At 43.6% G+C, this 144,179-nt stretch overlaps 3 protein-coding genes across 3 annotated transcripts; 2 read left to right on the top strand and 1 right to left on the bottom strand.

Annotated features, from left to right (window-relative positions):
• The first annotated feature begins 43,616 nt into the window (after positions 1-43,616).
• Positions 43,617-113,364, top strand: DNAJC15 (DnaJ heat shock protein family (Hsp40) member C15). Its single transcript, XM_040341298.1, has 6 exons — positions 43,617-43,792; positions 70,279-70,330; positions 78,529-78,602; positions 78,754-78,830; positions 86,647-86,717; positions 112,698-113,364. The coding sequence occupies exons 1-6, from the start codon at positions 43,688-43,690 to the stop codon at positions 112,766-112,768; spliced, it is 450 nt and encodes a 149-aa protein (XP_040197232.1). The 5' UTR covers positions 43,617-43,687; the 3' UTR covers positions 112,769-113,364.
• Positions 54,458-58,950, top strand: LOC120929642 (protein ANTAGONIST OF LIKE HETEROCHROMATIN PROTEIN 1-like). Its single transcript, XM_040341296.1, has 3 exons — positions 54,458-54,816; positions 56,643-56,744; positions 57,974-58,950. The coding sequence occupies exons 1-3, from the start codon at positions 54,617-54,619 to the stop codon at positions 58,848-58,850; spliced, it is 1,179 nt and encodes a 392-aa protein (XP_040197230.1). The 5' UTR covers positions 54,458-54,616; the 3' UTR covers positions 58,851-58,950.
• LOC120929643 lies at positions 56,818-61,275 on the bottom strand. The gene is made up of 3 exons (XM_040341297.1): positions 60,640-61,275; positions 57,786-57,945; positions 56,818-57,694 (listed from the first exon to the last, which is right to left on the bottom strand). Exons 1-3 carry the CDS (start codon positions 60,872-60,874, stop codon positions 57,076-57,078), a joined length of 1,014 nt encoding a protein of 337 aa, XP_040197231.1. The 5' UTR covers positions 60,875-61,275; the 3' UTR covers positions 56,818-57,075.
• Positions 113,365-144,179: the final 30,815 nt, after the last annotated feature.

Raw genomic sequence — 144,179 nt, 5'->3', positions numbered from 1 at the left:
ATGAGTGCCTTGGAAAAAACGCCAAAAAATTGCCCCAAACTTGGATACAAGCCGATGGGTGGATGAAGCCTGCCTTTTCATTACACAAAGCCACAGGCTTTCATTGTACACCATTACAACCTTCTAGATGCCAGCCTTCTAACGACCAATGGCATCATCAGTTGATAAGGAGGATGTAAGGTGCCTGCATATCATCCTTGTTTGACCCTCCATCAGCTTTGGGGTCTCATTAGCTAACTGATGGAGAAAAACTGAGGGAAAAGAGAAACATTGGAATACTAGTCAGTACCAGTTTGCAAAAGTATATTTGATTCAGAAGAATAAATAATCTTTAACATTGGGTGTCCTAGGTGTATTGATGTTGCTGCATTATGTAAAACAATTAGAAACCTTTTTACTAGGGTTGTCCCGATACCGATACTAGTATCGGTATCGGGACCGATACTGAGCATTTGCGCGAGTACTTGTACTCACGCAAATGCTCCCGATGCTTCCCCCGATACTTTATTTATTTTTTCTCCTGAGTGGGGGCGGGGAGCGGTCGGAGAGGAGACCGAGAGGAGACTGCGGGGGCGAAGAGGAGGCGGGATCGGAAGGCGGAGAGGAGGCGGGATCGGAAGGCGGGGAGCAGAGCAGTCCTCGGGTATGTATAACATACCACTGGAGGAGAGCTGCTGCCGCTGCCGCCGTCTAGTTGTTCGGCACTCGGGGAACATTACAGCTTTCATTTGAATAGCTGTGTGTTCCCGCCGCGCGTCGTCATAGCCCCTCCCCCTTGTCCGGGCACTTTGATAGACAGACCACCCGTCCCAGGATTGGACGGGTGGTCTGTCTATCAAAGTGCCTGGACAAGGGGAAGGGGCTATGACGACGCGCGGCGGGGGAACACACAGCTATTCAAATGAAAGCTGTAATGTTCCCTAAGCGCCGAACTAGACGGAACTATAGTGATCTCCGCCTGACAGCTCCGGGTTTTTTATTGGCAGTTGCTTCCATTCTGGAATGAGTTGGGATCTAAAAGCAACATGTCTGCATATCACTGCAATTGGGAATATTTGTTTGCTGAGGACAGACCTCTCAAAATGGGGATTGTCCCCAGTAAACAAGGACAAATGGCAACCAAACTTTGCAATGTAAATATTTCAATAGCTTAGTGATTCTGTGTTCAAAAATATCCAGCTGAAGTCTCAGGAGAAACCAATATATCTGGGAATGTTGGTTTCTGGTGTCCCCCACTTTGCTAAGTGACTCCTTCCACTAATCATTACATCACTGTGTGTCGTTTATTGATGCAGGGGTTGGAGGAAGTAACCACAGAGCACAGCAGGAGACACATGAAATCAGCAATCACCATAGGTGTGTACAGCATATTACATTAGGGTGTGCACCCTAAGACCCCTTTCACACTGAAGCGTTTTACAGCGTTTTAGCGTTAAAAATAGCGCTCTCCATGCATCTCAATGGACCCTTTCACACTGAGTCCTGCAAGCAGCATCTTTGGAGCAGCTTTTGGGCGCTGAAAAAAACACTCCAAAAATGCCCCTCTCCATTGAAATGAATTGAAAGTGCTGTAAAAACACCTTACCCTTTCACATTGAGGCGTTGCACTGGCGGGGCGTTGAGAAAAGTCCTGCAAGCAGCATCTAGGGTGCCAATCACTTACTTTGTTCATTCAGAAAAGGAAGGGTCCCAATAAATGACATTACCCCTTCCCCACTCATTCTGAAACATCATCTGTGCGTGCCCGCAGCAGCAGCCAGCGGGATAGGAGAAAAACCAGCAGTGCAGCAGGAGGGGGCCCCCGGATAGCAGGGGGAATCTGCGGTGCAGGGGGTGATTAGGGTGTGCCCAGGCACACCTGGCACACACTGTGTGCCAAATCTGCGGTGCAGGGGGTGATTAGGGTGTGCCCAGGCACACCTGGCACAAACTGTGTGCCTATGGAAATCAAAGAATATCAGTTTAAGCCCTGGTTCACACTGGTGCGATTTGACATGCGATTTGAGATGTCAAAACACATGTCAAATCAGCAGCATCTGCCGGCAATGGCACCGTCCTAATCGGTGTGATGCCTCATCTATGGCGCTGCACCGATTTCAAAAAGTAGTTTCTGTACTACTTTTTGCGATTTTGGCAGATGTCTCTGTAATTGCGGCGACATCGGGACTGACAAGCGGGAGTGAAATGGTGTGAGTTCAGCTGAACTCACACAGCTTCATTCCCGCAGCTCAGTGTGAACCTGGGCTTAAAGAGACTAGATTGCTATTTCTCTTCTTTGCAAATAATGGGTTTATTTGCATTTGAATCCAAGGCGCAGGCTGGCTTTAACCCTTTAAGTGTTAGGTCAGGGTAGTAAGTATTTAGGGTGGTAGGTGCTCTTATCAGTCTCACGTCAAGGGAAGGGTGATATCAGGCAGCAAATCAACCAGTTCTGAAACATTATACAGTATAATTGTCATAATTTGGTTTATATATTAGAGGTTTTAATAACATTAACGTCTTAAATAGGGAATAGATTTATAGAATTTGTATTATTTTATTTTTTTACTAGAAATGGCGGCAATCAGCAATTTTTATTGTGACTGCGATATTGCGGCAGACACTTTTGACACATTTTTGGGACCATTCACATTTATACAGCGATCCCTGCTATAAAAATGCATTGATTACTGTATAAATGTGACTGACAGGGAAGGGGTAAACACTAGGGGGCGATCAAGGGGTTAATGTATTCCCTAGGGAGTGATTCTTACTGTGGGAGGAGGGGAGTGACTGGGGGAGGTGACCGATGGTTGTCCCTATGTACAAGGGACACACCGTCGGTCCCCTCTCCCTGACAGGACGTGGATCTGTGTGTTTTCATACAGATCCACTGTCCTGCTCAGTTACTGGGCAATCGCGGGTACCCGGCGCACGCGCATCGGGTCCCCAGTGGCTTTTAAAGGCGCAACGTCATATGACGTCCGCCCAGGACAACAGGGTCTTCCTCCCGCCGTCTTTTGACGGTGGGCGGTTGACAAGTGGTTAAAGTTGCATGGAAGGACGGGCATGTCCAACTTCCGGTATGTGAGGAGTGTTTCCTTTTGAGCTTCGGACCGCGCTGTGATCCTTAAGCTATCCTGTGGAGCCCCAGGCTTGGATTCCGGGCCCTGACCGGCTGGAATTGCTGGAGAACGATCCGGGCGCATGACCACGGTAAATAAGTACGGTCCGAGGGTCGGTGGCACGCCCGCGGACTGTCTTGCAAAGTTCGCCTACGAGACCAGCCAAGATGGTGCCCAGCCTGCAGCGGTGCGGCAAGGATCCTCTTGCAGCCTGTGGACTGAGGGGGACAAGGACTAGACAGAGCCACCCGACCCACTGGCGGATCCCCTGCGCTCTCCCTCGTCGGAATCGGGGGAGGGAGGCTCCGGTTCACAGGTGAGGGAGCCGACACTGGCTCAGATCATGGACACCATTAAGAGCTGCCATGCGGCGCTGTCCACACAAATAGACACTATCAGGGTGGAATTTGCCATATTGAAGGATGATGTCCACAAGATTAGACACAGGGTGAATAATGCTGAACAGAGTATTGGGGCGGTGGAGGATGATCTTAACCCGCTCATGGTACATGTCAGGGATTTGTGCGGCGGACTACAAGTCCCAGGAGGCCAAACTCGGAGACATGGAAGATAGACTCAGGAGGAATGACCTTCGCTTCCTGGGTTTCTCTGAAGGCTCAGAAGACAAGCGCCCGGAGGATTTTCTGACATCATGGCTGCAGCAAACCTTTGGAGCTGACAGCTTTTCCCATCTCTTCGTTGTTGAGAGGGCCCACAGGGTTCCCCTGCAGGCTCCGCAACAGCCAGGCAGATACCCAAGGCCTATGTCTTCCTATACTTCAGGGATAAGGAAACCATTCTTCGCAAGGCCCGAACCATGCTCTGGCATGCGCCAATATACTTACCTAAGAAACTGTTTACAGATATCAATGCGCTGCTTCTCCCCTTTCTATGGGGAGCTAAACCAGCTAGGGTGTCCTTGGATACCTTATACTTGCCGATACGGGTGGAAGGCTTGGCATTACCAAACTTGCAGTGCTACTATCTTGCAGCTCAGCTGTCGCATGTGCATTGGTGGGGCTTCCCGAGGTTGCACAATGCCTCAGTGGCTACCCAGGCAGCTCAGATGCATTCTTATGAGGCTCTAATTAATGTTCTGTATCGGAATGGCCCATATCCAGTACAGGGTGCGGGTATACTGAAACTGTCTTATAAGATATTTCATATGTGCAATGCAAGGATGGGGGCTACCAGCTTGTCTGGTTCTCCAAATGCCCCATTGTGGCACAATCCTCAGCTGAAGGACATATGCAAAATCCCAGATGGCGCATGCTGGGCTGCGTACGGAGTCAAGTATGCTCACCAATTGTTTAGGGACGGAAGGTTCAGATCATTTATGGACCTGAAGTCTGAATATAAAATGGCTAACAATTTTTTTCCGGTATCTGCAGCTGCGTCATGCAGCGCAGGCTCAATATGGGGGGGGGGGGGGGAGGTGTTACTTCTCCCTTCCTGTATGGAGAAAATGATAGCTGAGGAGGATCATTCCAAGCTTGTCTCTAGATATTATTTTTCCCTGCTGACATCCTCTTCTGCCAGAATGGAGAGGGCGGCGTGGCAATGGAAGGCTGATGTTCCATCCATGTCGGATGAGTCCTGGGCTGAGGCCCTGGATTCGTTGCTGCCATCAATGTTGTCGGCAAGAGACAAGCTGACACAATTCAATTATTTGCATAGGATTTATTACACCCCGCAGCGCTTACATAAGATGGGAAGGTTGGACACACCGGAGTGTTATAGATGTAGGGATGCAGTGGGCGACTTGTTTCACATGGTGTGGCTATGCCCCCATGTGGTGAGATTCTGGAAGGCGATCCTTCAGTATTTAGAGGATGCTCTGGCCCTCCCGAATGTCTATTCTCCAGCCAGGTGTCTGCTAGGGGACCTGGAGGAAGAAGGGTTGTCTGAATCGAGAAAGGGGCTGCTCAGAATACCGTTCTGTTATGTCAAAAAGGCAATAGCTCTTAGGTGGAGGGACCCGGCCCCTCCTTCACTAAAATATTAGATAGACCTAGTGAACCAGACGGTGCCAATGTACAAACTGACCTACACCACTAGAGGTTGCCCCAAAAAAATCGCGAACATTTTGACAGAACGGCTGAAATATTCTTCTGAAAATGTTGTGGTGGTATAAGAAGTGGATGTGATACTGGGATTAGAGGGATGGGATGTGAGCGGATATCCGGTCAATAGGTACCTGAGCTAGGTCAGACTCCTGCATGATGTGGGGTAAGCGGGTGATGGAAATTTATATTGCAATTGGTTATTGGTTGAAGGCTGGTTTTTAATGACATGCTGTTACGAATATACGGTTAAACATGTATGTTATGCATTTCAGTTTGAGTTATGTACTGTTGAGCTTATACATCATTACATCAATAGCCATGTGATGTAATACCTTTTTGTTTCTTTTTATCTTTGTTTTTCTGAAAAAAATTTAATAAATGTACCCTTTAAAAAAAAAAAGTTGCATGGAAGTCAGATCGATGTTGGACCAAAGTCAGATCAACAGTTGAACTGGGCCTTAGTAAATATTTGGTAAATGTCAGAATTATTGTTTTACACACATGCCCCTTAAAGTGGTTCTAAAGTCTATTTATTTTTACCTTAAAGCATTTCCTGTGTAGCGGGGTATCGCCTTTTCTGATGTGATACAAAAGACTACCTTTGCTGATCGTGAAGGATCTCAGCTCCCTCCGGTGGCCGAGTTGGGTTAGAGCCACCTGTTGTTTACAATTCATTCTGGTACCGCAGTGAATGCTGGGGAATTGAGTTCAGAAGGAGAAGAGACTCCATTTGCCCTGGCCTGTAATGAACTACATTACCCAGAGAGCAGCTGGGCCACCCCAAGATGCTTTGCCTTCCGCACCGCCTGCTAAGGGAGGTGATTTAAGGGAAGAGACGTGTTTGGTGTGCTCTCTCGGGACCGCCTCTTCAACCCAGGAGGACACTGCGAGGAGTGTCTCCACAGGGGACAGGCCGCAGTTAAGGCCTACATACACCCGGGAGGATCGACTTTCAGATGGAAGGACAGAGTTTTTGCCGGAGTCATCTGACGAGATCCCAGTAACCCTGCGACCTGTCTGAGAACCGGAGACTGCTATTTGACCGAACGGTGTGCCATAGAAGGACAAGGCCTGAACCGGTTGGGTGAGACGGGCACTTGAATGTACTGATTGTATTGTGGAAGGGCGGATCAGTGATATTCATCTTAAAGGTTTGACTACCCAGGAAATTTTTAACAGTTACTATCACCTTTTTGGATTATAAATTGTTCTTTGCGCGCCATCGCATGCCACCGTACAAGTACACGAACTGTTAACAAGAGACTGTGTTGATGCTTGACCTGGGACGTCAGGTCATCCTGATTAGTTATAGTCATAGCATATAAAGGTTATCTATTTAGAGTTAAATATTCACTACATTCATTACATTGCTCGTTGACCAAGTAGTCAGTTATATCACTTTATTTGATATTATATATAGAGAAGAGGGGCTGGGTGAGGTTTGGCAAGAGAGCATTTCAATATACATGTGTTGAAGGGGTCCCTCTTGATGTGACTATTTACAGGTCTATTTGACATTGCATTGACATTGCATTTTAGCTCACACTTAAAGGAGTTGTAAATAAAAAAAAGTTTTTTGCTGAAATGACTGTTTACAGGATATAGAGACAGAGGGCCAGATCCACGAAGCCGTTACGCTGGCGTATCTATTGATACGCTGCATAACTGCTAGGTTGCTCCGGTGTATCTTTGTTTTGTATCCACAAAACAAGATACGGCTGAAGATGGGCTATATCCAACTGGCGTATGTCTTAGTACGCCTTTGGATCTAAGGTGCATATTTACGCTGGCCACTAGGTGGCGCTTTCGCCGATTTCCGCGTCGAGTATGCAAATTAGCTAGATACGCGAATCCACAAACGTACGTCCGGCGCATTTTTTTACGTCGTTTCCGTAAGGCTTTTTTCATCGTAAAGTTACCCCTGCTATATGAGGCGTACTCAATGTTAAGTATGGATGTTGTTCCCGCGTTGAATTTTTAAAATTTACGTCGTTTGCCTAAGTCGTTCGTGAATAGGGCTTTGCGTAGAATTACGTTCACGTCAAAAGCATTGACGTGTTATGGGTTAATTTGGAGCATGCGCACTGGGATACCCCCACGGACGACGCATGCGCCTTTAAAAAAAAAGTCATTTACGTTGGGTCAAGACGTATTAACATAAAACACGCCCCCCATCTCATCCATTTGAATTGTGCGCCCTTACGCCGGCAGATTTAAGCTACACTGCCGTAACTTTAGAGGCAAGTGCTTTGTGAATACAGCACTTGCCTCTCAAAGTTGCGGCGGCGTATCGTTACTACGATACGCTACGCCTGCCGAAAATTACGGTCCGCTACGTGGATCTGGCCCATAATATTAACTGATTCCTTTTAAAAACGATTAAAAATAGATAAAAATCAATCATATAATGTACCTGTAGTTTCTAGTTTCGTTTTTGCATGTTGTTTCCTGCTTCTCTGCTGTACAGAGCCAATACAGGGTAGTGATGGTTTGGAAAACTAAACTGATTGGTGCTGAGGGGTTTTAGACACACAGTAATCACACCTCCTTGATTAGTGACCACAGAGAGAAAGCTCCCAGTACTGTGGTTATCAGGAAACAGACAACCAGGAAGTGTGGAGATCAGAGAAGAATTACAGCAACTTGAGAGCAAAAAACAAACAATGAGGACATGAAAACAGCACTGCATTAAGGTAAAGGAAGCTATTAAAGTGGAGTTCCACCCATAAATATAACATTACATCAATAGTTTTAAAAAAATGTCATTAGTCCTTTAAGGAAAAAAAAATTTTTTTAGATGCCTTCAAAGTTTTGTTGCTAGGCAGAATAGTTAATATTCCCACTTCCTGCACCTAGGTGCTTAAGCTTCCTAACCTACACCGCACAGACTCCTGGGAATGTAGTGGGTGTAACTTTCCAGGAGTCTGCACTCCCCAGTCTCGAAGAATCATGTGACTTGGACAGTACAGGTGCTGAAACCTGATCTGAAACCTTTTACACTGCTTGTGCAGCACTGAGCATGTGCGAGATCTGCAAGGCTGAAATCCAGGAAGTCATCCAGTCTGGCTTCATGATGCCCACACTTAAGATGGCCCCAATCAATTTCTATTTTATAAAGTGTCTAAATGCTGTAACAACCTAACAAAACGGACCTTAGTTTACAGACTAACTTTACTAGAATACATTAAGCTTGTGTATTACAGGGGTATTTATATTTAAAAAGTGAAATTGTGGCCGGAACTCCGCTTTAAGATAAAAAAAAAAATTCCTTTACAAACCCTTTAAACTTTAACATTATTACTGATATTACTGATATTGCAGGGATCTGCAAATAGAGTGTCACTGTTGATTCATGTTTTTCTGTTGCATTGGATTACTATAAAAATGCCACTGGCAGTGAAGGGGTTAACACTAGGGGGCGGGGAAGGGGTTAAGTATGTTCCCTGGGTGTGTTCTTACTGTGGGGGGGTGGCCTCACTAGGGGAAATCACTGATCTTCTGTTCATACATTGTATGAACAGAGGATCAGCGTTTCCCCCCCTGACAGGACCGGGAGCTGTGTGTTTACACACACAGCTCCCGGTCCCTGCTCTGTAACGAGCAATCGCCGGGCACCCGCACAGGAGTCACGGATGAACGGGGGGCGCGCGCACACTCCCCTAGTGGCCGCTAAGAGAGTGGACGTTAATGTACGGGCTCTCGCCCAGGAGAGCCGACCGCCCACCGTAGAATGACGGCGGCTGGTCGGCAAGTAGTTAAGTAAAGCATTACTTTGGTTATCTTGAAGTTTGTGTGCAGCCTGTCCTTCATATTGCAAGAGCCCTTTCATTTAGACCCCTTTCACACTGAGAAGTTTTTCAGGCGGTACAGCGCTAAAAATAGCGCCTAAATACCGCCTGAAAAACTCCTGCCCAGCCTTCTCAATGTGAAAGCCCGAGGGCTTTCACACTGAGGCGATGCGCTGGCAGGAGAGAGAAAAATCTCCTGCAAGCAGCATCTTTGGAGCGGTGAGAGGAGCGGTATGTATACCGCTCCTTCCCATTTAAAACAATGGGAAACCGCGGTAATACCGCCCGCAATGCGCCTCTGCAGAGGTGCATTGTGGGCAGTATTAACCCTTTATCGTCCACTAGCGGGGGTTATTACCGCACCGCCAGCGGCAATTCCGACAGTATAGCGCCGCTATTTTTAGCGGCGCTATACCGCCACCGCGCCTCCCGCCCCAGTGTGAAAGGGGCCTTAAGGTAACCCCTTTTATTTATATAATCTGTTGCAGTGTAACGGGATCTTTTGTTTCCCCCACAAGTTACTGGGGCTCACAACTTATAAATATTACCAGGTGTGTCAAGGGAGGGTTTTTGAGCCACTTTAAGGGGTTAGTCACCGAGCGTAGACCCAAAAACAACCAGCAGCTCCTCCAGGGGTAGTGCTACACCTGCATTAAGGTAAAAAACACCCCCCCCCCCCAAAACTTACTTGACACCTGTCACGATCCAGCACTGTCCCCACTGGCAGCCCTGCACTCCTCTCTTCCTGGACTCACAGGCCACACTGAGAACAGCAGGAGCCTATCACAACTGTGCTGTGTACGTCTATATGTACACAGCCTGGCTTGGGAGTGCCCAAATGGGGGCTCCTTAGCACACAGCTTGCTATGAGGGCATTTGGAAAAGAGGAGGCACAGAGAGCATCGGCGGGGATCCACAAAAGAAGAGGTAAGGGCCCGCTCTGTACAATATCTTTGCACATAGCAGGTGAGTATATCAAGGTTTTTACGTTGATTAAAAATGTTTGATTTTAACATCACTTTAACCAAGAATTTTTTTGCGATACAGCACTGCGTTGCTTTAACTGACAATTGCGCGGTCGTGCGACGCTGTACCCAAACAAAATTTACATCCTTATTTCCCACAAATAGAGCTTTATTTTGTTATAATAAATATCTAAAAAAAGTAAAAATTAATTTAATTTCTTCATCAGTTTAGGCCGATATTTATACTTCTACATATTTTTTGGTAAAAAAAAATTGCAATAAGCGTATATTGATTGGTTGGCCCAAAAGTTATAGTGTATGGGATAGATTTATGGTATTTTTTATTTTTTTACCAGTAATGGCGGCGATCTGCAATTTTTAGCGGGACTGCGACCTTATGATGGACAGATCGGACACTTTTAACAAAAAAATGCACTGATTACTGTGTAAATGTCACTGGCAGGGAAGGGGTTAACACTAGATGGCGATCAAGAGGCTTAAATGTGTTCCCTGCTCGGTGTTTCTAACTGTAAGGGGATGTGACCTACTAGAGGAGGAGATATATTGCTGTTCCTACTTAGGAACAGACGATCTGTCTCTCCTGACAGAATGGGGATGTGTGTGTTTACACACACACACACACACACACATACCCGTTCTGGCACTTGTGCCCACGATCGCGCGTGGCCGGCGGACCTTACGGCTGCTGGCCACGCCCATCGTGTCCCCCATGCGCGTGCGACTGCTAGAGCTGTTTATAGGGCTGACATATAGCTACGGCGATTCACGGGAACGTGCCGACCTGCCGCAGTATAATGACTATGGTTAATGTAACACTTTATTTTTTTGTTGTCTATCAATATCTAAAATTGGCTGATCTATTCTCACACATAAATTGTAACTGTTTATCTGCGGCACTCTCTTCTCTACATCCATTCAAAGTGCAGAATTTATACAACTTGTCTTAGCTTTCAGAAAGCAGGGGCAGGGAGCTGAAGTTACATTTTTGGAGCTCATTGAGAGCTGATTGGAAGGGAGAGTCACACTCCCCTTCACACAGGAACAGAGCTGAGGCTGTCAATCACAGGCTGTACACTAGAGTTCTCTCCCCTGTCACCTTTTAACCTCTTGGTATCAGGAAAACTTTTCAAGAGTGACTTTTGCAGATAGCAGAGGAATGAGTGCTCTGAATTGAGACAAGTGCACACTATAGAGGGCTTTGTTCATAGTGCATGTTGAAGGTCTACAACCACGTTAAACACTTGGGGCTAGATTCAGGTAGCCCTGCGTAATGTTGTGCGGGCGTAACTTATTTCGGATACGTTACGCCGCTGTAGATTAGGACGCAAGTTCCGTATTCAGAAATAAATTGCGCCCTAAGTTACGGCGGCGTAACGTATGTGCTCCGGCTTAAGCCCGCCTAATTCAAATTTGGATGATGTGGGCGTGTCTTATTTAAATTTAGTGTGACCCCACGTATTTGACGTTCTTTACGAACGGCGCATGCGCCGTTCATAAAAGAATCCCAGTGCGCATGCTCGAAATTCCGCCGCAAATCGTCAATGCTTTAGACGTTAACGTAACTTACGTACAGCCCTATTCGCGAACGACTTACGCAAACTACGTAAAAATTTCAAAATTCGATGCGGGAACGACGTCCATACTTAACATTGCGTACGCCTCATATAGCAAGGGGCAACCTTACGCCGGAAAAAGCCTAACGTAAAAAATAGCGCCGGGCGGACGTACGTTTCAGAATCGGCGTAACTACCTAATTTGCATATTCCTCGCGTAAATATATGAAAGCGCTACCTAGCGGCCAACGTAAATATGCAGCCTAAGATACGACGGTGTAAGACACTTACGCCAGTCGGATCTTAGGGAAATCTATGCGTAACTGATTCTATGAATCAGGCGCATAGATACGACGCCGCAACTCAGAGATACAACGTTGTATCTCGTACATGAATCTAGTCCTTGGTATTAGCTCCACTGGAATGCCAAATCTGTATTTTAAGAAAGTGTGCACATGAAGTCAGCAATCTGAAACTTTTTGTGATAGAGCTAGAGGTCTGTAACATTGTCAGAGAGCAAAATTTCAATTTCAATAATCACAATGTTTCTGCGGACTTCGGTAATTGTCTCAAGGGATTTAAATTCACACATAGCTTACTGTGTTTGACATTTAAAGTCTCTGGTGCATAAAACCTAAGTCGTGGTAACTCAGCATGTGCCCAATTCAGGGGAAAATGTCAGAACAAACTGTCTTATCCAGTTGTTATAAATGATATGTACGCCTGTACCAACTGCAATTAGGATAATGAACCAGAACATTCAATGAACATATACTGTAACTAAAATATGCAAGAAAACTTTCCAGAGAAAAGCTATAGGAGGCTTCTGTGAACTAAATAATTATGAGATGGTGTTCTAAAGAATGTAGAGGTTGAACTGCAGTTTCTGAAAGGACGTCATTTGTGAATTCTATAGAACTAAGTAAGGCAGTAAAATGAAAGACAGAGACCTATTATGCATTTGTAATCAAAAGGGTACATCACTAATCTGACAGTAGTTATATTAGTGTGTGTGTGTGTATCACTAGAATCCCATTACTGCTTATTATATAGATTGATGAAAATGGGATTAAGCCCTGGTTCACATTGATGCGAATTGACATGTCAGCTGCCATCTTTAAACTGTATTAAAACACAAAACAGAAAGCAGCGCTACAAAACACACAATATCATATAACAGGTGTGCATACTAAATAATATATTTATATATTGGAAAGTGCTGTCACCAAACATCTCCACGAGCAAAGCTGGCCACCCCCTCTAGATTTTTTTTTTTTTTTTTTATTTATCTTTATTAGTTTTCCATATAGACATATCATTATTGCTTAGTACATAACGTATAAAAAAAAAAAGATAATTATTAACCACTTCCCGCCCGGTCAATAACAGATTGATGTCCAGAAGTGGTTCTGAAATCCTGACTGGACGTCTATTTCATGCCCGCGCGCGCAGCGTGGCGATCGGTGATGCGGGGTGTCAGTCTGACACCCTGCATCTCCGATCTCGGTAAAGAGCCTCCGGCGGAGGCTCTTTACCACGTGATCAGCCATGTCCAATCACGGCTGATCACGATGTAAACAGGAAGAGCTGTTGATGGCTCTTCCTCACTCGCATCTAAAAGAACGCGAGTAGAGGAGAGCCGATCGGCGGCTCTCCTGACAGGGGGGGTTCGCGCTGATTGTTTATCAGTGCAGCCCCCCTCGGAACGCCACACTGGACCACCAGGGAAGCCCACACTGGACCACCAGGGTAGGGCAAAAAAAAAAGGGGGCAATAAAAAAAAAAGTCAGTAAAAGAAAAAAAAAAGGGCAGTAAAAAAAAATAAGATGCCAATCAGTGCCCACAAATGGGCACTGACTGGCAACATGGATCCATCAGTGCCACCCCACAGTGTCAATCAGTGCCACCCCACAGTGCCCATCCATGCCCAGTGCCCACCTATCAGTGCCCATCTGTGCCACCCATAAGTACCCATCAGTGCTGCCCATAAGTGCCACCCATGAGTGCCAATCTGTGCCGCCTATGAGTGCCCAGTGCCGCCAATGAGTGCCCATCAGTGCCGCCTATGAGTGCCCATCAGTGCCGCCTATGAGTGCCCATCAGTGAAGCATACCAGCGCCGCCAATCAGTGCCCATCAGTGCCACCTCATCGGTGCCCATCAGTACTACCTCATCGATGTCCATCAGTGCCATCTCATCGGTGCCCATCAGTGCCGCCATATCAGTGCCCGCAATTGAAAGAGAAAACTTACCTTTTTACAAAAAATTTACAGAAAAAAAAAAACTTAATTTTTTTTCAAATTTTCAGTCTTTTTTTAGTTGTTGCGCAAAAAAAAAAAATCGCAGAAGTGATAAAATACCACCAAAAGAAAGCTCTATTTGTGGGGGGAAAAGGACGCCAATTTTGTTTGGGTACAGTGTAGCATGACCGCGCAATTGCCATTCAAAGTGCGACAGCGCTGAAAGCTGAAAATTGGCTTGGGCGGGAAGGTGCGTAAGTGCCTGGTATGGAAGTGGTTAATATAGATATATCATATAAAATATTCCAAGTCCCCTCCCCGACCTCTCCCTTCTAATATATCTCCAACTTCCATATTCTCTCTTTATTCTATACTTTTCTCCCTTTCTCACTTCTACCTGAATTATTTCAGATTTATTATATTATCCAGTTCCAAATCATATTATACGGAAAGTAAATTGCTGTACAATACCATACAATACTGCACAACATCATACAATATATATATTATACTCCCATCACTTCTGCATATCCCATTGTATGCTTATACCCTGTCCATTCCTTCCACTTTTCTTCGAAAGTCCTCCCTTTCATCCCCCTCACTAAACCTCAGATATTTCATATTATACATTTCATCTACTTTATTGCACCACCCCTTCAGTGTCGGGCATTCCTGTTCTTGCCAGTGTATGGGTATTTGGCTCTTTGCAGCATTCAGGAGCTGTGGGAGTAATGTTTTCAGGTAGTGTTTAGTTGGCGTTCGGAACCCATGTAACAAACATACCTACAGGTCATCTGGGACAGTATTTATTATTTCTCTAGATTGAACTCTTATGCCCCGTACACACGGTCGGGATTTCTGACGGGAAAAAGTCAGTCGGGAATCCTGACGGGAAAAAAGACAACCAGCTCTCTATCTTTTGCTTGCTGTTTTTGTCCGTTTTTCTGTTGGAAAAAGTCAGATGGAGCACACACACGGTCGTGATTCCTGACCAAAAGCTCTCATCTGACTTTTTCCGACAGGAAAACCGATCGTGTGTACGGGGCATTACCAAATTAAGCTGGGTCAAAAGCGTAAACAGCCAATCTTTGATCAAACGACCTCTTCTCAAAGTTGCAGCCAGGAGGATGGATCACATACCAATGCACTCATCAAGAGAGAAAGAGATACAACTCCATAGCGTAATCCTGTTTAAAAGATTTATTGTATTCAAATTCTCCCCTTTTAAGAATCACACTTACAAACAATAAACGTACACAAACATATCAAGTAGTCATTGTACCGATAGGAATCCTGCAGGTGTCTCCTACCGCACACTTTAACGCTCTTTGGCGCTGGTGGTATCTCCAATTTGGCATGCTGACCTCAGTGTTGGTCATTGTATGGCCCCAATTTGACGCTTTTCGTCATCCTGACATTATTAAAGGGTGTGGCCACACAGCTAATACAGCCACTGATTGGTCGGCGTTAACCATTAACCGCTCATATCGAACATCTAACAACCGGGATGTCTCCATACATCTGCCGATCGTGATATCTCTGAGCACCAATGATCGTTCCAATAATATAACCATCATGTCTTGCACAAAAACAACACTGCATCGAGGTATGAGGGAAGCTTCATAATTAATACATAACAGGTGCTCTCATCAATTCATATAACATCTTTAAACTGCAGTTGACTTGGTACCTTGAATGTAACTATTCTGGGAAACAGTTAAATTAGTGGGTTTAGTTCCACTTTACGGTTCAAATTACATCCTCATAAACATGTACATTAATGGCAGAAATCCCTCTTCTCCATTTATCTTGGTGACCTGTATTGCTGGGGATTAAAAAGAGAAACACCAAAATGTTGAATTGTCTGCAGAACTAGAATAGTAAAATCAATCAGTGTGGACACTTGTTTTGGTGACAACTTTGGAGAGATTTCCTCTCACTTCCTGCTATGTCTGTGAAGGAGGTATGGGAAAAATTGTCCAAAAATTGTTTGCTGTGTGTTTCACACACAGCAAAATTAATAAATAAATAAAAAACAACCTCTGTTTTATTCCCTTCTCTATCCAAAATGGAAAAAAAGCTTTGGCTTCATATAAGGACACTAAAAACGTCTTAGATACGTTGGGTGGAGGTTCTTAGGTTAGTTTATGTTAGGAGGCTAAGAGGGGTGGATTAACCACTTCCATACAGGGCACTTACGCACCTTCCTGCCCAAGCCAATTTTCAGCTTTCAGCACTGTCGCACTTTGAATGACAATTGCGCGGTCGTGCTACACTGTACCCAAACAAAATTGGCGTCCTTTTTTACCCACAAATAGAGCTTTCTTTTGGTGGTATTTGATCACCTCTGCGATTTTTTTTATTGCGCAACAACTAAAAAAAGACTGAAAATTTTGGAAAAAAATTATGTATTTTTTTTTCTGTTAATTTTTTTGTAAATACGTTTTTCTCTTTCAATTACGGGCACTGATATGGTGGCACTGATGGGCACCAATGAGATGGCACTGATGGACATCGATGAGGTAGTACTGACGGGCACAGATGAGGTGGCACTGATTGGCGGCGCTGGTATGCAGCACTGATGGGCACACATAGGCGGCACTGATGGGCACACATAGGCGGCACTGATGGGCACACATAGGCGGCACTGGGCACTCATAGGCGGCACTGATGGGCACACATAGGCGGCACTGATGGGCACACATAGGCGGCACTGGGCACTCATAGGCGGCACAGATGGGCACTCATGGGCGGCACTTATGGGTGGCACTGATGGATACTTATGGGTGGCACAGATGGGCACTGATAGGTGGGCACTGGGCATGGATGGGCACTGTGGGGTGGCACTGGACACTGGGGTGGCACTGATGGACACTGTGGGGCAGCACAGGTGATTTACCCAGGTTGCCAGTCAGTGCCCATTTGTGGGCACTGATTGGCATCTTTTTTTTTAATGCTTTATTTATTTATTTTTTTACTTTTTTTTTTATTTTATTTATTTTTAGGCTTTTTTTATTTTTTGTTTGGCCCACCCTGGTGCTCCAGGGTGGGGATTCCCTGGTGGTCCATGTGGCGATCATAAACAATCAGCGCGAACCCCCCGTCAGGAGAGCCGACGATCGACTCTCCTCTACTCGCGTCTGTCAGACGCGAGTGAGGAAGAGCCATCGACGGCTCTTCCTGTTTACATCGTGATCAGCCGTGATTGGACACGGCTGATCACGTGGTAAAGAGTCTCCGCCGGAGGCTCTTTACCGAGATCGGAGATGCAGGGTGTCAGACTGACACCCCGCATCACCGATCGCCGTGCTGCGCGCCCCCACGGGCGCGCGCGGCATGAAATCCTGCAGGACGTTCGTGAACGTCCTGTCAGGATTTCACAACCACTTCCCGGACGTAGATCGGCTATAGGCCGGGCGGGAAGTGGTTAAAGTAGTTTATATTAACAGAGACAGAACCTCCAAAACCCCTCTTTATTTAGAACTTTAGGGTTCATGTGTACTGCCCCCACAATGAAGTACTGGGTGCCTAAACTTTCAAGCCCTGTACACACGGGCAAGAATCCCGTCAAATAAAAACCATTGGTTTTCTCGATGGGATTCCTGGCAAGATTTTCTTGCCAAGCCCTGTGTACAGACGCACATTTAAAAGAACTGCCATTCTTTTGAATGGCAAGAACGCGGTGACGACATCAACTACGACGAGCATGCGCTCATCACAATCGATGCCGTCGCCGCCATCATCTCACCTACCTATGCTTTTGAAGCTACCGCGCATGCGTCAAAGTCTCATCGAGCATGCACGGGTTTCCATGGAGGCAGGTAAGCATACAAAGAAAAATCCCACCAATTAGGCGGGGGGATCACTGAAAGCAATATCCAATCTAGGCAGTAAGGGTGAGTGGCCTGAGAGTAAATGACAGTGTGCAAAAGGTGTATATTACAAAATACAAACACAAATGTAATAACACAATACTATAAATACATAATTAGTGTATATAAATCCAAGGTTGATACCGCAGAACCAAACTATAAATGCCACACAAAAGTGGAGTGCAAAGTCCAGTAAGGCAAAAAGCAAAAAACAAGTGAAAGTCTAACATACAGAAAGTAGGTAAATAAGTGCAGTCCTTGGTGGGCTGTGAACGATGATGTGATAAAGAACCAAACTCCAGTGTTTGGAAAAAAGGCTATCTTCAGTGCAAACACCTCTAGTGGTATGAAATGCTCACCTCAGGGCCACAGCACGGACAGCCTAATGGCACTTTAAGTAAGTTCAAGGGCCCAGCGCGGCTTATGGTTGGGTATAGCCTCTGCGTCAGATGGTCATGTTAAAAGATAAGAGAAAAAAGGCAAAAATTGCATAGTACTGTGAAGATAAATGAAAAAATAATGAATCACATGCACATGCACTCACATGGAGGCCGTGAGCAGTGGGCCTATCTCCAACGAACAGCGAGTTCGCACGGTCCAGTTAAAGATCTTGATTGTACAATAGTCTTCTCCCTTTCGCTTCCACCTTGGCATGCGCTGGATATTGGCACATAAGTGCTCAGGGGATATAGATGGACACAGGGAGAAGAAGACACATGGTACAGCTCCGCATAAAAAATATTTAATATAATAAAAACGTATAAAACTCATATTGCAAGTAAACAGGACGTTCCAAACAAAAACTAGCAGCGAGCTCGTATCCTTCCCATCAGAGTGTGTGAGGTCTAGTACTTCCTGTCCCTACGCATGGCGTCACGTGACTTCCTGACTTCCTGATGAAGTCACGTGACGCCACGCGTAGGGACAGGAAGTACTAGACCTCACACACTCTGACGGGAAGGATGAAGTGAAATTTACTGGCTGAACGACAACATTTACAAATGACACTATTTTTTTACTGGCAAAAAAGCACGAAATTTACTGGAAGATCCAAATTTTTTACTGCCACTGCAAAAAAGTACCTACAATTCCTGTTTTTAGTGCTAAACAGTGCAAATATCAATATTTGAACTATATACACATAGCTAATGCTATTATCAATGTGTTTAAAGCAGATGTCCGCTCAACAAAAAATATTTCAAAGCCAGCAGCTACAAATACTGCAGCTGCTGACTTTTAATATTAGGACACTTACCTGTCCTGGAGTCCAGCGCCGTCCGCAGCAGAGGACGAGCGATCACTCGTCACTCTGCTGCCCCCCCACCATCCTCGGTGAGGGAACCAGGAAGTGAAGCGCTCTGGCTTCACTGCCCGGTTCCCTACGGCGCATGCGCGAGTCGCGCTACGCCTGCCGATTGGCTCCCGCTGTGTACTGGGAGCCGAGTGTTCCCAGAACACCACCGGGGGGGGGGGGGGCGGGAGGTGACGTCATGCCCGCAGTTTACCCGATACTGTGTGGCCGGAAGTGGGTGCAAATACCTCTCTTTAGACAGGTATCTGCACCCCCCTCCCCCCTGAAAGGTGTCAAATGTGACACCGGAGGGGGGGGAGGATTCCGATCAGCAGGAGTTCCACTTTAGGGTGGAGCTTCGCTTTAACTTAAATAAAAATAAAACATATTTCTCAATTGACATGAAGGTTATGTTACTATAACCCAGCCAGCACAGAGTTCCCTCTTACATCAGAGTCAGTTGGGTTATGCAGCAGGACAATGATTGGTTTAGGAGTAGCCTAGTCAAAGCCCAGACTTAAATCCAATTGAGATGCTGTATTATGACCTTACACAGGCTGTTCATGCTGGAAAACCCTCCAATGTGGCTGCATTAAAACAATTCTGCAAAGAAGAGTGGGCCAAAATTGCTCCACAACAATGTAAAAAACTCATTGCCACTTATTGCAAAATCTTTATTGCAGTTGTTGCCGCCAAGGGTGGCACAACCAGTTATTAGGTTTAGGGGGCAATTACTTTTTCACATGAAGCCAGGCATGTTTGGACAGCTTTTTTTCCTTAAATAAAATCATCATTTAAAAACTGCATTTTGTATTTACTCAGGTTATCTTTGTGTAATAATAAAATAGTTTGATGTTCTGAAATATTTAATTGTGGCTGGTTCATCAGCTTTAGAGAGGATTTGACCCAAAATATGCATCTCACATTTACAAAAAAAAAAATCTTGATTATCCCCAAGACTTTTTGTCAAATATTCTGTAGACTGGTGAGGCCAAATTTACCTTTTTGTAAGGTGTGCGACCCGTTACATCTGGCAAAAAATGAATACAGCATTTCATAACAAGAACATCATACACACAGTCAGACATGGTGGTGGTAGCGTGATGGTATGTGGTTGCTTTGCAGCTTCAGGATCTGGACGACTTACCATAATTGATGGAACCATGAATTCTGAGCTCTACCAGAAAATCCTAAAGGAGAATGTCCAGCCATCATTTTGTCTCCTCAAGCCCAAGTGCACTTGGGTCATGCATTAAAACAATTCTGCAAAGAAGAGTTGGCCAAAATTGCTCCACAGCAATGTGAAAAACTCATTGGCAGTTATTGCAAAATCTCGATTGCATTTGTTGTCGCCAAGGGTGGCACAGTTATTAGCAGGGGTCAAGTCCTGGCGAAAAAAGTGTGGGAACTCCCACCCAAGATCCACTCCCCCACCAAAAAAAAAAATGATTCGCTCATATGCATAATTACTAAACCGCATGTTTTTTTTTTTTTTTTTCGATCCACTGTACCTTAGTAATCCTTTATGTTACTGGCCACTTCTTGTATATGGATTCATCGGGTAGTGTGCGGGTATTCCGTCACTTCCTCGATGCCGCAATGTCTCCTGGGAGCTTTTGTCATTGTTCCCAGGAGACATTGCGGAGGTCTGCCACGAGTTATCGCGGGATTTACAAAGAACTTGCTTAAAGTTCTTTCTAAATCCGGCTATAACTCGCGGCAGACCTCCGCAATGTCTCCTGGGAACAATGACAAAAGCTCCCAGGAGACATTGCGGCATTGAGGAAGTGACGGAATACCCGCACACTACCTGATGAATCCGTATACAGGAAGCGGCCAGTAACAAAGGATTACTAAGGTTCACCTGCCCCTGACAGTGACTCAAGCTGGGCATCGCCGCTTAGGGAAGGATTGGTTCGGGCGGCTCGGCTGCTCTAGTCCTGCAAAGGGAACTGCGTTCCTGCTGTGAAAAAAGTGCAGGAACTCCGTTCCCACGCGTTCCCGCAGGACTTGAGCCCTGGTTATTAGGTTTAGGAGGCAATTACTTTTTCACATGAAGCCAGGCATTTTTGGACAGCTGTTTTGCCTTAATAAATTAAATCATCATTTAAAAACTGCATCTTGTATTTATTCGGATTATCTTTGTGTAATAATATTTTTTTTTTGATGTTCTGAGTTATTTAATTTTGGCTGGTTCATCAGCTTTAGAGAGGATTTCACCCAAAAAATCCCCCCCCAAAAAATAATCAGAAAGGAGGCAAATACTTTTTCACAGTATTGTACGAGTTTAGTTAAACTTTAACCATGTGTTCGTTTTATAAATATCATTTGGGCATTGGCTGACACATATGGAGGTAGATGCTATATTGTTTTGCTGGCTACAATAGAATTAAATAAAGAAATGTCTGAGTGTAATGATCAAATTTCTGTCAAAATGTATGAAGCAGTGAGTAAAATCTGACACGGTCACATTGTGAAATCAGTTAGAGTATGGCTAGCCTTAACCACATTGAATCACATTGTACTCAGCCGCTCACAGCCTTAATAGGAGCAGCAAACGTCAAGTCACATTTGTTGAACATTTTACAACAGTTAACTGAGCAGGAAACAAAAAGCTGCTTGTTAATACAGTCTGGGACCATGACTTGTTTTTCTCTGCAACAAAGGCTATTATTTGTGACACAGGTAATGAGTTGCATCAAATTAGCAGTAAATAGATTTTTTATACAAATGTGAGCACTGAAGGAGCACTCTGTTCCCCGAGTACTAATGCATCTTCGCACATCTGATATAATAACTGCCAAATAGCCCACTGTAGATTCCGAAGACACGCAGTGATGTTTGCAGGTGCTACTATATATTCCTTCACCTACAACCATTAAACCTTTTAGCAATAAAGGCGTGATGCCTAAGGCCCAATGCAATATCATTAACTGTCTGATCTTTACTTACATTCGCAGAGTATAGCCCCCTGGCACTAAATTATAATTGCCTTTTTGTATTGCATGTCAGAGAAGAAAGCAATGAACCTGGGATAATTAAAATGGGTTGCAGGTTACTATATCCATGCAATTACCATACGGAAGTAAGACGATTGCTGTTTTATTGCCTGACACTCATTAGCAAAGTGTTATTAAACGTGCCCAAATGTTTCATCATGGCTCACAAGTACAACCGTTTAACGAGTTAAAGGAGAGTAAAATACCTGGAAATTTTTTTAAAGTTTCAAAGATAAAAAAGTTTTAACTTTTTCTGTTTTTGAAATGTAAAAGTATTTTAGAATATGCTGCATTCAGGGAAGAATCAGGAAATGAAATTTATGCAAGCTAATTCTTACCATGTTAAAGATACAATTTAAGTGGAGTTCCAAAAAGCACCTTAGCATACATCCCCCTCCCTAAAATCGTAAAAAGCCAACTTCCTTTTTTTGGTTATTTACCTTTTATTTAATGTATTTCTTGCTTTGGCTATCCCAAGAAGCATTTGCTTACAGACAGAGGCTGAAGGACTAGGTGCACCATGAGGCCCCGTACACATGACCGAGTTTCTCAGCAGAATTCAGCCAGAAACTCGATCGGAGCCGTATTCTGCCAAGAAACCCGGCCGTGTGTACACTTTCGGCCGAGGAAACCGACGAGGATCTCGTCGGGCCAAATAGAGAACATGTTCTCTATTTCCTCGTTAGTCTACGGGGAAACTTGGCTCGCTGAGATCCTCGGCGGCTTCACAAGGAACTTGACGAGCAAAACGATGTGTTTTGCCCGTCGAGTTCCTTGGACGTGTGTACGGGGCCTCAGGGCGCCTGATGCGGATCACAGCAAGAAAAAGCTGGGGTTACTGGGCATGTGAGTATGTTATTTGGGCAAAAACCCAGCTAAAAAGGTAAGAGGGGGGGGCGTGGCCTGGACAGGCATGTGAGCGGTCGCAGAGCACGGAGCTCCCGCTAATGATCCTGATTTGATCCGGTTCCCGACAACAGCAACTGCAGGCGATCGATTCCCCGGAGGCACGCTGCCTTACTGGTCATAGCGGTGGGGGTCTGGAAGATCGGCAGGGTCCGGATGACCCGTAAACCTGAGAAGGGAGCCGCAGCAGCGGTGACCATGGAATTCCAAGATGGCGCTGGGGCCTCGCAGCAACCTAAGGCAGCGCGCGGCGCTGAGAAACATGCGGAGGGTGGCGGTAAGACTCCTAAAACGACTAAGCAACAGGGGAGGGAGCCCCCCAAAGATATGCTTTACTACACACAAAAGCTACAGGGGCCCACCAGCTCCCCTGCGTCGTCGCAACTGACATGGGCGCAGAGAGTGCAGGGCCAAAATGGCGACTCGGCTATGGATGACACGCTGCCTCTGGAGAGCTCATCCGACACCATGCAGGACTTATTCGGGGAACTACAGGAAGAGGCCCCGCAACCCACGCTCGGTGAGATCCTCCGGGCAGTGCAGAAATGCACCACGTCGGTCACTGCCTCGGTGGATGGACTGAAAATGCAATTTGGGGAGCTCACTGAGACGGTGTCCCTTATGCGCCATGACCTCCAGAAGATCAGGGAGAGGACCACGGCTGTGGAGGGCCGCGTCAGCGAGGTGGAGGATGCACTTCCACCCCTTACTAGGGACACCAGATCTGCCCTACAGCAATCCGCGCAGGCCAACGCAAAGACAGACGACATTGAGAACCGCCTGCGCAGGAACAATGTCCGCATAGTGGGACTCCCTGAGAAGGTGGAAGGTAGGGACCCCACGGCCTTTGTAGAGACCTGGCTCCAAGATATCTTTGGCAAGGAGGCCTTTACTACATTGTTCGCGGTGGAGCGGGCGCATCGCACGCCTCCCAGGCCCCTTCCACCAGGCAGCCCCCCCAGGTCCATGCTGGCCAGACTTCTTAACTATCGGGACAGGGAGATAATCCTACGGCTGGCCAGGGAAAGGGGTTCGGTGCACTACAACGGAGCCAGGATCTCGTTCTACCCGGACTTTTCGGCTGAGGTGCAGCGCAAGAGAGCCAAATTTGCGGAGGTCAAAAAGCGGTTGCAGAAAATACAAGTCACATATGCCATGCTATTCCCAGCGAAGCTCCGAGTCACGGTGAGGGGTCAAGCCACCTTCTTTGAAACCGCCGCAGAGGCAGCGCAGTGGCTGGATCATAATGAGCAAGGTCTGAGGGGACGCCGAGAGGACGACAGAGGAGATTGAGACCCCACACTCACCCCCACAGGATACAAGTTTTCGCCGCAGACAAGATAAGTTGTTACCTTTTGAACGGGATATTACCCTCTTTTACTTTATTAGCGTCTACTTAGAGCTTCGGCAGATGTGAATATACCCCCCCTGGACTCTATGCTACAGTGGGGGGCATGCACCTATATACTGTTTGGTGCCCTTACTACACCCCTGCTGGGGGACTGTTTGTTTATGTGCCCGGTTGGCACACATTGTTTGATGGGTCCACGTATTAGATACCCACAGAGAAGACATGTTCCCGCCCCGGCTGGGGCTGAGACGTGGTCACAGTTGCTCAAATTTTTCTTTTTCATGGTTTTTGCTCAATTGCTTGCAGGTATACACCACTTTTTGTTCACTTACTGGCTGGACTGTTGGCCCTGGGCCTTGGCCCACAGTTATCACTTGACTCCGCCATGGCCACCACCCCGGTAGTGACCTGGAATGTCCGAGGGGTACATGACCCACTAAAACGCACTATGATTCGCTCGGGCCTGAAGAAATTTCTTCCTGGCATTGTAGGCCTACAGGAGACTCACCTCACGATGGACACGGTAGGGTGTCTGGGATTTTCCTGGGTGGGCAAGGCCTACCACTCCACTCATACCTCTTACTCTCGGGGGGTGAGTGTGCTGGTACATAGCTCCTTGGCCTACCAGGAAATAGATGCAGCCATAGACACCCTAGGCAGATATGTCTTTTTGTATTGCAAGATATTTACAGTTACCATGGTGCTAGCCTTTGTGTATATTCCCCCCCCTTTTTCTCGAGAGATATTGCAGCTGTTTCTGGCATACCTGGGCAACAAGCCTGATGTTCCTGTTCTGGTAATGGGGGATTTTAATGCATGTATTGATCCTAGGATAGACAGACACCCCCCAACCCGGGTGCCTCGGGGAAGCAGGGGAACTGTACTGAGTAGACTGCTGGGGGAGGTAGGGTGGCTAGACATTTGGAGAGCTCGATACCCTATGGTCAAGCAGTTTTCTTGCTTCTCTAAGTCTCATGGGTCCCTGTCCCGTATAGATTTGTGTGTGGGGTCCCCTCAGGTTCTCCATATGATCCCTAAGGTAGAGTACTTCCCGAGGGGGGTCTCCGACCACTCCCCACTGGTGGCCCACCTGACTACCCGCCCGATCTCCTCACTGCCCAGGGCCCCGTGGAAACTAAACGCCTTCTGGCTGAAGCTGTTTACCTCCCATGATCAGATTACACGCAGAATGGAACAGTATTTTGAGGAGAACTGGGGAAGGGAGGATCGAGCCATGAGTTGGGATGCCCTTAAGGCCTGTCTGAGGGGAACATTTATTGAGGAAATTGCAGTCATTAAACACAACTCGTCCGATCTTTTAGATCGGGTCGAGGACCAGGTGAGGCAGCTGGAGCTAGCATATGTCTTAGACCCATCGGAGCCCGCGAGGGAGGCGTGGACGTCGGGCCAGGATTCCCTGGACCGGCTGAGATCCTCCGCCGCGGAGCGAAAGCGCTTCTTTACCCAGCAGGCATACTATGAAGAGGGGGAGAAGACTGGCCGTTTGCTGGCCAGAATTGCCAGGTCTCAACAGGCGTCTCCTGCCATAGGAGCGATACGCGACACGCAGGGACGGCTGGTGAACGAACCTGAGTTGATTTTGGAGGAGCTAGCTCATTTCTACTCGGAATTGTACAAGGTGCGAGATGATTTTACAGACGCAGAGTTGCAGGGTTATATTGATGCGGTTACACTCCCAGTATTGAGCGGCGCGGCGCAGGCTGAGCTGGAGAGGCCGCTCACCCTGGAGGAGCTCCGGGAGGCGGCTTCTTCTTTTCCTAATTGTAAGGCCCCGGGCGACGATGGTATACCCATTGAAGTGTACACTCAGTATGGGGAGACATTGCTTCCCAAGTTGCTCGAGGTGTTCAATCATTCGTTTGATACGGGTGACCTACCTACATCCATGACAAGGGCGAACATTGTTCTGCTGCTGAAGGCTGGTAAGGATCCTCTGGATCCAGGGTCATACCGGCCTATTTCCCTTTTACAAAGCGACGTCAAAATTCTTGCGAAGATACTGGCTATACGGGTGAATAAAATTATCCTATCCATTATACACTCCGACCAAGCGGGCTTTATGCCGCGTAAATCCACCGCGACGAATCTCCGTCGGTTATATTTAAATATGCAGACCCCCTCGGACTCCGTTGGCCACAGGGCACTGTTGTCGTTAGATGCTAATAAAGCCTTCGACAGTGTCGGCTGGCGGTACCTGTGGGCGGTGCTGTCCAAATTCGGATTCGGTCCCAGATTCTTGAGGTGGGTACGTCTTTTGTATGCTGCGCCCAAGGCGGCCGTACGAATGGCTGATAGGATGTCCCATGCTTTTGCTCTGGGCAGGGGGACCAGGCAGGGTTGTCCCCTGTCCCCCCTGCTCTTTGCTCTGGCTATTGAGCCTCTGGCGGCCCTGGTGAGGGATTGTGGGTCGGTCCGCGGGTTCAGATATGGTGACATGCACGAAAAGATCATGTTGTATGCGGACGACATGCTCCTCTTTTTGGAGGATGCAGAGGAATCCCTTCAACAAGTAATGGCCATAATCACTGACTTTGGTCGCTTTTCAGGCCTCACCATCAACTGGACAAAGTCAGCCCTGATGTTCCTGGATGGGGAGCCGACGCACGGGAGTAATCTGCCGTGCCCGGTCCCCATAGTGACGTCCTTTAAATATCTGGGGGTCTGGGTGTCCCCCTTGATAACCGATTACTGTAAGCTCAATGTGTACCCCTTATTGTCCAGATTCAGGGATAAAATTCAGATATGGAATAGACTGAAGATGTCACTGGCGGGTAAAACCAACCTTATCAAAATGATACTAATGCCGCAACTGCTGTACTTCCTTCATAACGCGCCGATTGTTATCACCCTAAAAATATTTCGTGTAGTCAACTCTCTCTTTCGACAGCTGCTGTGGCACACTAAACCCCCTAGGATAAAGCTAGAACAGCTCCAGCGCCCAAAGGAGGGGGGAGGCCTGGCTCTGCCCAATCCATGGTTGTATTATCTGGCGGCACAGCTGCAACACCTAATAGGGGTCATGGATCCTCTGCCCACGACCTCCTCGGCTAGGCTTATGCTGCGGGGATCTGGGGCAGCCTCGATCCCTGAGGGGTTGGAGGCCCGCAGGTTCCATAGACCCAACAAACGTATGCCCACCTACGCTCTTGTCCAGAAGGTGTGGAACAAGGTCAGGCAGCTTCAAGATGTGTTGGGGTTTACTGAGTTTAGTCCCATTTGGGAGAATGACGCATATGTGGAACTGGCCAAACTTGACCAGGGCCACAGATGGAGATCCGTGGGGATTACGCACCTTAGGCATATTTTTCGGAGGGGGGCTCTGATGTCCTTTAGTGAGCTGAGGTCCAGATTTAACTTGCCACCCACCATGCAGTTTTATTATATGCAATTACAGCACGCAGTGCAGGCCCAGGGGGTAGCTGTAGAGTGGGTTCAGTCCCCCACACCCGTTTTCCGAATGTTAAGTTCCGCGCAGGACACCAGGGGCATGATATCGCAATGCTACGGCATGCTTTTGGCGTCATTCCTTGAGGGGTACCCGATGAAGGTGGCGGAACAGTGGGAGACAGACTTGGGACCCCTGGAGGGTGAGGCATGGGAGGAGGCGCTGCAGGCCGTTAATACCTGTTCACTAAATGTATCACAGAAAGTCTCCCAGCTCTACATACTGTTAAGGGTGCACTTCACCCCGGTCAAACTTTTTAGAATGGGCAGATCTCCGGATCCGCTATGTGGTCGCTGTAGGGCGGCTCAGGGGGATCTGATTCACCTGCTCTGGCGATGCCCCAAGTTACACAGATACTGGACTGAGGTTCTGGCTACGCTGAATTCGGTGTTCCAGACCAACGTCCCTATGGAGCCGCTCCATTGCCTACTAGGTGTCCTGGAGGGGGTGATTGAGGAGGAAGGCACCAGGGTGGCATTCGCTAGAGCTCTATTTCAGGCAAGAAAGCTCATTCTCATACATTGGAAATCAAGGGAGGCGCCTTTGCTAAAGACCTGGGTCCAGCATATGGGTAAGACACTGCTAATGGAGAAATTTATCTACCAGCATAGAGGTAACGCAGGGAAGTTCCTTAAACTTTGGGATCCCTGGCTTGCGATACCTGGCCTAAGCCCTTTGGAATTGGTTCAAACTAGGCTACTTGGTGGGGTTTAGTGGCATAGGACATGTGAGCACTGTTGTGTAGTAAAGTCTATGATGTATGACCAGCAATTCTGTTGTAATAGACTAAAATGTATTGATGCAAGATGTCATTCTGTTTATCGTATTCCTGTAACAGTATGTTTTATGAGCAATAAAAACCTTTTGATTCACAAAAAAAAAGGTAAGAGGGGTTCAAAAAGCTAAGTCAGCCACTGGTGGTGGCAAGTTAATCTGATTCTGACTACCCTGTGCAAAGAAAGATGTATACCATGGGTGCTTAACCCGTGGTCCTCCAGCTGTTGCAGAACTACAAATCCCATGAGGCATTGCAAGGCTGATGCCGCGTACACACGATCATTTTTCGGCATTAAAAAAACGACGTTTTTAAAAACGTCATTTAAAATGATCGCTTGGCTGCACATCGTTTTTCATCTTCTGAAAAACGACAAAAAAAAAATTTGAACATGCTGAATTTTTTAACGTCGTTTTAAACAATGTCGTTTTTCGGGTAGTAAAAAATTATCGTGTGTGGGCGAAAACGTTTTAAACCCGCGCATGCTCAGAAGCAAGTTATGAGACGGGAGCGCTCGTTCTGGTAAAACTACCATTCATAATGGAGTAAGCACATTCATCACGCTGTAACAGACAAAAAATCGCAAATCGTCTTTTACTAACAAGGAATCAGCTAAAGCAGCCCAAAGACGAATAGAACTTTCCCTTTAGAGTGCCGTTGTACGTTTTGTACGTCACAGCGCTTTGTTCATCATTTTTTTTAAACGGTGGTGTGTGGGCAACGTCGTTTTTAATGATGAAGTTGAAAAAACTTCGTTTTTTGGACATGCTGAAAAACAACGTTTTTTTTTCATGCCGAAAAATGATCGTGTGTACGCGGCATTACAGTTACAGGCATGACTCCCAAAGGCAGAGCATCAGACCGATGCTGCCTCCACCTAGGTAAGTATCATTTTTATTTTATGAATCCCAAACCTCTCTTTAACTTGGGCTGCAAAAGCATGATGGCACTTGTAGTCCTGCTACAGCTGGAGGGCCACAGGTTGAGCACCCATGATGTATACAATTACCTATTCTCAGCCCGCTCTGGTGTGCGGTCACATGATCCCCGGTGGCAGCAGGGGAGACCGCTCATCAATAACTGGGAATGACAATGCAACCCATAGACTGGCATGTCCCAGCTGTTTTCTGCGCTCCCTCCTCTCCCCTGCAGCCGCCGCTGGCTGACATAGGATAGCCAGATCACGTGTCTGGACTAGAGAGGGCTGAAAAAAATTTAAGCATATACATCCTTTTTTTACACAGGTTAGTCAGCATAGGTGCTAGGACAGGGGAGGGGACAGTTTTATGGCTAGTTAGGAAGTTGGAAGTCTACTTTAATTTTGAAACTTGTCTTAATGAGCAGAGGTATGCAAATACTGTATTTGATTCATTCTCCAGTCCCCACCTGGGACTGACAAAACAGAGATCCACGGAGAATTCAAATTTATGGAAATGGTTTCTCTTATTTCTACCCACAATCATTCTGTCAAGCACAGTTTCCAACTCTGTGACAGCTTCTGCATTTACCATTCACTGCTGCAGCACTTCACAGATGTCAACCTGGAAGAACAGTTTACAGGGCGACAAGGCAGTATGTGCACGGCATGCCTCATATAAGGGTATGTCTTCATCCAAGGGGCCTGGATAGCTTAATGATTAGATGGTTTAATCATAACTGGTATAAAAACATGAATAGAATTACACCCAGAAAAGATAACAAGAAAAGATGTACTATGCACTATCAATGTATACAGAATAATACCAACTACTGAGAATTATACCATGCATACAGATTAAAAGAAGTAATATTGTGCAGTACACATATACCCAGGATGCGAGCCGATAATATAAATTATACCCAGTATACAGAACAAGTGATGTACTACTGTGCACCATCCATCCATACAAAATAAGAACAGACATTGAGAATTACACTCAGCATACAGGACAAGTGACATGGTATTGTGCAGTATCCTCAGGGGCGTTGCTATGGGGGTTTGGGGGGTGATACTGGGGCCGCTGCCCACCGCTACACACTGTACTATATTGCTTCTGCTTGCACTTGCAGAGCTGCAGCGGAGCGGTGTGAGCAGGGCACCAAGCCGTGTGGGGGAGGCTGCCTCGAACACTCTCCCCCGTCTTAAGCTTTCCCTCTGGGATCTCCTATATTAACAGAGGCAGCTGGAGTTCGTGGGCAGAGCTAGGGGTGTGGCTGTCTCCTCCACTCCTTCCACAGACTCCTTCGCTCTAGCTGATCCCGCAGCTGAAGGAGAAAAAGGTGACAACACAGAAGCTCCGGATGTCTTCATCTTCGGGGCATGCTGTAAGTTACTGCACACTGTCTGTCTCTACATAGAGTCCTAACCTGCACTATACCACCCCAGCTTGCCCTATACCACCCCAACCTGCCCTTTACCACCCCAACCTGCCACATACCACCCCAACCTGCCCTATGCCACACCAACCTGGCACATGCCACCCAGCGATCCACATTGTTTGAGTGCTCAGTTTACAGAGCTGGCAGGGGACACATGCAGCATCAGACTGATGCTGGCTCCACCTAGTTGAGCATAATTTTTCTTTTATATATCCCAAACTTCTCTTTTAACTTGGGCTGCAAAGTTTTACAGTCAGCACCTGTCAAATTTGCCCTTTGAGACCGAACACTTGGCTCGCAGTTCAGGCGTGGTCCAGTAAAATGAAAAAATTCAAGTAAAAAGGAGGCCTAAAGAAGTGGCAATAGCACCTCCTGAATGTCATTGCTATACTACTTTCTGGAAAGCAAGCCACCATGGGGTGCTTTTCAGAGGGCAGTATGAAAAAAAAATGCTGAAGAACCCCCACTTTATTTACCTTGTTTTGTGTGACATACTGTAGTTACATTGGAAGCCCATTACTTTACAGGGAGAAAGCAGGTTCTTCTTTTCACTCCCCACAACCGAATGGAGCAATAGGAGAGCTAAGGTGAGCATTTGTCTTGGGGAGGAGGAAAGCCAACATGGGCAAAGCAAAGGCATGATATCCATACATAATGCAGGCACTCAATTCTTTGGTTAGGCCAATACATCAGAGAATACAGCTAATCTGCAGATATCGCCCAAAGCCTCCTCTACGCTCCTCCCAGGGCCTCCTGCTCTCTATCTCCCTTCTTACCTCCTCCCATGCTCACCTACAGGACTTCTTCAAAGCCTCTTATCCTCTGGAACTTCCTGCCCCAGTATGTCTGGTCAGCTCCTACCCTGTTCGCCGTTAGGCAATCCTTAAAACTCACTTATTCAGGGAAGCTTACCGCACCTTCACCTAAGAACTGTACTTGAGTCCCCTCCATCAGATCATTCCCTGCAGCTATTACACTTTGTACCACCTCCTCCTCCTCCCTTTAGATTGTAAGCTCCATTAGTAGGGCCATCCTATTCCTTCCGTATTGGTCTGTATTGTAATTGTCCTCCTTTTAATTGTGTAGCACTACCCCCAAAGGAGCTGCTGGTTTAGATTTGGGCCTGCCGTTACCTTACTGTTCCATACTTGAAGAGTTGTCCAGAAGCATGTACGCACCAACACAAAGTCTCTTTCAAGGGTTTTATTAACAAAGTTCTCCAACAGAGGGGTAGAGGGACAGGAAAAGACTCAGGCACCTTCGCCCTGCGGACCACGGGCACAACTCAGATCCAGAGGATTAACTCAGCTCCACACTGGATTTTCAGCAACCACCAGACAGGCCCACTTCCACCGGCCCAGCAGCTGATGCCAAGCTCGACAAAGTCTCCGACACAGACCTAATGAGTGTCTTCAGGCGGTCCCACGATCCTCTGCCACAAGATCATGTAAGCGACTGCACACCCAATATAGTTCCAACAAAAGTTACACGACTCACGGTGCCAAGAATCTTTCAGCCGGACCGGCAGCACAGTGAGGTAATTTTGTCAGGGTACGTCCATCAACTGAATCTCACTGGTTTAGCTTCCCTCCACAGACAAGGCAGCGAAGGACCATTCCTGGGCCCACTCCCAGCCAGCAGGCCTTGGGCCAGCCTGCCCGAGGCTACAAAACAGACCAGCATCCCCGAGGCCAGGAGGGCCCTCAGGTCGGGATCGGAAGACGAACCCCGTCTGTCACTAAAGTACCCCCTTGACCATGCCCCCTGAGCCTCTTCTGAGAGAGAGACACCCAATACATCCAGCCTGTTGCCTTTCCAATCGTGACCTGCGGTGACAGCGACACCCACCGTCAGGGGGAAATTTATGCAACCCAGCCGAACTGATCAGAAGTTCAGAACCAACAATTTAGAGTAATCATCCTGAGCCAAATCTACTGCTCAGGCAACTATAATTTAACACATAGCGCCCACTCAATGGGAGCAGGGCACTAAAATTGTAAAGTACTGCGTAAACTGTAGGTGCTATATAAATCCTGTATAATAATATGATCTACTGACACCATTGTGGTATCACAAGTTATATTAGCAAAAGGTACATTTTAAATATATCTGAAATGTGGAATTCTGCTGCTCAGTACAGCAAGGGTAAGCATACATTACAGTAACGAATCCATCTTAGTAAATAAGACATATTTTATATTCTTCCAGCCTGGGAATTGAACAGCTTTTTGAGTATGGTTTTCAGAAAAAAAGATGTAATTAGGTTGGGAGATTAGGGATGTTAACATGTGTCTGGGGACTGTTAGTAGTGTTTCAAACAAACAGTGACATGCTATTCTTGCAAACGGCAGCCCACAATCCTGTTTATGCATTCGATATAGAGAGCCTCATGCATGTTTGGTATTCATCTGGAAACAAAGCCTGGTATAAACAAAAGATGTACAGTAATTTGACTCATAAAAGCACCCTATGGAAAAGAATTTCCTAATAGTTAGAACTGCTATGTAGCATAGCAAGATGGAGAATTTCTGTGTGCAATAGCAAATGCTTCAAGCATTCAGATTCAGGCTTTATTACCATAGATAGACAGGTTAGGTTCTCTCTAGGCGTTTTAAAGGAGAACTCCACTGCCACACAAATAAAATAATATAGCGTATACAATTGCAAATGTAGCGCCTGGTTACTTTCAAGGTAACCGGTGCTATCAAAATTTAGAGTATAATCAGAGTATAAGTGACTCTGATTTTTATTTCAATTCTGGGGAGGGCCTCTGTTTTAGCTCATTCTGTCGTGCTGGGGTGTTTTCCCACCCCTGTACGGTAGGTGGCAGCAGTGGAGTTGAGGTTTGGGTGTTTTCTCCCAGCGGCCAATCAGGAGGTTTGGGCCTCGCTTGGCATGCTGGGTGAGGGTACTTATGAGACAGACGCCATTTTGTGGTGTTGGTTTTTCCGGTGTGGCACCCACCTTTAGGGTGGCCACATCACGGCGCTCTGGCGTTATGGCCTACCTGGCCAGAGTGTACGTGCTATGCAGCGTTCCCGGTTTCGGGCCTAAGTTGGTCCGGAGCATTTGAGCAGGACAGGGACCCAGTGGTCGACTGGGTTCCCTTTTCGAAGATCCCAAGCGAGTTTAGCTGTTCGGTGGAGAGTCCATCTGAGGAGCGCCAATGAGAGGCTGGCGGTCCAATAGGATTCTGACGAACCACCGGGGATCGAGGTGACCGGACACTGAAGGATTGACTCCTCTTTCAGTCAGTACCTGTGGCGACGTTAAAGAAAGAGGATCCAGGAGTAACTTTACCTAGGAGGGCTATCTCCATATCTACATTGAAGAGGGCCTGTGGCAGAGGTTCCTCTCTGAACATTCATTTAAGAGGGTCTGTGGCAGAGACTTTGTTCTAAATAGCTTCGAGTGGTGTTCCGGCTGCTAGGTCAGTGAGAGAGGCCTATCCAGGTACGCTAAGTCCACTCAAACAGGAGTGGTGTAAGAGTGTTACGCATGGGAACAGGATTGTTCCAGATACTACGCCTGAATCTGCTGTTCTCCTTTTTCATCTTTATCCCTTTCATCACCTGTTTACTGTTTTTACCCGGCAGGGTAATAAAGAGCACATAAAAATACATTTATTCGTGGACATTCCTTTACTGCTGCTGTGTGCACCATTCGTCCCTAGATATTCGGAGAGAGCCATGAGGTAAATCTGCCATCCTATTCATTATCAGCGGCTCCTTCAGGGGTGAGCGATACACAAAACAAACCATTTTGTAATTAAAGCAGAACTTCACTCTGTCAATCAATATTGATTAATGTTTATTTTTGTATGCTTATAGCATTAGTAAATACATAGGAAAATATATCATAATTAATTGGTTTACACTTTTTTTTTACATTTTTTCAGTTACTTCCTGGTTTCCAGGCCTAGGTAGATGATGTCATACATCCCAGGAGTCTTCAGGAGGGAAAAGGGGACTTTTTTAGCTAGGCACATTCTGCATGCCTGAGTTAAGGGCAGATGCTACATAAATCATCAGCCCTTACTCAAGATGGCCACTGCCAGAAATGCAAGTTTTTTTTTTTTTCAAAGCGATTTCTCAGCACAATAAAGCATAGAGACATAGATGGGGGGAGCTTATTTCAAATATTAAAATGAATCAAATAGCGTTTTTGGTTGCATACCTCCCAACTTTTTGAGATGGGAATGAGGGACACCTGTCAGCAAAAGTATGTAGGCATAGGACACACCCCCTTGCCATGCCCCCCTTAAATGAGAATTGTACAAAAAAACAAGATTGGTTAAACCCAGTGCTTTTTTATACCACAATTACTTTATATTGGCTTTTGTAATTTACAAATGCAGAGATTTAGAAATCAGATGAAAGGTTTAGGGCTGAAAAACAAAATGTTCATAGATAAAAAGTGCATTTTATATACATATATATAGATCAGACCAAAATGAGGGACAAATGAGGAGAATGAGGGACCGAAGGACATTACTCCAAATCAGGGACAGCCTCTCCAAATCAGGGACAGTTGGGAGCTATGGGTTTGTGGTGTGCAGTGTAGTTCCACTTTAAATGTTAATAAAAAGAACTTTCCACTTTCATCTGCAGTCAGAGTATTTTTTTTAAACAAAAAACAATGTTATATGGCAAACTGGAGGCAATCTGTACACAGTTGGTAGCATGCCAGCATGGCACTCGCTGTTCACCTTTTTTGACGCCTATTCGAGCCTATGGCTCTAATCAGGGGATTCAAAAAAATACCTTGCCGCTGTAATTCAGGTGCCCGACGCCCCAAAAAGGTCCGGGCACTTGAATAGGGGGTGTCAGTGGCGGGCATAGATAGATTCATGCAATGCATGAAACTATTTTTTGGTGATAGAGGTGGTAGGAGAGAGGGGGCAGCACCCGTGCGCCCTTATGGACGCACCGCCACTGGTGCCCTACATTATATAATCATGACAAGAGTGATTATTCTTTCAACCGTTGCTCATTGCTTTGTAGTGTGTAACTATTTTAATTAAGATACTTTAAAGTGGAGCTTTAAAGTGGATGTAAAGCCACTCTCATCCTTTCTAAACTACTGCCATGGTGCTGATCTATAAGGATATAGATGCCTCCTGCATGTATCCTTACCTGTCAAATGTCTCCCCTCTGTTTGTTATAAGAACTGAAAAACTGCAGATTCTGTGGGTGGGTCTGTTGTCTGGAGTTCGGTGGGTGGAGTCGTGATGTCAGTAGACTCCACGCCCACCTCTACACTCCCCTTACACTAAATTCTGCTATGATCCCTAACATCCAGTCAAAATCCAGAAAAGTAACCACATGACTTCAGAAAAGGAGTGAGGATGGGAATTAAAAAATAATGCCTGTCTCAGGCTAGTGCATGAGATATGTAAATAACCTGTCACTCAAAGTAAGGGGGAGGATTTGACAAAGTTTTTAATATAACCATTTGAGCTCCAGAAGATTGTATCGCCTTCATAGCACTGCCCTACATTAACTGGCAATTGCGTGCAACACTCTACCCAAACGAAATGTATGTTTTTTCACACAAATAGAGCTTTCTTTTGGTGATGTTTGATCATCACTAGGTTTTTCATTTTTAATGATATAAATGAAAAACTATTTTCTGTTGTAGCCAGGAGCTGGATATTTACCTATTTCTGCAATCAGGGGACACTGTGTTGCTTTGTTCAGGGAGGAGCTGTTTCCCTCTAGTGTTGAGTGCGACGCTGACTTGTTACCTTCTTAATCAGAGACAAGACAAAACAAAGCATCTTGGGACATTTAGTCCGTACGGATGGGATTTGCCATCTGGCTGATTGACGTGAAACTACAACTACCAGCTGGCTGATGGGGAACAGCAGACCGCTGCAAGAGACTATAAGAGGGATGGATTGAGGCCTGGCGGGCTCTCTTGGGACCGTCGTGGATCTACATGCAAGGAATCTGTGAGAATGTAAGCTGCAGTTGAGTCGCAGCCTGCTCAGCGGATATCTGGAGGGACACCTGCGAACAGCTCCCTTTAGCTGTCTGGCAGCATCCTGATTTGTTTATTTTCCCTGCTTTAAAAGCGACCATTCCCTCCATAAAGAGCCCTGTGTTGATTGTCAACTCAGGGCTCTGGGCTGTGATTGGACACAGCCAGTCCATAGGTCCTGGCCATGAATCATTGGCCAGGATCTGCTGACAGACTCCCACTGTGTCAAATCAGATGGGAGTAAGCGGGCGGGGGCATGCACCCAAAACCCTAAGCCTAGGTTTACACTGCAGCGATGTGAGAGCCAATGCGAGTACAGTTCCCACATCGCATCTCTCCCGCAGGCAGTTCACACTGCCCTCTGCGACCCGCTTGTAGTTGTCAATACAATGTTAATGACACCCCCAGATTGGTTCAGACGGTGGATTCAGACAGGAATTGTATCACATGGGTTACAACACCCATGCAATCCGATTCCAATGAAGCAAAAAAAAAGTCCCTGCAACTTTTTTGTGCGAATCCAATGCGATTTCAGCCATACAACTGTATGCCTGAACTAGCATTACACAGACATCGCATGTGATCGGCACTGCGGAGCAGGTGCGAATCAAATGCAATGTCTGTGTTCACTACAGTGTGACCCTAGATTGAAACAGGCAGTGACGTATGGGTACATTGCGGTGCTTGTAGCTGCCACCCCATCGCAGTATATGTATATGATGCATTAGTGACAAGTAGCAGTTTATAACCCCCTTGGGCTGCATTAGTGGTGTCAGTGTTAATTAATCCCTTCATGCTGCAGTATGAAGGGGTTAATTAACACTGACACTGGTGCCACTAATGCAGCCCAATGCGGTTATTTAACTGCCACTTGTCACTAGAGCACCAGTGACAATACACATTAACCCCTTCATGCTGCATATTATGCAGAATGCCATGGGTAATTTATTAACCCCTCCAAAAAAGGAGTTAGTAAATTAATCTGCAGATGGCTTACTATTGCTTGGTTTCTCCTCCTCCTCTAGATCACACTCGCAGCTCCGAAATTTCATCGGATTAGGCGACCCGTCAGATTTTGAAACGGAAGTGACGTTCCGTCTCTGCCATCTTGCTACACTCCACACTCAGTACTCTATGCTCCTCCCCACACTCAGTACTCTATGCTCCTGCCCACACTCAGTACTCTATGCTCCTGCCCACACTCAGTACTCTATGCTCCTGCCCACACTCAGTACTCTATGCTCCTGCCCACACTCAGTACTCTATGCTCCTCCACACACTCAGTACTCTATGCTCCTCCCCACACTCAGTACTCTATGCTCCTCACAACACTCAGTACTCTATGCTCCTCCCCACACTCAGTACTCTATGCTCCTGCCCACACTCAGTACTCTATGCTCCTGCCCACACTCAGCACTCTATGCTCCTCCCCACACTCAGTACTCTATGCTCCTCCCCACACTCAGTACTCTATGCTCCTCACAACACTCAGTACTCTATGCTCCTCCCCACACTCAGTACTCTATGCTCCTGCCCACACTCAGTACTCTATGCTCCTGCCCACACTCAGCACTCTATGCTCCTCCCCACACTCAGTACTCTATGCTCCTCCCCGCACTCAGTACTCTATGCTCCTCCCCACACTCAGTACTCTATGCTCCTCCCCACACTCAGTACTCTATGCTCCTGCCCACACTCAGCACTCTATGCTCCTCCCCACACTCAGTACTCTATGCTCCTCCCCGCACTCAGTACTCTATGCTCCTCCCCACACTCAGTACTCTATGCTCCTCCCCACACTCAGTACTCTATGCTCCTGCCCACACTCAGCACTCTATGCTCCCCTCAACTCCCGCCTCCTGGCTGGCCTCTCAGTGAAGTCACGCCAAGATGGCACTAGGAAGCACGTGTCGGGTGGAGATTGTTCCGCCTGACAGGGAAGTGAACTGAAGGGCTCATCCTTGGCTTGTGCCAGGTGCAGGAGCGCACTCAGCACATCGTTGCATCTGACTGGCTGTGCAGTATTCTAGTGCAGCCTGTGTGTACAGTCCAGGCACCACCGGCACTTCACTCGCGCATCCCTTCCTCTAGTAAATTGTCTCGCCTAGGGCATTCACCCCTTCCTTGTACAGGCCCTGCCTTTTAGTATGGGAGGAAGCCCACGCAAGCCCAGGGGGAACATGCAAACTCCATGCAGGCAGTGCCGTTGTTGGGATTTGAACAAAAAACCCCAGTGCTGTGTAGCATTACCCCCGGAGGAGCTGCTGGTTGTTTTGGGTGGCACATTTACCTCATGGCTCCCCCGAATTCCTAGGGGTAAATGATGCGTATTGCATTTGGTAGAAGTAAAGGAATGTCCGCAACAGGTGTTCTTTGCCGTGCTCTTTATTACCCAGCCGGGTAAAAACAATAAACTTGTGGTGAGGAAAGTAAAGTTGAAGAAGAAGAGAGAGCAGCAGATTCAGGTGTGATGATAGGAAACATTCCTGCTCCCAAGCGTAACACTTCTCTGCGCCACTCCTGCCTGAGTGGGTTTAGTGTACCCGGACAGGCCCCTCTCACTGACCTGGCAGCCGGAGTATCATTCGGACAATTGTAGGATAAAGTCTCTGCCACAGACCCTCCTGGGTGAACTTGAACTTGAGGAAAGGTCTCTGCCACAGACCCTCCTTGGTGAGCCTTAGAAAGGTACCTCTGCCACAGGCCCTCTCTGGATTGAATTCTTGGAGATATCCCTCCTTAGATGAATTACGCCTGAATCTCCTTCAACTTGTCGCCAGGTGATCAATCCCTCAGTGTCCGGCTACCTTGATCCATGGTTTGTCCAGGCCTTTTTGGACAGCCAGCCTCTCAAGGGTGCTCCTCAGAAGGACTCCCCACCGAACAGCAATACAGCTTGGAATCCTCAAAGGTGGGAACCCAGTCACTCACTGGGTCCCCGTCGCTGTTCAGATGCTCCGGGCCAACATGGTCCCGGAACCAGGAACACTGCGTGGCACGCACGCCCCGGCCAGGTAGGCCATAACGCCGGGACGCCGTGATGTGGTCACCCTAAAGGTGGGTGCCACACTCGAAGAAGAAGACCCAGAACCAATGGGGTCTGCCTCATAAATACCCCTCCCCAGCATGCACAGCAAGGTCAAACCCTCCTGATTGGCTGCTGGGAAAGAGCACCCAAACCTCGACTCCACTGCTGCCACCTGCAACACCGGGGCTGGAAGAACACCTCAGTACAACAGAATAAGCCCACAGCACAGCCCAGCTGAGACAGAGACCCTGTTTTGCACTTAACAATCTGGATCAGAGATTAACTACACTCTGATCTACCCTTAAATTTAACTAGCACCGGTACCTAAAGTAACCAGGCGCTACAGCTGCTAGGCAGAAGTAGGGTGACCAGACATCCCCGGTTTCCGGGAACAGTCCCCAGATTGAGGACACTATCCCCGGACCAAGTCTGTTACCGGTTTTGTCCCCGGATTGGATTTGGACAGGGACTGGGGCAATTTCAAAGACAGTCAGTGCAGAATAAAAAAAAAAAAAATCTGAATTACACACCCCCACTCCACCGTTCCTACTAGCTTAGGAGGGGTGTCATCTTATCCATAATCTGTGCCCCTTTCTGATGATCATGTGCTGGTCGGAGAGGAAGGAATATTTTTTCACTTTCAGGTGCATGTCCATTTAGCTCCGCTCGCATGTTCTTCTGCCTTGGCCGCCTGCCTGCTTATCACCTTGCCTTCCCTGATAGAGTGATCTTCCTCCGCTCCCCACCCAGTAGTAGCCGGGGCCCGGAGAGTAAGACTTGACAACCTGTGAGGTGGGGGCGGCGATGGACAGAGAGTTGCTGATTGCCGCCGTTACTAGTTAAAAAAAAAAATATATGTCCCCGGATTTAATTGAAAAAGTCTGGTCACCTTAGGCAGAAGCACCAAAAGTTAACCACTTGCCTACAGGACACTTTCACCCCCTTCCTACACAGACAATTGCGCGGTCATGCAATGCTGTACCCAAATTACATTTTATTATTTTTTTGAGCTTTCTTTTGGCGGTATGTAAAAACCACAGTTTTTTTTTTTGCTAAATGAAAAAAGACCAAAAATGTTGAAAAAAAAAAAATGTTCTTAGTTTATGTTTTTGCAAATTTTGTAAATAGGTAATTTAACTCCTTCACTGATGTGTGTTGATGAGGCTGCACTGATAGGCTGCACTGACATGCAGAACTGATAGGCGGCAATGATGGGCATTGAAAGGCGGCACTGATAGGTGGCACTCATGAGCACTGACAGCCCGCACTGATAGGCTACACTGATAATCAGGAAACTGATGGTCAGTGCCCTGATTGTCAGTGTAGACATGCCCTGTGTGGACTGCATAGTTGTCAACATTGTGAAAAAATTAATAGGGACACTTTTTTTGCTTGTAGGCGGGGTCTTGTTATAATTAGGGGCGGGGCATTCATTCGTAGGCCTGGCACAGAGGGGGAAGTAAAAAGTGGTAAAAAGATGAGTGTGGTTTTAGCAAAATAGTGGGCGTGGCTAAAAGGGGTGTGTCTTAAAGGGTGTGGTTAGAGTCTGAGATGAATGAGGGAGAGGGGGAAGGAGGGACCAGATCCTACACAACAATATAAATATGTGTATTCCAAAAAGTTTAACAATCAGCAGATAAGGATACTCCAAACACCTGGTGTTATCGCTTTAATAATCCTGACACCACGGTTGTTATGGTGTCAGGATAGTCGAAGCGTATTACTAATATTACACTGTAATATAAAATGAAATTATTCTACTCACTATAATGCCAAATCAGTGAGAGCCTTGAGCTTTTCACCTGCCACGTCGCCTGCCACCAGCGGAGTCCGTCCTTACATCAGGTGCCCCCAGAAGAGTCCGTCCTTACATCAGGTGCCCCCAGTAGAGTCCATCCTTACATCAGGTGCCCCCAGCAGAGTCCGTCCTTACATCAGGTGCCCCCAGCAGAGTCCGTCCTTACATCAGGTGCCCCCAGCAGAGTCCGTCCTTACATCAGGTGCCCCTAGCAGAGTCCCTCCTTACATCAGGTGCCCCCAGCAGAGCCATCCTTACATCAGGTGCCCCCAGCAGAGTGTGTCCTTACATAAGGTGCCCCCATCAGAGTCCCTCCTTACATCAGGTGCCCCCAGCAGAGTCCCTCCTTACATCAGGTTCCCCCAGCAGAGTCCGTCCTTACATCAGGTGCCCCCAGCAGAGCCATCCTTACATCAGGTGCCCCCAGCAGAGTGTGTCCTTACATAAGGTGCCCCCATCAGAGTCCCTCCTTACATCAGGTGCCCCCAGCAGAGTCCCTCCTTACATCAGGTTCCCCCAGCAGAGTCCGTCCTTACATCAGGTGCCCCCAATAGAGCCATCCTTACATCAGGTGCCCCCAGCAAAGCTGTCCTTACATCAGGTGCCCCCAGCAGAGTCCATCCTTACATCAGGTGCCCCCAGCAGAGTCCCTCCTTACATCTGAGTTCCCGGCAACGGAGCCCTCTTTACATCTGTGTCCCTGGCAGCAGAGCCCTCCTTACATCTGTGTCCCCGGCAGCGGAGCCCTCCATACATCAGTGTCCCCGGCAGCGGCGCCCTCATCATTCATGCACCTGTCACCATCAGCGGCAGCTTTACAGTTCCCGGCTTTCTTGTGTGTTCAGTGGAGAGGGGAGGGGCCTCCAGGCCATACAGCCAATTGGCTTCAGTGTACAAGAGAATTGCCTACTTGTACACTGAAGAGAGAAGCCGATTTGCTTCTCCTCCCCTCTCCACTGAACACATGTGGATTAGTCCTTGCGGCAGCGACGGACATCTTTTTGTAGCCCACCGGCCATTTTTGGCTAAAGCATTCCCGATTTTCCCAGGACAAAGGAAAAATCCTGGGAATTTAATCGGGACGAGCTCCGATTGGGACGATGGTCTAGAAATCGGGATTGTACCAAGAAGTATCGGACTGCCGCATACCGGCTCTGCTCTCCCATCGTGATGTCAGTGTCAGGAGAGGACTGCCGATAACCAGCAAATCCTGTTTAAACTGTGATTGGACACAGCTGGTAACATGGTAAAGAGCTGTGATTGGCTCTTAACCCGATATGTGATCAGCTTTGTCCGAATCCCAGATCCCTGTCAATGTGCGCTGCGGGGGTGCGCGCGATCACAGGAGGACGTCAATGGACGTCCTTCCAGAAATGTGCAACCGGTTGTGAAGAGGTTAAAGAAAATCCCAAATTTTGGGTTTAGTGTGTTTTCAGTTTTGCAGAAACACACTAGTCTATTTATCATGGTTTCCTATGGGTCACATCTGTGCAATTTATGGAAAGGACCAGGGACTTTTTTCTGGTTTTTGGTTCCATAGACTCAATGGATCAAAAATGTGTACTGAAATATTGGAATATGCAAACTGCAACCTGTATAGGTGTGAATCACACCTAACATCAGAGTAGTAATAGAGGGGAAATCTAATGGGGACACTAGTTCTGGTGACCTTGAGATTTGCTGTCACTTCCTGTTTTTTGCTTTGGGACAGGAAGTGAAGGGAAAGCTTTTCAATGGGACACAGATGGCAAAATAAGGACATACATAAATAAAATAAAATGACAGGGGTTATAACCCTCCCTCATTGTACCAAAAAAACAAAAAATTGTCTTTAGGTACACTTTAGGAATTGTTTAACCTTCGTCATGACGGGCTAATAATATATTTCTAATTTCTCCAAACTTCTGAAAAGAGGACATTTTATCTGTGCAGTGTGCAGACAAAGAGAAGCTCCTATAATGAATGAATACGCAATAGAATAATAATACCAGGATTAGTGTCACCAGTATATTCACTTGATTTCTACAGAGGAGCACGTGACTTGGGCTGACAGCAATAGGATTGGATGACACTTCGCGATCATTTCCGGACAAGTTTGTCCCTCCCGTGCTCCGTCCAAGTGTCATGGCGACCTCCAGCAGCGGCATGACTTCCTCGGAAACACTGCGCTACTCTGAGTACAAGAGTGGGAGCCGGAGGACCCCAGGGGCTGACGTTGATGGCACACTGGTAAGTACATGATATTGATAATGGGGGGTCCTGGTTGTGACGCACACAATCCTTCTAGAACATTTCTGTGATGGACGTCCCAGGGATGGATTGCACTGATGTTACATCATTTGTGTGTCACCGAATGGTGTGCTGCCTCCATCTAGTTATATTACATGAATTGTTATAAACCTCACATGAAGTGCAGAAAGACTTTTTTTTTTTTATGTTTGTTTTTCTGGTTGTCATACATATGTGTATTTTTAACCCCTTGGTGACTAAGGGTAAAACAAATCTTAATGCCTTAGCCCAATTTTGCAACTAAACATGTGTTATTAAAACTGTACATATCATCACAACCGGATAGATTATATCTTGTTTCTTTCAAAACAAATTGGGCTGTCATTGGTGGCAAAAAATAAAAAAATTCTATGCAAAACTGGCCCAAAATAGTAAAACATTTTTTTTTTATTATTTATATTTCTTGCTACTGCCATAACCTACCAGCAAGAAATAAATTCTCCTGCTCCTGACAATTGCAGCTATACCACATGTGTATCTTGGTTGTGGCACTGGACAGGCCCTTATGTGTCCATCCAGGGGCCGTCGGCGTCTATCTCTCGCGGTGCTGCTGGTGCCACCGCTAGTCCTCTGGCTCCATTGCACTGTCCACTCCGAGCCTGAGGCTTCTCCGTCACCCGCTCGGCTCCTGGTTTTATAGGCCGGCGGTGGCTTGCGGCATGACATCATCAGCAGGGGTGAGCCAGGCAAAATGGGCTGAGGATTGGATTGTCTCTGGGATTTTTGGAGCTGCGCGTACACAGCTCTCACCCGAGCCTGGCGCAGCCATTTTTACTGTCGCTGTTCAGCTCTTACGGGCACCAGAAAAAGTGCTCTGTTTTTACAGGCTGCCCGTAAATTTACGGGCAGTTGGCAACACTGGTCCCCACTGAGAAATGCTGCTTACCAGCTCTCCTGTCTTCACCCGCTGTCCAATCTTCATTTTCTGTTTACGCTATAATCAACTGTGATTGAACACATCTGATCACCTGGTAAAGAGCCTGCGTCACAGGCTCTTTACCATGATCAGTGAGGGACACGGTGTACAACCAATCAGCGCGTTGCACACCAAGAATTGGGGGACATCATATGACGTGCTCCCTGACGCTCCGTTATTTCGCTATGTGATGAGCGGGAAGTCCACCCTAATAAAATAAATAAAAAAAAATTGGACAAAAATGCTCCAAAAAAAAATGGAAAAAAAAATTCTATACTTACCAGAAATGGCTGTTGCTAGGCAGATCATCCTAATCTGCCACCTCCCTACTCCGCTGTATTCTTTTTTTTCTTCTTCTCCTCCTTGCATTGTCTTCTGGGGAATCAGGTGTGCTGTCTTCTAGGACGTGTGTGTCCCAGAAGACAGCCGGCCATTCACAAAGCGCTACGTGACTCGCGCATGCGCAGTAGGAAACGGCTTAACTTCCTGTTTCCCTTTAGTACGAATGGCGGCACCGGATCTGATGGACGGATCGGCCTGGGGGGGGGGGGGGGGGTGACATGGTGGGCACCCTGGGCATGTAAGTGTGCTTATTCAAAGTCAGCAGCTACAGTGTTTGTAGCTGCTGACTTTTAAAATTATATATATATATATATATATATATATATATATATATATATATATATATATATATATATATATATATATATATATATATATATATATATATATATATATATATATATTTTTTTTTTTTTTTGTTTTAATCCTGCTCAAAATATACTGACCTTGACCTTTTGACCTTTGCTTGATCCAAACACTAATGCTGGCACTGACCTTGATCTAACTTTGAGTTAGGTATTTTTTTTCTACACACCTTGCTGATAAAGGCCCACTTCCGTGAGGTCACATACATTCGTACTGTTGGTGGGAAGGGGTTAAATCAGGGATATGCAATTTGTGGACCTCCAGCTGTTGCAAAAATACAAGTCCCATCATGCCTCTGGGTGTCATATTTGTGGCCGTCAGAGTCTTGCTATGCCTCATGGGACTTGTAGTTCTGCAACAGCTGGAGGTTCGCTAATTGCATATCCCTGGGTTAAATGATAGAAGGCTGTATAATGTCTAGCATGAAGGAACATAAAAAATAAAGGAGCACATAAGTGATGTTCAAAGAAAATGACAGTTTTTGGGCTCCTTCTGATGTACGTCAGCCCTTGCTGCTCTCTATAAAGTAATTTGCGGTGAATTGCCTTTCACAGGGTGGTTCACAAGTAACTGGGAGGTGATTTTAACCCTCAAAAGTCTGAGCCACCTAATCGCAGGGTGGTTGCACCATCATCCCATTAACTTGAATGTCATGGTCGTGGAATGTGTACCACCCTCAGCAGCTGCATGCCCTTGTTAGAGCAGGCGGTTGGGAACTGTAAAACTCCGGTGCGACTGCCTACTTTTACCAGCTCATGGCGGCACAAATCCTGTCATTTGGGCATCACTTTGCTCATTTACTTTATTTTTCATAATCCGTTCTCTAATCTTGCATCTTCCACCAATCAGAAAATAATGATCTGCCGCCACAAAGTTGATGAACACATTCAGTTGAATAATTCCATTCATATATCATTGGTCCTGTCATAAAAAGGAAAAAGCAAAAATACCAGTTCCAGCTCCAGTCCTATTGTAACACTTATGCGGGCGGTTACATGTTCCCATGCCTGAAAGTCTTATCTCTCATTTCACTGAAATACACACCGAACACAGAGTGCAGGTAAGAGACACAGAGTGCAGAAGAAATCTGATGGATGTCTGTAAGTAGGCAGAGGAGAGTGCCTTGCTGTCCTGGAGGCTTGGAGAGCTGATTTAAAAGAACGCTGCCTACATGCTTTGTTTGACCCATCTAGAGTGCATAGTGGTGGTGACATAAGGAGCACAAATTGCAGTTTGCAGGAGGAAAGATATGTGTATATTACACTGGACACGGAAATGTGTATTTATTTAAAAAAAACATGGGAGAATATGTTGATCCTGTATGCACAGATCCTCCCCTTCTTACATTGTCCCCATAACATGTCCATATCCCCATAACATGTCCATATAAGACAGAGTTGTTGCAGTCAGGCTCGAAATGCTCAGTTTGGTGTGTATTGCTAGAAAGTTTTTTTTTTTTTTTTTTTTTTTGATCAGCGCAGGGCCTATCGGCACTGTCCATACAGTCAGGGGTCCTGCATCCTGATAGGACAGACAGTGCAGTATGAAAGCTCCTCCTACAAGCTTTAACCAGACACTCATAGAAGTCACAGGACTGCTATATAATACTGATGAGAAAAGGTATTTAGCAGTTTATATTTACTAAAATAATCGAATTTCCATGTTCTGTGTACTGTGAGAGACCAGATATAGTGAATGCAGAGTCCTGGGTTTTAGTAACACTTCAATGTAATCAGGGCTGGCGCTACCACTAGGCGAATCAGGCAGCCGCCTAGAGCGCAGCCACGGCCACTGGTTCCCCCACAGTAGTAGTCCTTACCGCTGCGCAGTCCTGTGGACGGAGAGGAGGCGCTGTGAGCTTGTCACAACCTCAAGCATTCAGTCAGTGGGTGGATCCATGTGCTCCCCCTCCCTCGGCTCCTCCCAGGCTCCCCTTCTCCTGCTCTGCGGATCTCCTACCATGTGCTGTGCAGAGCGCGAATAATGACTGCTGCCGCCACCGCTGAGCAGCTCCTTGACCTTCTCTCCTCCTGGATGGACCGGGCGGCCGTAGTGTGGAAGACCTGTCACCTGCCAGAACAGCGATCATCAGAGAGGTACTGTGATGACAGTCCGCGGCGCTGCCCGACATCCTGTGACGTCACTTCCTGATCGAGGGTGCCCCGAACATCCCTGCTGACCACACAGACCTCCTGTCATCATCATGCTCCTCGTCATCCCCCTGTTCCTGGCATTCCACCATCCCACCTCCAAGGCCTGTCATACATTTTATCACCTCCCTGTCACTTCCTACCACCCACCCCTGTCATCTCCAGCCTCCCTACCACCCACCCCTGTCATCTCCATCCTCCCTGTCACCTTCCTACCACCCACCCCTGTCATCTCCATCCTCCCTGTCACCTCCCTACCACGCACCCCTGTCAGTTCCCTACCACCCACCAGGGACAATTTTTCTCTTCACAACACAGACAGAAGGACATTCGTCCTTCCAGTGAAACCACAAATGAAGGGACTTTTTTTATTTTAGCGACACCAAGGAGGGACATTCCTTTTTTTTTTTTATTATTTATTTTTTGGGGGGCGCACATAACTGGTCTTGCCTAGGGCGCCAAATTGCCTAGCACCGGCCCTGAATGTAATGCAGGGTGGATTTGATTTACATCTCTAGTAAAAGGGCTAGATTTAAATCATAATTTTTAAGGAGCAACTGTCATCTCTGTCCCGCAGCAGCTCTTCATCTGACCTGTTGACTCGCCGACAGTCCCAGTCACTTCAATGGGGTGGCTGGTGATGCGGCAGTGACAACAAGGTGAGGGATGTGGAGACAGCAGGTGAGTGGATGCCGCTAACAGGCGCTGCCATGATGGATCTGAAATGACAGGTGCTCTTTAAATGTAAGGACTTATTTTTGCTGGTATTTTGAATTTTTATTTGCAAACAAAATTAAGGTTTCCTATTTAGAATAATAAGCTGTTGTGTTAGTAAAACAGCGATTACAGGACCAATTCAATCATTCAGTTTGTAGTGTACATACAGTTGTGCTGATAAGTTTACATACCCTGGCAGAATATATGATTTCTTGACCATTTTTCAGAGAATATAAAGGGCCTCTGCGGTCAATAGATCGAGGGTGCAGTGTCGGCAGAGGAGTCAGCCTGTACCTCCCATACAGGCAGGCAGATAAATGAACTACTAGTGCACTCACCAGTGCCCTTACAGTTCATTGCGAACTACAAGTTGTCAGCTGCAATGGATGATGGTAGTTGTAGTTCATTTATTCACAGAACTCTGAATTTATCATGCAGCTATGTGGGTGGAGCACTGCATGGCCATGCTGTTTGCAGTGTGACACTGGGTAAAGGGAGAAGATTCCCCCCCACCCGCTGTCAAAATGAGGGATTGGGTCGGGGTGGCGGCAGGTGATTTAGTAACATGTTGCATCCTAAATATAGGTTTAACATGTTACTAAAGGTGAACCTATTCTTTAAAAGAAACTTTGAGGGAAAATTATAAGACCGGAGCGTCTAACTTTTATATTTGGTTACCCCAACAGCTCATATTCCTGATATGTATCTGCTGTACCATGTACTTGTGTTAATAAAATATCCTATTATTTGTATTGCTTCCTTTGTGTGAAATACCTGGTGATCCTGCCAGTCCCCCTGCTTTCTTTTAAACTGACCGCGCTAGGCATAGAAGCACATCTGGTTTCCAACCCAGGCCAAAATTATGTAATTTATCTCCAGAGTCCTCATGGGCATTTCTTTTCCCCCTTTTCATCTGGGAGTACTGGAGTGACGTCATTGCGGCTCCGGTCAATCGGCGCTGGTGCCGCGACACCTGGAAGTAACTCCAGGAGACATGTTGCTGGCCAAATTGGTGTGCCGTGACTTCGATCTAAGGTAAGTATATCGTAATGAGCTAATATGCTATGCACACTAGCTTAGTTTGCCCTTGCCTTGTAGGGTTTTTTTTTTTTATCTCCCAGTGGGTTTACAACCACTTTAAAAATCTGTTATAATATCTATAAGTTTAATGATAGTATTCAGTATATGAATTCAATATTTCACATTTTTTAACCAATCCTAAGGAGGTTTTTCTTCCACATTATTTATAATCTCATCAGGTTACACCTAGTGTAACCTAATGATATTCTGGTGCTTTAAAGTGGAATTAAAGGTTCTGCTTTAAAAAAATAAATAAATGTTATACTTGCCTGCTCTGTGCAGTTGGTTTTGCACAGAGCAGCCCTGATCCTCCTCCTATCGGGTCTAGGGGGACTGCCAAGGCTCTCGTGCACATCACTGGATCGAGAGGGGGCTGCGGAGGGAGCAGCATTCAGAACTTGTTTTACCTTCATGCATAGAATGCAGGAAAAAAGGTAAAAAACAAACATAAGACCTGGTTCACACCTATGCATTTTCTTTTAGTGCATTTTCAGTTTTGCAGGAACGCACTACAGTCCATTTAACATGGTTTCCTATGGGTCACTTTCACATCTGGTTGTGTTTTTGGTTCCATAGACTTCAATGGATCAACAAAAATGTGTGTTGAAGCATGCAAAATGCACCTGGAATATGCATGAGCTGCATCCTGCATAGGTGTGGTCCAGGCCTTACAACCACTTTAAATGTAACCACTAAATATTTGAACACAAGCTTCCATTAGATGCCCTCAATGGTCCCCAGGTAGACATCATTGTTAAAGTTCACTGTGTGACGCATGAATGCAATGACACAACATCAATAAGTAGCACCTTGTTTGACATCTTCCCTTGAGGAAGAAGTTTCATCAGCAAAACACGTCAAGGCAATAACTTCTCGCACCTTCCCCACGTGAACTATAAGATGGGACACAATTTACATGCGACATTGGTCAAAGATGCCATGTATGGGGTTTAGTTGCAAATATGTTGTGAAACAACAAAATTGTTTGTACATACTGTTTAATGCATTCAGAAATAAATGATTTAAAGGTGCTATATTAATAAATGTGGTTGTGTTAATTATGGTACCGATAAATTCTAAATGAGGACAAGGCAGTAGCATTTTTTTCTTTATCAGGTATATGTTTACTTATCTAGAGTCCCACAATAAAAAAAAAATTATAAAAGAATACCCAATCACGCAAAAGGATAATAAAAATAAATGAATACATTTAAAAAAAAAAAAAGCATTTTTGTTTGCACATGACTTGATAATGGAAATCAGCCATGCAAGAGTAAACGCGGCATTATGGTCTTTATTAACCACTTAAGGACCGAGCCTGTTTTTCAGACTCAGTGTTTACAAGTTTAAGTTTTTATTTTTTTTGCTCGAAAATTACTTCGAACCCCCAAATATTATATATATTTTTTTCTTAACACCCTAGAGAATAAAATAGCGTTCATTGCAATACTTTTTGTCACACTGTATTTGCGCAGCGGTCTTACAAGAGCACTTTTTTTTTTTTTTTTTTTTGAAAAAAATCACTTTTTTTAAATAAAAAAATAAGACAACAGTAAAGTTAGCCCAATTTCTTTTTTTTTTATATTTGTGAAAGATACTGTTACGCCGAGTAAAATGATAACCAACATGTCGCGCTTCAAAATTGCGCCCGCTCGTGGAATGGCGTCAAGCTTTTACCCTTAAAAATCTCCATAGGCGACGTTTGAAAAATTCTATAGGTTGCAAATTTTGAACAGAGGAGTTCTAGGGCTAGAATTATTGCTCTAACGATTGCGACGATACCTCACTTGTGCGGTTTGAACACCATTTTCATATGCGGGCACTACTCGCGTATATGTTCGCTTCTGCGCGCGAGCTCATCGGGAAGGGGCACTTTAAAAAAAAATTAAATACATTTCTTATTTTTAAAAAAATATTATTTATTTTTACACTGTTTTAAACGACAAAAAATTGGTCACTTTTATTCCTATTACAAGGAATGTAAACATCCCTTGTGATAGAAAAAAGAATGACGGGTCCTCTGAAATATGAGATCTGGGGTCAAAAAGACCTCATATTTAGACTAAAATGCAATTTTAAAAATAATAAATACAAATTTTTATTTTTTTTAAAATGACGACAAAAAAAATGTGCCTTTTAAGACTCATGGGCGGAAATGGCGTTTTGACATTTCTTCCGCCCTGCTATGGAGACGGGTGGGGGCCATCTTGCCCTCGCTCGTATCTATGGCAAGCAGCGTGAAGGACCCGATCGCCTCTCCCGCCGCCGATAACGGTGATCTTGCGGCAAATCCGCCGCGGAGACCACCGTTATCATTTACAGGACCGTCCACGAAAAAGGGCGGATATCTCGGTTGTGGCAGCAGCTGCTGCTGTTACTGAGATATTCATCTTTAAAGTGATGACGTATATGTACGTGAGCCGGTCCTTAAGTGGTTAAATGGGTTTTCAGTTGATGCCAGAACCGCTTCTCACCCCATACAAGTCAATGGGAATAAAAATGCAGCGTGGCATAGACTTCTGCATCTTAAAGTAGTTGTTAAAGCAGGAGTTCACCCGAAAAACAATTTTTAACATTAGATCGGGGCTCATTTTGTGAAGGGGAATCGGGTGTTTTTTTTTTTTTTAAATCGAAGCAGTACTTACCGTTTTAGAGAGATCTTCTCCGCCGCTTCCGGGTATGGTCTTCGGGACTGAGCGTTCCTATTTGATTGACAGGCTTCCGACAGTAGCATACATCGCGTCACGAGTAGCCGAAAGAAGCCGAACGTCGGTGCGGCTCTATACGGCGCCTGCGCACCGACGTTCGGCTACTTTCGGAAAATCGTGACGCGCTGTATGCGACCGTTGGAAACCTGTCGGAAGCCTGTCAATCAAATAGGAATGCCCAGTCCCGCAGCCCATACCCGGAAGCGGCAGAGAATATCTATCTCTAAAACGGTAAGTACTGCTTCGATTTAAAAAAAAAAAAAAAACACCCGATTCCCCTTCACAAAATGAGCCCCAATCTAATGTTAAAAATTTAGTTTTTGACTGAACCTCCACTTTAAGCCAATGTCATGACTTTGCACAATTCTTTTGCTTTCCTAAGCCTGGTGTCCCCCGTTTCTCTTTTATAAAAAGAAAATCAATGCTGTAAATGCCAGATTTCAATGCGCCAATTACATTACCTGGCTTTCTCTTTTCCCTGTCTGACAGTTAGAGGGGCACACTGACGACTGACTTCACACGAAAATCCCCCACTGCCGGCTGGTCACGTGATCGCCGAGCGGCACATTGAAAGTCGATATTTACAGCATTATCTTTAAATGAAACACAGAGACAGGGGGACACAGGCTTTGGGAAACAAACATGATTATACAGCACATTAAAGCGGTTGTATACACTGTTTTTGTTTGTTTGTTTTTTTACACGCCTGTAAAGGAAAAGCCATAATGAGCTAGTATGCACCACATACTAGCTCATTATGAAATACTTACCTTAAAACGAGGTGAAGAGAACTTACCTGGTCCACGCCGAGCGAGATGTCATCTTGCATGTCTTCCGGGTATCGCCGCTCCAGCGCTGTGATTGGCTGGAGCGGTGATGACGTCACTCCCGCGCATGCGCACTGGAGACTTCAATTCGGCAAGGTCCGGCGGCTGCCGGTCATTTAGCCGAGGATCCCCGCTGCGCATGCGCCACTGCAATCGGCGGTGCATTGCGGGGAGAATATCTCCTAAACCGTACAGGTTTAGGAGATATTCTTTATACCTACAGGTAAGGTTTACCTGTGGGTAAAAGTAAAAAAGTGGGGTATGCAACCACTTTTTAACAGTTATTCCAGCAGGGGGGTGGTGTGTATGACACAGAGCTGACAGATGGAGGGGAGGGGGAGAGTAGGACAGAGCAGAGCTGCGGATGATGGGGGCATGTAAACTGACCTCGATGTCTGGGCTCAGCAGCCATGATAGGCCGTGTTAGGCTTACAGAGGAGGGCATAGCCAGGCAGGATCAGCCAGATGTGTCCCATAAGATTGCAAGGAGGGAGGGGAAGAGGTGAACTTTCTTTCGGAGCCCTGGGAGGAAGTGGGAGCTGGATGCCTCTAATAAAAGGGTATCTGCTCCCCCAATCCCCCCCCCCCCCCCAAAAATAATGACATGCTAAAAGTGCCATGTCAGGGGGTCACGTCACTTAAAGCGGAAGTTCAATTTTTGGGTGTAACTCCGCTTTAAGGGAACAGGATCTGTGTGTTTGTTACACCAAAAAAAAAAACGCTTTTGGAGAAATGTAGGTGACATGTACATGTCAACAAATTGTAAAACATTTCTAAACAAGAGAAATCAAATGGATTACCTAATCTAACCATCTAATCAGTATGGATCTCTCTTGCTGGGTTTTGTATTCTGACAGTAAGGGCCCTTTCACACTGGGGCATTTTTCAAGCGCTTTAGCGTTAAAAAAAGCGCCTGTAAAACGCCTGAAAGAAGCTGCATCTGCAATCCCAATGTGAAAGCTCGAGTGCTTTCACACTAAAGCGCCTGAAAAACACCCCAGTGTGAAAATGGTCTTAGCGTTAAAAAAAAGCGCCTGAAAGAAGCTGCATCTGCAATCCCAATGTGAAAGCCTGAGTGCTTTCACACTGAGGCGCTGAGCTGGCAGGGCGTCAAAAAAAGTCCTGCATGCAGCTTCTTTGCAGCGCTTTAGGAGCGGTTAATACACCGCTCCTAAAGCCCCCTTCCCATTGAGGAAGCTTTTTTTAACGCCAAAGCGCCTGAAAAGCGCCTCAGTGTGAAAGGGGTCTTAGCAGCGCTTTACCAGCGTTTTTCGGGCGCTGGCAGTGTGAAAGGCCTCTGAAAGCACTTGGGCTTTCACATTGGGATTGCAGATGAGGCTTCTTTCAGGCGCTTTACAGGCTTTTTTTAAACGCCAAAGCGCCTAAAAAACGCCCGAAAAACGCCCCAGTGTGAAAGGGGTCTTAGGCTGGTTTCACACTGAGGCGTTGAGAAAACGCGGTAAAACGCTATGGTTTTTTACCGCGATTTTACCGCGTTTTTACCGCGTTTGCGCTAATATTAGCGCTAACGCCCATGCGTTTTAATAGCGTTTTTACCGCGTTTTTACCGCGTTAGCGTCAGCTAATAGACATACCCCATTACATCACATCCTGTTTACTTCCTGGTTTATCGTCAAGGAAGAAGGACCTTGGAGAAGATGGAGTTTCATGAGCTGCTGTTGTTATTTGTACTACATGCTTGGGAACATTGTCTTAAACAACAGAGGTCACAACGTCGCTTTTGGGTTCATCCCATCTATCAATTGCACTCAGATAGAGGTCAATTTTCACTACTCTATCATGACCTGAGAGAGCACCCTGAGAAATTTCGAAATTACACACGAATGACCATTGCGACGTAAGTATTTCCTAGTTTTATATTGACACTCCAAATGACAGTCCCGGCAGTCCCCCACCCCTCCTAGTCCTACCCGTCCATGCATGATACATCTACTCCACCATGACTAAAAGTTCTAAACCCAACAAATCTCATTGCCCATTACATTTCCTAATCTTACCCCTCAAAGCATGCTAATCCCACTTCTCCATGCCCAATACAGCTAAACATTACCCTAATGTATTCCACTCCTCCATGCACTACACCACTAACCCTAACCCTAATCTCACTCCTCCATGCACTATACCACTAACCCTAACCCTAATCTCACTCCTCCATGCACTATATTCCTACCCCTAACCCTAATCTCACTCCTCCATGCACTATACCACTAACCCTAACCCTAATCTCACTCCTCCATGCACTATATTCCTACCCCTAACCCTAATCTCACTCCTCCATGCACTATATTCCTACCCCTAACCCTAATCTCACTCCTCCATGCACTATACCACTAACCCTAACCCTAATCTCACTCCTCCATGCACTATACCACTAACCCTAACCCTAATCTCACTCCTCCATGCACTATACCACTAACCCTAACCCTAATCTCACTCCTCCATGCACTATACCACTAACCCTAACCCTAATCTCACTCCTCCATGCACTATACCACTAACCCTAATCCTACTCCATGCACTATACCACTAACCCTAACCCTAATCTCACTCCTCCATGCACTATACCACTAACCCTAACCCTAATCTCACTCCTCCATGCACTATACCACTAACCCTAACCCTAATCTCACTCCTCCATGCACTATACCACTAACCCTAACCCTAATCTCACTCCTCCATGCACTATACCACTAACCCTAACCCTAATCTCACTCCTCCATGCCCTATACCACTTACCCTAACCCTAATCTCACTCCTCCATGCACTATATTCCTACCCCTAACCCTAATCTCACTCCTCCATGCACTATACCACTAACCCTAACCCTAATCTCACTCCTCCATGCCCTATACCACTTACCCTAACCCTAATCTCACTCCTCCATGCACTATATTCCTACCCCTAACCCTAATCTCACTCCTCCATGCACTATACCACTAACCCTAACCCTAATCTCACTCCTCCATGCACTATATTCCTACCCCTAACCCTAATCTCACTCCTCCATGCACTATATTCCTACCCCTAACCCTAATCTCACTCCTCCATGCACTATACCACTAACCCTAACCCTAATCTCACTCCTCCATGCACTATACCACTAACCCTAACCCTAATCTCACTCCTCCATGCACTATACCACTAACCCTAACCCTAATCTCACTCCTCCATGCACTATACCACTAACCCTAATCCTACTCCATGCACTATACCACTAACCCTAACCCTAATCTCACTCCTCCATGCACTATACCACTAACCCTAACCCTAATCTCACTCCTCCATGCACTATACCACTAACCCTAACCCTAATCTCACTCCTCCATGCACTATACCACTAACCCTAACCCTAATCTCACTCCTCCATGCACTATACCACTAACCCTAACCCTAATCTCACTCCTCCATGCACTATACCACTAACCCTAACCCTAATCTCACTCCTCCATGCACTATACCACTAACCCTAATCTCACTCCTCCATGCACTATACCACTAACCCTAATCCTAATCTCACTCCTCCATGCACTATACCACTAACCCTAACCCTAATCTCACTCCTCCATGCACTATACTACTAACCCTAATCTCACTCCTATTTTTTATACTCTAATAAACCAATTTTGTGTTTTTTATAACAAAAATAGTAATTCTTTTCCAAAGGTTTGACTATCTTCTATATCTGCTAAGACCTGCGTTGTTGAGAGATGATACAAACTGTAGAGAAGCTATAACACCATGTGAACGTCTACTTATAACACTGAGGTATGGGTTTTCCTTTACAATCATCATATCATTCACGCAACATAAAAATAGAACAAAGCTTTCTCTGGCAAAATCAATGTATATAATTTTATTTTAAATAACAAATATACAACTTTTTTGGAATGGAATTTTATAATACAATATATTATTTAGAAAACGTTTCTCATATAATTCTTTAATAATGAACATTACACTTTTCAACTATCTTTTATGAACTAAACTGTTAACTTGGAGAATATCTCGCATGAACCATTAACATAGAAAGACCGGGCAATATTTATCAATATTGTAAACAAAATATTTCAATAACAAATCCAACAAAAATTTTAACCTAACCAAGGTCGTGGTAATAGGGGCGTGAGTTAATATCCTCCCTACTGCTGCCTGCCTGAGGAGTAGTGGGAGGAGGAGGAGGAGGGAGAGGAGGAGTATTATGATGTTCCATATGATAAGTATGGGGCATATCATAAGGGGCCGAATATCTGTTGTTGAATTGGGGATTTGCGATTGGTCTAAAGCCAGAACCCTCCCATTGGTTACTCGGCCTAAATGGCTGGCTTTGGTTCGGCATGGGATGGCTGTGTACAGCAGGAGCGCAATTACTTTTTATTTGATAATCTTTAATAATTTTTAATATATCGATCATTAGATCACACTGTAAATCTTTTCGAACTTCTGTGATGTGCGGAGCCAGGCTTTTTGTGAAGGATGTGATCTCATTATTCTCCGCTTTGTTGGTTTCGATCAGGTTTTTAACTACATCTATAAAATCTTGAGTGTCCCTCTTTTTATTATTTTTTGATCTCATGGTGTTTTTTCGTGGGGGCAATGGAGTCTCTCTGTCATCCAAATCCACATCCTCTTCAAATTGGTGATTTTCTTGTGAAGTAGACCCATGAGTTTGCGAAATTACCTCATCTTCACTATCACTGGTGAAATTGTTTTCAGTTCTTAAAATAAAAAAAATGTGATTAGAAAAATTTAAAAGAAAATCATATTTTCAAGGAAAATAAACTTTATTACTTATTATTTATTACTTACTGTCTCTCTTCCATCACTGGTTTTAAAAACTCTAGTTCTAAGTAGTGGCAATAAATTCGTCCTTTTTTGGATCCAGAACCACTTTTAGTCTGCTGTTGTTTTAATAATTCCCGCTTAAAGTTATCTCTTAAGGCCTTCCATCTTTTTTTCACGAGTTTCACTGAAATATAAAATGATATTTGTTTCAGATATCTTGCAACAGGAAATACCTACTCCTCACTGCAATACGAATTTCGCCTAGGGATTTCAACCATAAGTAAGATTGTGCAGGATACATGTGATGCAATCTGGAAGCTGAGAAGATCTTTTATGCCTACTCCAAATAAAGAAAAATGGGAAGATATTGCCAAGGCTTTTTGGAACAAGACAAACTTTCCGAACTGTTTAGGGGCTATTGATGGAAAACATATTAGACTAATAAAACCATGTCATAGCGGTAGCCAGTATTATAATTATAAGAAGTATTTTTCAGTTGTTTTAATGGCTGTGGTTGATGCAGATTATAAATTCATTTTTGTTGATATAGGATCATTTGGGAGCAATGCAGACTCTGCTGTCTTTCAACGTAGTACATTTGGGAAAAGGCTTGTTTCTAATGAGTTGGATTTACCTGATAATCGACCACTGCCAGGTACAGAGGGACCTAAAATGCCCTATGTATTTGTAGCAGACGATGCTTTTGCTATTCATGAACATCTCATGAAACCATTTTCTCAGAGAAATTTAGATAATCGAAAGAGGATCTTCAACTATAGACTGTGTAGAGCACGTAGACTTGTAGAATGTGCTTTTGGTATACTGGCCAACAAGTGGCAAATCTTTCTAAAACCAATTAACCTTAAAATAGAAAACGCATGTAAGGTAATCAAGGCTGCTTGTATTTTACATAATTTGGTAAGAGAGAGGGATGGAGTAAATTTTGAGGATACACTGTCACATAATATTGAACCTGCTGAGTTTCTGCATGTACGTGGACCTATGGTGGGATTCACTATTAGAGACGCTTTTGCAGACTACTTCATGAGTTCAGCTGGTGCACTCAGTTGGCAAGAAAACATGATCTAACTTTCATAATATTATACTGTACTGTTCTGGAAAATATTATCTTCATACTTTGAAATGACAGGAAGCAATATGCATAAATAAAATCATTGTTGAAACATTATTTTGATTCATTTCTATTAAATACAGTAAATCCAATTTAAAATTATGTAATTACTATGTGATGTAGGATATTTTGGAATAACGGTGTATGAGGTTTAGAAGTATAGTGCATGTAGGAGTGAAATTAGGGTTAGGGTTAGTGGTATAGTGCATGGAGGAGTGAGATTAGAGTTAGGGTTAGTGGTATAGTGCATGGAGGAGTGAGATTAGGGTTAGGGGTATAGTGCATGGAGGAGTGAGATTAGGGTTAGGGTTAGTGGTATAGTGCATGGAGGAGTGAGATTAGGGTTAGGGTTAGGAATATAGTGCATGGAGGAGAGAGATTAGGGTTAGTGGTATAGTGCATGGAGGGGTGAGATTAGGGTTAGGGTTAGTGGTATAGTGCATGGAGGGGTGAGATTAGGGTTAGGAATATAGTGCATGGAGGAGTGAGATTAGGGTTAGGGTTAGTGGTATAGTGCATGGAGGAGTGAGATTAGGGTTAGAGGTAGGAATATAGTGCATGGAGGAGTGAGATTAGGGTTAGGGGTAGGAATATAGTGCATGGAGGAGTGATATTAGAGTTAGGGTTAGTGGTATAGTGCATGGAGGAGTGGGATTAGGGTTAGTGGTATAGTGCATGGAGGAGTGGGATTAGGGTTAGGGGTATAGTGCATGGAGGAGTCAGATTAGGGTTAGGGTTAGTGGTATAGTGCATGGAGGAGTGAGATTAGGGTTAGGGTTAGTGGTATAGTGCATGGAGGAGTGAGATTAGGGTTAGGGTTAGTGGTATAGTGCATGGAGGAGTGAGGTTAGGGTTAGTGGTATAGTGCATGGAGGAGTGAGATTAGGGTTAGGGTTAGTGGTATAGTGCATGGAGGAGTGGGATTAGGGTTAGTGGTATAGTGCATGGAGGAGTGGGATTAGGGTTAGTGGTATAGTGCATGGAGGAGTGGGATTAGGGTTAGTGGTATAGTGCATGGAGGAGTGGGATTAGGGTTAGTGGTATAGTGCATGGAGGAGTGGGATTAGGGTTAGTGGTATAGTGCATGGAGGAGTGGGATTAGGGTTAGGGGTATAGTGCATGGAGGAGTCAGATTAGGGTTAGGGTTAGTGGTATAGTGCATGGAGGAGTGAGATTAGGGTTAGGGGTAGGAATATAGTGCATGGAGGAGTGGGATTAGGGTTAGTGGTATAGTGCATGGAGGAGTGGGATTAGGGTTAGTGGTATAGTGCATGGAGGAGTGGGATTAGGGTTAGTGGTATAGTGCATGGAGGAGTGGGATTAGGGTTAGGGGTAGGAATATAGTGCATGGAGGAGTGGGATTAGGGTTAGTGGTATAGTGCATGGAGGAGTGGGATTAGGGTTAGTGGTATAGTGCATGGAGGAGTGGGATTAGGGTTAGTGGTATAGTGGCATAGTGCATGGAGGAGTGAGATTAGGGTTAGAAGTTTGGTGCAGTGGAGGAGTGGGAGATTTATCATGCATGGACGAGTGGGATTTTTTGGATTATAAGCGGCGGGATTTAATGGGATTTTTGTTATTTGGAGAGGTGATATTGGGGATTAGGGTAGGAGTTTGATAAGAGGGGAGGGATTAGGGATAATGAAGGTAGTTTGACATTATGAGTGGTGGGATAAGTGATAAGACATTTTGGGAATAGGGGTGGTGGAGCAGGAATAGGGACTGCATCAGGATCTTGTTACTTACTTTTTTCTGCTTTTCTGGCAGGAGACAGTGTCTTCCAATTTTTTATGTGGTGACTAGCCACATCTTCCCACCCAGCTACTTTCTTCTGACGGTTTGCATACCAGTCATTTCTTTTGTCCCAAAGTTCTGGGTGCCTGCGGACAGTGTCTATAAACTCTTCTGGTTCTCCACTTCCTGAAGATGCTTCATTACTTGCTTGTTCAGCAGATGGTTGAATAGCAGGTTGATTTTCCATTTTCAAATGAGGTGTCTTCTCTCTCTCTCTCGCTTGTCTCCTCTCCTACAGGATTTCCTGGTTTCCCAGAATGCTTCACTCTACTGCGGTCATGTGACCTTTCCACTTCCTCCAACAGCTTCTGGTAATTTTTTAACGCTGTATTACCGCGTTTTTACCGCTGTTTTATAGCGGTACCCATTCATTTCAATGGGAATATGCGTTTTTACAGCGCTATTTTGGGCGCACAAAAGTTGCTCCAAAAAAGCGGTATGCAGGACTTTTTTCAACGCACAGCCAGCCAAACGCCTCAGTGTGAAAGGATAGACAGTGATACATGGGGGGCGTTTTAATTGCGGTATTTAGGCGGTAATTTTAGCGCAAAAACGCTGTAATAACGCCTCAATGTGAAAGGGGCCTTAATGTAAACAGTGACTGCTTCTGATTGGCTGTCATCACTGTTCGGCTGACAATTTTACACCTGACTCCTTTGACAAAAGGCGATTTAAAAACAATGTACTTTCGTCAAGCCAAATGGCCTTGACAGGGCCACCCAAGGTTCAAATATTATAAATGAATGGCAGCCCTGCCCGTCTGCAAAGCAGCAGCATAGTTTGATAACTCCTAAAATGCTTATGCCACAAGTTTATTCAGCATGAAATGGAGCTTAGTTAGATAGCATAAGGCTTTATATTCTGCAACATTTCCTTTTTGGGTAAACTCATTCAGTGAATCCAAGCTCTGCAAGCTGAGATAACATGCACTGCATTGATGCATTCACACAATTTCACAGTAACCATAAATAAAACATATTTTACTTTGGTACAATTTGCCTTATACCCGCGTACACACGATCAGTTTGTCTGATGAAAACTGTCTGATGGACCGTTTTCATCGGACGAACCGATCGTGTGTGGGCCCCATCAGTTTTTTTTCCCCATCGGTGAAAAAACTTAGAACCTGTTTTAAAATTATCTGATGGTTAAAAAACCGATAGGGGGAAAAAAAGGATCGTCTGTGGGCAAATCCATCGGTTAAAAATCCACGCATGCTCGGAAGCACTGAAGTTTATTTTTCTCAGCACGTCGTTGTGTTTTACGTCACCGCGTTCTGACATGATCAGATTTTTAACTGATGGTGTGTAGGCAAGACTGATGAAAGTCGGCTTCATCGGATATCTGATGAAAAAATCCATCGGTCCGTTTTCATCAGATGAACTGATCGTGTGTATGTGGCATTAGACTTTGTTTCGCCTCGGCTTTTTAAAAAATGCATAGGACTGTATATGAATTAAATTTGTGGTGTCTTAGCCAAGGATGGCATTTCCCATGATAGTAATATAAAGGTCACCTCCATCAATAAAACATGACATGCTGCGGACTTGGTAAACTTGCTACACTTAACTGCGTTCACTACACTGCTGGCGTTTATTGGAAGAAATTACTTGGGGAAACCTTAAAATGCAGCAATGCTTTACACTTGCAGCGGGTCTCTCTCTGCACTGCAAAGATTAGCTGCTTGTTTTGCTTAGGGGAACTTATATTTTTTTAACTACTTAAAGGAACACTAAAGGTTCGTTTTTTATTAGATCAATTGATTGCTGTAAGCAAGAGCATTTAAATATCACTTACCTCGTTTTTCCTTTTGACTTCCAAAATACAGTAATCCAGGTTTGAAAATGCCATTTCCTGTCTCTCCTCTTCTTGCTTTCCACCAGCATCTGAGCCGTTTTGCATGGTGGAAAGCAGAACGTGCTCACCCCCTCCCTATGACTACAGCCCTGCGTGAAGATGCTCTCTTATCCCTCACAGGCATGGAGGCTAAGCCTAATGGGAACTGTAGTTCCCATTAGGCCGTGATGTAGCAAGAATGAATGCGCACCGCAAACCAGGAAGTCGGTGAGAATAACTATTCAGGAGTGACGGAGGTGAATAAAACAGCTCGATTTCAACAGGTATCAAACTAGTTATAATGCAAAACATTACTTTTTACTTTATCAGCTACTGTCAGACTTTAATTTAAGAGGAAAATATTTTTGTCTTTACAACCCCTTTAAGGACCAAGCCTTTTTCTGAGATTTGTTGTTTAGAAGTTTAAAAACATTTATTTTTGCTAGAAAATTACTTGGAACCCGCTAAACATTATAACATTTTTTTTTTACACCCTAGAGAATAAAATGGCGGTCGTTGCAATACTTTGTCACACCGTATTTGCGCTGCGGACTTACAAGCGCACTTTTTCTGAAAAGAATACACTTTCTTGAATTTAAAACTAAGACGACAGTAAAGTTGGCCCAATTTTTTTTTTTTTTTTTTTTTTTATATTGTGAAAGATAATTTTACGCTGAGTAAATTGATACCCAACATGTCATGCTTCAAAATTGCTCCCGCTTGTGGAATGGCGACAAACTTTTACCCTTAAAAATCTCCATAGGCGACATTTTAAAAAATTCTACAGGTTGCATGTTTTGAGTTAGAGGAGGTCTAGGGCTAGAATTATTGCTCTCGCTCTAACGATCGCAACGATACCTCACCTGTGTGGTTTGAACATCGTTTTCATATGCGGTCACTGCTCACGTATGCGTTCGCTTCTGCATGTGAGCTCGGCGGGACGGGGCACTTTTTTTTTTTTTTTTTTGTATTTTATTTTTACACAGTTCTTTTAAAAAAAAAATTGTCACTTTTATTCCTATTACAAGGAATGTAAACATCCCTTGTAAAAGGGGGGGAAAAAAAGCATGAAAGGACCTTTTTTAAATACGAGATCTGGGGTCTAAAATGCAATAAATGTCATTTGAAAAAAAAAAAAAAATTGGCGGAAGTGAAGTTTTTGATGTTGCTTCCGCCTTGCAATGGTGTGGAGATGGGTGGGGGCCACACGGAAGAGGACCCAATCACCTCCACCACTACCGACGGCTCCAGTAAGCGGCAGAGGGCACCAGAGTGTCGTGGAAGGGGGGGCCCCTCTCCCGTCGCCGATTAAAGTGAGCTTGCAGGGAATCCGCTGCAGAGACCAATTTTATCTGAAAGCGGACTGCCTGCTGAAGAAGAGGATACCTGGGTTATGGCAGCTAGCTGCTGCCTTAACAACGCTGTCCCTCTTCAAACTACCAACGTATAATGACGGCGGGCGGTCTGCAAGTGGTTAAGAACCAGGGAATATCCAGTTTCTTTAGGGCAGGAGTCTCCAAACTTTTGAAACAAATGCCCACTTTATTGTCCTTCAAACATTAGGGTAGCTGATCTGTGGCCAGTGGGAGAAGACATTGTCCTTTTATCAGTGGGAGTAAACAATACCCCACCGTTGGTATTAGGTGGAGTAATGGTGCCCCATCACTGGTGGCAGTGGGAGGAATGGTGCCCCATTGTTGGTGGCAGGAACTATGCCCCACTGTTGCTGACAATGGGGGGGAATAATGCCCCAAGGGCCAGATAAAAGCAAGCAAAGGGCCTGCCCCCAGGCCACAGTTTGGAGACCACTGCCTTAGGGGATCAGGAAGGATTTTTTTTTTTTTTTTTGGAGCTCATTCGAACATGATTTTAAGGCCTCATGCACACTGGACGTTTTTGCAGTAGACTTTTTTCTACAGTCAATAAACTCCATGTTATCCTATGTGTCCATGCACAGCAGTGCAGTTTTGGGCAGTGGTGTTTTTGAGCAGTAAACAAACCCAAAACTATTGGGTTCTGAGAGACGTTTTTCAGCTGTAAAAACGCTCTTGAGCTAATAAACGCTCAAAAACTTCACTAAAAAAACGCAAAACGCTATTGAAAAACTCACTGCAAAGCTACTCCCGTTTTTATAACATTATTTTTAACGTCCCAGTGTGTATGAGTGTTGTAAACTAGGCAGATCCCTGTTCTGTCAGGTGACAACTCTGCTGCTCCTGGTCACAGCAGATCTCAATCTTTCTTTTTTTTTTTTTGGCCCAGGCAGCCCAGCCCCCACAGAGTTAGAACATACCCAGGGAACACAGTTAACCCCTTCCCTGCAAGTGTCATTTATACATTGATCAGTGCATTTTTATATCACTGGTCCCCGAAAGTCACTTGGGGTCAGATTTGTCCGCCGCAATGTCTTTTAAAAAATGCAGATCGCCGCCGTTGCCAGTAAAAGCGTAATAATAAAATCATAAATCTATCCCCTATTTTGTACATAAGTTTTGCGCAAGCCAATCAATATACGCTTGTTGTGATATCCATCAACCCCCCCCCCCCCTCCCACTTTTTTTTTTTTTTTTTATGTATTGTACAAGAAAGTAATATTTTAAAAAATTTTATATCACAAAAAATAAAAACAGAGGTGATCAAATACCACAAAAAAGCTCTATTTGTGGGGAAAAAAATACATTACTTTTGGCTACAGCATCGCACGCCCGCGCAATTGTTGGTTAAAGCGGCGCAGTGCTGTATCACAAAATATGGCCTAGTCATTAAAGGGGATGAAACCTTCAAGGGCTGAAGTGGTTAAAGAAGATCTGTAAAGAAGAGTGGACCAAAATCACTCCTGAGATGTGTGCAAACCTGGTAACCAACTACAAGAAACATCTGACCTCTGATTGCCAACAAAGGTTTCTCCACCAAGTACTACGTCATGTTTTGCTTGGGGATCAAATTACATATTTTTCTCACTAAACTGCAACTCCATTTTATAACATTTGTATAATGTGTTTTTCGGAATGATATTCTTGTTTATCATTTTAAGTGTAAGTGATTGGGTTTTAATACTACTGTTACCTAATCCGTGCATAAATCCTATCCTTCCTTCTATCCACTACACATCTCTTAAAATTAACCTAATAACTCTTGTCTCTCTAAGGCCCCATGCACACGAGACGCTGCTAAACTCGAGTTTAGAGGCATTTGGGCATTTTTTTCAACTGCCCCTGAACACATTTAATGTTATCCTATGTGTCCATGCACACAATCGTGGTCAGGTGATGTGGCAGGTGACGTGGCCAGGTGATGTGGCAGGTGACGTGGCCAGGTGACATGGCAAGTGGACAATCCACAACTTGTGGCAGGTGACGTGGCCAGTGGACAATCCACAACTTGTGGCAGGTGGCGTGGCCAGGTGACATGGCAGATGACGTGGCAAGTGGACAATCCACAACTTGTGGCAGGTGTCGTGGTCAGGTGATGTGGCAAGTGGACAATCCACAACTTGTGGCAGGTGACGTGGCCAGTGGACAATCCACAACTTGTGGCAGGTGGCGTGGCCAGGTGACATGGCAGATGACGTGGCAAGTGGACAATCCACAACTTGTGGCAGGTGACGTGGCCAGGTGATGTGGCAAGTGGACAATCCACAACTTGTGGAAGGTGACGTGGCCAGGTGATGTGGCAGGTGACGTGGCAGGTGACGTGGCCAGGTGACATGGCAAGTGGACAATCCACAACTTGTGGCAGGTGACGTGGCCAGTGGACAATCCACAACTTGTGTCAGGTGGCGTGGCCAGGTGACATGGCAGATGACGTGGCAAGTGGACAATCCACAACTTGTGGCAGGTGTCGTGGTCAGGTGATGTGGCAAGTGGACAATCCACAACTTGTGGCAGGTGACGTGGCCAGGTGACATGGCAAGTGGACAATCCACAACTTGTGGCCAGGTGATGTGGCCAGTGGACAATCCACAACTTGTGGCAGGTGACGTGGCCAGTGGACAATCCACAACTTGTGGCAGGTGACGTGGCCAGGTGATGTGGCAGGTGACGTGGCCAGGTCACGTGGCAGGTGACGTGGTCAGGTGACATGGCAAGTGGACAATCCACAACTTGTGGCAGGTGACGTGGCCAGGTGACGTGGCCAGTGGACAATCCACAACTTGTGGCAGGTGGCGTGGCCAGGTGACATGGCAGATGACGTGGCAAGTGGACAATACACAACTTGTGGTAGGTGACGTGGCCAGGTAATGTGGCAGGTGACATGGCCAGGTCACGTGGCCAGTGGACAATCCACAACTTGTGGCGGGTGACGTGGCCAGGTGATTTGACAAGTGGATAATCCATTTGTGGCAGGTGACATGACAAGTGGACAATCCACAACTTTTGGCAGGTGTCGTGGTCAGGTGACGTGGCAAGTGGACAATCCACAACTTGTGGCAGGCGACGTGGACAATCCACAACTTGTGGCCAGGTGACGTGGCAGGTGACGTGGCCAGGTGACGTGGCCAGTGGACAATCCACAACTTGTGGCGTGGCCAGGTGACGTGGCAGATGATGTGGCAATTGGACAATTCACAACTTGAGGCAGGTGACGTGGCAAGTGACACGCTAAATACACGTACACTGCTGCTCTGGTCTCACAAAATGGCTGAAATGGTTAAATAATACTGTTTTTTTAAGCTTAGGGAGGGTCTTATGATGTTTCTTAACCAAATGCTTATAAACGCAAACGCGGTAAAACGCCGCAAAATTCGCGGCAAAAACAAGCGTTTTAAATGCCGGTTTTTGCGTTTGAAAACTTGTGTTTAGATGAGTTTGCATTGCTTCTCGTGTGCATGGGGCCTAACAATAACTTAACCGTTTACCGCTACTTCTTACCACTAGATTAACCCATTCAGTAAATCTGTGTGTATACCGAAGATTATAGTGCTGTAAGAAATTCTTAGTGGAACACCACTGATTCCATTACCTGGTGAATAACCAAAACATCTAAAATCTAGGGGGGAGTAAACGCCCATCCAGGGGCGGACTGACCATTTGGGCACTGCCAGAGGGCCCCATGCCACTAGGGCATGGGTCTTCAAACTACGGCCCTCCAGTTGTTCAGGAACTACAATTCCCATCATGCCTAGTCATGTCTGTGAATGTCAGTGTGTTACAATGCCTCATGGGATGTGTAGTTCTACAACAGCTGGAGGGCCGTAGTTTGAGGATCCCTGCACTAGGGGGTCCCATCAGGGTTGCCAGCCTCAGTAAAACAGTGACGGTATGTAAAAATCTTTTATTTTATTTTTTTATCCCAAAATTATAGCTACCCCGCCTCTCCAGTACCTATTCTGTGTGTGTATATTGTGTGGCATCATAATCCTCTATTGCCGGGGGGCCCCATGAGTTGTCAGTCCGCCCCTGCGCCCATCCGACTTGCACCTATGCATCTGTCACCCGTCGGCTCTAAGACTGAAAACCGAGAGGTAAAAGACTGCTGATCCCTCATTTCTCTTTGTTCTTCCCCCCCCCCCATGATCATTGCTGTGCTGTGGAGTGGGCCAGAGCAGTGGGCTCAGGCTCTCAACCGCTCGCTGAGAGACTGAGCCGAGTGCCGGTCCAGACATGTTGTGAGTGAATCCTGACTTTATTGTTGTGATTTTTTGCCTGTGCCTGAACCGCCTCTGTGACATCAGCTGTCTGCTGAAATGGGTCGCAGACGTGCAGAACGAACTGCACTCCAGTGATCCACAGCCAACGAGCTTTGGCTGTACTTTACGTTTTTAGAGCAAAGCACAGAGAAGTAAAGATTGTGTTTGTTTTTTTGCACTAAGCTAGATAATCAGAATGTTGTTCCTTGGGATTAAGGCTGGGTTCACACTGCTGCAAATTCTTGTGCGAATTTGAGCCGTTGCAATCGCTCGAATTCGCAAGTCATTAAAATAACATTGTTTTCCATTAGTGCCATTCACATCAGTGCGGTCCGAATCTAAGCTGCGGGGAAAAAAGGGTCCTGTGCGAGTTTGATCCGTGTGCGTTGCAAATTCAGATCTATAGACTGGCATTCCCTAAAATTGCTGCAAATTTGCGGCCGTGAAATCACAGTAAAATTGCGCGATTTTGAGTTCGCAGAAGTGTGAACTTAGCCTTGTACTACTAAGAATGCATCACTCCTGCACTCGGGTAAATATGAAGTTGGGTACCGTACTTTATTGTGTTTGTACTAGCAGCTTTGCAGAATTATAACCATCATGCAGTGTTTTCTGTTCTGCAGGTAGTGCCATACTTTTTTTGGCAATCGCTCTGATGAATCAGCATATTTTTTTTGTTTTCAGGACATTGAAATAAAATCAAAGTGCTTTGTTCACAGAATTTGAAGTAAACTGTAGAAGGCACTAAAATACGAGGATGGCACATAAAAAACAAAAAAGCAGAATAGACGCCTCAGCAGAATGTAGGAATGTCAATGCTTGAGAATGGGATGTGAATCATTTCTGTTCGGTAGAAACATTCTTCAGAATTTGTAATACTTTCAGCTGGGGATAAAGCAGATGGCTTCTCTCCTGCTTTCAAGTTTCACTTACTGCTAATGTGTTGCACATGTAAATAATACTCTGCATGAAAGGTCTATGGGCCAAAGGAGAGGAAGCACTATGAAGGCCTGTCTTGCATTGACACATAGCTTTTCTTTTCTGAAAATAGCATCTCTGTAATGAAGCTCCAATCCTTTTATCTGTGTTTTTTCCAACCTTATTTCCTATGAAGAGCTGTCAATACTTATAGCGGACAATGTTGAAGTGTGGCTCTGCACATAATTTTCGAGACCCAAATGAGAATTAATGCCTACACCACACTTTACTAGTGTGCAGTTCAAAGTAAAGCGCCATAAAATTTGTTTTTATTTAAAAAGCAGTGTTAGGCACAAAGTCGCTACTAATGCTCAAGTATGACGTGAGAAAACTTCCAATGAGGCTTTTATGTAAACCATTGTTACAGAATTCATACAGTACCTTGCATGATCACTGGCAGTGTACTTCCTGAAGCATGTGTAGCTTTTTCTTCTGATTTGGTATTGGCTTTTTAATTTAATGGCTTTTTCTATGTGACTGTTCCAGTTACTAGTATGGGGACTTATTTTCAATAAGTTATTGGTAGAGAATGACAGACGGCAATATAAAAATGGCTAGGAATTTGAATCTTTCTGCAGTCAATATGGTGTTTATTAATTTTTTTGCTGTCCTCATTGCTAGCATTCACACCTAACAAATCTTGCACGGTTTCGCTTGTACTCTTATGTCCATAGACCTAGAATTGCAGAATGCATGTGCTGACCAAGCAGGGAAGATGTACTAGGTCAGGGATCCTCAAACTACGGCCCTCCAGCTGTTGTAGAACTACACCTCCCATGAGGCATTGTAACACACTGACATTCACAGACATGATGGGAATTGTAGTTCCTGAACAACTGGAGGGCCGTAGTTTGAAGACCCATGTACTAGGTAGTGATATCTCACTAGATTGGGGACAGGTAAGTAAAGGATTTTAAGGTTGGAGTGAGGGTTGCTTTGATATAAGTGTAACTGCAACAGAATATACTATATAATATAATGATTGTCTATTACTACTGCACTGATCTACTGGCTACAAATGACTGTACATTTGATTTTTCTTATCAGTTTTTCCCACAGGCACTTGAACAGTATCTTGGTTGCTTTTTCTTGTATGTATGTATGTGGCTTTATTGCAACTTTGTTATAGATGTATGTTTTTCTTTTAGGGAGGGACATTGATAGCTGTGGGTCTTGGAGTTGCAGCTGTAGCTTTTGCAGGTACGCATAATAAAATTTGTGTTTATTTCCCTTTTGGTAAGTGAGATTTTAAAGGGAAAAGCCTACTTTAGTGGTGGTGGCTCAACCATTCCTCTTAAAGCAAACCTGCTTTCATGGTAGTAGGTCAAGGTCAATGGCTCCTTTTTTTTTTTTAAAGCTAGAGGTGTCTTGACTGAAGAATTCGGATTGAAACGAAAAGTATGTGTGTCTGTATAATATATATATAATTGTATTGGTTTTGGACTTCAAATTACTATTATAATGTCTATATAGGCGCTGTATACATTGCATATACTCTATTACCTTTTTGTTAGCCAAAACACACTCCACTCTGTGGCTCTTTAAAACTTATTTTACTTTGGTACAATTCGCCTAATGCCGCGTACACACGATCAGTTCGTCTGATGAAAACTGTCTGATGGACCGTTTTCATCAGACGAACCGATCGTGTGTGGGCCCCATCATTTTTTTATCCATCAGTCAAAAAACTAGGAACTTGTTTTAAAATTATCTGATGGTTAACAAACCTATAGAAAAAAACGATCGTCTGTGGGTACGTCCATTGGTTAAAAATCCACGCATGCTCGGAAGCATTGAACTTCATTTTTCTCAGCACGTAGTTGTGTTTTACGTCACCGCGTTCTGACACGATCGGTTTTTTAACCGATGGTGTGTAGGCACGACTGATGAAAGTTAGCTTCATCCTCTAGTAACAATGCAACAATTGTTTTAATGAGGCATAAAGGCTAGTGCTCCTGCTAACAGAAAAAATAAGCTTAGTGGTGTCCACTGTTAGGCAACACATGTTATAGTGGTTAACATGTTTGTTTTAAAATCTTAGGAGCGACCGATAAATATGTATTTTTTAAGCTTCCTGTATTTGGGTTAGTATTGCATATAGGCTTCAGTGTGGTTATAAATGTCATTTTAGAATTGAGTTTAAAATACAATTAAACCAATGTCTAACCACTACCAGACAACCCTTTGACAACAATTGTGATGACAACCTTTTAATTACAAATGGTATAGACCACTCTTTGTAAAGCAATGCAATTTGACCCAATGCTCTTGTTCACCAGGTCCTGTTGCTTGCCATCTGTAAAGGAGCAGATCACTTTCTTCGCTTTAGAGTTGATGTCCTTTCGGAGGCAATTGGATCCCATCCTGCATCAGACTCGGTGTGGTCGAATCTGCTCCTACACATGCGGCTTTTAGGATTCATTGTGTTCACCTCCTGTGTTCACCTGCTTTGACTGTTCTATTGAGCTTAGTGTAAAGATACTCTATACTGCCTCATAAAGACACCAGTCACAGCTGAGTTTATAAGAGCTATCACAATATTAACATCAAGTTTAGCACATTTAAATTAAATCTATATATTTGCAGTATCTCACAAAAGTGAGGTACTAAACAAGTAAAAAAGGCCCAAAGAACAGGTACCTCAAGTAGCGGTACCCAATAGGGCAAAGGCAAGAAAACCAAAAGCCGGTTCCAGTATACTAGGAAAAAAACAAGAAAAGGGGCGCCTCTGAGTATGTATCATAAGAAAAAATTAATAAACCACATCCATTCACATGGAGAACAGGTGAGTTGCATTCAAATCCGGTTGCTGGGCTGAAGAGATGAAAGTGGGAAAAGTCCATCTGATAAGAATATGGGTTCCAGGTAAAAGGTGTAGTGGAGCGGGACAAGAGTCAGTGGTTATGGCAAGCCGCGCAGTGGCTTTGGTGTGCACTCTGTCTCTGTAGATTAGAAAGCAAACACTGCCGTGTATTCAGAGTGAGGCTAGGGGAGAATCACAGCATGGCGCCCGGCACACCAAAGCCACAGCGCGGCTTGCCATAACCACTGACTCTTGTCCCTCTCCACTACACCTTTTACCTGGAACCCATATTCTTATAAGATGGACTTTTCCTGATAGACTAAGATATGCCCAAGCCTGGATCACTGAAGAAAACCACGCTGTGCTCAGCCATCCCACTCCATCCTGCACAGATCTGATGTGGTGCCAGCTTTACAGGACTTGCTGTGACTTGCAGTCCCACTTTCATCTCTTCAGCCCAGCAACTGGATTTGAATGCAACTTACCTGTTCTCCATGTGAGTGGATGTTGTTGTTTATTAAATTATTCTTATGATACACACTCAGAGGCGCCCCTTTTCTTTTTTTTTTTTTCACAAAAGTGAGTACACCCCTCACATTTTTGTAAATATTTGATATCTTTTCATGTGACAACGCTGAAGAGTGTACCCATATTCTTATAAGATGGACTTTTCCTGATAGACTAAGATATTGTATAACAGTTTAAATTTGCTGTCCCCTCAAAATATCTCAACACAAAGCCATTAGTGTCCAAAACCGCTGGCAACAAAAATGTGTACACCCCTAAGTGAAAATGTCCAAATTCGGCCCAATTAGCCATTTTCCCTCCCCGGTGTCATGTGACTCGTTAGTATTACAAAGTCTCAGGTGTGAATGGGGAGCAGGTGTGTTACATTTTGTGTTATTGCTCTCACTTTCTCATACTGGTTTCTCGAAGTTCAACATGACGCCTCGTGGCAAAGAACTCTGAGGATCTGAAAATATTTTTTGCCCTACATAAAGATGGCCTAGGCTATAAGAGGATTACCAAGACCCTGAAACTGGGCTGCAGCACTGTGGCTAAGACTATACAGCAGTTTAACGCATTGGTTCCACTCAGAACCGGCCTTACCATGGTCGACCAAAGAAGTTGAGTGCGCGTTCTTGGCGTCCTATTCAGAGGTTGTCTTTGGGAAATGGAAGTATGAGTGCTGCCAGCATTGCTGCAGAGGTTGAAGAGGTGGGGGTCAGCCTGTCAGTGCTCAGACCATACGCCACACACTGCATCAATTAGGTCTGTGTGGCTGTAGTCGCAAAAGGAAGCCTCTTCTAAAGATGATGCACAAGAAAGCCTGCAAACAGTTTTTTGCAGACAAAGAACATGGATTACTAGAACCATGTCCTGTGGTCTGATGAGACCAAGATAAACTTATTTGCTTCAGATGGTGTCAAGTGCGTGTGGTGGCAACCAGGTGAGGAGTCGCCTGTCTTGCCTACAGTCAAGCATGGTGGTGGGAGTGTCATGGTCTGGGGCTGCCGACACTTCAGTTCATTGAGGGAACCATGAATGCCAACATGTACTGTGACATACTGAAGCCAAGCATGATTCCCTCTCTTCGAAGACTGGGTTGCAGGGCAAAATTCCAACATAACAACCCCAAACACATCTCCAAGACTACCACTGCCTTGCTAAAGAAGCTGAGGGTAAAGGTTATGGACTGGTCAAGCATGTCTCCAGACCTAAACCCTATTGAGCATCTGTGGAACATCCTCAAACAGAAGGTGGAGGAGCGCAAGATCTCTAACATCCACCGACTTCATGATGTCATCATGGAGGAGTGGAAGAGGACTCCAGTGGCAACCTGGGAAGCTCTGGTGAACTCCATTCCCAAGAGGGTTAAGGCAGTGCTGGAAAATCATGGTAGCCACACAAACTATTGACACTTTGGGCCCAATTTGGACATTTTCACTTATGGGTGTACTCACTTTTGTTGCCAGCGGTTTAGACATTAATGGCAACTAAGGATGGGCTCCAGAGTTTTTGCAAAACCGACGTGGAGAGCCCGCCAGGAAGTCGGCACTGCGCTGCGCTAATCACAGGCAGTGAGACATTGTCCCGATGCATGGCTGTAGAGATCGGGAAATGTCTCGCTGCCTGTGATTAGCGCAGAGCAGTGCCGGCTTACTGACGGGCTCTGCACATGGGGTTTGCGAACACGCCGGAGCTCATCCTTTAATGGCAACAAAAGTGTGTTTGAGTTATTTTGAGGGAACGGCAAATTTACACTGTTATACAAGCTGTACACTCACTACTTTACATTGTAGCAAAGTGTAATTTCTTCAGTATTGTCACATGAAAAGATAGAATAAAATATTTACAAAAATGTGAGGGGTGTACTCACTTTTGTTAGATACTGTAGCTCTACTTACGGGGGTTGGAGGTGAGTGACCCATTTTAATTTATTTTGGAGATCATGTTCTTTAGTAAAATTAGAATAAATCTATCTGATTATATTATCAATCTCAAGCTTGCAATAAACGTTTCAGTTTTGACTGTGCAATCTTTTAGATTTACCAAAACTGAGGACCTACCTACAAGCCGTTTAATATATATCCAGGCACGTCCTTGCACTTCCATAATTGCTGGTAGGTCCGAAGGCAATTGTACAGTCAGATTGTACCATGCTTTAGTCCCATGGCACGCAGCCTGCGGTGCTACTTTGACACTCAGATGTGTTTTAAGAACTTGTCCACAAATCTTCTTGGGAAGACCTCCAAAAATTACTTTTGCGTATATCCTTCTTTTCTACAGATATATCCATGATTGTCTGCCCTGGGTTTTAATTTTTTCTATTTGGATGCTAATCCTCCTCTTGTTTTCAGCAGTCAGTGGAAAGTGTGGCTACTCTGTTTTTCTGTTTGTTGGTTGCCTAGGCAGACTACAACTCCCATGATGGTCTGTTCCCTGCCTGGGTATAGAGACAAGTGAGGGGAAGATGGCCCCCACCCGTCTATATCATTGTAGGACAGAAGCGAAGTCAATGCTCTGAACAACTTGCCGACTGCTGCACACACATACACATCGGCAAAATGTCACAGGCAGGCAAATGGGCGTACAGGTACGTCCTTTTGAATTTGCCGCCTTGCGGGAGTGTGCATGCGGTTCCCACAAACTCGATGTTTGCTGGCGGCCCGCGATTGTGAGACCTAGAGGCATAACGGGGAGATGTAAACAAGGCATTTCCCTGTTCTGCCTAGTGACATGGCAAGGATCTACTACTCCCTGTCATCGGGAGCAGTGATCTGTCATGTCAGTGGTAGCCCATCCCCCCCACAGTTAGAATCAATCCCTAGGACACACTTAACTCCTTGATTGCCCCTATTTAACCCCTTCCTTGCCGGTGTCATTTACACAGTAACCAGTGCATTTTTATAGCACTGATCGCTGTATGGTCCCAAAATAGTGTCCACATTGTCCGCCATAATGTCACAGCCACGATAAAAATGGCAGATCATCGCCATTACTAATAAAAACATAGATTTATGGCATTTAAAAAAAAAAATATATATATATATATATATATATATATATATATATATATATATATATATATATATATATATATATATATATATATATATATATTCGCCTATTTTGTAGATGCTATAACTTTTGCGCAAACCAATCAATATATGCTTCTTGCAGGTTGTTTGTTTTTTTTTACCAAAAATATGTAGAAGAATACATATCGGCCTAAACTGAGAAAGAAATTTTGTTTTTATATATATTTTTGGGGGGTATTTATTATAGTAAAAAAATTTGCTTTTGCTTAATTTTATTTTTTAAATTGTCTTTTTTTTTTTTTTTGGCGCAAAAAAAAATGAACGCAGAGGTGATCAAATACTACCAAGAAAAGCTTTTTTTTTTTTTTTTTTTTTTATATAAAGCGCCCTGTCCTGACGAGCTCACGCGCAGAAGCGAACACATACATGAGTAGCGCCCGCATATGAAAACTGTGTTCAAATCGCACATGTTGGATATCACCGTGATTGTTGGAGTGAGAGCAATAATTCTAGACCTTCTCTGTAACTTAAAACATGCAACCTATAGAATTTTATTTTTTTAACGACGCCTATTGAGACTTTTAAGGGTAAAGATTTGTCGCCATACCACGAGCGGACGCAACTTTGAAGCGTCACATGTTGGGTATCAATTTACTCAACGTAACATTACCCAAATATGTGCGCTTGTAAGACTGCTGCGCAACCACAGTGTGACAAAGTATTGCCATGACCGCCATTTTATTTTCTAGGGTGTTAGGAAAAAAATGTTTTGGGGGTTTTAAGTAATTTTCTAGCAAAAAAATATGTTTTTAACTTGTAAACACCAAATCTCAGAAAGAGGCTTGGTCCTTAAGTGGTTAACATCAATGACAGCTTGAAGTCTTTTGTGGTATTTGTGGATGAGGCTCTTTATCTTCTCAGATGGTAAAGCTGCCCATTCCTCTTAGTAAAAAGCCTCCAGTTCCTGTAAATTCTTGGGCTATCTTGCATGAACTGCATGTTTTGAGATCTCCCCAGAGTGGCTCAATGATATTGAGGTCAGGAGACTGAGATGGCCACTCCAGAACCTTCACTTTATTCTGCTGTAGCCAATGACAGGTCGACTTGGCCTTGTGTTTTGGATCTTTGTCATGTTGGAATGTCCAAGTACGTCCCATGCTCAGCTTCCTGGCTGATTAATGCAAATGTTCCTCCAGTATTTTTTGATAACACACTGCATTCATCTTCCCTCACTTTTTACCAAATTTCCTGTGCAGCTCACACATCCCCTAAACATTAGCGACCCACCTCCTGTATTTCAAAGTAGAAATGGTGTACCTTTCATCATAGGCCTCAAATGAGTTTGTGCCAGAAGGTTTGAGGCTTGTCTCTGTGCTGTTTGGTGTATTGTAAGCGGGATACTTTGTGGCATTTGCATAGTAATGGCTTTCTTCTGGAAACTCGACCATGCAGCCCATCTTTCTTCAAGAGCCTCCTTATTGTGCTCGCCCCGCCCGACGCGTTTCGTGATAGGTCACTTCGTCTCGGGGCCCCGAGACGAAGTGACCTATCACGAAACGCGTCGGGTGGAGCGAGCGGCGTGCTGACGTCGCCCCCTCTCATAGTTGTAATCTCTACACGAGCGGTCTTTTTTTCCTGTAAGCGTCCGGCTGGCGCTACAGGTTTGAATGCCTATGAAATAGGTGCCTCCTGGGCTTTCCGACATCAAGCGTCTGTTTCCCAGGTGTGTAAGGTGGCGACTTGGTTGTCCGCCCACACTTTCACCAAATTCTATAAGGTTGATGTGAGTGCATCTTCGGATGCTTCTTTCGGCCGCAAAGTTTTGCAGGCGGCTGTTTAGAGTTGCGACTCCTCAGTGGAGGAGCTCTGTTGTTTTGGGGTGAAGTTTAATTTTTCGCTGTTCCCACCCCTCATTTTTTGACACTGCTTTGGGACATCCCACTAAGTCAAGATTAAGGCTGTGTCCGTCCATGAACGAAAGAGAAAATAGGATTTTATGCTCACCGTAAAATCTCTTTCTCTGAGTTCATGGACGGACACAGCCTTAATCTTGACTTTTATATATAAAAGGTTGTGTCCGTCCATGAACTCAGAGAAAGAGATTTTACGGTGAGCATAAAATCCTATTTTTTGCATATGTTCGATATTTTGCAAAAAGGCGCAATGTAAAAATGGCAAATATTTGTTATTTAGTAACTCAATACAGGTTAAGCTTTTATATTTAGTAGGAATTTTGTAAAATTTGCTGTGTATTATCTGCTGCTAATGATTTTTGTGGATATTTATTTTATTTTTTTTTGCAAAAATTTTGTTTTGATAAACATTTCCGCAAATATCGTGGGACCTTAGAAATCAGTAGCACATTTTTATTCTACTGGTCATGTGCTTTCAGAAAATATATAGTTTGGGGGATCTTTTACAAACTTTGAAAGCTATAAGTGAAAAATAAAAAAGCAAAGGAAAAATTGCAAAAATGGTCTGGCCATCTGAGTGGACAAAATAGAGGGGCTGACAGCGAAAGGGTTAAAGCCATCTAGCTGTAATGTCCATCCAGGGTTGTAGTCCATAAAGTCTCTTTACAATTTTGGTTATGGAGCCAGGCTGCATTGCTTACAATAAGTAGAAACTATCTTAAGATAGGGTTCTTCTGTCTCATACTTCAGTGTCATAATAACCACAGGAGGGAATTTCAGTTCAGAAGGTTTATCTTACATGATTTTCTCATACAGAGAATCTTTTACTGAATAATAGAAGTGCCGATCCCTGTGGGGAAGCTTTATTTTTATCCCTACCTGACTCTATATGAAATAATATTGAAACACCTAGCACAAATGTAACCAGGGTTTTTATTCAATAACGAGCTGCCAATTAGTTTGCATTTTCCTAACTAACTAAATTACATTCATAATACAAATGTTGTCCTGAGGTTATGAGTTTAATATATATTCTATTACTAAGGTGTGTATTTTTTTTTTCTATTTGGTTTAACACATTCATTTTAACACAACATAATCGTACAGAGAGCCTTATTAAAATGATGTGGATTTTTCTAGGTCGTTTTGCATTCCAGCTGTGGAAACCTTTGGGTCAAGTTATTGTAGAGCATGCAAAGAAAATCCCAACTCCGGTAAGTGTGAATTGAGTTTTTTTCCAAGTAAGACAGAACAGTATGAGCCGTCATTGTATTTCCCAGATTCAGTTTCTGATCACGTCCAGGAGTGTGATTTCGTTACATTGCTGTGATTTCTGCAACATGGATTTGTTTTTTCTTTCTGTAGGGCCTTTCTTATTACTACAAAGGCGGATTTGAGCAGAAAATGAGTAGGCGAGAAGCCAGTCTAATTTTAGGCATAAGGTGGGTGTCTTTCTTGTGTTCTCCTTGACATAGGAAATTAATATGCTCAGTGCCAGTTAGGAGAGCAGTACAATTAAAGTACTGTCTACTAATTAAGCATTCTTTAAAGGATTTATGCATATCATGTTTACATTCAGTTAAATGCTGTCTTGAAATGTACGTGCTAGATATCCATCTACAGTGACAAGAAAAAGTATGAGAACCCCTTGGAATTAACTGTTCGTCTCAGTATTTTGCCATAAATTGTGATCTGATCATCGAAGTTACAATGATAGACTAACACAATGTGCTAAAAGTGATTATAAATGCAGAATTTTATAGCTTGATTCATTATTGTAAAAAACCTGTGTTGAGCTACCCAAAATACTTAATCTCAAGCCAGGGCTGTGCCCAATAGCAGCTGTTTTCTCCTAACTGGGCATGAAGGCAGCCCGTTGGCTCCTGCTGTTAATCGCAGGCTGTGAAGAGAGAGTGGCATGCTTGCCCCCATACAAAGAGATTGCTATGGGGGCATTTGAAAAGGCAGAAGAGCCAGGAGCCCTGGTGGGGTGGATACTTGCCTGCAATGGTTTTGCACAGAGCAGCCCCGATCCTCCTTTTCTGGGATCCCCCGTCCGCCCACTATTATTGACACAGACCTGGGAACTCCCTGATCATGGCATTTGATTGACAGTGGGAGCCAATTGCTGCCGCTGCTATTAATCTGCCCAATGAGGAGGGAGACAGTGGTGAGAGACATTGCTCTTGTACAGATCCTTGGATCAGGCTTGGGTAAATACATCCCTGCGGGGGATGTGAACATTCACAGCGTCTCCCCACAGGGATGTCGTCCCAAGGGAGGGGGCAAGCACGCTGACTAACCCCCAGCCAGAATGGTTCGGATGATGGGGGCAAGCTACTGAGGAGAAACAGGAAGTGAGAAATTCAGACAAAGGGGGAAAAAAACATTTAGAAGGGAAATCGAAGTAAAAGGTAAGTGAACCAACAATGCACTAGCTTAAAGGAACCTATTTTAGAAAATAAAAAAACAAACCTTTACAACTCCTTTTTTTAAGGAAGCGGCTGTCAGTAGCTGGTTGAACCTCCTTTAACTCCAATGGTTTATTACCTTTCCCTCCAGCGCTGTGTGTTCATTAAAGACACAAGAAATTTGAATTGTTTGTGTGTTATTAGCTACTTCTGGACCGCCGCATGCCGATATACGTGGGCACTTTAACCTCTTCCCACCCTGAGGCCGACTATATTCGGCCGCAAGGTGGCTCTGTCCTGCTGGGAGGCAGTCTATATACGCACGCCCGCCGCGTCACACAGGTGCCGATGCGCGTGCCTGGCGGCCGCGATGTCCGCCAGGCACCCGCGATCGGCAGTTACAGAGCCAAGGACGTGGAGCTCTGTGTGTAAACGCAGAGCTCCACATCCTGTCAGGGAGAGGAGACCAATGGTGTGTTCCTTTGTACATAGGGACAACCATCGGTCACCTCCCCCAGTCAGTCCTCCTCCCCCCACAGTAAGGACCCTTTCACACTGGGGCGGGAGCCATGGTGGCGGTATAGCGCTGCTAAAAATAGCGGCGATATACCGTCGTAATTGCCGCGGGATTCGGCTGCTAGCGATGCGGTATTAACCCCTGCTTGCGGCCGATAAAGCGTTAATACCGGCCGCAATGCGCCTCAAAATGTGATCAAATACCACCAAAAGAAAGCTCTATTTGTGGGGAAAAAAAGGACGCCAATTTTTTTTGGGAGCCACGTCGCACGACCGCGCATTTGTCATTCAAAGCGTCAGTGCCAAAAGCTGAAATTTTGCCTGGGCTGAAAGGGGGTACATGTGCCCAGTAAGCAAGTGGTTAAAGAAGGACATCTTTGTTATGGCAGCAGCTAGCTGCCATAACCCAGGTATCCTCTTCTTCATCGGGCGGTCCAGTTTACGACAATGGTGGTCTCTGCTGCGGATTTGCACCTTTATTTGCGGCAGGAGAGGGCCCCTCCCGCCGCTCTCCCGTGCCCCCCACAGCTTTGGGTACTTTCTCCTGCTTGGTATGGAGACGAGTGAGGGGAAGATGGCCCACACCCGTCTCTATACTATCACAGGGCATGAAGCGGAGTCAAAACATCACTTCCGCCTACAGCTCCTAAATGGGCTTTTTTTTTTTTTTTTTAACTAAGAATTTTTCAATGCATTTTTGTGTAAATATGAGATCTGAGATCTTTTTGACCCCAGGTCTCATATTTAAGAGGTCCTGTCATGCTTTTTTTTTTTATTATTATTACAAGGGATGTTTACATTCATTGTAATAGGAATAAAAGTGATACAATTGTATTTTTATTTTTTTAAATCAACATTGATAAAAAAAAAAGTAAAATAAAACACTGCGTATGAAAACGATGTTCAAACCACACATGTGAGGTATTGGCGCGATCGTTGGAGCAAAAGTAGTCATTTTAGCCCTAGACCTCCTCTGTAACTCAAAACATGCAACCTGTAGAATTTCTTTAAACATCGCCTATGGAGATTTTTAAGGGTAAAAGTTTGTCGCCAATCCACAAGCGGGCGCAATTTTGAAACGTGACATGTTGGGTATTGACTTACTCGGCGTAACATTTTCTTTCACAATATAAAAAAAAAAATTGGGCTAACTTTACTGTTTTCTTTTTAACTGCAATTTTATTCTCTAGGGTGTTAAAACAAAATGTATAATGTTTGGGGGTTCTACATAATTTTCTAGCAAAAAACAACAGTTTTTAACTTGTAAACATAAATCTCAGAAAGAGGCTCGGTCCTTAAGTAGTTAAGTACATTGTGTTTGTCCATTGTTGCGACTTTGAGGATCAGATCAGTTTATGGAAAATTATGGCAGAAAACCAGTTAATTTAATGGGGGTCACATACTTTTTCTTGCCACTGTCTATATTGAAATTACCAGAGCTCTACTCCTATTGTTTGTTTTTTGTACCTTTTTTAGTTAGTGCTCCTAAGATTTTATGTGCATTTGACACACTGATGCGGTTTCCAAAACTATTATCTAAAGCCATAGCAATTCCAAAGATTTTCAGTCACTTATTCAACACTTCTAAAAGTTGGAGATAAAATCTCCAATTTAAAGTGTCACAGCACTTTAAGGAGGCTGTAAATGTTAGTCTTTTATTTTCTAAATGGGTTCCTTTTAAGCTTGTGCATTGTTGGTTCACTTACCTTTTCCTTCGATTTCCCTTCTAAATGTTTTTTTTTTTTTTCTTTGTTTGAATTTCTCACTTCCTGTTTCTTTCTTTTCCACCATCATCTGAGCGGTGGAAAGTCATTGAGAACAGCTTACTGAGGAGAAACAGGAAGTGAGAAATTCAGACAAAGAAAAAAAACATTTAGTAGGGAAATGGAAGGAAAAGGTAAGTGAACCAACAATGCACTAGCTTAAAGGAACCTATTTAGAAAATAATAAAAAACAAACCTTTACAACCCCTTTAACTATAACTTCATCTCCCCCACAAATATCTGCCAAACCTGCTGTACTGCACCTGAATTCCGAGCAGAGTTGCTGTACCTGCTTGCACTACAGTGATATGAAATGTTACAAGGGGTATGACTATCAGCATTGGCACTGCCAATTCACTAGTCTGTAGCTTGTCAATCGGCACCTGATCACAACCCCTCTTGCCCACTGCTTCTTGGATTGACAGCACTGCATCTGTTGCTGAAAACCTCTCGCTGTGAGTTGCAGTGTCTGGTAGCAAGAGCATGTGAGACACAAATTTTGTGGATTTGTCTGTCGGTGCAGGAAAAAATATATATATATTTTTTTTTTTTTACTTTTTTATAAAACTTTTGCACCCCATAGTATCTGAATTTGGTATTTGTTTAGAGAGCATAAAGTTGCACCAGTGGAACAATGCTGCCCTATTAATGGTATTCCCCATCCTTTAGCTCTATTTTCTGGTAAGAGAGGTGATTTAATTTCTGGTTAGAATATCTGATATTACTTTTTTATTTAACTGTCCTTGTCCTCAGTTCTGCCTGAAATAACTTTTTTTTTCATGGCATGCACATTACTGTATGATCACATAATGTTCACTGGGAAACAAAGGAAAGGTTGTGGCATTATCTACTTTTATTTTATTCTGCAGTTTCCATAGCTTTACTTTTTATAAATTGGTCCTTTTTTTATTTTTTATTATATTTATAAAAAATGGTATGACAAATTCAGAGTCTGGTAGTTATTGTGTCTTTGTGTTGGACTTCTTGGAACTATCCACTGGTTCCAGTGTATGTTAGAATGGATACCTTTTTGTTCCCCTCAAAGATTCTAGTCTGTTTAGAAATCGCTTTGCAGTTATGTTGTGTGTTTGTTTGTTTTTTTGTTTTTTTATAGTGTCTACAAAATAGGGGATAGATTTGTCTTTTTTTTTTTTATCGTGACTGCGATATTGCTGCAGACATATCGGACCCTTTTGGCACCATTCACATTTATACAGCGATCAGCGCTATAAAAATGCACTGATTACTGTATAAATGTGACTGGCAGGCAAGGGGTTAACACTAGGGAACGATCAAGGGGTTAAATGTGTTACCTAGGGAGTGATTTTAGCTGTAGGGGAGTAGACGGATCTGTACTGAGAACATACCATTGGTCTCCTCTCCCCTGACACACAGATCCACGGTCCTGCTCTGTTACCTGGTAATCGCGGGTGCCCGGCGGACATTGCGGCCTAGAGGGCCGAGAAGCCACCCAGCCGTCATTTGACATCCGGCAAGCCGTTAAAGGATGATTCCAGTGAAAACTGATCTCTGCTTTTGCTAGGTGCTGGAACTTTATACTACCTGACCGTTTTATATAATTGAAATATCTGTGCTTGAGCCCCCCAATCTACACACCTGCACCTGCTGTGGCCATTAAAAATGGGACCCATTCTCCAGTTTATTCATTTATTTTATGTTTTGTGTAGTTTGCAACAAGTGCAGTAGCACACAACTAGCCAGACAAGGACAACGTCAGGAATTTGACTGTTCACTCCCACAGAAACATTGTATTTTCCCAGTGGGGATGGCCCTCCGTGAGAGCACTGCAATTATTCCTAGCGACTATAACAGCTGCTTGCAATAATTGCATGTAAAATCTGATCAACTTGGGTACATTCAGCCTGGGTACATTCTAATCTGATCCAGTTCCTGCTGAACCGGACGAGATTTTGAACGGTCTATGGTCGGCTTTACAGCCAGTGAAACAGCTGATCAAACAGATCTGGGTTTGATAAGCCACCTTGGAGAGACCAGGGGTCTAATAGACCTTCCAAGGCTATCACAAGGGGCTTGTTTACCCCTTTATGATGGCAATAAAGTTAAATGGGGGGGGGGGGAGTGAGGAAGAAAAAATAAAATTAAACAATTTTAAAGCACCCCTCCCCCTGTGCATATGCAAATGTGTAGGTCCAGCACACATGTGTAAATTGGGATGTCACCGCACGTAAGAGATATTGCTGTGAGCTTTGGAATGAGAGCAGTAATTTTAGCACCATAGCTCACCTTTTAACTCTCTAAACGTGTCACTTGTAAAAGTATCACCTATAGACCATTATTGGTACTGTAGTTTGTCCCCATTTCACAGGCATGTGCAATTTTAAATCTTAACATTTTTGGTATCCATTTACTTGACGCAACATCATATTTTAGCTTTTACCAAAACAATGGGTTTTCTATTGTTTTTATGTGCGCTAAAATCATCTAAGTGTATTGTTTTCCTGAAAATATGGCATAAAAATTTAAACGACCATTTTATTTTCTGTATATTAACTCTTCACCTCCCTTTATTCTTCACATTCTCCCCCTCCTATAAATCTTCCCATATGTCACATTATTATATGTGTACATTAACCCCTTTACCTCCTCCTCCCTGTGTTTAACAACCTGTACATATATTGTATCTAGTGCACCATTACCGAGTTCCATATTTTAACCCCTCATAAAGGTGTCTGTTTGGGGGATTTTTCTGATATGTTGTATAAGTAATGAAAACTGGTCAAGGTTTTCCAATTTTTTGCCCTTTTTGCTTATTTTATAGTTAAAAAAAAAAAAAAGAAGCTTTCTATCTTAAAAGGAAAAAAAAAAGTTTAACAATTTTTTGGTAAGTTTTGCAAGATCAAGTAATTGTCACTCAAACTATCACAGCAATGAAAAATGGCCTGGTAATGAAGGGGTATATTACAGGTGTGTGTGTATAATACATACATAGATATATCGATCTCCATCTATCTCTCAAGTGGTTACACACAATGCAGAACAATTCTATATTCTACTTTGCATACTTTTATTTAAAATGGGCTTCCTTAACCGCTTGCTGACCGTCGCACAAACGTGTACGTCGGCAGAATGGCACGCAAATGGACGTGTGTGTGTATATATACGTCCCCTTTTTAAATTGCCGCCGTGTGGCCGCGCTCGTGAGCTCCGTGCCCGTGGGACCCACGGACTCAATGTCTGCCGGTGTCCCGCGAGCTAAAGAACGGGAAGATGTTAGTGTAAACACAACATCTCCCTGTTCTGCCTAGTGACACTGTAGCTGATCGTGTTCCCTGTCACCTGTCACAGCAATCAGTGACATGTCACGCTAAGCCACGCCCCTAACTATTTAAAACACTCCCTAAGCACCCCCTACATGTTAACCCCTTCACTGCCAGTGTATTTTTTTACAGTGATCACCGCCATTACTAGTAAAAAAATAATAATAATAATAAAAATGCCATAAAACTGACTGACTATTTATTTTTATTTTTTTTTGTCGTCAATGCTTAAAGGATTACTAAAGGAAAATATTTTTTTAGCTAAATAGCTTCCTTTACCTTACTGCAGTACTGGTTTCATGTCCTCATTGTTCGTTTTTGCTTTGAAGTTGCTGTAATTCTGCTCTGTTCTGGAGACTTCCTGGTTGTCTGGCTCCTTATGAAAAATCTCATGGCAGCTTTTCACTGTGGTCCAAGCTGTGTGTCTAAAACTCCTCAGAACCATCAGATTCATTTTAAAAACAAAACACTGCCCTGGATTTGTTTTGTTTTTGTTCTGTGGGTCTCTTTACTTCACAGAAACATGAAACCAGTTTAAAAACGAAAGTGAAACTAGAGGAACATTATATGATTGATTTTTCTCTATTTTTAATCATTTTTAAAAGGAATCGGTTAACTTTTATGTCTCTATACCCTGTAAACAGTCATTTCAGCAAAACAATATTTTTCCTTTAGTGACCCTTTAATTAAACAAGCTGAAGGTAGAAGCTGATTGGCTACCATGCACAGCTGCAAACTGATTTTGCACTCTCCAGTTTTAGTAAATCCCAACTCTATTTCTCAACAGTCATAAGCCCAAAACCTTCTGCTTTAATAAAGGTCAGGAAGCTGGAACACAGAGGGTGTTTAACTTTAGTGGAACAGGATTGTATTTTGTTTTAATTAAAGTTGTGAAAGAATTAATGATTTAAAATGTAGATTGTATATGATTGTCATGGTCAGAATTTGAGCTGCAGTGTCTAACTCACAATCGGTAAGGGCGTTGAAGATGAATTGCTGGCTTAGCCACTTAAAGTTACAAATAATCCTTCTGCTTCAGTTAGACAGAACTGCATTAAATTAATCTGTAGAAGAAACAATTACCGAGTCAGCTAATTAATAGCTTAGAAAAGACAAGTGTCTTAATAGAATTGTATTTTAAATGTTCATGTAATGTTATGTATTGACCACAAGATGGCAGAAGTCCTGCTTGTTTTAAAGTGTGAAGCTGTAAAATGTAATTTACACTTGATGGTTCATACAGTTTATTGCAAAACTTTACTTTTACAGTCCATCTGCTAGCAAATCCAAAATTCGAGCAGCTCATCGGAAAATTATGGTTTTAAATCATCCGGATAAAGGTAAACTAGTATCCTCACTTTTGTTTTACATTGTTTTCATTAGTGGTTAAAACCACAAGGGCAATCTGTAATGTTGACGGTTTAAGAACTACCATTACATTGTTTTACAATGTTCTGCTTCTTATGGGACAAAGTACATATAGCACAGGGTCCCATGTTGCTAGGTATGTCCTAATTCTAGTTATGATGCCCCTCCCCTCTCTCTCATGGCTGACAACAGCTAGGAAGTTGAAGGATTCATCCTAATGGTAACTTCTCTCAGCTTGGAGCCGGACAAGAGGCCGTGGGGGGGGGGGGGGGAGTTTATATAGCGCCAACAGTTTGCGCCCTGCTTGTTAACGCTTACAAGTGGGTATTCAGGGCCGTAGCTGCACCCACAGTCATGACTCTGGTATCCGTTTTTTTTTTTTTTCAGCTAGTGATGTTAAAAAATAAAAAAGCAATCTGAGCATCTAAAAAGCCACTGGGTTGCTTTTACATACGGTGTAAGGCCAAAGCCACCTTCCACCAGGGAGCCTGGGACTGAAGCCGGTGGTTCCCATGGCTTACCATAGAGATGATGGCCAAGGACGGGAGCATCCCCGATTTTATATCTATGGTTTAAGAAACTGGAAACGACTAGTATTTTTTTTTTTTTTTGTCACCAGTTTCAGTCTAATGTAAATAGACCTTTACCGGCCGGTAAAAGCATCTGATCAAACCAATATTGATTTGATTAGCAAATGCTTTTGAGAGCAGAGGAGAGATGTAAATGTAAGCACCCCCCCCCCTGTGCTTCCTCACAAAGATAAACGCATACGTAGGTCACGCACGCATATGTAAACAGTGTTCTATTTTTCTTTATCGTACATCACGGGACACAGAGCGGCATTCATTACTATATGGGTTATATGGAGTACCTTCAGGTGTAGACACTGGCAATCTCAAACAGGAAATGCCCCTCCCTATATAACCCCCTCCCATAGGAGGAGTACCTCAGTTTTTCCGCCAGTGTCTTAGGTGTTAGTCATGGTTTAGCTTGCCTCCACATCCTTGGGATTAGGTGAGCTAACCGGTTCTGTCCAAAAAAGCCTCAGCGCTAAAGTGGTCAGTAACCGGACCCCAAACCCTTGGGGTATAGCCCATAATGCTTTTCTTTTTAGAGAGCTGGACCCTGGGCCCAGAACTTAGAAACCTTTGGGTGCCTAATGTTTCTGTTGCCAGAGTGCTATATGGGCCCAGGACAGTGGATCCTTCATAGGAACCCAGGGCCTGAAGGTCTAGACATCCCCACCGAGATGGGGGAAGATTGGGCCTCTTGCTTGGCAAAGTCCTGCGGCATGGAGCAGGTAAGTGAGGGGAAAACTTGCGGAACTTGGTTCTTAGCAGGTTTTTTCTGGGGGGTCACAGGGGACATGCCTAAAGTTATGCACTGCATCTGGCAAACTAGTCACATATCATAAAGATAGGATGGCTCTATATGTATTATTCCCCATAAGATGTGACCTCCCTTGTAGTGTTGGAAAAGCATTGAGTGGGGCCTGTGTTATATAAAAATATATGTGTGTGTCAGAGAGCTGTGCTTACCTGCAAGCCTCCAGGCGATGCTCCATTCAGTCTTCCTCCTCACGGCCTGCAAAGCAGGCAAAACGCTGACCTCCTCATGGCTGCAGTTTGCTGGAGCAGAGAGGTCCCTTCCTCCCAACCCCACCCCCCCCCTGTCGGGAGGGGCATTTCCTGTTTGAGATTGCTGGGGGGGAAGGGCGGGTCAGTGGCTTAAGGAAGGGGCGGCCCTTCCTTGTTTGTTCCATATAGCTCATTCAATACTTTGGAACTGAGGAGGAAAGACCAGAACGGCAAGCACGGGGCGCCGAGGACACACAGTGGCCAGAAAGAATATTGCAGTCTTCAGAAAGACTGTTTTCAAGCCTAGGAATAGGCTGTTTCTTTTCCATCTCATAGTTTTTCTTGCAATACTACTCAGGGGGACAGAATGTTTTTTCTTTCCTAGATTTGAAAAAAAAAAAAAAAAAAAGAGAAGTGTCATCTAGGGGAGAGGAAGCATTTTTTATCCCCCAAACAGGTGTTTGGGCATTTAACTATTTATAAGTCCCAGGTACCAATAAGTAGCAGGTGTACCTCGGTATTGTACCATGGCATCAAAAAACAAGGGTACAAGAAGTGGGGATTCCCCCAGAGAGTCTGAGGTCTCGGACAATGCTATGCCGCTGCTTTCCCCACAGGGAGCCTTGGGGCCATCGGGATCTGGGGCTGGAGCTGACGCGGGTCAGTCCAACCCTAAGATGGTCACGGAGGAGGTATTACTCACCTCTTTAAAAGAGATGCAGAAAAGCATGGGTAAAATGATAGCCGCAGCTATGCGGGGCAGTAAGCGGAATAGATCTCCGTCGCCCGAGCGCGGACCCTCAGAAGAGGAGGTCCTTTCCTCAGGGGAATTGGACGACCTCTTGGACAAGGACCAAGTAGGTTCAGGGATCGAAGATCCGGATACAGAGGAGTCTGGGGCAGTCTCCCTGAGGGAGAGCTGGTGGATTCAAGGATTGTCGGACTTGGTCCATAGGGCATTCAACTTGCCAGTACCAGATCTCCAGGTATCGACGGTTTCAGCTTTGGGCTCACTGAGGGCGCCTCAAAGCAATGCTGTGTTTCCGATCCATCCTCTATTAGAGGGAGTTTTGTTCCAAGATTGGAACAAGCCAGATAAGATCTTCTTACCACCTAAGAAGTTCTCTGTCCTATATCCTATGGAAGAAAAATTTTCCAAAAGATGGGCTACTCCTGCAGTGGACGCAGCCATCTCATGTGTTAACAAATCGTTAACATGCCCTGTAGAAAACATACAGGTGTTCAAGGATCCAGTTGATAAGCGCTTGGAAGCACTACTTAAGAACTCCTTCACTACTGCAGGGGCAGTAGTACAGCCAGCTGTGGCTGCGATTGGGGTCGCTCAAGCATTATCGGATCAATTTAAGCAGATGCTTAAACTTATTCCTGCCCAGCAGGCAGAAGAATTTTCGGATGTCCCTAAGGCCATATGTTTTACGGTAGACGCAATCAAGGATTCTATCCAGCAAGCGTCACGTTTATCGTTATCCCTTATCCATATGAGAAGACTCTTATGGTTAAAAAGCTGGGAGGCTGAGCCCCCATGCAAGAAGCTCCTGGTAGGGTTCCCCTTCCATGGAGGACGACTCTTCGGAGAAGACCTAGATAAATACATTCAGACCATTTCAAACGGCAAGAGTACTCTCTTGCCAACTAAGAAGAAGGTTCAGGGGCCTGCGTTTAAACGACAGTATTCCCCTGGGCAGGGGCCCTCTAATGCCAAGCAGTATCGACGGCCTCCTGCAAAAGCAAACTTCGGCTTCAACAGCAAATCACAAGGACAGGCTGTTAGAGGCAAAAGGCAGTGGTTTCGCAAACCAGCAAAACCAGCCCCCAAGCCAACCTTATGAAGGGGCGCCCCCACCCACGAAGGTGGGGGGAAGGCTGCGACTCTTTTCAGAGATTTGGGAAGCCAGCATTCCCGACGAGTGGGTACGGTCTTCCGTGGCCACAGGCTACAAATTAGATTTCCTAAGGTTTCCTCCTCCTCATTTCCAGGAGTCGAGGATTCCAAACGATCCGCCTCGGATTCCGGCCAGCCTGGAACAGGGGCTGGGTTTCTACTCCAACCTATTCATCATCCCCAATGGAGATGTCAGGCCAATTTTGGACCTAAAGATGGTAAATGCATATCTAAAGATCCGCTCATTTCGGATGGAATCCGTGCGGTCAGCAGCTGCCACACTCCAGAAGGACGACTTCATGGCGTCCATAGACATAAAGGATGCCTACCTTCATGTTCCAATTTATCAGCCACATCAAAGATATCTACGCTTCATGGTGGCTTCGCGTCACTTCCAATTCGTGGCGCTTCCCTTCGGGTTGGCTACGGCCCCCCGGGTGTTCACGAAGGTCCTAGCTCCGATCCTAGCCAAGCTAAGGATCCAAGGGGTCACGATCCTAGCATACCTGGACGACCTCCTAGTCATAGACCACTCGTCTCCCGGCTTGGAGCGAGCAGTGGCCCTCACGGTCCAATACCTCGAGAGGTTCGGCTGGGTCCTAAATCGAGAAAAGTCAGCTTTCCAGCCCACAAGGCAGTTGGAATATCTCGGCATGAGATTAGACACAGAACAACAAGGAGTGTTCCTACCTCTGAGGAAGGTAAAAGCCATCAAGGAATTAATCCTACTGGTTCTAAGCAAGAAAGAACCGACTATTCGCCTATGTATGAGGTTACTAGGCAAGATGGTGGCCACATTCGAGGCGGTACCATACGCCCAGAGCCACACTCGCATCCTACAGGCAGCCATCCTGTCAGCATGGAGCAGAAGGCCACAGGCCTTGGATATCCCGTTGCCGCTCTCATCAAGAGTCCGACAAAGTCTGTTGGTGGTTAGACCCTCAGAATCTACTGAAAGGGAAGTCTTTCAGCCCAGTGGCTTGGAAGATAGTGACCACAGACGCCAGCCTGACGGGCTGGGGAGCAATTTTGGATGGTTGCACTCGCCAAGGTACTTGGGCAAAGCCAGAGAAGCAGTTGCCCATCAACATCTTGGAGCTCAGAGCTGCTCGACTAGCCCTCAGGGCTTGGACGTCAAAATTGCAGGGGTTCCCGGTGAGAATTCAATCAGACAATGCCACGGCCGTGGCATACATAAATCACCAAGGGGGAACCAGGAGTCAAGCCGCTCAGAGAGAGGTGAGCTTGATTCTCCTATGGGCAGAGGCTCATGTGCCCTGCATATCGGCAATATTCATTCCAGGAGTGGACAACTTTCAGGCGGACTTCCTAAGCCGCCAGACTCTATGGCCGGGGGAATGGTCTCTGCATCCACAAGTCTTTCAAGCACTCTGCCAAAGATGGGGAGTGCCGGACGTGGATATCATGGCATCGAGACTCAACAAGAAACTAGACAGGTTCATATCCCGCTCAAGGGATCCGATGGCCTGCGGAACCGATGCGTTGGTTTGCCCTTGGCATCAGTTCAAACTTCTTTATGCGTTTCCCCCGCTCCAGTTACTACCCCGCCTGCTGCGCAGGATCCGGGTGGAGCACATACCAGTCATCCTGGTAGCTCCAGCATGGCCCAGAAGGGCATGGTACTCACTAAAAGGATGGTAGTGGGAGACCCTTGGACTCTTCCTCTACGGCCAGACCTGCTATCGCAAGGTCCGATCCTCCACCCTGCCTTACGGCATCTAAATTTGACGGCCTGGAAGCTGAATCCCTGATTCTCAGGGGTAGAGGTCTGTCTCAGAAAGTAATCTCTACCCTAATCAGAGCCAGGAAACCGGTCTCTAGGGTGATTTATTACAGGGTCTGGAAGGCCTATGTAGGCTGGTGTGAGTCCAAGCGATGGCTTTCTCGCAAATTTACCATCGATAGAGTATTAAGTTTTCTCCAGCTAGGAGTGGATAAAGGATTGGCATTAAGCACAATCAAAGGACAGATTTCTGCTCTGTCAGTGTGGTTTCAGCGGCCGCTGGCCACCCACTCGCTGGTTAAGACCTTCCTTCAAGGGGTCTTACGTATTAGACCTCCAGTTAAATCCCCGCTTTGTCCGTGGGATTTAAATCTTGTTCTGTCAAGTTTACAGAAACAACCGTTTGAGCCGTTGGCTGATATTCCTTTGGTTCTACTGACAAGGAAGTTAGTATTTTTGGTTGCCATAGTTTCCGCAAGAAGAGTTTCGGAGCTGGCGGCCTTATCCTGTAAGGAACCATATCTTGTTTTTCATAAGGACAGGGTCGTTCTCCGCCCTCATCCTTCCTTCCTACCGAAGGTCATATCCAGTTTTCATTTGAACCAGGATTTGGTATTACCATCCTTCTTCCCTAAACCTACTTCCAGAAAGGAAGGGTTGCTGCATACCTTGGATATTGTCAGGGCCATGAAGGCCTATCTTAAAGCTACAAAGAAGATCCGGAAAACAGATGTGCTGTTCATTCTACCGGATGGGCCCAAGAAGGGGCAGGCAGCTGCAAAGTCCACCATTTCTAGGTGGATTAAGCAATTAATCACTCAGGCCTACGGCTTGAAAGGGTTGCCTCCTCCAGTATCATTAAAGGCTCATTCTACTAGAGCCATGGGCGCCTCCTGGGCAGCACACCACCAGATCTCTATGGCTCAAGTTTGCAAGGCGGCAACCTGGTCTTCTGTCCACACGTTTACAAAATTCTACAAGTTGGACGTAAGAAGGAATACTGATACTGCCTTCGGGCAGGCAGTGCTGCAGGCTGCAGTTTGAGACCCTCGGATTCCGGGGGCTCCTCTTTTTTGAGTTAAATTTAAAATTTAAAAATTATTTTTCTCAACTAAGTTGGATTTATTATGATTTGAGTATATCTCTAAATTAAATCCTTTTGTCTTGGAGATGTTCTCCCTCCCCTCATTGTAAGCATTGCTTTGGGACATCCCATATAGTAATGAATGCCGCTCTGTGTCCCGTGATGTACGATAAAGAAAAAGAGATTTTTAATACAGCTTACCTGTAAAATCTTTTTCTTGGAGTACATCACGGGACACAGAGCTCCCACCCCTCTTTTTTGAGGACCATTTTGGGAGGCATACTGCTTGCTACAAAACTGAGGTACTCCTCCTATGGGAGGGGGTTATATAGGGAGGGGCATTTCCTGTTTGAGATTGCCAGTGTCTACACCTGAAGGTACTCCATATAACCCATATAGTAATGAATGCCGCTCTGTGTCCCGTGATGTACTCCAAGAAAAAGATTTTACAGGTAAGCTGTATTAAAAATCTCTTTTTCCGCTAACATTGTAGCGAGAGCAATAATTCAAGCAGCGGACCTTCTTTGTAACGTTAAACTGGTGACCTATAAAGGCTTTTAAAGCATTGTCTATAGAGATTTTTATGTACTGTACTTTGATGCTGTTCCACGAGCGCACACAATTTTAAAGTTCTAAAACCTGTTACACCACTTGTACCTACAGGTTAGCCTATAATAAGGCTTACTTGTAGGTACTGTAAATGGCTCCTAAACCTGCACAGTTTAGGGGATATTTACCATATGCGCTTGCGTCAAACTTCATCGGCGCATGCGCACTGAAGAAATGGCTCGATCGTTCCGTTTATAAAGGGCCTGTGCTGTGACAGTCGGCTCCAGCCAATCACAGCGCTGGAGCCCGTGAACCCGGAAATAACTCCGGGGGATGCGTCGCCAGTCACATCGGTGTACAGAGACTGCTGCAACAGCTTTTATCTAAGGTAATTATTTCATAATGAGCTAGTATGAGATGCATACTAACTCATTATGCCTTTTGTCTTGCAGGTTGTGTGTGTTAATGGGTTTACAACTACTTTAAAGAATGACACGTTTGGTATCTATTTACTCAGTGTAACTTCCTCCTTTTATACTTTACCAAATAATTGGGTATTAGTGTTTTTGTGCATTAAAATTCACTAAGTATATATTTTTTTTACCCAAAAAATTGCACTCCCCGTTTTATTCTGTGGGACCTTTGCTTAAAAAAATTAAAGAAAATAGAATTGTGGGCATTTGGAATCTTCTAGCAACATTTTTTATATTTTTACATATATGTGAGAAGTGTCAGAATTGGCCCCAGTGTTGAAGTGGTTAAAGTGTTTTTCCATTTTTTTTTTTTTTTTTTCAGCCAAATTGAGAACACCTACTTTATATTTGTTACATGTTCCCATTTACATAGCATAGCTTAAAAAAACATATATTTTGAAATTGCAGCTTATCTTATTTAGATGCTCTACTCTGAACACTCAAAAATCTTATTGGCTCCCTTTTGTTTGAGGGGGCTTAGCAGCTATGTTTGCCAAAATGAACCCTGTCTGTAATGTGCAGATAGACAGCGTTTGCAGATTGGGAACATGTTAACCTTTTAACCCGATATTGGGGTTTAAAATGTAACTTGTGCTTTAAATCATCTACTACTGACAGCCTGGGGCCAGATGCACTATGCATACCTTCAGAGGTCTAGTTGTGACCATGCGTGAGGGGTCAGGGCTGTTTTGTTGGCAAAAGTGGGACCTACCCAATACTAGGTGGGTCGTCCTAATGTTATGACTGATCAGTGTATGTTCAATTGATGGAGAATGGTTGATTTTACATTGGGCTTGGATACATAGGTGCACTAGAGATGCCTAGAGTTAAAGCTTTCTTAAAAATGCACCTGCTAGTTGTTGCCCATCCTTTTGATAACGGTACCTTTAGTACTGTTGTTTATAAAAACGCTCCCCCAGCCACCCCTGAATTATTTTCTTAGTCTCCCGGCTGTGATTCATTCATTCCTTTTGAAAGATATATATTATTCATCTCAATATTGGGAGGTATTCTCACATAGAATGAATGTTGGGTACAATCATTTGAGACTTTTGGTGAAAAGGACGTGTGATATAATCCAGGGCTCAAAATTTAAAGGCCTGAGCTACTAGCCAGGCCTTAGAAGTTACTCGCCACCAGTTTCTCCACCCAACCCCTACATTGCCCCGCCCCTAAACACGCCCTCAAATATCTCATGAATATTAACAACTTTATCAGTGCCCAGGATGGCAGTCTATCAGTGGGGCCCCATCAGTGCCTCCTCACCAGTGCCCATCAATGCAGCCTCACCAGTGCTCATCAGAGCCCATCAGCTCGGCCTCATCAGACAGGAAAATGTGGTTGTTTAGCAGGCTGGTTAGTAAGTTGAGAAAGGAATTTCTGTGGTTTTGTTTCTCCTCTCCCAGTACACCTCTATCTCCAATACCTCCCCCAATACACCTCTACCTCCTATGCATCATCCCTCCCCCTACCACACATCTACCTCTAATTCCTCCTCCAGCATATGTCTGCCTTCTTACACCCCCTCCCAGCACACCTCGTCTTCCAACCTTCCCTCTCCAGCACACCTATGCCTCCAATTCCCCCCCCCCCCCCCCCAATCCAGCATTTACACCTATTTAGACAAAGGGGGAGATTGGTGGGACTTTAAATGAAGCACACTGCTAAAAATTAAAAATGCATTTGTTTGATTCCTGATACTATTACAGTTGCCACCACTATACAATTATGTAATAGCATTGGGTAACAAATTAATGGTTCATGTGTATACACATATATTCCAACCTAGATAAGGATAGTAAATAAATACATATAACCATATATTGCCGCAACTACAGTGGACAATTGAATCTCAGACATAATTTTGCAATGTGATAGCATGTAAGTCGTTAAGTAGCTCTTACGTGTTTCATGGGTTTTCCCAATCATCAGGAGCGATTGATTAAAAGCAAGGTTGTCTATAATAAAACATAATAATGAGAATGAGTGCAAATTACTTTCATGGATGGGACAAGGGGGAATGGTTGGAAGAGGGGGAACAGAAGATTTCCCAAGCACTCTTACCTGAGGGTAATATAATGATACATATAGTAGTATTGACGGCTGGAGAAGCCATGGATGTGCCATCCCCCCGGAGCTGGGGCTAAATAGCGGCTGTGGACTATTTAGCCCCAGCTCCTTGTCCCATGTCTGATCTGCTAGACAGAGGGGGAAAATGGGGGTTCCATCCATCTGAATTTATCAGAGTGGAGCGGATATCAGTGAACATGTCACTGCTGACATCCATTGCGCCATAAAACTATGGAGCATCCGTTCAGGTCCGGCTAAAAAACTGACAGGCAGACCTAAACAGTCCGCCCGTGTAAAAGGGGCCTTACTGTGATAAACTGTAATCTTCTGTTTTAAGTCTAGTAAGTGTATCGTGGGCAGATATGTTCTATATATCTTTCTCTTTACAGTGTGCTAAATAAACTTTGAAGATGTGAACCTCCTGGGTGCGATTATTTTACCTATTACAATTACATAATATCAATCCCTATTACGTTGTAGGAATAATAGTTGCAATTCAAAATCTAACTTCAACCTCTAGCTGCAGGCATCATTCAGATATCCACCCGCAAAGCCCAGGACATCATTTGACGTCCACCCAGGATGGGAGATCCCATCTGTGGACGTCAAATGACAATGGGCGGGTATTGAAGTGGTTAATAGGCTAGTGCCAAGGAAACATGGTTGGCAGCAAATCAGAATTTGTCTTTGATTATTCTTGACTGTGCTAGACTACTTGAAGCTGAAACTGAACTTTGCTATTAATAAATCCCCACTATTGATTATTGCAGTGCAAGGTTCTTCCAACATACCCTGTAGTGATGCGCATGCGTAATTTTGAAGCCTGAGTGAAAATGGGCGTATCAGAGCAGGTGTTTTACCCCCCAAAAAAGTAAAGGTGACCCTTCGAGTACCTTATATACTGAACCATTCTGTGCTTTGCAACCCGTTAACATCGGGTATTAGGAATTCTTACACCTGTGTATGCAGGCTTCTAAAGGGTCTCTGTATAGTAAAAAAAAAATAAAAAATATTGCACAATTTGGATTCCTGCAGAACTTCTGTACTACTTGTTAATGGCAATCAAAAACTTTCATCAGGTTTGAAATCTGCCCCCTTTTACACTAGTTACCTGCATTGCATTATGTCATGGGCATGCAATAACTGCTATTTTTTAACTGACTTGCCTGATTTTCAGTCTTGTCATGTCCAATAGCATTTGTCCAGGCTTACTCATGTCTACATTAGTGTAAAGCAGGCAATGCTTAATCATTTATAACTGTAGCTGCTAAAAACGTGTAAGACGTCTGCTCAATCATTTCCATTTTTGGTAACATGCAAGAAATAAAAGCTCTTCTGAGTGAGACTGCCTTCTGTAAACTTGCCATAAAATATTAATTCCATTCAGAGTTTGGAAATTACAGACTACAGAACCAGAGCACAAATGCTGTAACTAGCAAGGTTTTGAATGTAAATGATTTATTTTACAGAAAGACTATTATTATAACTTCTAAGTAGACCACATCTGCTGGAGAAAAGCACACCCATATGCTCGTTTCTGCCTCAGCTTAAAAATAGCAGATGGTAAAACATTACGCTGTATTTCAAAAGTCAAACGGGAGAGTATTTTTTGCTTTGCTCGTAGTTAGATTTACAACACCCTCTACATTTTATGACAGAGTGCTGACACTTCACCCTCGCCAATAGTTAGAACTTGTGGGCCATTCACCATTTGCAGCAGTGGTAAAACAAGCTAGAAACCTTGTGAATTTCGAATGCTATGCTGGTGCTGTCCTATAGTCAATAAAACCTTCATTTGATAGTCCATAAATTATCTTGGAGATAAAATGACTGTATTATGGGCCTAGGGGTTCCTGTACAGGGCCTCCTTTTTCTAAGCAATGTATTCCATTCAAGCATTGGGAGAATTAGGCTTTGTAAACCATTTCTGGGGGTGATAAGTGCCAACAACTGCGAGGAACACTCTTCAAATGGGAAAGTCACTGTTCAAGTGAGTGATGATTGTCCACTTTTCTACAGGGCTGTTATCCTGCCTGTGTCTATAATACTTATTGACCAAATCTGGAGGAAGAATGGTTGCTGGAGCAAGTAAAGCATTCTTACAATTTAATTTACTTATCAAATAGTATTAATAAATTCCTTACCTTCCAGCATCACTAGAGCTATTGCACTTTAAGATGTGAACTCCGTGACTCCTAAGTAGGAGACCAAATGCTTTGGGATCTAGGGCTTCAGAATCTGCAATTGCCTTATTTTATCTCTACCAGGTTTGGCTTAGCATGTCTTTTCTCTACTGCTGAGTGGAAAGGGTTTGCCGCTTTTATCACCTCACCATATGAACAATCGCTGTACTGCAAAAAGAAAAGGAGCGTTATGGGCATCTGTCTACCCTTTTAAAGAGTACCGTATTTTCCGGCGTATAAGACGACTCGGCGTATAAGACGACCCCCTAATTTTCCAGCCAAAATGTTGGTTTTGGGATATACTCACCGTATAAGACTACCCCCTTCCTACTAGTCATGCCTCGCCTCACGATGCCACCATTACATGCCCAGACTGTGCCCCATTACATGCCCAGACTGTGCCCCATTACATGCCCAGACTGTGCCCCATTACATGCCCAGACTGTGCCCCATTACATGCCCAGACTGTGCCCCATTACATGCCCAGACTGTGCCCCATTACATGCCCAGACTGTGCCCCATTACATGCCCAGACTGTGCCCCATTTCATGCCCAGACTGTGCCCCATTACATGCCCAGACCTTGCCCTTACCTTATCCCATGCGAATCGCGGCCGTGTAACCTAACATCTTACCTTACCAGAATCGCGGCCGTACGATTTTTCAAAAGCCGCGCCTCCGACGTCTTCTGTTCCGTGATAGGCGGAACATTCAGCTTCCCAGGAGGCACTGTGTTCAGTGTTCGCCTATCACGGAGGCCCTCTCGTCCGAGGATGAGAGGGCCTCCGTGATAGGCAGACACTAAACACAGGATGAGAGGCCCTCCGTGATAGGCGGACACTGAACACAGTGCCTCCTGGGAAGCTGATTTTTTCCGCCTATCACGGAACAGAAGACGTCGGAGGCTTGGCTTTTGAAAAATCTACGGCCGCGATTCTGGTAAGGTAAGATGTTAGGTTACCGTCGTATAAGACGACCCCCGACTTTTAGGAAGATTTTAAGGGGTTAGAAAGTCTTCTTATATGCCGGAAAATACGGTACTTGAATGTGTCTGCTTCTATTGCAGGGGATGCCTAGATCAAAGGTTTCAGCTATGTGTACAAACGGTTTATAGGATACACCAAATTTTCTATATTGTGAAGAAGTTATATTTACATTTTTATCATATTTTTGGATGGGTTAGTAGTTTCGGGTTGAATTGGGAGTTATTTTTAATAAAAGGAAAATTGGAACCGTTTTACAACTAATTTGCATATGCCAGGTATTTGAGTGAGTGGTTCTAAACGAAAATGGAGAAAAAAAATCTAAGATGCAAAAAGCCTGGAATAAAAGTGGGAAAATACGGTGTTGGGAAGCACACTGAGGGAGTCTCTCTCTTATACGCTACCCTTAAAGGAGGTCATCATATTTGCATCAACAGCTTGTAGTAGGTATTAGTATTTGAAAGTGAAGCAAAATGTATTTCAGTTATACAAAATCTATCGTGTGAGGCTCTGTCTGCAGCCAATTTATTTTGCATGTATTCAATTTTGTGTACTTTAGTTATCCACTTGGCTATAGAAGGTGTACACTATTTCCAACATTTTGATCAATGCAGCATTGATCAAGTGTGGGATTACAGATCTCTTGTATGCTCTTTGGGGGTAATGTTCTGATGTAGTAAGCAGAAAGCTGGGTCATTTGGAATAGGATTGTAGTAAACAAACATTTGACCATTAGGTCCCTTTCACACATGCTGTCCGTTTTTTGTTTTTTTTTGTCAGTTTTTTTCATCCGACTGTTGACAGATGAAAATTGAACATCAATGCATCTCTATGGAAAACTGTATGGATGATCATCAGTTTACATCCGCATCATCCATCTTTTGAAACTGATCAAAGCTCTGTTTCTTCTGTTTTAAAAAACGGTGTATCGGTCAAAATATGGATGTAAACTGACAAACGGTTAGTTTTTTTTTAGTTTTTTTCATCCGTTTTTGCATGGATGTGGAAAAAAACTGGTGTACGTTTCATCAGTTCGGTCACGTCAAAACGGATGAAGTAAACGGTCCCCATGTGTGAAAGGGGCCTAAAGTTTGGAGAGGTTTTGTACATGACCAAATAACCTATGGGAAATCCCCTGCAGTGGAATTGCATTGTTAACATTTTTCAGAAATAACAGGGAGCCATACGGTGGAGAGTGTGGGACCATTTCTACCAAGGGCATAGGATTTTAAAGCCTGTTTCTTGCCATTTGTGCAAATAGACGATTTGTGGGTATAGTATAGAATCTTATCCCACTGTTGTGGGGCATTGACCATATTATACATATTCCAGACAGTATGTCTGAGTGGACAAATATATGGTTTTAAATTGTGGAGCATTATAATAAAATAGAAATAATCTAAGGCCAGTTCTGAGTCCAGTAGGCTTTCATCTACCACATTATATTTTCAGTTTTATAGAAGGCTAAATTTTGCAGCTCTTAATACACAGCAAGAAAAATTCACTTTTTGGAACATGTTACATTTTCTACCTTTTTGTTTAGGGTGGAATGAGCACAATTTTCCCATCTCCTGAAACCTGTGCCCTGGATCCCCCCTCAGTGTGACAGTGGGTGGGGAATCTTCGCTCCGCACTCGCTGTCTCTTTATAAGAAAAGTGCATCCGCGTGGGGCTCTGGCCACGGTAGCTGATGGCTTGTAGTTCTATATGTACTGTGAGGACGCTAAGTTCATTCACAAGCCCTGCAGATTTCAAACAGACAGCCTGTATAAAGCTACAGGCACAAAGCTGCAGGGCTTGTCTACAGAAGTCTGACATTGCACCCCTGATCCACTGATCAGGGGTGCAGTCCTTTCCAGGCTCCTCCAGGAGAAAGTAATGCACTTTTTTATTTTTTTTATTTTTTTTTGGAAAGGTAAACTTATCTTTAAATCCACCAAGCTTTTACTCTGTTTTCATTGACAAGTTGCAGCTATTTTATGGACCAGTAGTTTGGATCTTCTCCCCCCCAATGACTTGTTTTTTGATGTACAAGTCAAAGGTCTAAGTTGCGTATTTCATCACTTAAGTGCACATTTTATTTAATGGTTATTCAGTACTGATTACATGACAGTTGGCAAAAGGATCCCTTTTCTTAACTTGTTTAGGAGTATTGTCATGTTCAATTCGAATATCTGTAATGCTTGCCCTGAGTACAGTCTCTTTTTTTAAAGAAACCTTACGAGGGTAGGAATATGGCAGCTGCAATTTCTGTATTGTTTTCAGGTATGTAGGGTGTAGTTAATTGCATCATAATTCATATGAAGCAGATTAAGTAAAATGTATAAGCAGAAGTTATGACGCTAAAGATGTGATTCTCTGAAATGCGTCATCTATGGCCTGCCTAAGTGAAGGCTGTGTGTGGCTAAGCTGACTGAGGCATGTGGTGTTTCACTTTGCAATTTAAAAATATTACAGGGGATTTATCTGTCTAACCTTCTTGTTATAAGTAGAGGTTACCTTTTTGGTTTAAACAGTATGTCAAAGTAATTTTTACATCCAGAGGTCTAGGAAGCAAATATGTGAATTTCAACTTTTCTTCTAAACGCTGAGCTTAGTCCTGTTTCCATAGCCTCCCTATAGGTCCTTTTTAATGTGATCAGTGGCCAAATTTGACGCAGGGCCAAGCCTGGCTTTTACATAAATAAAAAAAAAAAAGATTTTACCATAAACGCAGCTCGTTGTGTTTCCTGTGTCTGTTGATAATTTTGCACTACCATTTTCATTGAAGCCGTTTGCTTTGGGTTTCATCATCCCCATATATTTAGTTTTACATTTCTTCTTTTTTTTTTTTTTTTTTTTTCATATTTTTGAAAGTATAACAAATGAGTTACTCACTTCTCTGCCGTTTTCTAATCATCCGCACAGTGATTCCTTCTGGAATAATAACTTTTTTATTTTGTCAGGAAAGCCGTTTCCATTTTGCTTGTGGGCATGAAGCCGACAAGCACTTACTTCCTTGTTTTGGTGAATGCTGAACTGCCTCTCGTTCCTGCACATGCTCGGTTCCGTGGCCGCCATCTTGCTACACCCCATACTCCTGCACAGTAATGATAGTGAGAAGGGGGCAAGCGGACATATTGTTACACCGACCGGAGTTTTAGACTACAGTTATTTTAAACACAAAACGGATACTGTATTTAAGCATATAAGCTCCGTTTTGTGTTGAAAATAACTGTGAAATCTAAAACTCCGGTGGGTGTAACAAGATGTCCGCTTGCCGCTTGCCCCTTCTCACTCTATCATTACTGTGTGGGGTGTAGAAAGATGGCGGCGAGGCTCCGCAATGACTCCTGGGAGCAAGGAGAAAAGCTCCCAGGAAGGATATGAAAACCCGTAGAAAACCCGCATACGAGGGGACAGGAAGCCGAGTGGCAGATGCTGTAATAAAAGGTACTGTCACAGAAAAAAAAACTTCCGTTTTGTACTGCATTAGAGTATGCTATTTGATTAAACAAATGTTTAAAATAGGGTGGAGCTCTGCTTTAACTAGCTGTATGCATTTTCCTGGTCAACAATTTGCTAGGTATTAAAACCATGACTGCATTTCCATATTTGCATCTTTTAAGGAAGAAGTAGTGTTTGCATGTTTTCTTTTCTTGCGTGTTCACTTTAGATGTTAAATTGTAAAACATCTCTTGTGTTGCACTGTAGTGTAATTGTTCCCCCCTTTTATTTTCTGACCGCTCAACTTTTTATCTGATTGGGACTTTCAGCACCCTTTTCCTGAGCTGTGTTATTCATTAGTGTTCGGCGAACAGTTCGGGCCAAGGAAATATTCGGCGCAAACATCGCCTCTTTGCCCATTTGACGAACACAAATCGGGGCACAGTAAAAGCTAGTTGTTAAGGAGCGGGGCTGGGAAGCTGGCCACTGCGCCCTTAACCGATTAGTCATCAGCTGTCAATGGGCTTCCCGGCTGACCCCCCCCCCCCAAAACTGGTGTAGGGGAGGGGCCCCCCATGCCAAAATGTAAAAGAAAAACGGTCGCCGCCCCCCCCAAAATCCATACCAGATCCTTCCTCGAGCATGCACGAGCAAGCGTCCCTTCCCACCCCACAGCACCTTGTCCCTATGTTGATGGAGACGAGGGCCTCTTCCCCATGGGGGGGACTGCACGCCGTTTTTTTTATTTCTTTACCAATTCTCCACATTTTTAAATTGGTAATCTTCAGACACAAAATATGAACAAAGCATATCTGTCTATAGTGTGTACTTTTCTCAATTTAAAAGCACCATGGGGGAGATTTACTAAAGCTAGGAGCACTCAGAATCTGGTGCAGCTGTGCATGGTAGCCAATCGGCTTGTAACTTCAGCTTTGACAACAAATCCTGGAAGCTGATTGATTTCTATGCAGAGCCAATCCGTTTAACACTTTGAATGGATGTAGAGACAAGTAAACTGCAGATATATACATGTACGTACCTTATGTAGGAGGATTTATTTAATCTCTGTATATCACCTAAGGATAGTCCCTTTACTTGGTTTATGTAAGAGTTTACAACCACTTTAATGCATATCCCAGAAATGCAAGTAAATGCTTTGCACTTGGTACCCTGTCTGCACAGCAATAATACTTATCAAGTGAGCTTACAGACCAAAAGTTTGGACATGCCTTCTTCTCATTCAAAGAGTTTTCTTTATTTTCATGACTATGAAAATTGTAGATTCACACTGAAGGCATCAAAACTATGAATTAACACATGTGGAATTATACATAACAAAAAAGTGTGAAACAACTGAAAATATATTTCATATTCTTGGTTTTTCAAAGTAGCCACCTTTTGCTTTGATTACTGCTTGGCATTCTCTTGGCATTCTATTGATGAGCTTCAAGAGGTAGTCACCTGGCGCAGCACCCCATCACTCTCCTTCTTGGTCAAATAGCCCTTACACAGCCTGGAGGTGTGTTTTGGGTCATTGTCCTGTTGAAAAATAAATGATGGTCCAACTAAACGCAAACTGGATGGAATAGCATGCCGCTGCAAGATGCTGTGGTAGCCATGCTGGTTCAGTATGCCTTCATTTTTGAATAAATCCCTAACAGTGTCACCAGGAAAGCACCCCCACACCATCACACCTCCTCCTCCATGCTTCACGGTGGGAACCAGGCATGTAGTGTCCATCCGTTCACTTTTTCTGCGTCGCACAAAGACACCGGGTTGGAACCAAAGATCTCAAGTTTGGACTCATCAGACCAAAGCACAGATTTCCACTGGTCTAATGTCCATTGCTTGTGTTCTTTAGCCCAAACAAGTCTCTTCTGCTTGTTGCCTTTCTTTAGCAGTGGTTTCCTAGCAGATATTCTACCATGAAGGCCTGATTCACACAGTCTCCTCTTAACAGTTCTAGAGATGTGTCTGCTGCAAAAGGTGGCTACTTTGAAGAACCTAGAATATGAAATATATTTTCAGTTGTTTCACACTTTTTTGTTATGTATAATTCCACATGTGTTAATTCATAGTTTTGATGCCTTCAGTGTGAATCTACAATTGTCATAGTCATGAAAATAAAGAAAACTCTTTGAATGATAAGGTGTGTCCAAACTTTTGGTCTGTACTGTGTGTGTGTGTGTGTGTGTGTGTGTGTGTGTGTGTGTGTGTATATATATATATATATATATATATATGTATATATATGTATATATATGTATATATATGTATATATATATATATATATATATATATATATATATATATATATATATATATATATATATATATATATATATATATTAGTGCTGTCAGTTAAACGCGTTATTAACGGCGTTAACACAAACCCATGTTAACGCCGTCAATTTTTTTATCGCGCGATTAACGAGGCGGCGTTCGGGGGTTATACCGGGATGATGCCTGCAGCCGCAGGCATCATCCCGGTACCGTTGTTTAGAGCGGGCGATCGGCTATCCAAACATAACCGATGCGGCTAAAAGCCGCTCGGTTGTTATGCCGGAGGAGCGGGAGGGGACATCCCCCGCCGCCTTTCGCCGCTCTGACCGGGCCTCCCGTCCCACCGGGAGACCCGATCCTCCATCCGGCGCCTTCTGTGTCCAGGCGGAGACTGACACTAAGCCGTAAACGGCTTTGATTCAGTCTCCGCATTGAAACCACGGAAGCGGCGTCATGACGTCACTTCCGGGTTTCTCGGCTGCCAATGGCGCCGGATTTAAAAAAGTACACAGTATTCAGAATCGCCGTTTTCGACGATCTGAATACTTTGAAGTGCAAAGGAGGGCTCGGAGGTCTTTTAGACCCCCGATCCCTCCATAAAGAGGACCTGTCACCACCTATTGCTGTCACAAGGGATGTTTACATTCCTTGTGACAGCAATAAAAGTGATCAAAATGTAAAAAAATAAAAAAACACAATTTAATATTATAAAAATAAATAAAATAAATAAGAAAACAAAAAAAAATGTTTTAAAGGGTGAACCTCCTTAATCGCGCGATTAATCGTGAGTTAACTATGACATTAATGCGATTAATCGCGATTAGAAATTTTAATCGCTTGACAGCACTAATATATATATATATATATATATATATATATATATATATATATTGTGTGTGTGTATGTATATATATATATATATATATATATATATATATATATATATATATATATATATATATATATATATATTAAATACCACCAAAAGAAAGCTCTATTTGTGGGAAAAAACAGCGTCAATTTTTTTTTGGGAGCCACGCCATACGGCCCGCAATAGTCGGTTAAAGCGGCAAATGGTCCGAGTCTTCAGTGGTTAAAAAATAATAAAATCTTGTGCAGTTTCCTCGGTAGTACAACCTTTATTCCAGGGACAAGATCTGGAGACTTAAAGTGATTTGTAAATTCTCGTGGTTTTAAAAAAATAAATAAATAAATAACATGCATGTCATACGTACCTTGCTCTAAGCAGTGGATTTGCACAGAGCAGCTCGGATCCTCCTCCTCTCGGGCCCCTCCCTCCTGTTGAGTGCCCCCACAGCAAGCAGCTTGCTATGGGGTACCCAAGCTGAGTCACAGCTCCGTGTCCATTCAGACAGGGATCTCCGGGACCCACCCCCTCTCTCTCCTGATTGGCTGGCTGACTGACATTAACAGCAGCAGGAGCCAATGGTGCCTCTGCCATTTCTCAGCCAATCAGGAGGGAGAGTCTTGGATGGACAGACATTGCGCACTGGTAAGTATGAGGGGGGCTGCTGCACAGAGAAGGCTTTTTATCTTAATGCATAGAATGCATTAAGATAACTTCTGACTTTACAACTCCTTTAACCACTTAAGACCCGGACCATTATGCAGGTTAAGGACCTTGCCCCTTTTTACGATTCGGCACTGCGTCGGTTTAACTGACAATTGCGCGGTCGTGCGACGTGGCTCCCAAACAAAATTGGCGTCCTTTTTTTCCCCACAAATAGAGCTTTATTTTGGTGGTATTTGATCACCTCCTGTGGGGTTTTTTTTATTTTATTTTTTTTTTTTTTTGCGCTATAAACAAAAATAGAGCGTAATTTTTTAAAAGAATTCAATATTTTTTACTTTTTGCTATAATATCCCCCAAAAATATATAAAAAACTTTTTTTTTTTTTACCCTCAATTTAGGCCAGTACGTATTCTTCTACCTATTTTTGGAAGAAAAAAACCGCAATAAGTGTTTATCGATTGGTTTGTGCAAAATTTATAGCGTTTACAAAATAGGGGATTTTTTGATTGCATTTTTATTATTCATTTTCTTTTTATTTTATTTTTTTACTACCAATGGCGGCGATCAGCATTTTTTTGTTTTTTTTTCGGGACTGCGACATTATTGGACACATCGGACAATTTTGACACATTTTTGGGACATTTTTGCTATAAAAATGCACTGTTTACTGTGAAAATTACAATTGCAGTTTAGGAGTTAACCACTAGGGGGCACTGTATGGGTTAAGTGTGACCTCATATGTGTTTCTAACTGTAGGGGGGCGGGCTGTACGTGTGACGTCATTGATCGTCTTTCCCTATATCAGGGAACAGACGATCAATGACACTGCCACAACGAAGAACGGGAAAGGTGTGTTTATACACACCTCTCCCCGTTCTTCAGCTCCAGTGACCGATCGCTGGACATCGGCGGCGATCGGGTCACGGGGCTTCGGACCGGGTCGCGAGCGCGCCGGAGGCAGTGCTACCCCCGACCCCACGGCTGGGCTTAAAGAGACCTGTACAGGTACGGGATTGTGCCCAGCCATGTCATTCTGCCGACATATATCGGCGTGAATGGGTCCTTAAGTGGTTAAGCTATATTCACACAGCAGCTTCCAGTAAGATTTAGTTGATTCTTGCTCACGGTTCTAGCTGCTGCTACAACGCACTGGGGTTGATTTACTAAAACTAGAGAGTGCAAAGTCTGGTACAGCTCTGCATAGAAACCAATTGGATTCCAGGTTGTGTGTTGTTTTTTTTTTTTTTTTTTGTCAAAGCTCAATTGAACAAGCTGAAGTTAGAAGCAAATTAGTTGCCATGCATCAGATTTCGCACACTCTAGTTTGCATAAATTAACCCCACTGTGTGCGACCAACAGCTGTCAAATTTGTAGTCTGTACAAATTAATGACTGTGCTGACGCGGTTTCCATGCAGCATATAAAGCCATAAACCAACTAGAGTGCGTCCAGATTTGCCATTTCTGCAGAGTTTTGGCTGCACACAATCCACTGGATGGCCACTGCTAATCTCCTCGTTTGTATGCGGCATTAGCACAGAGGTGTTGCTGCATGTAAATATAGTCTTCTACTTGTAGCAATTCTTGTGGCTGGATTTCTTATGTTTTGCACACTGTGGTTTGGTAACATGGTCTACATTTGCATAAACATTATTTCATTATTGTTACCTGTGTATAAGGGTTAAACATAAAATAAATAATGCTCTCTGTAGACTGTTTATCAAAAACACATTTACTCCTGCTCAACCAGTGTGATAAGACTTCAGCAGCCTGCAGATAAGCTGATATTTCTTTCCATTAATTAGCTGAGATCACACTGACACTTGATGACTGAATTTTTCTTTTAAATCGAGGATTTAGAGCAGATTACATTGAAAACTGAGTCAGGAGAGATTTTAACTGCCATTCCCCAAGATGGGATATTACTGCTTTAATGCTGGGATTCATCAAACTGCACATAATATCTGCAATTGACCTCGCAAGTAATTAGGGTGCAGCTCACTCGCTGTGAATTTTGGGCCACAGTGCCCAATTAGAGAGCATAGGAGCAACTCATCAGCCGATTTATAATCTCTGCTCTGCATGAAACACAAAGCTTTTGCATAAACATTAAACCAAATTCATATATATATATATATATATATATATATATATATATATATATATATATATATATTTTATAACGTATATGTTGGCTTCTACGTCTCTTCTATTTTTACGTATCTTCTGTGACTTGTAAAAAAAATTCTGGCTATATATACCTACCAGGACATTGGTTATATCGCTGGATAAGTAGGTTTTCAGTATCACTTGGTACATTTCTTTAAAATGCCATTTGGCTGTATTCTCCTAGATTGTAAGCTCTAACAAGCAGAGGGTCCTCTGATTCCTCCTGTATTGAATTATATTGTAACTGTACGTACTGTATGTTGTGTAGCGCTACCTCCTCAGGATCCGCTGGTTGTTGTTGGGATATTAAGTTACCTTCTTACTGTTGTCTAGGGGTGAGTTTGATGAGTAGATCAGTGAGAGAATGTCCAGTCAATAAATTAAGGTTTTCAAATGCTTTATTTCCAGGCCCAACATGGCCAACATCAACATGAGGTAGAGCAAGAAGGTTGATGAAGTAGGAGAGAACTTTGCAGTATCGGGCCTGGATGTGAACCGAGCAATCCTGCTCTTAGTAGTAATAGTATCAGTTTGTTGCCACTCTAGCCAGAGTGGGTGAAGTGCCCCCGGACAGACTCCTGCCACGAGCCTGGCAGCCGAAGCGTCACTTTAGGTTGCTGGGAGGAACAGACCTATGGCTCTAGGGCCTCTGCAACAGGCCTAGTACTTGAATGAGCCGAACGGATTGAGCAAATCCTCCCAGTAAATTAGATCAGGGTCGCAGGGTGACAGTTGAAGTGTACCTGTCAATATCCCGGTCACCAGATCCCAGATGGTTCGTTCAAGCCCTGTTGGACAACCTGCCTCTGGGTTCTCCTCAAGCCGACCCTCAATCGAACGGCACACAGCCTGCGATCTCCTCAATAGAGCTGGGACCCAGCAAGTCACTGGGCCCCTGTCAGGAACATGGTGCTCCGCGTAGCATGCGACCCCGGCCTGGAAGGCCATCGCCAGGGTCCGTTGGATGCGCACACCCTAAAGGTGGGTGCCGCACCTGGAACCCGCGGAGAAGAAGGAACCACCAAAGATGGCGTCTGCCACAGATATACTCTCCCCCAGCATGCCCTGCGATGGAAAACTCCTCCAATTGGCTGCTGGGGAAAAGCGGCTCCGCCAGAACCCCTCTAGCGCCAACTGTCGCCCAGGGGTGGTGCCAACACCCCTGGAGCGCAGACTGACCTACAGGACAGTTCTGGAATGACAGCAGCCCAAATTTAGCAAAATTGTGAATGGGACCAAAATAACTCTCCCATTCCCCACTAACTTTAGCGTAGTGCCCATACTGAAAGTAAGGGGGCGCTACAGTTGTAAAGCACTGCACAAACTGTTGGTGCTATATAAATCCTTTATAATAATTTATTATTTTTGTATAGAAAATGCATATATCTTGGCACAATTCGTCATATAATTTTAAATGTTCAGCTAGGAATGTGTTAAATCAGGGAACCCAGACAGCCCAATGTTTTACAGTAAATGTATGCATTTTATTAACCATTGTGTGATTGTAGAGTTATTTTATACAGCTTATGTTTTCCGATGAGATTACCACTTTTGTAACGTAGAAGCTCAGTTTTGGAAGATATGGAGGAAATCGAATCCATCACTTCTAGGGCTAAATATAAAGTAATTGTCATCCAGGAAGTTTCAAATTCTTTTGAAGAGCCAATACATATCTTTAGGCGCTGCACAAATTGTAGGCGCTATATACTAATACTACTAATGTATACTAATAATCTTTTATTTGTCAATACACCCACTTTATTTTTAGGTTTGCTGCTACAGACTGAACAATTTTGACCATACAGTTTCTTGCTGTGCAATTTTCCCATTGCTTGAAACGAGACATATCCAGGTTTTCGCCCGATTTTGTGGCAATCACCAATAGAAGTTGATCAAAATGTAAAGGCTTTTCTCTCTACAGCTCTTCATATCTCTTGATAAACACAAATATAGTCCATATCTGTGCTAAATAGATTAAAGCTGAAGTCTAAACAATAACACTTATATGAAAATGGCCACTAAGGATATAAATGCACTTTGTGTGCACCAAATGCCTCGTGGTGACATCATGCCTTTGCTGCACATCATTTGTGGGAGGGTCTCAGCAGGTCCACCCTCTACAGCCAGCCTGCAGTATGGATTCCTGCTTAAATAATTCTCGTTGGTGCAGAGAAGAAAAATCGGATGATTCTATAGAAAATTACATATCTGCTGTAATGGCCTTTTAAACTATCCTCCTGCATAACGCCCAATTGCTACTGCTTTTTACGTTATGTGCCTAATGTACTGAACTCATTAGTGTGTGTTTGTCAGTCTGGCTGGCGCAAAACCCCTCACCTGCTGTGAGTGTGCCTGAGCTTAGTAATATTTAGAGTCTTATTAACATACCCCTCTGCTTGTTTTGGCTGTATTGATCTCCAGAAATTGCCTGGTCCCCAAGACCAGCACTGTCAAGCACTGCACATTAAGTATTTATCTTCTACAGCAGTGGTCATCAACCCTGTCCTCAGTGCCCACTAACAGGCCAGGTTTACAAGATAACTGAAATACATCACAGGTGATATCATTTGCAGTATTCTAGTCTGCATCATCCCAAGGTAATACATAAAACCTGGCCTGTTAGTGGGCCCTGAGGACAGGGTTGATGACCACTGTTCTACAGAGTTGAAAGTGGGGGTGCTAACTTTGAATGCACAATACCTAGAAAAATGGGAAAAGTGCTACATGCACTTTGTACCCTAGGGCACAGGATGAAGAAAAATATTTGTGGCAAGACTTCCGAACTGCTCCATAGCCGAAAAGACGGCTACAGCGCTGCTCTCTCCTCCTGGGTGGGAGTCCATTGACGTCGTCCCAGGAACCACACCTCTCGTGCATCCTGTGATTGCTTTGTCACAGAATATGGTTGACGGTTATTGGCTATCACAGTGTGACAGGGAATGTGTACACAGATAGATCTGCACTGATCACTGCCTATCAGTGCAGCCCCATCAGCGCACACCAGTGAAGGAGAAAAATTACTTTTTGTTTAGCAAAAAAAAAAACAGTGGTGATTAAATACCAACAAATAAAACTCTCCATTAGCCAAAAAAAAAAAAGAGAGATAAATGTCATATGGGCACAGTGTTGCATGACCGTCATTCAAGGTGTGACAGCCCTGAAAATTGGCCTTGTCAGGAAGGGGGTATAAGCGCTCAGTAAGAAAGTGGTTAAAAAAAAACATTCCATTACTTTTTTTCTAATAAATGGTAGGGTGAGTGAGCCAGTCCACTTCTCATATACCATATGCTAGTACTTTGCTTTAACCTTCGTTGTTCAGATTTCCTGGCCTGGAACAAATATGTGGCTTTTGAGTTGGAAATGGCTGATTCCTTCAAAGTCTTAGACAGTGGTTTTTACTTCATAAGAAAATACCTTTATTAGAGCACCAGTTGGGCAAAACCCACTTTTCAGAGAGTCTGTGCTCATAGGAATTTAGGGGGGTGTGCATGCATATATGAACCACAATATTTCTACGCTTCTCTCTCACCATTTAGAGGAAAAAATATAAATGAGTGTTAATTTAAATTATGTAAATCTTTTTTCAATGTAAGGGAAATCCCCCTATTAGACAGTTCCTGCTAGCACATGCTGTACCTGTTGGGAAGATTTGCCTCTTATATTTGAGTTGGTGACCAGTATTACTTAAACTAAAAGTGAAGGCAAATGCAAAATATTAAGTGCATTTCCCTTCACTTTTACTTTAAGTAATAATGGTCACCAACTCAAATATAAGAGGCAAATCTTCCTAATAGGTACACAGACTGCAATAAAAACCTTTATTTACTCGATCAAAAAAATAAATAATAATAATGTTTTGGCTAAAAACCTGTTCACACTATTTTTCCGTGTTTTTTTTTTTGAATAATAGATTACTTTTTACTTATTTTTTTTCTTTACATGCCACTTCTTTTAATCGCCTGTGTTTCTCTTTACAGGTGGCTCACCTTACATGGCAATGAAAATAAATCAAGCAAAGGAATTCCTGGAATCTAGCACAAAACAATAACAGGAAATCTGAATAATTTGTATAAAAATTCCATGCTGCCTGGAAAGATCGCACATTGCTTTTGTCTACCCCACTGTTCATCTGCTAGAATTCATCTTTTCATCTTTTGTTTTTTGAAGTGACTTTAATATTTATTTGTGCCTTTTGCTTGGTATTTGCATAGTTCATAAATGTTTGATTTTAAGCTGCTCATACATGTGTAAATTGGGTCATCTGGGATTTCTCATTGTCAATGGTGGACATCTCATTCTGCTGTTTTTTAGATATTTACTCAGATGGTTCAGTGTTACACATTAGCAATCTGGGCATGTGCTGTCTGGGTAATTTTTTGGAAAAATAAAACTATTGCTCTAGTCTATAGTTTTATGCAGATTCAGACCCCATATATAAAGAACCTCATGTATCTAAAGGGTATCCAGGTAGATATGCATCAGTTTTTATAGTATGAAGCAGCTCATTGCACAGGAAATTGTTGACTGAGGTGTAAATATTTTTTCTCAATCTGTAGTATTTGGATATCTTTAAAAAGTATTATATACATTGATTGCTCACGCGTAAAAACTGTGGCAAAATAAAGCTACATAATTATATTTTAATTTGTTAATTGTGTGTGGTGTTTTGATTTAAAAAAATAAGTTTGTCAATCCTTCTCTTGCTGATGGCACACAATCTCTAGGCAAATTGTTTTATTTTGAATAGCATGGGGAAAGGGTAGAATAGAATAATAGGCTAGAACTGTGTGCTTGTTGGGGAGATCTCTGCACTTCCTATTAGGAGAGGAAGTGGTTAGAAATATCTCGAATGGAAACACAGACACATCAATTTCGTAGGCTGACCATGTTTATTGCTCTCTGTGCCTCAATACTCCAGTAACAACCTCATGCCTTGTCTGTTGTGCAGGCATCACATGGACAGGGACATTTCCCAATTGGGCTACAAACAAAAATAACTATTTCCCATAGATAACTCGCTCCCATTCTATCTAAACCTTTAAAAAACAAAAACAAAAAACGTTGGTGGTGCAGTTGGGCTTTAAAACCTTCTTTCCTTATTTTTTTTTCTTTTAGAAAGCCTGGTCATAGGCCGTCCAGTAGTACCAACTATATTGTACCTTGTTCTTTTACCCATATTTATAAGCACACTTGCAAGAATTCTGAGTAGTAGGCATCATAATACCACTGATGGCACGGGGGGAGGGGCAGTATGTAGGTGGGGTACAGCATGGTTTGGAGGCAATAATTCACACATTCAGGTGCAATATATATAAAACTTGTATACAAAAAAAGTAATGCAGCAACAGTCCACAATAGACCCACTGGGACAGCTTTCCAGCTAGGCACACTCATTGTTTCCAATGACATGAAGAAGCAAGTTTCAGCTAAACATCATCTGTTAAGGGGGGAAAGAAAGCAGCCTGGTGGTCTTGTGCCAAACAGGAAGGTATCTAGAGAGATTTGAATCTAAGCTTCCCTCCTCATCAGAAACCTTTCCTTATCGCTAGCACTGTCCAAGACTGGGTGGGTATCTTTTCCTACACTGTCCACTTGCATAAAGCATGTCAAACACAGGGGCCAGGATCTTAAATCAACTGCCACACCTAAGATGGCCACCAGAGTCACATGGGCACCCAGCATCCAATCAGATCGTTGCCCCAGAGACTCAGGAAACCATAGAGAAACCCTGTTCCCCATGACTTCTGCAGTGGAGATAGCAGGCTGCATCTGCCTACACCCCCCCCCCTTTTTAAAAGATGCTGTCAACGTGGTAACATGGATAACACAACAGAGTATAGTTAGGCAGAGCAATAAGCAATTTGAAACAACACAGTCCAAATATCTTGCAGACCGTTTCCCATGGTAAGACCGCAAAGGGTGCTCGTTCTCTTGACTTTTAGCAAAGTCACTTGTCAAAGGTTTGTTTTTAGGTAGTGGCTCAAGGGCTGCCAATAGCAAGGGGTCATACATGTCCTCTGCTTGCCCCTCACCTGGGCCCAAGGTTGCATCCACAGACATATGAGTACAAACGGCCGCCTTGTAAGGTGCTAGATTGACACTACCTTTGATGAAAAGTCCACCACCACAATTGATCCAGATATCGGTAGTCATTTAGAAGGGCTGCCTCAGAGTGACCACTGGCATAGTGGCGAGACACAAATGAGAACATCACAAACCAGGCGCTCTTTAAATGACACGTGAGTGTCATATATGCACGATATACTACCACAAAAGACTAACTGGCAGTGATATCAAAAGCAAAGAGGGCAGTGTATCCATTAAAACAGTCTTGGTTTATTCCAGGTTAAAAAACAAATAGGATAAACGGTGGTTACCAGTTGATGACCAGCCCCATGGCACAGGCATGCAGGATATGCTGGGGAACCGGGTTATCGATGAGGACAATAAGATCCACATTGGAACGTTCTCACTGGCCGCAGCAAAGAGGCGGGTGGATTCACATCAATGGTAATAAAGTGCAGCGCAAAGACATAAAATTTAAATAACATCAAAAGTGATCAAATATAAAAATTCTGATAATGACACAAAGAAAAGTCCATAAAGTGCATCAGTGAAAAATCCAAAGGTGCTCCAAATAATGAAGTGACTATTAGTGATGAACATCAGAAACGGTGATCAACAGGAAAGGTTCCTCCACCACTAACTACAGATGGCCCCTCACCTCAACCATTCGACCATGGCTAGGTCACAAAGCTTTTTGAAAACCTCCAAGGCAAGCACAGGACACTTCCAAGTTAAAGAGATGTACAGCAGGCAGCAGGCAGCAAAAACGGCTCAGCACTTTTAATTGTTTCTAAGTAGGTTTCATGGCTGAATTTCTCGCCTATTCACATCACCAGAAGGGGGGCATAGGAGGAACCAAGAAGTCTGTGGTGGTGGACACTCAGACTAGGACACACCAGAGAATCAGGCAGGTTGCCAGGATAACCTGTTTCGGGGTACGTCCATTTGTCAAATCTTGACAGGCAACCAGAAAGCCAATGTTTTGTATCTGTGCACTGACGCCTATCAATTAACAGTTAACCCAGTATATCCCTCAGCCCAAGGATGGTCTAAAAAAATAGAGAAAGAAATAAAGGGGTGACAACGGGCCGACCATTTAAAAGTACTGTATCACAGACCAGTATGGTATATAACAATATCAACATACTTGGCCAATAAATTATATTTTGGATCTCTGGATCCTCATTGAGGCCATTGGAAGGGAGTCAAAGTATCTAATTTGAGGATCCAAAAGGTCCCACGTTTGCACAATAGCAAACTTCTCCTTCGCAGTAAGGTACCCATCGGATACACAAGAATGTGTTCAATTGTGAATTCTGACATGGGTACATTTTAGGAAAATTGTTGTTACAATAGGAGACAAAGGATTCAAACTCCTTGACCATCTTACTCCAAATGATGACATGATTAATGTATCGTCCAAAAAAGATATGTTTAGAAAACCTTACTCCCATCCACTAGAAAATGGGCCCGCTTGTAGTTTAAATTGAAGTGTTTTCATAGAAAATGCTGTAAGGCTCTAAGGCCAACCTGGTGGGGGGCTGGACATATACAGGGAACATACATTCAGGGATGTCCACGAGTAACCAGCCTCTCAGTTATAATTTCAAACTATGTGGATGACATGTCCCAAATCCTTAATATATGACAGACGTGATGCTATCGGCTATAAATAATAATTGATGTTACAGGTCAGGCTGCTTAAAAAATGTAGTACTGGCCACAATGGGTCTCCCTGGGGGGTACTAAATAAACTTTGGCAAGGTGATAAAATTATACATTGTGTTGCATAGTGATGGCAGAAGGAATGATTTTTCTCCTATTTAAAATGCCATCTCTGAAGGCCCTCTCTACTAAGCACTTTAGGTCAGTTTGAAAATAAGGGAGAGGATCTTGCAAAAGGACCCTATAGGTGTTCGTGTCAGGCCGCGTACACACGGTCGATCCATCCGATGAGAATGGTCCGACGGACCGTTTTCATCGGTTCACCTCTGAAGCAGACTGATGGACTGATGTGCGTACACACCATCAGTTCAAAAACCGATCGGGTCAGAACGCGGTGACGTAAAACACACGACGTGCTGAAAAAAACGAAGTTCAATGCTTCCAAGCATGCGTCGACTTGATTCTGAGCATGCACAGGTTTTGAACCGATGCTTTTGTGTACTAACCATCGGTTTTGACCGATGGTCAGCTGTCCATCGGTTCGATTTTAAAGCAAGTTCTAAAACTTTGGTCTGAAGGACAAAAGTCCGATGGGCTGTACACACGGTCGGTTTGGACCGATGAAACTGGACTTCGGTCCGTTTTCATCGGTTTGGACCGGTCGTGTGTACGCGGCCTCAGAGATGAACCAAAGGGCCTCCCTCATTTTGTCTCCCTTGTCATGTACAACAATGCTGCCCCCTTTGTCTGCCTGATGGACTATATTGTTGGAATTGATCTCCAAGGCTTTTAAAGCTTGTGTTTCACTAGCTGTGAGGTTGGATCTACATCTACCAGACCGCTCCTGGCAAAGTTTCATATGGTCCCAGTAAACCACCTGATAAAACGTCTCTACATAAGTGCCCTTTGATTGCATCGGAAAAAGACGTGGATTGGGGCTTGAAGTTAGTATTGTATGTACTATAATGGGATTAGAAAGATCCTCAAAGGATTGGGTGATAGAGCGACTCTCATCCCATTATTCCATGAGAACATTCAAGCTGTTCCCATCATTTTCTATCTCATGCAAAACAGGGTCAGTGTTGGGAGACTCCACACATCCCTCTGTAGTTTCATGGAGGGAAGCCTTCTCCCGATGAATGATGTAATACCATTTAACTGTCAGATTGCAAACTAATCTGTTAAAATCTTTACATAGACTGAACTTGTTGGCCAATGTGGAGAGTGCAAAACGAAGGCCTTTCTTCAAAACGGAGTGTTCCATCTCTGTCAGGGAGTGGGTGGATAGGTTGTAAATTCTAATAGTACTTATTCCACTACTATTATGTCCTTGTCTTTTTTTGCTTTTCCTCTGTGAGCTGTCCTCCTCATTTTCCTCCTGAGTTTTATTTTTTTCTAGCGCTGTGTTGGTGTGGGGTTGCTCCTTCTTTAACAAATCTATCGAAATCCCTTGTGAAGGAACTGTATTTGGAAGTTGGAATGGAGAAAACGCTGGTGAGGTCCAGCCTAATTAGAATGAAGATAGGTGAACCAGTCGGTGCTGGGTTAACCTGGAGGCAGTCCGGCAACCCCTCATCCGAGCTACCAAGGGAAGTGGAGCCGTGATGATGCCAGTACCACCACCAGGGTGCCCACTGCCCAGCATTACTGGGAGGAGTGGTATTAACTGCAGGGGAAAAGATTCTCTCCTTATAAGGTTTGGAGTCCCCAGGGGGAGGAATGTGAGAAAGGGCTAAATTATCAGTCAAATTCACATCTCTTCTTGTTGTAGGGGCTTGAGTTCTAGGGAGTGGATGATTGGGATAGGTCTTATACTTGTCTCAATTTTTGCCAGTTATATTGTTTTTATGTTTTACCCTCCTAACATAGGGATTGGTGGGTTTCCCTACATGATTATGCTCAACAGAACTGGCAGAAATCCGGAGTTCTTCAAAAGTCTTGGGGAAGATCATAATATCATTGAGATAAATGCACACAGTTTCAAAATTTGAAATCCCCAAGACATCTCTCTATTAGGCGCTGGGCCATTGCTGAGGCCGAAGGGCATACGATTGAGCCTAGGGGTGTAATAAAGACAGTCTTCTCCTCACCTTGGTCCCATACTGGGACTTGCCAGCAGCCACTGACCAGGTCCAGGGTAGAAAAGAACTTGGCTTATCCAAGGACCCTTAGGAATTTCTCAATCCGAGGAGGTGGGTGTCTCTGTGGATGCAGGTGTAAAGTTTTCAATATTTCACACAGAACTGTGAACTGCTATCTTTCTTATGTACCAGTAAAACAGGAGCGGCCCATGGACTGTGGCTTTCCTGAATCACCCCACCTTGTAGCATATTGCAAAGTAACTCCTTCACCTCCTTCACCTCTTGGCACAGCACTGGGGGAATTTGGTGGTACCACTCCTGGATGGGAGGTAAAAACAACAATATTTTTTACTTTATGCTATAATAAATATCCCCCCAAAAAAGTAAAAAAAAAAATTCTTTCTCCATTTAGGCCAATATGTAGTCTTCTACATAGTTTTGATTAAAAAAAATCCCAATTAGCGTATACTGATTGGTTTGCGCAAAAGTTATAGTATCTACAAAATAAGGGATATACTTATGGCATTTTTTTTTTTTTTTTTTACTAGTAATGGCGGTGATCAGCGATTTTTAGCAGGACTGCGACATTCCCGCGAACGGATCGGACACTTTTGACACTTTTTTCTTTTAGGACCATTGACATTTATACAGCAATCAGAGCTATAAATTGCCACTGATTACTGTATACATGTCACTTGCAGGGAAGGGGTTAATACTAGGCGGTGATCAAGGGGGAGGTGTTTCTAACTGTGGGGGGAGTGTACTGACGGAGTAGGGAGAGATCACTGTTCCTGATCACTAGGAACAGCAGATCTCTCTCCCCTCCCCTGTCAGAATGGGGGATCTGTCTGTTTACATTGACAGATCCCCGTTCTGGCTCTCTGAGTAGCAAATCGCGGGTGGCCGGCGGACATAGCAGTCGCCAACCTCACGCATCGGCTCCTGCGATGTGCCCTGGTCACGTGCCCCCTATTCACATTGAAGCAGCTGCTGTACAGCTACGACGATTTGCACAGGGGAGCCATCTGCCGCTGTATAACAACTGGTCGGCAAGTAGTTAAAGGTAATGTCCAGCTGTTCTAAGAGGGACTTCTGCAAAGAAGCCATGGCTGCCTGCAAGGAGGAAAATACAGTCTCAGTCCCTGGTTTGACCTCGGAGATGCATTGGGAAAGTACAGCATATATGTTGGCCAAAACAGCGTGCCTGGGCAGCTAGATTGGTGTTGTTCCCAGGTTTATAAGCTCTACCAACACACTTCTGTGGTGAACCTTAGATAGGGTAGGGCCCAACAACCATTCTGGCATTATGAGATTCTTGTGGGGTTCTACCATCACTGTAGCTTCCTGACAGTGACCTTGGACCCAGTGCCAATCAAATATGAGACCTCTTGCCCTTTGACTAGGGAGGACACCACTGGGCTTGGTGCGACCATGTCTTCAGACTTTTTGGGACTTTGGATTAACTGTCCCGGGGGTTGCTCCTCTGCCCTGGGAGTCAGTAGTTTAACAATGGCTTAGAAGGCTTCCTCGGTCCATACCGCCCACAGTTCTTGGATATGTGTCCATAGTGACCACACGTGCCAATATTTATGTTTTCTTCTGGGTCCTTGCGCAATGCATTTTCATCCCTATGGGGTTGGGGTGAGTCCTTTTTAGAGACGGTTACCTCCTGCTTCAAGGCGGCCAAATCCTAAGCTAGCTTCATCAGTGTTGTTTGCATGGCAGTGCCAGGGCCTCCTCTTTGAGGTATGCAGGCTCAAACTTCTTGGTGACTGCTACTGTTGCATCCTCCTCTTCTTGTTCCCATGCAACAGCATCCACCAGCACATTGTGAAAGGAAGTGGTGGGTTGTGCTTTAAATTTCTCCTGCAGGGCTCTCCAGACCGAGTCTGCTTTCAGACCAGGTATTAATTGGTCCCTGAGTGAACATTCCTCTTTTTTCTTGGCATCTCCAATGCATCGTGGATAAGGCTCTCATCTTCCAAACAGGCTCTCCTAGTGTGAAACAATTTTCTCTACGGTGGCCAACCTGTGTTCTGGGTGCTCCATCTCCATCTGCATATGCACAGCACTCTCCAATCTCCCTCTCCCACTCTGCCAGAGGATTGTTAGAGCAATTAAACTTGGGCTGAACCTAGCGGAGCCATACTGGAGCCCAGTCCTCCCACTCCCACCGCAAGGGACAAATCCTGCTGATTATGACAAGTGTAGGTGGGGTGCAGCAAGGTGTGGAGGCAAAAATGTGCATATTTTCAATATAAAACTTGTATTGAAGTAATGCATCAACAGTTCAAAATGGACTCAGTGGGATAGCTACCCAGTCAGGCACACTCAGTTTTCAATAATGTAAAAAAGCAGGTTCCAGTTGAACCAACAGCATCTGTTGAAAGGGGACAGAATGTGGCTCGGCTGTCTGTGTTAATTTAAAATATTTTCATTGACAAATTTAACACTATTTTAATCGGCTAAAATAGGACTAAAACAATTCAGATGATTAAAATACGACTAAAATTAAAATTACATTTTAGTCAGACTATGACTAAAACTATGTTGGGGGTTTTATGTTGGAGGTTTTATATTTTAAAGTTGCACTTCTGTGTTTTTTTTTTTGTCTTTTTTTATGAAACTTGGTTTTATTTATAAAGATGTTATATATCACAATGGTTAAATCTGTGTCTGTAGTTCAAACCTTAATACCATAAAAAATACCATGTTATTCGATTTTTTACTCCAGGTGTATATAATGAGTTTGGCAATTCTAGAGAAATGCTTAAATAATGCATTACAATTTACCTAAACTCATTAGATTTTAGTTGACTGGAGATTTTGGTAGCATAAAATATGACTAAAACTAAAACAATTCAGATGATTAGATGCGACTGAAACTAAAATGGCATCTTAGTCAAAATTAACACTGCTCGCTGTTTCGTGCCAAACAGGAAAGTATCCAAAGAGATGTGACCCTAAGCTTTCCCTCCTTTCCCTGTCGCTAGCACTGTCCCTAACATACTGGGTACCTTTCCCTACACTGGCCACTTGCATAAAACGTGCCAAACCCAGGATCTTAAATAGACCTTGCCACACCTAAGGTGGCCACCGGAGTCACATGGGTGGCCAGCATCCAATCGGATCGCTGCCCCAGTGACCCAGGAAACATGTTCCCCATGACTTCGGCCCCGTACACACCATAGAATCTATCCGCAGATAAATCCCATCGAATGGGTTTCAGCGGATAGATTCTATGGTGTGTACACTCCGGCGGATATTTATCCGCGGATATTTCCGAATTCCAGCAGATAAATATTTGTCGACATGCACAGAATATCTATCCGCTGGAATCGGATCCCACGGATGGATCCGCTCGTCTGTACAGACTCACCGGATCCATCCGTCCAAAGGGATTCCCCGCACGCGTCGTAATGATTTGACGCATGCGTGGAATTCCTTATATGACAGCGTCGCGCCCGTTGCCGCGTCATAATCGCGGCGACGGCGCGACACGTCATCGCCAGAGGATTTCGACGCGGATTTCAATGCGATGGTGTGTACACGCCATCGCATAGAAATCTGCTGAAATCCTCGAGAGGATTTATCCGCGGATACGGTCCGCTGGACCGTATCCGCGGATAAATCCTCTCGTGTGTATGGGGCCTTCCTCTCCCTTTGCATTGCTACTGTGAGTGAACGCCGCCTGCAATGGAGACCGCAAACTGTACCTACCTACAATACTATGCATCTAGTTCTGCCTCTAATGGAATTATCCTTCTGTCTTCTGTTAATGTTGTTGGTAGTGGGTAGGGACATTATTGTTTAGAAAATGTATATTTGAAAAAAATACCTTGTAGAATAATGCCCATTAATCTCTAGTTAAATTTTCAGCACCTTTGTTTACAGAACTCCATTTTTATACTAAACATGGTAGAAGTCTTTTGAACCAATAATGACAGCACTGCCTGGAAGGCACTGGGGAAATATTCTTAACTATGTCAATAGGTCAGATCAGTTTAGGACAAAGCAAATTTTAATCTTCATTATGTGAAATGCTAGCCAAAGCAGAACTTCACGCTACCACATCCAACTACACAGATTACCGTAAAAGTATATAAGGGAGCATTTTTACTCACTAAATTATTTTCATTTTTTATAATTTAAGCAACTATTCAGCACATTTATATGCAGTACACCCTAGGTTCCAAGTGCTGATTTTTCCTCATTAGCTCCAAGTGCAGCTGTATAGGTGATAGTAAGATGCTGTTACCAAGTCAAAATTGGCTACTTAACTTAGTTGCATTAAAAAACATTATTATTTATTAATAAATGCTGTATTTGTATAATAACAAATTATATAATAACAAATTGGAAGTTTTCACTTCTTTTCATGTTCTGTGTACATGTAAAAAAAAAAAGGTTTGACCTTTTAGTTATACTTTAGGTAATTTCTGCATGCAAAAGTGTACCCCCACATGACAGAAACGTAATCTCAGTATACAGTATTATCTATTTATGCCATGGTTCTGAAACCACTAGTCAGCTCTTATTTTATTTCAATTTTCATTTAGGTATTTGTATACTTTAAAATAGAAATATAACCAAAGCTTTTATGGTCATACTTCTCTTCTGGGTCACAGGTGCGCACTTATTTCTTCACTCCTGTGACCCAGTTTCAGCCAACAGTGGGCTAAAGTTTGCTGTCGGATGACATTGCAGAGCCAGTCTAGGCTCTGTAGGGATCCTGACAATAATGTCGGGACCCACCCAGATGCCAGACTGGCAGCTGGCTCAGCCTCTTAGCGTGCTGCTGAAAGCCTGAGCCAGCCGATCCCACCCCTTCCACAGCTTGCCACTCCAGCGAGTGCTGGAGGGGCAGATCAGAGAGTGGTGCCTGACAATCACTGCTCTCTGCTTAGTGAGGAAAGGGGAACTGAGCGATCAGCCATTATGTAATCACTCTGTTCTCAGTCTTGGAGCAGGTGGGGGACAGCTGCAGCATTGGATCGACACTCCAGCCATCTAGATAAGAATGTAGGTTTATTTATTTTTTTCAATCCTACACTTCTTCTTTAAAGAATAAGTTGACCTTTGGACAAAAAATAATTAATGCAGATTTTTTTGCAGGTAAAAAATGTGCATTTATTAATTTTTTGTTGCAGGATCCTGTAAAGCATTACACCAGCGATCAGAAAATCGCTGAATCCATGCAGGTCTCCTGCAGACCTGTCAGTGTATCTGTTTGCTCGTACCTCATACGAACAAGCAGATACACGCTGACAGAAAGAGTCAATGAACTGCCATGGCGCTCACATCGCTTTAACAGCAGTCGGGATGTGTAGTTTTTCATTCACAGAATACTTTTTTAAATTGTGACAGCTTGCGGAAAGAGAAGATCCTCCACTAGCTGTCAAAGTGGGGGCCACACCTGAATATGGGTGTAACATGTTATGAAAGGTGAACGTATCCTTTTAATACTATGTGTAAAATAGAACTTTGCAGTAGGTAATGAAGTGGTAATGTGTGCAGAATGTTTATTTGGGTTCATTTATGACCTTATGTGCAGCTTAGCTGTGTATTATTTGTATGTATGGTTTGATTTCAGCATAATTTATATTTTGATATTTAAGCCGTTTTTGTGGCTGTGCCAAGGCAAATCCACTCTGCAATAACCTTGGCAGCCTCACAAGAGCAGGAGCTGTAGAGGCTTCATCACATTCTGTGCCTGGATCCCAGCTGTTCTTATAAGGGGCCATCAGCCAGTTTCACAATCATCTCTCTCTTTGGACTGTCTCATTCTTACATTGGATGCAGAGCACGTCGATGTAATGTGCAAAAAAATAAATAAATATGTAATAAAATGTTGCGCTCGCTGCCAGCTTCCCCCTGCAATCAATGGCTACTGGCTGCATACAACTGAAAAACAAATAAGCATTTGCCACAAACAAATTCAACAGGAGGGGAAAAAAAATCTATTTGTTTTATTTAAAACCAAATGTCAAAACTGCCAAGTGGATAAAATGTAAACTATACGTGTAGAACATTTTAAAATACATTTTATTGGGGCTCATCAAGGCACCCCCTGGCTTTAATTAGCTGTAAGTTGAAAGCATCAATCTATGTGAGTGGGCAAAAGACAATGGCAGCCTTCATTATGAATATTCAGTTCTGGCTGTGAGCTAGGAGATGCATAATATTCAGGAACAAATCAAAGCACAGGCCCACTGTGATAATGGAATGTGCTTTGGCGAGCCATAATACCTTTGTTATGCTAGCTATGTTGTCAGGTCAATGAACCATGTGATATATTGTGTACGTAATGACCTATAAGTGCACATATGCGTCTATTAAGATTTTTCTATAGAAAACTTTAATTGCTGTTTCCTGCAATTTTATTTCAGCCTTCTAATTTTCCTTCTTCCTTGACTAAGAAATAAATATATTTTTGGAGAAAACTGTTGTTTCCAGTTATGCTTTCTAACACACATTATGATTTTTCCAGCACACACTATATAATACAAAGGATAATTATAGAGACCTTCCAAGCCAAATAGCAAAAGCTACTTTTAGACAGTTATAATGAGCACCGCCCATTCTCTAAAGCTACAGTGATTACATTAGAAGTGCTGCATTCTGACACCCTGACCGTTTTTGTACTCCCATTGGCATGGGATGTTGGCTGCATGCCTTGGCTTTTAAAAGAATTGAGCAATAAATACCTTGCTAAGCCAGTACCATTCTTTCCTTTATAATACCTAACTTGTGTGTTGACTAAGCCAGACTTATAGGTTCATGCAGGACTTCACAGCCCCGCCTAAAGTCAATGAGCAACATAAAGCCTGACAATCAGATTTTACTCTATATTAAATTATTAACATTGTAAATAAATGTGTAAATTCTGACATCAAAATCTGAATTTGTGTTTGGGTATTACACACTTTTACATGAATACACTTTATGCCACTGTTGAGGTTGCAATGATTTAGCCCCCCAACAGTCTAAGGGACAGTGAACTGGCCCCCTGTTCGAAACGTTTGAGGACCCCTGCTCCATGGAGTTAAAAAAAATCCATCCACTGCATGATAAATCTTGCTATGAATGTTGCCACTTGTGTACAGTATTGCTCTTTTCCATTGTGCAAATGTCTCTTTGTCATGTGTCAAGAGCCCCTGCTCTTTATATTGTTAGCAACAAAAAACTAAGATATCTGTCTCTAATCTTTTTCAGGATTAAATGTTTGGGTTATTGAATGAATTCCCAGGAGTCTCTTTGGTGGCAGAACATTTTAAACGTCCCTGTCAAAAGTAGACTTTCTGGATGTACACATTAAATACGCTTGCACCCAAAGGCCTTAATGAAGACAGAGGTTAGCACGGTCTTATAACCATAACATGTTCCACTGGATGTATCCCCAGAGATATCAAATATATTTTCTTTCTCCTTCTTTATCAGTCAGGTCCCTAAATTGGATGATAACAGCTCTACAGTGTTAATGCTGTTCTCATTATTGACTTGTTAGGGTTAACATAGATATTGCCCTAAAAAGATTTTCTGCAGCCGTCCATGGTGGGATTTTAATTTACATAACTATATACTTTATTTCATTTTATTTTTATTATGTATTTACTATTTTTATATTTCAATGTTTTTATTAAGAAAATCCAATAATGACAGAAAGAGCATTTAAACAAAAGCCAATTCTTGCATTGTCACTATGACAAATACGCAAATATAAAAAACATGAACAAACCAAAAAAAAACATGGTCCATGAAAACATCGTGGGATGTTCTCAGATAAACACTCTGGCCCAGATCCACAAAGAAATTACGCTGGCGTATCTATTGACGCCGTGTAATTTCTAAGATGCCCTGTCGTATCTTTGTTTTGTATCCACAAAACAAGATACGACTTAATGTGGGCTCGATCCGACTGGCGTACGTCTTAGTACGCCGTCGGATCTCAGGTGCATATTTACAGTGGCCGCTAGGTGGCGCTTCCGTCGTTTTCCGCGTTCAGTATGCAAATTAGCTAGATACGCCAATCCACAAACGTACGTCCGCCTGTCGTTTTTTTTCCCGTTGTTTACATAAGGCTTTTTTCGGCGTAACGTTACTCCTGCTCTATGAGGCGTACGCAATGTTAAGTATTGACGTCGGGCCAGCGTAGAATTTTCCGTCGTGTACGTTGTTTGCGTAAAACGTTTGCGAACAGGGCTTTGCATAAATTACGTTCACGTCGTCTAGGCATTGAGCGGGCGTAATTGAATTTGAAAATCCGACGTGATACTGAGCATGCGCCGTACGAAAAAAGCGTCATTTACGTGGGGTCAAGCTTGTTTTTCATACAACACGCCCCCCTGTTCATCATTTGAATTCCGCGCCCTTACGCTGGGAGATTTACACTACTCCGCCATAACTTTAGAGGCAAGTGCTTTGTGAATACAGCACTTGCCTCTCAAAGTAGCGGCGGCGTAGCGTAACTACGATACGCTATGCCTGCCTAAAAATACGCCGCCCTACGTGGATCTGGCCCTCTGACATTAGAAACTCCATCAGACAATATCAGGAAGCAGCAAACATATACCTGATCTACTAAAGATCAGGAGCTGAACAGTTCTAATCGGTAGCCAGGAATGTAACCATGTATGGTAGAGTGCAGGAACCGAAGTATGGTACAGGGAGATAGGCAGGGGGAAGGGTGGAGGGGACACAGTGGATAAAGAGTAACTCATTCCTGAGAATGTCATCAAAGACAGAACCTAATAAGGCTCTAAAGACAACCCAATATATATTGTGTTCAAACAACATAAAAAAAGAGGGGGAAAAAAAGGAGAAGAGAAGAAAAAAAGAATAAGAAAAAAGAAGGTCAGCCCAGAGTTCATTAGGGAACTAAGATGTGATGAATCCACACGTCCCATATTTTATCAAATTTTTTTGAGTTATTATGGAGTATGTAAGTGAGTTTGTCTTAAAACATAATCCAGTCAAGTGTACTTTTAACGTAATCCAGAGGAATAACAAATTGTTTCCAATGCCTAGCAAAAGTGAATCCTGCCGCCAAAACTATATACAGTACGTGATAATTTCACTGACTTCCTGGGCACTTCATCAGGTAATTTATGGAACAGGGCAACCTCCGTGGATCTATGGATATTCACCCAAGTCACTGAATTAATTCAATTAATAATCCAAAACCTAATCACAAGGGGGCAATGCCACGTGATATGATGCATTGTCCCCAACTGACCACAACGTCAAAAACAGTTAGACGATGTAGACGGATGCATTTTAGCCATCAGAATAGGGATCTGGTACCAACGCAAAAGTGTTTTCTAGACGGCTTCAATTAGCGTGGTATTGATGGAGACTTTAGATAAAGCCTAGGCAATATTCTGCCACTCAGACAGGTCAAAAGTAAGATTCAGGTCCTTTTCCCATTGGTTCGTATAGGATCATTTTTCATTTGGTTCAGTGAGGGAAGCATACACCACAGACACTCGTCCCCTCAAAAGACCCCTTGCCTGGCAAGACAACTCAAAAGTCATAAGTGTAAGAGGCCCAACTATTAAATTGAGTTTGCATCTGACAAAGGACACAATTTAATTATATCTGAATATTTCACCAAAAGGTATCTGCATCTTGTCTTTAAATGTTGTGAAGAGTATACTTGGTTTCCATTAAGGTAATCACCAATTCCTAATAACCCCTTATTAAGCCACCATTGAAATGATTTTGGTACCAACCCAGGTAGTATTTACTATTTTTTATAAATTATTTACAAATTCATTCATTAATAGATTTGTTTTTCTCAGGGGAATTGATGTGAATGTTTTAACATTTTGTATATTTATAAGTAAGTCTATTATTGTTGATTGCTCATCTAATGGCTGGTTTTCAGCACTCTGTTATGTTGCACCTAACTTGCTGGGCTTTATTGTCCTCCAGCCGCCGGTACCCTTAACAACCTTTTTTTAACATGGATGCTGAATGGCCTGCAGAAACAGCACACATACTCCACAAACACATGGCCACGCCCAAGCTGCATCATCGTTGATGTCACGTCCGTCTCCCATCCTGTACCCAGAAGGCTGGGGACACTCCATAGGAACTCACTCGCTCTTCCTATTAATCACGGCGGGAGTAAACATATTGGATGCCCAGACAGCACAGGATAGATGAGCTTTGCTTTTACACTATTTCTGCTAATGGCTTGATTTTAGCGCAATAACTCCTTTTTCATTAACTACTACATGCTTGTATTGTTTCTCTGTTATCCTCTGGTACTTCCTGCTTGCTATCAGCCTATGTCTCGTCTGTCTGCTGTAGCCAGTACCAGCCAGTTCCTGCCTGCTGCTCATCGGTTGCTACTCAGCTCACCTGCTTCATTAGGGGCCACTGATGATTTCCCCTGCCTATCGTGAATACTTACCTTGCTTCTAACAGACCTACAGGCACTCGAACCACTCAACACTCTGCCACTCACCCTACCAGGGCCCTGAGTCAGAGGTGTAAAAGAGGCCTTACTCATAATATCAGGCTCTTCAAACCAGGTACATGACAAGTACACTCAAGATCCTCTATCAATGCGATACAGACTAAAGTGGCATACGGATGCTGCTGTTACTTTGGAAGGTGTGTTATAAAACATTTTTGTAGCAAATTTCACCAGGACAATATGGACAAAAGAGAAAAATGCACTTTGAGGCATGTGGGCAAAGCCATCCATGTAACTTCACTTAAGCTGTACCCAATTTTTTTTTTATTATGAAAAATGTCTTTAGGTATATTTCATCTAGGCAAAGGTGTAGAAATAAAAATGTTCAATCAATATGGGGCATGTGAGCAAAGCCTTCCATATAACTTCACTTAAGCTGTACCCGTTTTTTTTTAATATGAAAAAATTCCTCTGCGTGGGTATCTGAAATAGGCTGAACACAACACCAGGTAGGCAGGGATTGTTAAAAAATATATTTTTTTTTAATTTTAATTCATATGAAAACATTATTTAAAGATATTTTCAAGTTGTAAAGATAGTTTAATACTATTATGAACCATGGGTATAGTAAGACAGTCTGACTTTGTACTTGGCAGTAACTGGCCTGATAATTGTTTTTGGAGGAGTGGCTTTTCTATTTGATTGTAAACTGAAGAAAGTATGCAGGTGACAGTTATCCCTCACCACTTTGCTCCCCCATCCTAATACCTATTTCTGTAGGGCTGATTGCCTTCAAAGGCAATTATTGAATATTAATTCCCTCTTAGTAATGCCACATACCCGATTTGTTTTACTATATTGCCTTATTAGGAGAAACACGTCGGGAAGGGCTCCGCTAATGCCACTGCGTTACTTTGATTTTATTCGCTTTATATGTCTTCTCAAATGTGAGTGACCATTTTATAATTTTTATAAATGTTCTCATTTTGAAACGGAATTACACTATGTGGCCCAATCTTTTTCCTTCTACTATATGTTACATTGGGAGGATTTATATGTGAAGTACTGCTGCTCCATCCATGGTCTACATTCATTGATGTCAACCCTGTGATATATCTCTGCCTGGTTCCATTGGAAGTCGTACTTGTTTAATTCTTCCTGAGTGAGATACACCAACAAGCCCGTTTGACTCATCAGGCGTAAGCCTCGCTGGGTCCAACTCGTTTGCTAAGCCTTCAATCTTCACGGTGGTGGATTACCTACAGACAACTGATTATATAGTTATTTATATATATAGTTATTTTCATTTCTTTTTTTTTTATTTTTTCCCCACTTCAGACTTCACCAACAGAGGATAGCGAGACTTGTTCACGGTACGTCCGCCCATAACGTCTCTATGGCTTCGCATCATATGTGATTCTTTCATCTTTTTTTTTTTTTCGTTTGTATATTTATATTTGTATATTTATATTTCTTTCTTGCTTAGTAGATTTACTACGTTTTGTCTTTTTTGAGCAAACAGTTATATTCATAAGCTTCCTCCCCTCGGGGCGGTATAGGCCTAGTTTAATGACTAGCCTCATCCTTTTTTTTTCTTTCCCCTCCCCATTTTCCGTTCCCTTTTGCTTACAATTCCTCCAGCAGAGCTCTGAATTGTTTGGGTGTATTTTACTCATTCTTACTGGGGTCAGGTGCCAATGCACCATACATTTATAATTAGCTTCGATAGTAGTTATATCTGACGCGTAGTTATACACTGCACCTATCATTTGTGAGTTATCTATCTTTTTACCCACATCGTTTCCCCATTTTTCTACGAATGGCAATGTTCCCTGTGTCTCCAGATCTGTTAGTATTCCATATACCAATGATATACCATGTATCAGTGGCTTGTCTATGCTGCATATCTTTTCTATTGGATTAAATGTTTTGTTATCCCGAATCGGCTGTGGTAAAGTGCTCACAAAGTGTTTCAACTGAAAATATTCCCACTCACTCAAGTGTTGATCCCTTCTACCGTTTTTATGTCTTGTCTTGCTTTTATTTTTCCACGTGTGACGATATCTTTTAATTTATTCCTGCCCAATTGCCTTCCCATCCGTGTCTTATTGCCTGGTGGAAAATTTTTTTTGCCCGCTAGTGGAATTAATGGGGAGTTATACTCCCATTTTTCACGTCTAAATACTATGTCCCATATTTTAAATACATTCTTTATACTATGAGTGTCCGTGCCCAGTTTCCTAACTTTAGGTGGTATAAAACATTCTTATTTAATTGTGTCGTACTTAGTGTATCTTCCATCTGTACCCACTTCTATTTAGTGTGTGTATTTGTCCATTCAACTAACCTAGCCAATGTTACGGCATATTAATATCTTTTTATGTCTGGGAGCGCCAGCCCACCACTTTTTTTTTTCATGCTCAACAATGTATAGCTTACTCTGGCCTTTTTGCCCGCCCAGATACATTTCAAAATTACTGTTTTAATTATCTTAAAGAAACTTTGTGGTATTCTTATGGGGAGCATTTGGAATTTATAGATTATTTTCGGTAGTATCATCATTTTAAAAGCGTTGATCCTACCGATCCAGGAGATAAGTTTCCTTGCCAGTCTTTTCAAATCTTGTTTAATTTCATTGATTAAGGGAACAAAATTGGCCAAATAAAGTTTTTCAACTGTAGGTGTAATTTTTATTCCTAAGTATGTTAGAGTTTCTTTTTCCCAAGTAAATAGAAAATCTTTCTGTAGTTCTTCTGCTTCTTTTTTGTCTATACCCAGATTCAGGATTACTGTTTTTATCGGGTTTATTTTACAGTTGGAAAGTTCCCCATATTTTTTTATTTCCTTTATAACATTGGGCAATGATACTCTAGGTTTGGTCAGATATAGGAGTACGTCGTCTGCGTACGCCGCCACCTTGTGTTCATCTTCCCCCACTCTCACCCCCTATATGTCTAGATTTTCCCGGATTTTTTCTAATAGTGGTTCCAATGTTATTACATATAGGAGGGGTGAGAGCGGACAACCTTGTCTGGTTCAGTTTTTCATTTCAAACACAGACGACACACTCCCGTTGACCTTCACCCTAGCCGTCGGATGGCTATACAGATTTTTAACCCACTTCATATATTTAGGTCCCAGACCTATGCTTCGTAGTGTGTCCATCATGAACCCCCAGTCAACTCTGTCAAATGCTTTTTCTGCATCTATTGACATGAGTACGACTGGGGGTTTCTTTTTTTTTTTCTTGCTGTAATAACAAAATGGTTCTTATGCTATTATCTCTCCCTTCCCTGCCTTTTACAAAACCTGCCTGATCTGCATTTATCAGTTCAGGCATTAAACTTTTTATCCTTGTTGCCAATATTTTTGCATAAACCTTTATATCGGCATTCAACAATGCTATTGGTCAATAGTTGGAGCACAAAGTTCCATCTTTTCCTAATTTAGGAATAATAGAAATATTGGCAAGTAGAGATTCTTTTCTTATTTCTTCTTCACCTAATTTATTAAAATAGTTGCACATCTCTGGGACCAACAGTTCTTTACATTTTTTATAGTACTAAATCGGCAAACCATCCGGGCCTGGGCTCTTACCCACTGGTGTTTCCTGAAAAGCTTTATAAATCTCCTCCTGAGTAATTGGATCCTCAAGGGATTCAATATCGTTTTGCAATATCTTTGGCAGGTTAGCTTCTGCTAGATACTCTTTAATTTTTTTTCTTCTGATGTCTTCCTGCTCTTGGGTCTCATTGGTTCGGATTGAATATAATGTGCTGTAAAAAGTCTGGAAAGCTTCTGCGGTTTCAGAGGTCTTATATTTCATCTGCCCTTCATGATTTTTTATTTTTTCAATATAATTTATGTTTTTTTTTTCCTTAGATACTCTGGCTAAATAATTCCCTGGTTTGCCCCCCCACTTATACCTTTCTTTTTACAACTTTTTAAAATATTTTTCTAGTTTCAAGTTTCGTCAAATCTCTGAGCTGGGCCCTCTTTATCACTATTTCCTGATATACTTCACTTTCTCCTCGTTCTTTATGCATTTGCTCCAGTTCAAATAGCTGCGTTGTTAATTTTTTTATATTTAATTATTTTTCTTAGTATTCGAAGTTGTTTGGTTTCTCGTCTACTATCAAGATGGTGTTCCATTGAGAAATTAAAATCTCCTGCTAGGATTACAGCACCCTGTTTAAAATCCAATAGAGCGTTCAGGATCCCCCTAAGGTACTTTTGAGGGTGCCTGTTAGGGCAGTATATATTTGCAAGCGTATATTTTTGCCCTTGGAGGACCCCTCTCAGAAACAAATATCGACCCTCTGGGTCGACTTTCCTCTCTTCTACCTTAAAAGAAATGTTCTTCCCCACTCCTATGGCGACCCCCTTTGCTCTCTTCTTTGGAGAGTCCCCATAGTACCAGGTTGGGATTGCCCGAGAATAGAGTCTAACATTGGAATCCAATGTAATATGTGTCTCCTGCAAGAAGACAATTTCTGCAGAATACCTTTCCCCCTCTCTTAATACCGTATGCCTTTTTTCTGGGAAGCTGAGGCCTCTCACATTATATGTTATAAAATTTATGTTAGTCATGTCTTTCTATCCCCTTTTTTTTTTTCGCTTTTCAAACAGGTGTGTGTTTTTTATTATAAGGTATACAGATCCGAGTCCCCCTCCCATCCCCCCTCCCCCCTGGTCATACCTTGACCCTATGGTCTTCATTTGGAGACTTTTCTCTTGGCGCTCTTAGCGCTCTTTTGCTCCTCTTACTAAGGTGGAGTTCTATTTTGGCACAATCTTCTTTCCCCTATTCCTAAGGCAAAGGTGAAAGAGTAAGGGTCTCCCATCTCCTTGTCCCACTCTTTCAGCTTACTATATTGAACCTCCGTATCCCTTCCCCCACCCCCCTGTCCAAACCCCCCCGCTCCCCCCGGCCCTCCCCCATCCTCAACCGGCGAACATCCTCGTTAATTATTTGGTATTGGAATATCCAATTTTTGACAGAATTCTGGTATTTCCTCAATAAACCTCAGTCTTTCCGAGACCCCATTTTTCCTACCGATCAGGCACGCTGGGAACCCCCAATTATACTGAATTTCATGTTCCTGCAAAACTCCTAGTAATGGTTTTAGACTTCTTCTTTTTAGCGTCTCTTGAGACAAATCTTGATATATTTGAATGCTATGCTGGTCATATTCCATTGGCGGCTTGCCTCTCAGTTTTCTCCATAGTTGGTTTTTCTCTTCCCAACGTTCAAATCGCACAATGATATCCCTTGGATTGTCCTGTGATATTTCTCTCTTTCTTCTGTATGCCGTCGTATCTCCTATCTGAATCTGGCCCACAGAGAGCTTACCATGCAGCTGGAAGATTGTTTTTTTATTACATTAGCACTCCCACATTTGTGATGCAACACTAGATAGCTGTAGCACACCATAGACATGGGAAAATCAATCAGCCATAACACTACAAACTACAGCCACAATACAGAACGTGAGCTCATCATTACAAGGTAAGGAAAACAAATGACACAGGGAATAGAACTACATTAATACCTAGTTAAAAAGAACATTTGATAGTGTGCAATGCCTTTAAGAAAAATGGTGCAAAGAAAATTGGCAAATTATGTACTCAGCAACTAGATTCTTTAGTTTCACTGTACAGGTTAGAAAATTAAAAGTATAACTTTACTTTTCCTTTGCTCTAATATTCCTAAATCAGGCCCGTCTGTCTCAGAGGTGCATCTCTGGAGCATGACAGCCACCCAAATAAACCTGTGTCAGCTCTGCTAATTTTTGTTATATTACACTCTCAATAATAGCAAATTTAAAATCCAACATAATTACTTCCAAAATATATTTAATCACTAAAAGGCTAAAAGATTGCCTCGTTAGATGTGAAATTGCTTGCATAGCAATGAAATAGAGTGATTAAAAGGCAAATTAATTTATTACATAGAAGATTGTTTCATTAGCTGCCTGTTTAAACCACCAGTGAGCTTATCCTCCTTTATGCCATTGTGAATTGTAGGAAACGTATAAAGAAAGGTCATACAGTCTAGAGTGCCAATTTTGTTGTTAGTTTACTGCAGCAATCACTTTTAGTAAGCTCTATTTCACTTTTTCTGCTCACACCTTACTCGCTATGGAATTAAGTCCTATTCCTGCTGTCTGAGATCTAAGGGGCTGTGGATGGTGCTGAGGCAGAGCCAAATAGGTGCCTATTATAAGCCTATTATACACAGTTGGCAACAGCCTGTAGGTCCAGGCTAGGAAATTGCAGAAACTTCAGTGATGCCTTTGAAGTATTATGGCTGGTGGGGGCTAATTAAAGTTTAACAGTTCACCCACGGTCCCCAGAAACCTGTGAAAAGGTCAGGAATACCATCTTTATCCAGGGACAGTCACCTAAAATTGGGGACTATCCCCAGAAATCCGACATGTCTGTACACCTATAGTAAGTGAAAGTTGGGCCCTGCTGTCTCTTGATTTTAATTTCTCTGTGTTGGCTTCTGCATTGTCAGAATATTTTGTAGTGGGGGGACTTAACCAAAGGCAACCCAGAATGTTCTGTTTCAATCAGTTTTTATTAAATGTTTCTTTCTTGAGAAAAAAGAGGAACAATACAAAGCAGAGCATCAACCAGTTCTTATATAGCTCTGTACATACAGTAAAGTAGGTACACAAACAGGGAATAAAAAGGAGAACATGACAAATGGGATGAACCATCTAGGAGGTCCAGTATAAGCGCACACAGATAAGAAGACCAAACATGTAGAAGATTTTGAAGAAGGCCACCCTGAGTTATAGCTTACCAAGTCCACCTATAAAATGCACAAGGCCTAAGGCACCAATACATAGCTTCTACGAGGTGGTCTGCAGAATATATAAAATTTAACTTATTCTACGAAATATCAAAAACCCCCTTGCCATTGTCCAACTTCCACTTAGTCATTTGTTGGGATTTTGCCTACCAGAGGCATTGTGGGCACACGGGCGCTGCCCCCCCTCTCACCCTGCTGCCGCCCTCCCTATCCATGCGCCTGACCCCTTTCAGGACACCGGGCACATGAGTTACAATTGTGGGGATAGGCAGGGGTGTGAATTTTGAAGCACGTGATTAGAGCCAGAGGCTCTAATAGGCTTCAAATATGGTGGGCTCAAGGCGCAGAGCCTTGCATCTGGAGCCCACCCAGGTGTGTTGCAACAGCGGATAAATATTCGCTGTTGCAACACTGATCCTCCGCCCAGCCAATCGGGAAGCGAGTCTGGTACACGTCACCCAATTGGCTGACAGTACAGGCGATCCTATTGGACCCCTTGCGAGAAGGAGAGAAGAGATGCATGGCGTCTCGATGAGAGGAAACAGAGCCACTCCCGGGACATATCTTGCCCCCATTCACCCGCTGCCTGACCCGCCACTAAGATGGGGTAAGTCCCGGGCAGACAGCGGGTGGGGGGTGCTGGATGAGTGATTGCCGATAGCCATGGGTGGGCGGGCATTAGGGTCCTCCTGGATCAGTCAGTTACGCTGACCAGATAGGGGGGTTGAGGTGGCTGTGTGCATCCGAGCCACTGGTGATGGGGGGTGGAGGTGTCGCTGGATGAGTCCGCTGGCAGGGTGTTAGTTGATTGCCGCCCCCCAAGAAAAATCTAAAAACCCATGAGCCGCCACTAGTGCCTACCCTTTCTAGCCTGAACCCCTTGCCCTGGTGGCTTCATGGGTCCCCACCGATCCCCTCCCTCAGGGTTTGCTGCGCTTCCCACTCTGCTTTCAGGGCTCTCCCTACACAGCTTAGCACTTATCCTGTGGGCTTCAGGTCAGCTCCCTTTTTCCCGGCCAAGAATCCTGGTCAAATCTTGCCTCACTTTCCCTCTTTCAATAAGCTTTGGCAGCTTTCCCCCTGCAACCGCTATCCTGTTGGATTGCCTCATTTTCTAGCATTCAGTAAACATTATGTGATGTTGTAATCATAAAACAAGGTAAAAAGGTCTTAGATTTTCTAAATAAAGATTTTTGACAGTGTTTTTCTCTATAGATAATATAGCCTACAACAATTCCCCTTATCCTATTTTCATTCCCTAGTTTTGCTCTGTTTGTCTCCTAATGGACACTATACATGTGCACAAATGTCAGTTACTGAAGTAATATTCTTTAAGACATGTCAGATTTGAAAACTTTTAACCAAGCAAACGGAGCTTGGCCTTTGACAGTGCACATGGGAAAATAACAAGACTAATTATTTAACATGCATGGGAAATACTGTAGAGCCAAAATCAAAGGGCCAGATTCACGAATATCTGCGGCGGCGTAACGTATCTCCTTTACGTTACACCGCTGATTCACCAAGCACTTGCGTGTAAACTTACGGCGGTGTAACGTAAAGCCGTCCGGCGCAAGCCTGCCTAATTCAAATGGGGCGTGTACCATTTAAATTAGGCGCGTTCCCGCGCCGAACGTTCTGCGCATGCCCCGTGTGTAAATTTCCCGACGTGCTTTGCGCGAAATTACGGCGCCCTGACGTATTTTTTGAACGGCGACGTGCGTTACGTTGTTTCGTATTCCCGGACGTCTTACGCAAAAAAATAAAAATTTGGAATTCAACGCGGGAACGACGGCCATACTTTAACATGGCTGTTCTAAATATAAGCCATGAAAAAGCAGGCCTAAGTTTGCGACGGGAAAATCCGACTAGCGACGACATAAGAGATTGCGACGAACGAGCGTATCTTCGTGGATCGCCGTAATCAGCTAATTTGCATACCCGACGCTGGAAAACGACGCAAACTCCACCCAGCGGCCGCCGGGAAATTACACCTAGGATCCGAAGGCGTACGAAGCCGTACGCCTGTCGGATCTTAGCCAAAAGCCGTCGTATCTTTTTTGCGAATTACAAATAAAGATACGACGCGGCAAATTTGAAAATACGCCGGAGTATCAGTAGATACTCCGGCGTATTTCCTCTGTGAATCTGGCCCAAAGTTTTCATTTAAATAAGTACACTTACAGATAGCAAAACAAAAATGGTAATCTCCCTAATTTATAACTAGCTTTTAGAGAAAGGTACACACGGAAAGGCTATTCACGGAATAAACATACATGTATTCCCCAGCTAGCCAAAAAAACAAACAAAAAAAACACCATCTATCAATCTGCATTAACCACTTGGCCTCCCGAAAGGTTTTACCCCCTTTTATGACCAGAGCATTTTTTTGCTATTCATTACTGTAATACTTTAACTGGTAATGGTGAGGCTAAAATGTATACGCTACATGTCTTTGGTAAAAAAAAAAAAAAAATCCAATAAGTGGAAGAAGATCTTCCTCAGATGAAATCTTCTCCTTTGGACATTAGAAATCCTTATCCTGAGGACTTGTGGTTCTTTAGAATCAACATTCTTTACCTTAATACATTCTCTGCATTAAGGTAACAAAATGTCCTTGTATTTGTATCACCCCTCACCCCCTGTATACTTACCTGAGCCCGATCTTGACACTGCTCCTGCTGATGTCAATCAAATCTTGTGAGCAGGGAGCAGGGGTGGTGCTGAGCCATGCTGTGTCACGTCAATAGATGCACACAGCCCAGCTCGGGAGCGAGTCCACAGGTGTGCCCCTCCATAGGAACTGGCCTCCTATAGTGGAGCCCTGAGAAGAGGAGGACCCTGGAATGCTGGCGGGGGACCCCAAAAGAGGAGGTTTGAAACCACTTTGAGCAGCTAAGTATACCATGTTTGCTATGTTCCAATCTTATTTTATGCTTTTACAAATGTTTTTTTATGCCATTGTCCTTTCTCTTGGTGGGATTTTGGACACCACTAGATTTATTGGCTTCAGATTCTTTGGCCATAGTGATTTGACTTTTCTTTATAATCTTAGGCTGATTTCTAACCCTGATCCTTCTGTGGCAAACTCTGCAGATGACAGTCCAAATATATTAATTACTAGAAAAATAAACTTTGATTATGATATCACATTCTTAACTATTTTGTGTATAGATAGCACAGATTCCATCTCATCCTTTTGCTGCATTGTTCACCTGTCAGTGTTGCAACTGAACTTAAAGGAAAACATTTTTTTTGCTGAAATGACTGTTTACAGGGTATAGAGACATTAAAGTTAACTGATTCCTTTTAAAAATGATTAAAAATAGATAAAAATCAATCATATAATGTACCTGCAGTTTCTAGTTTCGTTTTTGCATGTTGTTTCCTGCTTCTGTGATGTACAGAGCCAATACAGGGCAGTGATGGTTTGGAAAATGAAACTGATTGGTGCTGAGGGGTTTTAGACACACAGTAATCACACCTCCTTGATCAGTGACCACAGAGAGAAAGCTCCCCGTACTGTGGTTATCAGGAAACAGACAACCAGGAAGTGTGGAGATCAGAGAAGAATTACAGCAACTTCAGAGCAAAAACTAACAATGAGGACATGAAAACAGCACTGCATTAAGGTAAAGGAAGCTATTAAGATAAAAAAAAAATCCTTTACAAATGCCTGCTAGCAACAAGTGCTGTCTGTCACCCCACTCTCTCATTCCTAAGGACTGTGCTATCCTTCTAGTTTAAATTTCTCAGCATTATAACTTCCTATTTAGGGAAGTTTCATTCTATATGTATCTAATTTGAAATTACTTCCTGTCCAGGATAATCCCCCATGTTATACACCCCCATTTTCCTAATGACAATGGTTAAAGATACCTTCTCTTAACTTCACATTGTTTTCTACTTGGTTTATATTTTTATGGCTATAGTTTGTCTTTTTTTGTTTTTCTTTTCCTAAATTCAAGGATTTGGTTTACTGGGATTATGCCTTCATACCTGTGCTTTTTAACCACTTAACCCCTGGACCATATTGCTGGTCAAAGATCAGAGCACTTTTTGCGATTCGGCACTGCGTCGCTTTAACTGACAATTGCGCGGTCGTGCAACGTGGCTCCCAAACAAAATTGGCGTCCTTTTTTCCCACAAATAGAGCTTTCTTTTGGTGGTATTTGATCACCTCTGCGGTTTTTAGTTTTTGTGCTATAAACAAAAATAGAGCGACAATTTTGAAAAAAATGAATATTTTTTACTTTTTGCTGTAATAAATATCCCCCAAAAATATATAAAAAAAATATATTTTCCTCAGTTTAGGCCGATACGTATTCTTCTACATATTTTTCGTAAAAAAAAAATCGCAATAAACATTTATTGATTGGTTTGAGCAAAAGTTATAGCGTTTACAAAATAGGGGGTAGTTTTATGGCATTTTTATTAATATTTTTTTTTTTACTAGTGATGGCGGCAATCAACGATTTTTTTTCGGTACTGCGACATTATGGCGGACACTTCGGACACTTTTGACACATTTTTGGGACCATTGGCATTTTTATAGCGATCAGTGCTATAAAAATGCATTGGATTACTATAAAAATGCCACTGGCAGGGAAGGGGTTAACACTAGGGGGCGGGGAAGGGGTTAAGTATGTTCCCTGGGTGTGTTCTAACTGTAGGGGGGTGGACTCACTAGGGGAAATGACTGATCGCTGTTCATACATTGTATGAACAGACGGTCAGGCATTTCTCCCCTGTTTACACACACAGCTCCCGTTCCTCGCTCTGTAACAAGCAATCATGGGTGCCCGGCGGTGGTCGCGCCCACCGGGCACACGCACGGGAGTCAGGGACGTGCGGGGGCATGCGCGCACCCCTAGTGGCCCCTTTGAGAGCCGACATAGAGCTACGGGCTCTCGCGCAGGGGAGCCGACCTGCCGCCGTAGAACTGCGGCGGCTGGTTGGCAAGTAGTTAATGACCAGTTTAATTGCTGGACAAAGGTAATTTCTTGTTTAGTTAGTATTGTTCTGTATTTCTCTTAAGGTGGAATGTTGGTTGTCCACTGTGTTGGAATTGTCAGTCGTGTTCTGAAACATTGGCTTGAGCGTACATATCTTCTCTTGACATTGTCCTTCTCCATAATTTGTAGAGAAAGGGAGTCACCGCTCAAGGTAGAAGACAAGTAATGAGCCCTCACTGGATCTGAAGCCACAGGTGCTGGCAATGCATATCACAATTCAAATGAAGTGAAAGTCTGGACGGCCGCACTCTGGCATGTGTTTTGTGATTCTGTTTTTCCCTTCATTTGCTCCATAATTTGTACCTTGTTATTCAACTATCCTCCATCCAGGTGTTGATGTTAGTTGAATTCCACATTTGTTTATGTCCTTCCTATCCCTCAGTGTGAAAGATTTCTGACTCTTCACACGTCACAGACTATTCTACTATCCTGTGCCCCTCAATGGACGATAAAGAAAATACGTATTTTTTTTTTACTTAGCATAACATCTTGTTCTTGGTGTCTGTTAATAGATACAGGTCCCACCCTTCTGTGTGTATTGGCCTTTTGTACTGTTTGCACACAAAACTGAAGCATGTGGTTAGGGGTGGGGGGTTATACTGGCCTTCATCTGTGTTTTCTGTTTGCCAGTATCCATCTCCTGTAGGTAGAAGCATATAACCCACATGTCACTGATTATTCTATAATCCTGTGTCCCTCAATAAACTCCAAGAAAACTATTTTACGGTAAGTTCAAAAAACATATTTTATGATATATAGTGTTACGCTCTCAAATAGAAAAACGTAAACTTGATATACTTCAAACTGTGAAAGAAATCTGAAATGTAGAAAAAGCAGAAGTAGTAACTACACCTTATGGGCTATGCTCTCCCACTGAGACACATCTCTATAAACTGGAAAATGTGAGCAATTCAAAACATTTTTTATTTATGTCAAGCACTTCCAATCTTGATAAACAGCATAAAAGTTATAGCATTATAGCTTCCGTGTAAACCGAACACTTCATTATACCTTAGTAAGGTGACAGTGTTGCTGATTTAGCTTTTAAAGTGGACCCTGCATACACTTAAAAAATAAAATAAAATTGTATTTATAAATACTGGCCAATTTTAACGCAAAATAATTATATACCATTATTGTTGACATCCCTTTATGGGTATGCTGGTATTCATATAATTGTATATCCTATCAACTGTATTTCTTTTTTTTTGTTTACAAACTATATTTATTAGTGAGTAAAAAATTGTGCAAATGACCCAAAGGGTCGAAATTATACAAATTGCTACAAAAGAGAATAAGAGACTTTCAAGAAAACCAATCAGTTCAATATAGAAATAGCAGCCATACTGTTACATCATCATAGAAGAGTAAAAAAGTGAGACAAAAGCATGTCATATATCAAAGGACATGAAATAATGTCTCAAAACAGTGGGTATAGAAACAAACACCCCCTTTAGAAAAAAAATAACATTTGTTGCTTTGCAGACTGAAATGAAGACAGGCACAGTTTTTGTTTCATCCAGCTGTATTTACTAGTGCAGCTTAGAACATCCAAGTGAAAGATACAACACGTCAGATTTTTTTTTTTTTCAGAAACAGAATCAGGGAGTTGGAAAAAGGATCACCCCCTTGTGTCAATATTTTGTTGAACCACCTTTTGCTTTAATTACAGCCTTTAATCTGTTGGGATAAGTCTCTACTAACTTTGAACATCTAGACTTTGCAACATGTGCTCATGTGCAGAATTGCTCAAGTTCAGGTAAATTTGATGGTGACCGTTTGTGGACTGCAGTCTTCAAGTCATTCCACAGATTTTCAATGTGGTTTAAGTCTTGGCTCTGCCTAAGCCATGCAAGGACATTCACCTTTTTCTCTTTCACCCACTGTGTGGTAATTTTTGTTGTGTGCTTTGGGTCATTGTCATGTTGGAAACCTTCTTCCCATTGACAGCTTTCCTCAAAATATTGATGGTATTTTTCCCCATCCATTTTTTCTTTTATCCTGACAAGTGCTCCAGTCCCTGCTGCAGAGAAACACCCTCATAACAGGATATTACCACCTTCATAACAGAATATTACCACCTTTATGCTTTACTGTTGGAATGGTGTTATTTGGATTGTGAGCTGTATTGGATTCCCACCAGACATATCGTTTGATGTTGAGGCCAAATAATAACATTTTGTCTCATCCGACCATAACACATTTTGTGGCCTCAGAATCTTCAAGGTACATTTAAAGTGATCAAATGAGACTAAAGTTGAAATATTTGGCCTCAACATAAAACAATATGTCTGGCAGAAGTCCAAAACACACTAAGGCCCCTTTTACACTGGTACGACATGACTGTGAATCCGACTTTGCCCTGCGACTTGAAATCCGATATGCGTCTGACTTCAATGAACAGGGATCCGACTTTGATCCCTGACAATACCAGGCACTGTCTGGTATGAATCTTTAGGGGGAACTCCATGCTAAATAAAAAAAAATGGCATGGGTTCCCCCTCCAAGAGTATACAGGCCCTTCAGTCTGGTATGGACCCTCACTCTGAAAAAACTGAGTGGGGGCTCCCAAAATCCATACCAGACCCTTATCTGAGCACACAGCCTAGCAGGTCAGGAAAGGGGGTGGGGATGAGCGACTGCCCCCACTCCTGAACTGTACCAGGCCGCATACCCTCAACATGGGGGGGGGTGGGTGCTTTGAAGCAGGAAGGGGGGCCTGCACCCCCCACCCCAAAGCACCTTGTCCCCATGTTGATGAGGACAAGGGCCTCTTCCCGACAGCCCTGGCCATTGGTTGTTGGGGTCTGCGGGCGGGGAGCTTATCAGAATCTGGAAGCCCAGCCCCCCAACCCTATGTGAATGAGTATCAGGTAGTAAAAAAAGTGTCAAAAATAAAACACAGTACATGGGTTTTTAAAGTAATTTATTAAGGCAGCTCCGGCGTCGCTTACAATTTCTTCTAGGAAGAAGATATCCAGCAGTGAATTAAGTGCAGAACTGGGGGAAACCAGTGGGTCAGAGGTATACCTATCCACTGTCTGGAGAAGTCTGCCCAGATGTGATCTTCATGGAAGAATTGTGGCCAAAAAGCCTTATCTTCAATGTGGAAACAAAGCTAAGCAACTCAACTATGCACAGAAACATAGGAACTGGGGTGCAGAAAAATGGCAGCAGGCGTTCTGGACTGATGAGTCAAAATTTTGGCTGTAGCAGGAGGCAGTTTGTTCACCAAAGGGCTGGAGAGCGGTACAATAATGAGTGTATGCAGGTAACAGTAAAGCATGGTGGAGGTTCCTTGCAAGTTTGGGGCTGCATTTCTGCAAATGGAGTTGAAGTTTTGGTCAAGATCAATAGTGTCCTCAATGCTGAAAAATACAGGCAGATAC

This window comes from Rana temporaria, chromosome 2 (assembly GCF_905171775.1).
Source record: "Rana temporaria chromosome 2, aRanTem1.1, whole genome shotgun sequence".
Lineage (NCBI taxonomy): Eukaryota > Metazoa > Chordata > Amphibia > Anura > Ranidae > Rana > Rana temporaria.
This window is presented reverse-complemented; position numbering and strand designations above follow the sequence as displayed.

Bases quoted from the DNA above. Each gene is read 5' to 3' on its own strand.
- DNAJC15 (XM_040341298.1), top strand. From the start codon at position 43,688: ATGGCGACCTCCAGCAGCGGCATGACTTCCTCGGAAACACTGCGCTAC. The intron at 70,331-78,528 runs GTACGCATAATA...GGATTTTTCTAG, and splicing joins TGCAGCTGTAGCTTTTGCAG to GTCGTTTTGCATTCCAGCTG. The intron at 78,603-78,753 runs GTAAGTGTGAAT...TTCTTTCTGTAG, and splicing joins CAAAGAAAATCCCAACTCCG to GGCCTTTCTTATTACTACAA.
- LOC120929642 (XM_040341296.1), top strand. From the start codon at position 54,617: ATGGAGTTTCATGAGCTGCTGTTGTTATTTGTACTACATGCTTGGGAA. The intron at 54,817-56,642 runs GTAAGTATTTCC...TCTTTTCCAAAG, and splicing joins ACACGAATGACCATTGCGAC to GTTTGACTATCTTCTATATC. The intron at 56,745-57,973 runs GTATGGGTTTTC...TATTTGTTTCAG, and splicing joins CGTCTACTTATAACACTGAG to ATATCTTGCAACAGGAAATA.
- LOC120929643 (XM_040341297.1), bottom strand. From the start codon at position 60,874: ATGGAAAATCAACCTGCTATTCAACCATCTGCTGAACAAGCAAGTAAT. The intron at 57,946-60,639 runs GTAAGTAACAAG...TTTATATTTCAG, and splicing joins TGCCAGAAAAGCAGAAAAAA to TGAAACTCGTGAAAAAAAGA. The intron at 57,695-57,785 runs GTAAGTAATAAA...TTTTATTTTAAG, and splicing joins CCAGTGATGGAAGAGAGACA to AACTGAAAACAATTTCACCA.